Source organism: Euprymna scolopes, chromosome 23, assembly GCF_053919585.1.
Source record: "Euprymna scolopes isolate OS-2025 chromosome 23, ASM5391958v1, whole genome shotgun sequence".
NCBI classification, from domain to species: Eukaryota; Metazoa; Mollusca; class Cephalopoda; order Sepiida; family Sepiolidae; genus Euprymna; species Euprymna scolopes.
In genome coordinates, this window is record NC_136504.1 from 52,781,194 (window position 1) to 52,909,062 (window position 127,869).

The following is a 127,869-nucleotide window of genomic DNA, read 5'->3' on the forward strand; positions in this document are numbered from 1 at the left end:
AAATTTCAGTATGATATTGCTATACATCTTATGAGATGACTGACCAATTTTTATGATTCCAGGTTCAAATGAACAGCCACAGCAGGAATTGGAATATACTCTACTAAAGCCCGATTGTCACAGTTGGTGAATTTCAAAAATGCAATCTGGATGTGAGGATACTTTAGAAGAACGATATGCAATAAAATTTTGTGTTAAATTTCGAAAAAATTCCGCAGACACTATGGAATGCTTCAGACTGCTTTTGAACCATCTTGCATGAATCAAGCATAAGTTTTTGATTTTCATAAGAGATTCAAGGAAGGCAGGAAGCTTGTGAGGGATGATGAGAGATGTGGAAGGAGTAAGGAAGTCAGAACATCATAGTTGATTGGCCAAATAAAGAATTTCGTGGATAAGGACCGTTGTGTGTCTAAAGAGACAATAACAGCACAGTTTGATGTCAGTGTGCAAACTGTACACAAAATTATTTGTGAAGAATTGAAGATGCGGAAGATTTGCACAAAGTTGATCTCAAGGATACTATTGACCAAAATGGGCAAGAAGACAGTTTCTCGCCCTCCCTATAGCCCAGATCTTGCTCTCTGTGACCTTTGGTTATTCCCTAAGCTCAATGAAAACCTTAGAGGTTGTCGTTATGAGACAGTTTATGAGATGAAAGAGGCAATGACGACAAGAGGACATCCATGGAACTTTCCAGATGTCATTGGAACGGTACAACAAGTGAGATTACTTTGAAGAGGACTAGAGTTTCATGTGTGTACTATCAATAAAAATGCCCATACGATAAAAAATCTGGAAACTTATTTAAGGCAACTCAAAACAATTCCTTATACTATTCCAGAACTAAAGAGAAGAATAAAGAATATTAGAGCAAGAAAACCTTAAACCATTTTGAGTTAACATGAACAGGTAAACTAGAAGATTCAGACGAAAGGTGTTTTTTTTTTTTTTTTTTTTTTTCTATTCTCTGTCAATAAGAATACAGACATTGAAGGTTTCAACTAGACATCCTGAAGAAAAGAAAGTCCCCAGCGGTTAATTTGAAACTTTCTTATTAAAGGAAAGAAAAGAATTCGTTTTCAAGAAAGAGGAAAGACTAAAGAAAAAGTTGAACCTGAAGCGTTTTTTTTTTTAAAGAGAAGAATTCCCTTTTCACGGAAAGGGAAAAGTTATATCAAAAAAGAAAAAAAACAAAAAAAAAAACAGTTTTTTATTTAAAATTTTGAGGCAAGAAAACCAGAGAAAATTTAATCTTTTGAAGGTTTTGTATATAAAAAAAGAGAATTTAGTCTAAAGCAATTTTTTTATAATTTTTTTACAAAGTCACCTCTTATCAAGGCCCGGAGGCCACTCGATGATAAGGGTTAATGAGTATCCCATAGTCAATGGGACAATAGGATCTAAATAATATGAAAAGGGTGGATATGTGAGAAAGAAGGATAAATAAAGACCTGGTCAGACATAGATTAGTTTAGTAAAAGAGTCAGGATAAGTAAAGCGGATGTTGAATCTAATCTGATGACAAAAAGATGGATAAGAGTGCTTGGATTAGTAGGTGTGGAACAGTTGAGGTGGGAGAGGGAATGAAAAGGATGGATTTGTGAGAAAGAGGGATAAATAGAGACTTGTCCAGAGATAGGTTAGTTTGGGAATAAATTTTTAAAAGCCGCATCTAACACATGCCAACATGTAAAACAGGCTTTCAATTGAATAGGAGGAGGATCAACACAGACACGGAAATTATTTTTTTCTGTGTACTTTTTTGGGGAACTGGATTTTCCTCACATTAAAAATTGACCTCATGTCTGACTCTATACCCTCAAAAATAGGGATATAATTAGGGACGTTTGTTCTTCTAAACATAGAGTTTTATGAATTAACATGGAATAACATTTTTGGCTGGCTCGATTCTGTTGTTGGCTTTGGTATTGCCAGTTTTTTTTTTTTTTTTTTTTTAATGCTAACACCAATAGTAAAATTAATGCTATAGAACTGATAGGATTCGAACCTGACACACCCAGGTAATCGTCCGTATCAGTATCCAATTCGCCCACCTACCACTATTACTCTGCTAAATCTAGTATATCTATAAAAATGAGAATGTGTGTGTGTGTGTTAGAACGCTTCTCAACCTATACTTTCAACGAATTTTTAATCTACAGACTTGAAATTTGGTATATAGGGTATTCAGACATGTAGAAAACTTTTTAATCGGTTTTTATTCGGAAAAAAAGAGCTGCTAAGGGGTCAACATTAGAAAATTGGTACATGGGGGGGGGTCATCAGATTTTTATCTGTTTGTCAACTGTTTTATGAATGTGCATGCGCAATTTGTTCACATGACAGATTCCTTATGTTAAAAATAAGTAGGTTTGAAAAAAATTTTAAACATCGTGTCCAGCTGGCCCAATGGTTATTTTACTTGACTCCCTGTCTTTAGGTTTTGGTTTCAATCTCGGCTCGAATATCTTTTTTTTTTTTTACTTAAAAGAAGTGAATTGTTTAGAAAAAAAAACATAATACTCGCATGCATATGTTTCAGTTTCTTTTCGTTTTTTTTACTTCATTTTCTAAAGGAATTTAACGTTGCGGTTAATACTTACGGTATTTCTGTTTATAATAAATGAGAATTCTACATTAATTAAAATATAATATTTATACGTATTTCACGACCGGGCAATGCCAGGTGGCCTGCTAGTACTCTATAAGTTTAATATTCTTTACTTCGTTTCTTATCAGTTTTTTGGGATGCTTCTTCATTATTAAACTGAAATTCCAAAATCAAAATATTGAATTTCAAGTAAAAAGAATGGTATCTACTTAATTGTCAGGTCGCAGTAATGAACATATCCAAAAAATTATGAAAAACGACAAGGTAGAAAATTAATTATTAATGAAAACAGTTTTCAAAGACAATTCCCGAAAATTTCTAACATTTTCAGTTTTCAGAAAATAATTACCTTCCTTGTTACGATTTGAACTCTGCGATTTCTATTTGTAGTAAAAGCCAATTTTCGCTAATTGTCTTTGTAAACTATTTTCATTAATAATTAATTTTCTACCTTATAGTTTTCATAATTTTTTGATATGTTCATGTCGGCGACATGACACTTAAGTAGATATCATTGGTTTTAATTGAAATTTAATATTTCAATTTTCGAATTTCCTTCTAATAACGAAGAAGCGCCGTTTTTGTTGTTTTTGTTTTGTTTTGTTTTTTTAATAAGAAACAATAAAATTCTCTATTTTAATTGGTTATTATCGTTGTCATCTTGATCACGTGATGAGATGCTTTCACGCTATCATTACTCATAATTGTTGGCAAGCTCGCCGATCAAGCGAGGTGCGTTAGTTCCTTTCACCGCCTTCGTGTGTGAATAATGGGCAGCGAACTAGCTTGTTGGCATCGGATAAGCAGCCAAGCTCTCCTACACATCCAATAACCACAATCACAGTCTCCGCAAAGTATCAGAAAGTTTAAGCAGCTCTGGGCACAGATGACTCATCATCTCTCCAGTCAGTATTCCAGGACTACAACTTGCGTCGGTTTTTCTGTTTCTATGGGAGAAATAATTCATGGAACGGGCCAGGGTGGTGGGATGGGGGTGGATCGAAGAATCGAAGGTCTTGCATGTTTTCTGCGTTATAACAACCACAATTGGTTTTTATTGACACTTTTCTCCTTTTTTTTGCTTTTCTTTAATGCTTGATTACCACTTATCAAGGTCAAACGCCACTCGAGGATAAAGGTTAATGAGATAGAATGGTTGTCAGTTTTCAGAGATAAGTGACGGGATGGCTCAAGCTCAAATTATTTGTGAAGACGGTTCATAACGAGAATGCTGACATTGGATTAAAAGATGACCATGTTTTAGTCTGTAGGGAAGCAGTCCTGTGGTAATGTGTTCCATATCAATAACAGCTATATATTATATAGTAATAAGTATTTCATACTACAACATTTTATGCGGAGAGAGATTGAAAAGTCGGGTATGGCTACCTCTGTAAATTAAATAAAGAGTTTCATTTAAAATTCTCTGCAGATTCCCGAGTTCAACAAGATACACCTGAAGAAGGTCGGAGGTTACATCGATTGAAATGTTGTGACAGTGACTCAAGATGAGAACAGTAGTCGAAAGAATCCAAATAATATGAACTAGTGAGACTTGTGGAAATTCCACAGGGGATTCATTCATATGTAATATATTGATGTTGGCATTCTGTAGATGTTCAGTGTAAATAGAGACGATCTGATATTATTGTAGCTCTTTTATTAAAACTGCAAAAATATTTATCTAAGCTAGAAGAGACGCCCGGTGTAGCCTGGTCATAAAGTACGCTTAAATATGATATTTTAATTCTTGCAGATTTCGTATATATTATTATAGAGTTAATGTTCTATCGATTTTTAAATATTATAAAGTTGTGATTTCAAAAATAAAAAAATATATCTATATGACTTGGGTCCATCAGCTTGAATTGAAACCGAATCCCAAACTTATGAATATATATATATATATATATATATATATATATATATATATATATATATATATATATATATACACAAAACTTTAGTTCCTTCAGCTATAATCGAAACCAAAATCAAAACTTATTTATGAAGAATTCTTGATAAAATTATTTATAAAATAAATAGATTACTAAGGTACCATTAGCTTATATCGAATGAAACCGAAACCATGACTTATGAAGAATTCTTGATAAAATTATTTATAAAATAGATTATTGAAGTGCCATTAGCTATAATTGAAACCGAAACTAAAACTTATGAGGAATTCTTGGTAAAATTATTTATTACAAGAAATGGAAGTACATAACAATTAAACAACCCGGATGAAAGCGTGACAGGAAATAACACACGCGCGCTATCGTATTAATATATAGATAACCAATCCTCATCTCCAAAAAATTCAGAAACGTGTATATATTTATATACATTTGTGTATAGGATTCACTCCTAAACTAATGAACTGATGATTATGAAATTTGGAATACAGAAAACAAGATTATCTGCATCGATAATCTAAAGGATTTGCTGAATATTGAACAGATTAAGAAGTAAGTTTTTTTTTGTTAAATTGTTAATTTGCCTTTTTAATGATTGCCTTTATTAATTAATGAAACTAATGAGCATGATACTTTTTTTTAAAAAAAGAGGGATCACTCTTATCGAGACCAAAGACTATTCGAGGATCGGAGTTAATGATTGATAATCGAAAAATTCCACTTAAAGAAGGAACAGGCTATTTTGACTAAAGTTAACACCTTACACAGCCTAACATCACAAGTGCAATTGAGAAGTTTTATTACCACACAAGCCGAAAGGTCAGGCATATAAAATCAATAGTCGGTTCTTTGATATGACAGGAGCACGTTCGAAATTAATGTTTCTGTTTAAAGCACAATTGCGCCCTGATACTTGACTTTTTCATTTTAAACTTAAGTTCAAGCCATTATCACCGCACAACCAGTAAGGCCAGACAATATAAAATCAACAGTAGGTTCTTTGATATGACAAGGGTGCGTCCAAAGTTAATGTTTTTGTTTAAAGCACAATTGAAGTATGATACTTGACTTTCGCATTTTAAACTTTAATTCAAGCCATTACACATATACAAATAATTTTATAAAATTAACAGTAGCTTCTGCACAGTGCGACTTAAACTACAGTGTATTGTAGACTAAGTCACTGGGGGGGAGCATGTGAATCTCCCTCCCTGTGTACTGCGGTGTGTCCCCAACTAGAGCTGGCAATTAATCGATTTGATTGAAAAATGTCTGATTTCACTAATTTCGATGACAATATTCAATCCCGGGCAACGGTGGGTCTCCCTACTAGTATCTACTATGTTCCAATTCTCTATTTATAAAATGTTAGGTAAGGGTATACATCTACATATTTTTTTATATATAGGATTCGTTCCTAAACTAATTAACCGATATTACAAATTTTGGAATGCAGTTGTTAGGTGTAAATACGAATAAAGTGAGCTATATTTAGTTCAATTTAGTTTGATGCAAAAGAAGATAAACAGACGGCGGAAGTCCTTCATGTAAATTCAGGTACCTTCAAATTTTGTGAAATTTTAATAAGAGGTATTAAGCATATCAATTGATAAATGTCTGGGTTTTTTTAATATTTTAAAGGGTTTTAGGGCATATAATATGAACACAACCTTCCATTTGAAAATTCAGACATTTCAGGATTGTATTAAATTTGATCCATAGTCATCAGGCATCAATTAAGCAAGATTCCCTGAATCTTTTTTCTTATTAATACCCGTTAAGGATAAGCCTTAAATTTAACACATTTTCTATAATCAAAATCATGTAACGAATTTTGATCAAAATTGGAATAAGGATTATAGATGTAAGGTTTTGTAGCATTATATGGTGATTTTGATTTTCGTAAGGAGACATAAAAGCCCGGCAAATCTGTTCTGTTCAGAGAACTAATTTTACCTGTTCTAGGACGAGTATTCTTCTCGTCTATAATATAAATCTCACCTGTCTGTTTAAATGTATTTATGTATGTTTGTATGCCTGCCTAAAACTTTCGTCAGAGGCGACGGATTTTTACAAGATCGGTATCGTTTTGAAGCTCGACCCTTTGGATGACAAATATCGAAAAATTGGCTAAATACATTAATTCCTTCATCCTCAACTGAGCACTTTTCTACAGGGAGGGGGTCGCTTTTTCCGACGATATTTTCGAAAGTTATCCCCTCGTTTCGATTGACTAGCTTTAATTTAAACCTACGTCACTCCCGGTTTGGCGATGGGCGCAACAGCAAAGACGTCACGTTTTTTTTTTTATTTCACATTCTTTTCCTCCTTTGCGGTACGGGTTTCAGCCTGCCTGTTTACTACCACTTTTTTTTTTTTTTTTGCTCAACACACACCTCCAAACACCCGGGCAACACCAGGCACCCAGACTAGTTTTATATAAATTCGAGCATTAGTTTTTAAACTAATGGGTACATTTATTTTTATGAGGGTGGTATGCATTTGCATAAAATAAAATTAAATTAAACTGTCGTCCACATTGTCTCCCGCTTATGCCAAAAGACTATCTTCAAAAATACATAATAATCGGGTAATTAGATATCTTTAAACTCATGGTTTTGTGTGTGCGTGTGTGTGCGTGCGTGTGTGTGTGTGCGTGTGTGTGTGTGTGTGTGTGTGTGCATTTTTCTGAACTGTCCAACTGGTGATGCGTTTAAGTTGAACACTTTATTTGTATCGTTTGCATTGACGACTAAAACATTAAAAATGTATGTGCAACTTTCTAATCATTTTAATCATGTTATTTACAACATTTACTTTAGTTTATTGACCAACCAAAGAAACTTTTGACCGTTCTGTACGTAATAACCTTGACAGCAGAACTGAATTCCATTTAACTTGTTTCTCTAACTGCAAAAATTCCTTTTCTGCGTAAATGTCTTGCTGATAAAAATGATTAGCCCGTATATTAAGTTTCATTTAAATGCAAGATTGATGAGTTTTTAACTGCTATCTACTAGTTTCAAGTTTTGTTGATTTTGTTTATTGCCGAGAGGACCAGACTTGATATAATTGACCTAGGATTAATGCCGTGCATTCAGTACTCTTCCTTCTCCAACTTTCCTCCCACTTTTTATGACATAACAATAATTATTGAAATTATATAACAAACTAGACGCGTAACATTAATTCCACAGAACAGTTTTGCGCTAGTTTTATGTCCCCTTAGAAAGATTAAGATCAAGATATAATGATACTAAACTGACAATGTGCAGACACAGCGGCCTAGAAAGAAAATGACCGCTGAGTTCGAGTTTTATGTAAAAATTGAAAGAAATTTTTACTCTGTATATAAATTATAAAGATAATTGTTCATAAGGAAAGTTTGCTTTGCTCCAAAAAAATCTTTTTTTCATACTGAATAATGAATTCATCTTTTGAACATTTTCATCTCCAACCATCAATTGATTGTGAATAACGGTTCAACGTGCATGGTAAATTACATATTTCCCACCCCTTAAAATTGGCTATTAACCGACACTTGGCAATCCGTTGAATCATTTAGAAATTATAAGCTAGTTTGATGACAGGTTGGATAATTAATTCTCTCCCACCGCAAGAACTGTAACACTAGAGATCAGAAAGGGAGATTGAAAAAGTCCAGAGTTCCAGAGGAGTAGCTCTCTAACCCTGCAAAAGATGTCTATGCAGCTCCATCAGCTTTCCCAGCAGGACGCCTCAGGCGATTAGCAATAAACTAACTTTTTCTCAAAGAGAGAAGGCAAAGCCTAGGAGGGTGGACCTCCTTGAACTGCATAGAACCAGCATTACCCTGTAATAAAAAAAGGGAGCAGGTCATTATAGGAATAGTCAAATCTCTGTTGATTTGTGGGCTGAAGGAAAAAAATCTTTGAGTCCACATTAAATCATTGTCATAAACGTTATTTGCAAGACCTGTTGGATGTATTCTAAAAATTCAGCATCCATTTTTCTTCTAGGTCACTATTTCTACACATTGCCTACTAAACTTTATGTCTACAATCCTTATTCTAATTGAGAATCAAAATCCATTATATAATTTTGATTCTAGAAAATGTCTAAAACTTAAAGCATAAGGATCTTAAGTAATTGAAACTTAGGAAGTCCTGTTTAACGAGTTTGCGTTGAATTTGATCAGTGGATCAAATTCAATGCAAATTTAAAATATTTCAATTTTCAAATTGAAAGGTTGTGCCCGTATTATGTCCCATAAAAAGTCTTTTAAAATATTTCAAAGAAACTGAATTTTGGGGAATGTTTAATTAATTGATGCCTAATACTTATTAAAATTTTACAAAAATTGCGAGTTATCTCAAGATAAATATAGCACCAGTGATACTTTGCCCAGGCATATAGCCAAATTGTATTTCATCTGTACTTATCTGACTTCTTATTTGCTGCTCAAATATTCTCGCAATCACTTTCAGGACCCGGTCCATCAATTTTAAGCTACTGTAATTACCTACATCTAGAGCTTCTCCTTAACTTTTTGAGCTCACTAGTGTCCTAAATTCCCAGTCTTTTGGAATAACTTCTTTTATTATGCTCTGATTTGTCTTGAAGTGACATTCACCCCTGATCAGTTAAGCGAGCTCCTTCCAATGAGTTTACCGCATCTTGCACAAAAATTGACCAAGACCGGTGATCCATCGCCAATACTAGCGCTATCGACAGCTAGTTACAGTTACAGTGTCGGACCCAGAATCTGTTCGATATCTTGCTTAACCATTCTTAGCCATGTTTTAAGCTGGCCACTGCATCACTTCTTCCAGTCCCAAGGAGGAACCGGATAGATGGCTTCTCTTATGAGATTGTCTTGTTGATAGCAGAGAGCATGACCAGTCCAGCAAAGGTGTTTCATGAGAGAGCATGACCAGTCCAGCAAAGGTGTTTCATGAGAAGAGCCTGATGTAGGAAGGTGATATGGCACCACACTTGGACCACCGTGTTCAGCAGGAGGTGTTGCCAGGGCACACGTTGATTTGTCAAGTCTGTGATCAACTCAATCCCTGTTTCACCTGCACCTTTCAAGATTTCGGCAACAGGACCTCAAGGACTTCCAGCTTTACCTTTCGTCATTTTTCTCACTACTTCCGGTACCATTTCTTTCTCAATTCTTTTAACTGGACCAGATACTGATTGTGCAATGTCTATGCTGATGATTTTGTACTTGTTGGATGAAACAATGGATGACCTAATTGTTGAGTTATAGACTTGGAGAAATGCTATAGAAAGTAAGGCTATACGAGTGAATGTTACCAAAACCAAATCGATGATCAGTGCTTGCAGTGTTGGAAAGCTCTAAAAATAAAAAGAGAAAAGTTCTTCTGCTCTTTTTGTGGGAATCTGATGCAATTCATTTTTTTAATTATCTCTCAGCATACCATTCTACTGCATTTCTTTCATATCCAAAGCTTGCAAGTGCCACAAAAAAGTTGAACTGCACCAGATTCTCTTCCCACAAAGAGAGCAAGGGAACTTTTCTCTATCTAATTTATACACAAGAAGTGTAACACAATAGAGGCGGAGGGAAATTCAGACATGGACAAAGTATATCTGAATGGCAAAACTAATGAGGTTGTTGAGAAGTTTTATTACTTTGATGATATCATTGGAGCACAGGGTGAAGTAGGTGCTAGTGTGATTGTAGGAGGTAAGAGTGGATAGAGTAAGTTTAGGGAACTTCTGTCATTGCTAACCAGCAGAGCGCTACCATTGTCGATCAAGGAGAAAGTCTATCAAGCATGTGTATACGATGTGATGATGCATGGAAATGAAACCTGGTCAATGAGAGTTGAGGATATGTGTTGCATGGAGAGAAATGATATAAGAATGATATGATGGATGCATAATACGAGTCTTAAAGTTTTTAGGGAGATTAAATCTGGACAGTATAGGAAGATGTGTGTGGAACAGGAAGCTTCAATGATATGGTGACATTGAAAGAATGGATTGAAGTTCCTGGGTTAATAGATGGAGAACAATTGAGCTAGTAGGGCCAGCATACAGGGGAAGACCAAGGAAAATGAACTTGAGAAAAAAAAGGGATAAATAAAGACCTGAGCAGAAATAGGTTAGCATAGAAGTCAATTTTTAAAGGCAAGCTGACACATGTCTAGATGTAAAACGAATGTTAAACTGATGATGATAATGATGATGATGATGATGATGATGATGATGATGTAGTGCCAACATTGAGTAGAACGCTGAATTTGTAAAAAAACAGAATAATTTTGCTAGAACTTGTGGAAAATAAGGCAATTAACAGTTGAGACAGAAAAACAAAAACTGTAATTTTTTTCTTCTTTTATTTATTTCTTGAAAAAAATAAAAGAATGTAGACAGTAAAGCGATTTTGTGAAAATCAGACCATTGTGTCACAGAAAAAAAAAGTTTCTTTCATGAATAATAAGAATGAATAAATAAAATGGATCATATTTCACAATTTAAAATAACTTGTTCTCACATTTGTTTAAGAAAACATTTTTTGTTTTGTTTTTGTTGTCTTTTTCTGTTACATTTTTGTCTTTTTCTTTTACATTTTTTTTTCTGTTATATATATATATTTTTTTTTACATGATAACCCCCACTTATCAATGCCCGGAGGCCACTCGGGGATAAGGGTGATTTCGTGTACAGTAATCAATGGGATAATATCGTAATAATCATTAATAATGGAGATTTAATAAATTGGATTACTTAAGAGGGCGATTTATCAGGAGTTTGTTTATGTTGGACTTGAAGACATGCAAGTTGTAGTCAGGTGGGAAACAGGCAAACAGAAGAGAGTTCCACAGGCGTGCACTTCTAAGAAAGAAGCTTTGTTTATGGAATCTACGTTTTGATTTAGGCACAGATAGAGAGTGGGGAAAATTATTGACAGTGGTTTCAGCTAGACGGGTGTTTTTCGTGACAGATTGGCGAGGGGGGGGGAACAGAGATTGGAGCTCAGGCGAGCACCTGCCATGGAAATAACGATAAAACAAAGACAGGCTCGCAACATCTCTTCTGTGGGAGAGAGGTTTCAAGGAAGAGAAAAGGGTATCCCCACTAAGCTACGAAGTCTATTTTGTACTCTGTCAAGATAGGATAAGCTGTTTTTAGCAGCTCCTGCCCAGATGTGGCAGCAGTACTCCATTCTTGGGCGTACTTGGCTTTTATATAGATAGAGAATTGCATCATTAGTGAGATATCTTCTGGAGCGGTAGAAGGATCCCACCATTTTTCCAGCAGTCTTGGCAACAGATTTGATGTACATGTTCCATTTCAGATCAGGAATAAAGGTCAATCCCAGAAGCTTGTCAAAACATGGAGCCTCCCCAAGACGAGAGCCATCCATTTCAATTGATGCCAGATGGGGATCAGAGCATTGATGATGTAAAGATAGGAGCTTGATTTTAGATGCATTAAAAGTAACCAGCCACCTCTTCCCCCATTGTACCGCACACTCAAGATCAGAGGAGAGAGAATCAGAGAGAACTTTGTCATTTACGGCCTTTGATGTGTTGCCATAGATGATCATGTCATCAGCATAGATTTCAACGTTACTTTTTTGTCTCTTTCTGTTACTTTTGTCTTTTTCTGTTACTTCTCTATCGTTTTCTGTTACTTTTTGTCTTTTTCTGTTATTTTTTTTGTCCTTTTATGCTTCATTTTTGTTTTTTCCTATTATATTTCTGTCTTTTTCTGTTACTTTTCCCACTATAATTTTGTCTTTTTCGGTTTTCTTTTTGTCTTTTCTCTCACTTGTTTGTTTTTTTTTCTGTTACTTTTTTATTCTATTCATGCTATTCCGTTTTTTTTTTTTTTTTTTTTTTTCTGATTCTATAAACCGCGCAATAACAGTTTACAAAAGAAAAACATTGACCATTTTATTTTTATGGTTTTAGTAACCCCAAACAAAGCATATTGCCACTGAAGCATAAAAGACTACAGTGGATGGGGCCAGATTTATGTGTAGAAAGTTGAGCAACAAGATGGTTGTTCACATTACATTTAAATTTTTGCATGTTGGTATGATCAGAGAACCAGAGAGAGAATTCTAAATGCAAGTAGTCTGTGGAAAGAAGCTACTAGAGAAGAGCATCTTCCGACATCTGAGTATCTACCTCTACAGTGAAGGGGTAAAATGTACTACTAGATAGGTGCGTCTGGGGTATTTCAGTGAGGGGGTGGGGACAAGTGCAGTAAGTTGAATGGAGCATATTTTTGTAGAATTATTTGTAAAGATGCAATCCTGTGGCAATGAGACAAATGCTTGGCAGACAGTGCGCGATCTATTAGGTTAGAAATATTTTCTTTTGCACCCTGTCCAAGAGGAAAAGACTAGTGGTTGGTACACCATCCCAGATGTGACAACTATATTCCATGCATAGATGAATGGTGGTTTTATAGAGATATAGGATACTGGTAAGTGTGAGCAGTTTTCTAGACTGAGAGAGAGAGCCTAGTTTCTTTGCTGCAAACTTGGCAACATCTTCTATTCAATAATTGCCGTTTTCTTTTTAATTCCAAGGTTAACTCCACAAATCTTAAATATCCAAAAGTAAATAGAGGTTGAACACCAAAAATGTAACGCTAATAAAATACACAATCATATTTGGTGCCAACAAACGGCATTCTATTCCTGACTTGTCCACCAAGTTTCAATCATGAATGTCCAACAGCCTTTGTTTTATCACTGTTCAATAATATGCTCCAAACGTATAGCTCTGTATTGATTAATATTGAGCACTACCTAGTGATTGTTAAGTCGTTAACAAGTTTAGGGCAAATGATGAAGTGTTGTGAGTGACGAACAGTTGTTCCAACAGGATGGTGTAACTCTACACGTTTCAAATGACTCGTTGGAATAGCATACTTGGGTGATGATTATCTGATTAGTAGATGTAATCCTGAATGGACTTCACATTCACTGGACCTTAACCCCCATATGCGATCATTTCAAAAGTAATGTTGATTAAAACAATTCTTAAACTATTCCACACTACGTTATAGTATCTCTTTTTTTTTTTTTTTGTCTCTTAGTCTTGTACACATTTCCCCACCAAACTACTATGTCAATTTTCAGTCTACAGACTCGAGATTTGACATAAAGGGTATTGAGATTTGGGAAAATCTTTTTAATCGGTTTTCGGCTAGAAATTTGGCTGTCAAGGGGTTAAAATTTAACGATTTGACTTTTGAAAACTCTACCAAAATCCTCTGCCAATTTTAGGTCTAAACACTTGAAATTTTAGATGTAGGTTACTTGAACATGGATCAAACTTTTTAATTTGATTTGAGCCCAAAACACTAAATATTAAAGGGTCAAAATTGGGGTCAAATCTTTTAAAAATTGACCTCTGCGGTCTTTACCAAATTACTCAGCCAATTCTTGGTCTAAACATTTGAAATTTTACATAAAGTGTATTTAAACATAGGGCAAGCGTTTTAATCAGTTTTTGGCCGAAAATTTGGCTGCCAAGGGGTCAAAGTTCAAAAGACTTGACCTTTGCGGACTCTAGCAAACTATTCAGCCAACTTTGAGTCTAATCATTTGAAATTTTACATAAAGGGTATTCAGACATGCAGCAAGCTTTTTAATCAGTTTACGGGTGAAATTTTGGCTGCCAAGAAGTCAAAATTGAAAGTGTTGACCATTGCAGACTCTACCAAACTCCTCCACCATTTTGGGGTTTAAACACTTGAAATTTTAGATGCAGGTTACCTGGACATGAGTCAAATCTTTATATATATATATATATATATATATATATATATATATATATACAATATGCACATAGTTATGAAGAGTACATAGGGCCCAAGCAAAGCCGGGCTGAACTGCTAGTATTTTTTTTTATATAATGAGGATAGAGATTTACTTGCTGCCCACCTCAGCAAGATGTGACACAAGGTCAGAAAGTGGAGATATCCAACCAACACCTCTAAAGGAAGGGCAGTCTGGCTTAGTAAAAGTTTTCTGGGCATCCTCATTGGCATATCCCCTTATAGGGACGCCTCAGGCAACAAGCAATAAACTTGCCTACCTGGGTGGCAAGGTGTGAGAGGGTGAACCTCCTAGGTAATACCCAAGCGGCATACAACAGTTTGACAAGTACTGAGCCAGTTTCTGGTCCCTCACCTGTCGCGCTGATTGTCAAGAACAGATTCTTGACTGGAACTTTATACCCAAGTGTCCAAGCAACTGAAGCTGCAACAAGACTCATCCTTGCCAATACAATGAAGGTATGATTAAAGAAATTGGAAGGTTCTACTGACCAATCAAATGGAGCCACGCTCTGCTAGCAACCAATCAAAAACCAGAATTGCTCCATAAAAATATTGGATCTTTTAGCATTCCCGCACATCATTTTTCATGTCCACTCCAAAGATCTGTTGCTCTTTGCCTGCAAAACTTTAAAGTCCAAGACTTATAAAGATCAGTCACCCACCGAAAACTCTTTTTCATCTCCCAGAGTTATACAGATTAACTCTTCTGCAATTAAATATGGCTTTAATTTCAAAAGTTATTGACAGTTTTGCACATATTATATTCAGGTTTGCTTATTGAATGACAATAAAATAAAGTCTGTTGGAGATTCATAATTGAAACTTGCTGGACAAATCAAACATAGACTGAAATTTATTCATACCAAATGAAGTGACATTTTTAGTCATCCTATATTTATCATCATAATTAGGTTTAAAATTTGTTTTATATGCTGGCATGCATGTGTTGGACACCTTTTAAAAATTGACTTCTAAACTAACCTATCTTTGGACGGGTCTTTATTTAGCCCTCCTTCTCTCAAATCTATCCTTATGACTTCCTCACATGTTTTCTTTGGCTTTCCTCTACCAACTGATCTTGCTGCCTCAACTGTTCTACTGGTTGGATTGTAGAAAGAATTGTGAATTTTATTGACGATTCCATGGGTAGCATTTTTTGGGGGGTGTGGGGTGGGGTATCCTGTATTATAGTTTATGTGTATCTATTTACTTGCATTCATGCGAAGGCAAAGTTAGGCATAAGGTCAGTTTTTAATGTGGAGGAAATCCAGTTCTGCAAAAGGGCCCTCTGGACTGGGAAAAAACTAAAATTGCCTCAATCTAGGAGGATAGAAAAGAAGTGCAACTAATAAACTCATCCCACTTGTACCCCTCCCCCCTCGATGTGTATCCCCCCCAGACAAACACGTTTAGCAACAAAATCACACCCCTTTGCTAGAGAGATTTCTAAATGCCGGAATGCCTTCTACTCTAATAGTTTCGTCGCTCGAACAGATAGATTTTGGAATTCCCTTCTTGCTACTTGATTCCCTGATTTTTGGGTTAGCATGCAAAAGTTTAAGCTTCTTTTCTTTCATCATAATCGCTCTGATACCTACCATGCTCCAATTGAAATGAATGCCTCTAGTCTTGGGGAAGCTCCGTGTCTTGACAAGCTTCTGGGACTGACCTTCATTCCTAATCTGAAATGGAACACATACATCAAATCGGTTGCTAAGATTGCTCGAAGAATGGTTGGATCACTCTACTGTTTCAGTATCTCACTCCTGATGTGATCCTCTATCTGTATAAGAGCCAGGTGCGTCCTACAATGGAGTACTGTTGCCACATCTGGGCAGGAGCTGCTCAGTACACTCTATCTTGTCTTGATAGAGTTTAAAACCAACCTTGAAACCTAGTAGGTGATGCCCTTTTTTCTTCCTTGCAACCTCCTTTCCATAGAAGAGACGTTGCAAGCCTGTCTCTGCTCTACCGCTATTTCCATGGTAAATACTTATCTGAACTTCAATTTATGGTCCCCCCTTGCCAAACTATCACAAGAGACACTCAACTAAAAACCACTATATACGATTTTTTCCACTCTGTGTCTGTGCCTAAAAGCTTCTTTTCCAGAACTGCCTGCATTTGGTATGCTTCTGGCTAAATACAACATCTAATGTACTTCAAATCTAATGTAAACAAGTTCCTATTAAGTCGTCCTCATAAATAATCAAATTCCACACAATTTCCATTATTAACGATTACTTCACTACCACCCTACATTCATTAACCCTTATTTTCGAGTGGCCTTGATAAGTGGTGATCCCCTCAAGTAAAAAAAATCTTCTCATCTTGCTCATCTTTCCTAAACATGGTCCCAAATAGTAGCCCCTTACGTCCAAGTAAGGATCTGTCTTATTTGGAGTGAACGTGAGTAAAATAATAAAAAAAATAGATACTATGCTCTGTTCCCAGTCAAAATGCAAAGAAAATGTGTGTGTATATCACTTTCTTTCTGTGTAAGTCACTTTCTTTTTATTATTAATGTGCATACAAAAGATAGAATGCGATGTGATGTGATGTGATGTGATGTGGTGTGTGTGTGTGTGTGTGTGTGTGTGTGTCTTTCTCTCTCTCTCTCTCTCTCTCTCTCTCTCTCTCTCTCTCTCTCGGTCCTGGATATGACCTTAAACTATATCCGATGGTGAGGCCCCAGCTTGCGAGCTTTGGGGAGTGTGGAGCCACCCTTTAATTGTCATTGCTCCCAGGTCCACTCTGACCCGGTGTGGTAGTACCTTTTAGGGTCCCAACTATGGGTTAAATAGAAACTGACTGGGAAAAAATATATACATATTCTATTAAAAACCTTTTCTTCACAATCACTGCATTCGACATTAAATGACCTAAAAAGAGTTGATATGCCGTAAAACAAAAACAACCAACCAATCTCTCTCTCTCTCTCTGCTTGGTAAAGACATCTATATTTTTATAAAGTAATAGGGTTCGTGTGTTTCTGTCTGTGTGTACATCTCTCCATCATCAACGAAATATAAAGGAGGTAAGAGGGTAGATCTCTCCTAGTAGAGAAACATTAGAACCCATTTTAGGATGTTTCTGTTATAGGAGACGTAAGAATCTATGCCTAATTTCTTTATATACTAGTCTACAAACCACCCCCATATCGAATGACTTATGCTCATTTGCATATCACATTATATTAAATCTCTTTAACTAATTACCTCGACCTTATTACATATTGGAAATATTCTAATCATTTCAACTGTACTATTTACAAAATCTATTTAACATTTAATTATTTAATATATTTTCATTTAATTTTATATTCGATTTATTTCACTTTACGTATATTATCAAAACAATTCATTGGCGAGCAAAGCTTTATGTTTTGGGATTGTATTGAAAATGTAATGGAAATTTCAATTTCGTTCCGTTTTAATCTTTTATATTTTACTTGCCAATATAATTGAAAGAATACAATTCAACTATCGTAATTTTATATAAATAAACAAAAACAAATATTTTAAAATAAAACTTTATTAAAAAATAAATAATTTTATTTTTAAATGAAAAAAATCAATTTAGTAAAATAATTGTATTAAACACTCCCAGCCTTGTCAGCAAACCTGTAAACCTATAAAAGTTAACATTTCGAATGTAAACAGTGATTTTTCGATTTTGTTAGCGATTGCCGCAATTAAACACAATTAAAACGGAACTAACTTTATTTCCATTCTATTTTTTAAACAACCCCCAAAACATAACGCTCTCTTCCAGTTATAGCCAATTTTTTTTTAATTAAATAAAACAGGTCAAAATAAACAGATAAGCGCATTTTCTTTTACATTTTTCTTACAACCATTGTCATTTAACCAACTGCAGGATATCGTTACTTTTGTGGGGTTGTTTTGAAAATGGCACGGAGATTATAATTTCGTTCCAATTTAATCTTTCTGGTCGAGCCTATTTCGAAAGCCTGTTTATCATAGATTTGAACTACAAATAATTTATTACATTTTGATTATTACTATCTTAAGACTTAAAGCTTATATTTATTTCATTTTTCTATTTATATATTGAATTAGTTATTTCCAGTCTTATTTAAACTTAGTGCTTTCTTTAAACCGGATGAACCTTTTATAAAAATATGAGTTTAACGTAAAGAACACGAACAAGGTTTTATTCAACTGAATTTCTTCCAGTTTACTAACAAAATATATAAATTTAAAAGAGATATAAATAATAAAATAAAAAGGTTATGTAATTTAAAAGAAATACACGTACTCACAAAAGCAGAACTTTTTTTTACACATTTTTTTCTTTAAAACCATAACAATGAGACTAACAATTACCTAGATCTTAGTAATTATTTGTTTTAATAGAACTGTTTTAATTGTACTGTTTACTTAGTTAACCTAAGTTGGTATTACATTTATTTTACATTTACTTTTTTTTTTAATTATTACTTTTAGACTGTGACGTTTACACCCGGAAGTAATGAGTCACACGTAGGTCGCTTTTATTCATTCCTTTTGGTCAAGATCAAAGTGTATTATCTGTTCTTCAGATGCTGCACTTCATTTTCTTGTTCTCTTTCGGTGGAGGAGAAATCCTTCACGACTGAGACAATTTTTATTTTTGTACCTTTTCTCCACGTTAAAAAACGACCCTGGTGTCTAACTCTGTCCCGTGGGGAGGCATAGTAAATAGGTACAATATAATTGTTTATAATTGTACTATTCAGAAATATTATTTATAGTTCGTCCATTTCAGTTAGTATACATTTCCTTTACGCTTAATTAATTTACAATCATTAATATCGTTAAACAATTCCGTTTAAAACCGAAATTATGCCACCCAAACGAAGTAGAAACGAAAGTGAGGAAGAAAGAATGGAAAGATTGGAAGCTAATAGACTAAGAGTTGCTGCAATTCGCTCCAATGAAAACAATTCAGATAGAGAAAGACGTCTAGAACTTAACAGGATACGTCAAAGAGAAAGGAGAGCAAGACTGTCAGATTTGGAAAGAGAAACCCAACGTGAAGCTGACAGAACTAGACATGCTGTAAGGCGGTTAAATTCATCACAAGATGAAATTCAAGAAAGGCAAAGATATGCACTGGAAAGAGAAGCAATATTACGATCGAATGAATTATATGAGGTAAGTAGACGTACACAAGGTCAGTTGAGAGTGGCTCAACGACATCAGAATGAATCGGAAACCCAACGAAGCTTTCGCCTATACCAAGGGCAACAACGAGAGGCTGCATGGAGAGAGAGTATGACTTTGCCCCAGCAATTGACAGAAAACGAGGCAGCTAGACAACGAATGACTGCTTTGAGACACCATGAAATAGAACACTGCAATAGAAAAGGATTGCTCTACAACAAAAATGACTCTCTCACTACAGCTGATATAGGAAAAATGGACAAAGTATGTCAACATTGCTCAGCTGTAAAATTTAAAGGAGAAACCCCTGGTTGTTGTTGTTCTTCTGGCAAAGTTGTGCTTGATAGCTTTCCACCACTGCCTCAGTTGCTTCAAGATTTGCTCTCCGGCAATGGTCCCATCTCTAAAGATTTTCTGCAAAATCTACGCTGTTATAACAATTGTTTTGCAATGACATCATTTGGTCACAAAATTGCGGCAGTACATGGGTGGAATCCTTCTTTTAGAATTCGAGGCCAGGTTTGCCACCAGATTGGGAGTCTTTTACCACCTGAAGATGAAACAGCAAAGTTTATTCAAGTCTACTTCTTGGATAGTCTGGAAGAGGAACTACATAATCGGGGACGTGACAGTAGACTCAATAGAGACATTCTCCAAAGTCTGACTGAATTTTTACATGAGAACAACAGCTTTATTTGTCAGCTGAAAACAACAAAGGAGAGGATTGAAGAAGAACACTTGGTAGAACATAAAGTTGTCATAAGGGAAGACCGAAGGCCGCAAGAAGAGCATCCACGGCGATTCAATGCTCCAACAACAACGTATGAGATTGGAATATTAATGGAGAATGAACCAACAGCTAACCGGGATATTGTCTTGCGTTTTAGAAATGATACATTAAAATGGATCTCCGAACTACATCCCCTCTACGATACTTTAATGTACCCGTTAATGTACCCCTATGGTTCTCCATCTTACAACATCTACATGAAGGCATCCAATGGGCGAAAAGTTACCCAACAGCAATTTTATTCGTACCATTTAATGACTCGGCCTGGAAACTATTTTCTCTGGTACCGAAGGCTATTTCAACAATGGCTGGTGGATGTGTACTGCAAGATTGAAACAGAACGTTTACAGTTCCTGAGGCGTGAGCAACAGACCCTGAGAGCTGACAATTATAGCAACTTGAGAGATTCAATTCTTAGGGAGGATGGGAATCCAGAACAGTTTGGTCAACGAGTTGTAATCCCGGCAACTTATACAGGAGGCCCTCGATACATGTTTGAGCGTCAAAGTGATGCCGTGGCATATGTTCGGCGAATGGGCCGAGCCGATCTCTTCATCATGTTCACAACAAATCCAAAGTGGACAGAAATTACAGAAAATTGTCTTCAAGGGCAAGACCCTCAGGATCGTCCAGATATTGTTGCCAGGGTTTTCAGGCAGAAGCTAAAAAAGTTACTTGAATTTATTAAAAAGGGAGGATTTGGCAGGTTGAGGGCTTTCCTGTACAGTATTGAATATCAAAAAGAGGACTGCCGCATGCACACATCTTCACCTGGCAGGCCCCAGAGGACAAACTTCTACCAGAAAAAATGGATCTCTGCATATCTGCAGAGATCCCTGACAAAGAGGAAGATCCTGATCTTCATGCTAAAGTGATGGCACATATGGTGCATGGACCTTGTGGAGCATTTAATCCAAATTGTCCATGTATGATTGACAACAAATGTTCCAAAAAATACCCAAAAGAATTTCTTCAGTGTACCGAGCAAGGCCAAGACTCTTACCCCAAGTACAGGCGAAGAAAACCAGAAGATGGAGGCCAGACTGGTACAATAAGGATGAAGAGAAATGGTCGGTATGTTAATCAAGAAATAACAAACCAGTGGATTGTTCCGTACAACAAGGTCCTCCTTCAGCAGTTCAACGCTCACATTAACGTAGAAATTTGCAGCTCGATCCAAAGCATCAAATATGTCCTCAAATACGTGAATAAAGGATGTGATCAAGCAGTGTTTGAACTACAAAGAACTGATGGAGCAGCTAACCAACAAGGCCAAGTACAAAGTCACATTGTGGATGAGATCCAGCAGTTCCAGAATGCAAGGTATGTCGGCAGTTCAGAGGCAGCCTGGAGGATATTGGAACATCCCATCCATGAACATTTCCCCCCAATTGTACAACTTTCTGTTCATCTTGAAAATGGGCAGCGTGTCATGTTCTCAGCTGATACTGCTCTGGAACGAGCCCAAGGTCCACCGCCTGCCACAACTTTGACAGCATTTTTTCAACTCTGCCATGAGGATGTCTTTGCAAGGGGTCTCAAATACGTAGAAGTCCCTGAGTTTTACACTTGGAACAAATCGACAAAGAAATGGATGAGAAGAATGCGTGGGGTACAAGTTGAAGGTACTGAAAATGATGATGTATGGAAGGCACCATGCATTGGGAGAATCTACACGATTAGTCCAAAAGCAGGGGAGTGTTATTTCTTACGCCTGTTGCTCAATGAGGTTGCTGGTCCAACTTCATTTCAAAATTTGCGAGCATACAATGGTCAGGTGTTTGAAACATACAGAGCAGCGTGCCTTGCTCGAGGCCTTCTAGAAAATGACCATCACTTGCATCAAGCAGTAGGAGAGGCAAGTGCCACTCAATCACCTTCAAATTTGCGAAGCCTATTTGTGATAATTTTAACAGCCTGTGAGCCAAGAAATCCTCTTGAGATCTGGATGGCTTTTCGTGATGTAATATCTGAAGACATTCTTCACAGATACAGGCAAGAAGTTAACAATCCAGAAGCAGATTTTAATGAGGACATCTACAATAAAACTCTTTGTCTAATTGAAGAAAAAGTTCTCCTTATGTGCGGTCAACCATTGGCAAGCTATGGATTACCTGCACCAATGCAAGGGAGAGATGAAAGACTCGCGAGAGAGTATCAACGTGAAGTTACTTATAATCTTGAAGAACTTCCCTACAAGCAGAAAATATGCAAGAAAAACTGACCGATTCTCAAAGAGAAGTTTACAATTCATTCATGGCAATGTTGGAAGCACAAGGTGAAATGAACAAAAACATGATGTTTCTTGATGCTCCAGGTGGTACGGGCAAGACTTTTGTAATCAATTTGATCCTTGCAAAGATTAGATCCATGAGAAAGATTGTGCTTGCAACAGCATTCAGTGGCATTGCTGCTACTCTACTACAAGGTGGCCGCACTCTTCACATCACTTTTAAAGTACCCTTGGATACTCATCGAATGGATCAGCCAGTTTGCAAAATTACTGGTAACTCAGCCTTGGCAAATGTAATTAGAGACACCTCTGCAATCATTGTAGACGAAGCCCCAATGACGCACAAGAGTGCTTATGAAGCAATTGACCGAACACTGCAAGACATCACAGGAAACAAGAATCCCATGGGTGGCATTCCAACCTTATTTTGCGGTGATTTCCGTCAAATCCTCCCAGTGGTTAAAAATGGCACAAGGGCTAACATTGTCAATGCAAGTTTGAAACAATCCTATCTCTGGAGGCACGTTATAGTGAAGAGACTGACTACTAATATGAGAGCCTATATCTCTGATAACACAGCTGCAGCAGACTTCTCAAAATTGCTTCTCCAAATCGGTAATGGTCAGTTTCCTATCACTTCTTCACCTGACACAATTAAGATTCCAACTGCGCTTGGTAAATGTGTCGGTAATCAGAAGCAACTGAAAGACAAAGTGTACCCAGACCTGCAAAACAATGGAAAATCACCGGATTGGCTTGCTGAGAGGGCTATTATTTCGCCATTAAACAGCAATGTGAATCATTTGAACAATTCAATAATGGATGAATTTCCAGGAGACACAAAGCAATACAAGTCAGTTGATTCAGCTACTAATGAATATGAAGCTGTTCACTACCCTGTGGAGTTTTTAAACTCTTTGGAGATATCTGGAATGCCTCCACACATTTTAAATCTCAAAATTGGATCGCCAATCATGATTCTTCGATCCTTGGAACCGCCAAAAATAACAAACGGAACCAGATGTGTTATCACCAGATTGCACACCAATGTACTTGAGGCCACCATTTCCTGTGGTCCCTACAAAGGCGAAACCGTTCTACTGCCAAGGATCCCCTTAGTTCCATCGGACTCAGTACTTCCATTTAAATTCCGGAGACTCCAATTTCCTGTGAAGGTGTGTTTTGCAATGAGCATAAACAAAAGTCAAGGTCAGACATTTAACACCATTGGCGTAGACTTGACATCAGACTGCTTCAGTCACGGTATGTTCTACGTCTCCATCAGCCGGACAGGAAGTTCAGAAAAACTCTACATTCTGGCTCCAAATCAAAGCAGCAGAAATGTAGTTTACCCTGAGGCTCTTTAGTGAAAAGTTCGAGAAATGGATATGAGGAAAAACTGACATGATCTGATTGTGGTAAGTTTTTAGTATTGAATTTGCAAGATAAAATTTAAGCAAGAGTTGAAAATGACTTCAATGAAAAATTTACTATGTAACATCAAGTAACCTTCCTTTTTGATGAAAATGTTTTGTGAAGTTCCTGATTGAATTTCAGTCACTACAAGAGGTAGTTAAAATGTTAATCACCTTATGCAATCGTTGCTCTTACAACATCAACTTACTGGAAAGGTGCCCACAGATTTTGGTACCCGAGTGCGCAACAAAGCTCCGTGCGAAGCACGGGTATCTTTGCTAGTATTTTATATTATGTTATGTAGAACAATGTTGTCTTTCACTTGTTTCATTATGCTTCTCAAAATTCAAGGGGATCCTTCCCAACGCTTGATTTCTATTTGAGACGCATAGATATTCGAATATTACATTTCTCTTTTATCACTCAAATATTGAGTTAGTAGAGAAGTTGGAAATATTAATTTTTCTCTTATTGATCAGTTAACTACGTTATAGTATCTCTTTTTTTTTTGTTGTCTCTTAGTTTTACTGGATTTCAGGACAAGAATTCTCTCTCTCTCTCTCTCTCTCTCTCTCTCTCTCTCTCTCTCTCTCTCTCTCTCTTAGTCTTACTGGATTTCAGGACAAGAATCCATCTAGTCCGGTGGAGTATCTAGCTTTGTGTTAATCGTTCAGATCTAAGGGAAGATTACTTCCTCGATTTTCTAGGAAGAGGCGGTCTATACTATACATACTATAGGCAACACTGCTTAGAGAAGGTACACCATTTCTTGTATTAGCCAGTGTAGGGTAGCCATGCCAAAGGGATTTTATTTGGACTTTGAATATAATGTGAATTTGAATATTTAGTCAGGATTTAAGAACAGGAGGAAATATCTTCATGCCAGGTTGTCCTAAGAAACACCTGTATAAAGAGACCTTAACCACTCTAGGACAGTGTCAAGTAGGCATTCAAGTTTCTCTAGTGTGTATATGTACGTATGCATGTATATTTAGACAAACATTATTGAATGTTTTTGCTGATTAGCTTAGTCGTTTTTTTTTGTTTTTGTTTTTTTATCTTTTCGATCTTCCAGATAATCTGTCGCATATTTCTGTTGAATTGTCGTATCTAGGCTACGTAAATTTTTTTTCCCGTCTTTCGTTTTCTTTTTTTTTTTTTTCTTTTTTTTTTTTTGCAAGTGCTTTCGACTGACTCACTCAATCCTCATCAGGCAGGATACTGGTCAGACTTATTCATGTCTGCTCGGTTTGAAATGCACTAATTTCTTTTTTTTATATATATAATTTTTAAAAAGTATGTATGGGTGATGAGATGGCATTTGGAACGTGGTTATGTGTTAGTCACTCGGCTACTTCAAATTTGCAATATATATAATTTAAATATATAAAGTTTGAAAAGGTTAAACATAGTGTGTGTGTGTGTGTGTGTGTGTGTGTGTGTGTGTGTGTGTGTGTGTGTTTTGTCGGCTAAGGATATTTTGGAGTAAATTACTAACCTAAAATATTGTAACTAGTTTCGTAATTAATATTGTTTATTGGGGGGGGGGTCTGTTTTTTTGCATACAATGCTTCTAGAACTTTGAGTCTTTTAACATTGGACTCGGAATGTACAATTTTTGTGTTCTTAATCAATAGTTGTTTAAAATATATAGGAGCAGTAATGTTCGTTATATATATATATATATATATATATATATATATATATATATATATATATATATATATATATATGTGTGTGTATGTATGTATGTGTGTGTGTGTATATATATAGTTAAATAAATAATAATTATATATATAATTAAATAAATAATTATTTATATATATAAATAATAGTTATATATATATATATATATATATATATATATATATATATATTAGGAACCGCCAAAAATGGCCGAAAAATCAAGTTGTTGTTGTTTTTTAAAACGAAATTACATTTATTAAAATCCATTATTTCTGAGTAACTTTTTTTTTCCAGAAAGATAAAACACTGAATTTTATCATATAGAAAACAGAATAATGTAAAACTTTTTCTACTATTTTTAATTAAATTTTAAATGTTAAATTTTCCCAAAAAGTTAACAATTGAAATTTTTTGTCTTGCACAAAAAACGTACATAAATATTTAAAAAAAAAGGTTTTTGAAATAATTAATTCATTTATTTGTTGTCTAACTAAGATTTAGGATGATTTTCTATGAGAATATGCAAAAATATTATAATATAAGTACCTGGATTTCAAATAATTCCACTTATTCATATAAGCAACCAGTTACTTCGCGTCGATCTAGAGTCTAGATCGACAATGTTTACGTTTGTAGTTGATCAAAAGCAAACTATGGAAGACCAAACAGGAAAACAAAACTTATTTTGAAAATTTCAATGTATTATTAACGCTGAGGCTGGCCAGTACCAGATGGGTGACCATTTGTATGAGTTTGGTTTTTAATGTGTATGTGTGTGGGGGCCAGGCTCCCCAAAATGGGGGGGGAGGGCAATTTAAAACAGAATAAAAAAAAATTTCAGCGTGCTTGGTCCACCGTAGTCGAAACCAAAGCAAAGCAAAGCGGCAAACGTTTTCAAACGGGATCGAAAAAAATGATGCTATTTTTAACACAAAGGGCACAATATTTATCGAATTTTTTTTTTTTTTTTTTGTATCGATTCTTCAAAGCATGTCCTGTTTAATAATGGTCATGCATTATTCGGCTTGCTAAAAAAAAATGTTAATCTATTTATCAAAGATTTTAAAATGGCTTTTTTCGTATAAATATTAAAAAAATTTTTTTTCTTTTTTGCTTAACTTAAATTAATTATTTTACTTAACATATTCACCGAATTTCACACAATCGAAGTTCTGATATTCAGACGTCAAAATAAGGTAGGCAAACAATTTTTTTTTTTTTTAAATCTATAATCCTGTCCCTTACAACAACACAATATGTTGTGTTCAGTTTCAGGTGATTATTTTAAGCATATTTGTACCGCCTCAAAACAAGGGGGGGGGTTGTAAGCAAAATATATATATATATATATATATATATATATATATATATATATAAATATCGTTTATGAAAAATAAGTACACTGTTATAAAGTTCATTCTTCTCTTAATAATCGCTAAAAATTTCGTATTGATCGGATAATTATCTGATTTTTGGTAGATTTTTAAAAAGACATATATATATATATATATATATATATATATATATATCCACATCCATCTTTTAAAAAGGAGATGACAGGTGAGTTTATATGTATACAGATACACCCGGCGTTTCCCCAGTATAAAACGTAACGTTAAATTCCTTTAAAAGAAAATGAAGTAAAAAAAAAAAAAAACAACGGAAAGAAACTGAGATATGTGAGACTTCTTGTAAGTAAAATGCGCAGTCATGAGGTAATTAACAAACAGATAAAAATCCGATAACCTCCCGCGCCCCCCCCCCCAAGTACCAATTTTTGAATTTTGACACTTTAGTAGCCCTTTCTTCTTCCGGATGAAAACCGATTGAAATGTTTTCCACATGTCTGAATACCATATATACTAAATTTCCAGTCTGTAGATCAAAAATTCGTTGAGTATATAGGCTGAGAGTTGTCCTCTCTCTCACTCTCTCTCTCTCTCTCTCTCTCTCTCTCTCTCACACACACACACACACACACACACACACACACACACACACACCTTCTCACTTTTATAGTTATACTAGCAGATGTACCCAGCATTGCCCGGTATTAAATGTAATGTTAAATTCCTTTACAAAAAAAATGAAGTAAAAAAACAGAAAGAAACTGAGACATGCCAGTTCACTTCTTGTAAGTTAAAAAAAACCCCACAATACTCAAGGTGAGATCGAAACAAAACCTAAAGACAGTGAGTCAAGTACGATAACTATTAGGCCAGCTTGCTACGACTTTAAAAGTGTTTTCAAACCTACTTATTCTTAACATAAGGAAGCTGTCATGTGAATGATTTGCGTGAATGTGAAACAGTTGACAAACAGATAAAATTCCGATGACCCCCCCCTCACAACAAGTACCAATTTTTCAATTTTGACTCCTTAGCAGCCTTTTTTCCGGATGAGAACCGATTAAAAAGTTTTCCACATGTCTGAATACTCTCTGTACCAAATTTCAAGTCTGTAGATCAAAAAGTTTGCATTTTCACTATATATATATATATATATATATATATATATATATATATATATATATATACTAGCAAAAGTACCTGTCGTTGACTGGGTTCAAAAACAGCCTACAGAAAATGGGCTCTGATTTATGAAAGTTTGATAGGTTATGAAAAGGAAGGGTTGTAAAGAGATAGCTTCGAATTTGGGGGTATCAAAACCAAAGCAAAATGTGGTGAAAGTAAAAATAAAATAGATAAACCCCATAATTTATTATACCATACCTGTTCACAATGAAACACTTATCACAATATTCTGTGGATCTATAATCAAAAAACCTTGTTAAACTTTGTGACATACTTCCATTCTATGGAGGTCAGGCGCGAACGAACAACCCATAATTTTATTATACCATATTTCTTTAAACTGAAACATAATTATCAAAGTATACTTACGCAGATAGATATGAAAAGTCTTTATTAAAGTTTATGCCTATTTACATTCTATGGAGGCCAGGCACGAACACAGACCCCACAATTTTATTATACCATCCCTATTTAAGTTAAAACATACTTATCAAAGTATTATTATGTACATCTATATCAAAAACACTTGTAAACGTTTTTTTTTTAATTTTTAATTTTTTTATTTCCATACTTTGTGGACCAGGCGCGTATGCAGACCCCACAGTTTCAATGAATCATCATTATACCAGATCAAACATACCCATACCTGTGTCTCAATACATCTTCTATCATTATATGTGATCAGTTTTCTATAATAGTCAACCATATATTCATGACCAGACACATACACAGACGTTCAGCTTTATATTAGAGATATATATGGGTGTGGCTCAAAGGCTAAGAAATGAAGATGAAGAGTTGTATGTTTTGGTTTCAATTTTGACTGATGGCACCAAGTCATATATATATATATATATATATATATTAGTTTGGATCTCACTACTATGTATATTAGGTTGAATGTAATAATCGATAGAGAATTGTCTCCATAATAATAAATATGTAATCTGCATGAATTAAAATATCATATTTAAGCGTATCTTACGACCTGACAACACTGTATTTATGTATATATACTCCCTTTTCTCTCTCTGTCTCTTCACACTTCTCTCATCTACCCATGTCCTCTGTATGCTTGTGTGAATTTTGTTTTCATACTGCTTGTTTTTAGGCATATCAACTCCGTTGGATTTATTTAACACCTTACATTCATTAACTCTCATCCTCGAGTGGCCTTTGGGCCTTGATAAGTTGTGACTGTCTTGTAAAAAAAAAAACAAACAGACAAAACACGCTAGAAATAGGTGCTAATAATATGACATAAGAAATTGCATCACGTGTTTGAGACAGCACAGAGTTTCGAGGCAGTCGAGGCGAGGAAGTGGCCATACCAAATGTGCCTGACAATGTAGGGATTTAAGTGAAACTCTTTGAGACCTGTCTGTTCATCGACCATTCATGGGCTGTGAAGAAGTCTGATTCTCTCAACATCAATAATAGAGAAGTGACAGTCTAAGTAAAAAAATTAAATAAGAAGGAATTAATTTTAGCTTTTCATTTATAAGGAATTAATTTTAGTCTCTCTCCTCAGGAATTAAATTCTCTCTCCAATAAAGCCTTTGAAACTGCCAACAAATCTCCATTATGTCTCCAGAGTCTTATTTATCTTGAGTTAACACTGAGTCACTTCAGGATCAGCAGTACACATATACATGGAAAGTGACACTAAAACGAATGAAGACTGTGCATGTCTGTAAAAAAAAAAAAGAAGAACTTTATTAATTGATTGTGTTTCTTGACCGCTTATTGGCAAAACTATCCGGCATATTTCACGTTGAAACACCAGTTCCTGATAGATCAGCAGAGTTAAGCAATATTGAGCCTGGTCAGTATTAAATTAGATGACCATTTAGGAATTCCAGATACTATATGTGCTCTCTGCTTATCTCAGCATTGCTTTCAGTCGTCTAGCACTTCTTGCCATTGGACTCAAGCAGTGCCGAGTCAGGAGAGGTATGGTTAGAGATTGTACATTTGCCTCACAATTACACGCACAGCTGCCCTTACAGGAGTATTCATTGTGTCTTGAAACTGACCAGAGGTATCATTAGCTAAACCTCACATGTGGCATGAGTATGTGTTTGTGTGAAAAGACTGTGGTTCCTTTGTTTAACATTTTGTTTGTTTATAACGAAAAACACCCGACTAGCTGAAACCACCATCAATAATTTTCCCCACTCCCTATCTGTGCCTAAATCAAAACGTAGATACCATGAACAAAGCTTCTTTCTTAGAAAGTCTGTTCCGCTTGCCTGTGGAAGTCTGTTCCGCTTGCCTGTTTCCCTCCCGACTTCAACCTGGATGTCTTCAAGTCCAACACAAACAAATTCCTGATGAAACGGCCCCCCCCCAAGTAATGACACCTTACCAATTCTCCAATACTATTGCTACACTATCCCTTTGATTACTGTACACACAATAACCCTTATCCCTGAGTGACCATTGGGCCTTGATAAGTGGTGAACTCCATGTAAAAAAAAAAAAAGAAAAAAAGAAAAATGTATCCAGAAGGATAGTTTTACAGTGTGGTTCCAGACTTTGGTAGAGAACATTTTAGATGATGATAATGTCTTTGGGTTTTGTCAAGAACTACACCGACTTTTTATATATAAAATTTATGCTTTATCAAAGAAAATGAAAGATATATATATATATATATATATATATATATATATATATATATATATATATAGGCATGCATTCATAGAAAATGGAAATAAATATAATGTATTAAGAGAATAGAAGGATCACCAGTTAGTAAGTGCCAATTAAAACATAAACAGAGTTTTGTATATGAATAAGAAGGAATTAATTTTAGCCTGTTTTTGGTCTCTCCCCTCATGAACGAACTTCTCTCCTCAATAAAACCTTTGAAATCGCAACAAGTCTCCATTGTTCCAGGTATGAGTTTTATTCATCTTGAGTTGATAGAAGATCACAACCACTAAGGGATCAACAGCTACACACATGGAAAGCGACAATAATAAAAAAAATAATGACCGCGCATGTATGTAAAAAGAAGACTTTCATTAATGGATTTATTTTTTGATTGCTCACTGATAAAATCACACAAGCGCAGCGAGTATGTGCTTGTGTTAAAATACTATGCACTTCCTTCATTTAACTTTGCTAAACGTGCTTTTGTTTATGAAAATTTTACGCACCTACATCTTACTCAATATCAACAACAACTTGAAAATCTTCCCTTAAATTTTCTCTAACGGTTTCACAGGCAAAACTAGTAACATTGGGCTGATAAATATAGATATTCTTAATATCTCCAAAGTCCTGAGGTACGATTTTCATGGGCTGTGCCGAAGTCTGATTCCCTCAACATCAATAATGGAGAAGTGACGTTGACTAAGTGGTTGACGAGACAGACTGACAACCTGACTGTGCCAAGTTCGAATCCAGTTAGTTCTAAATAAATACTCTCACTTAGAGATGTTGGCAACCTTCACATGATCCCTTCTGTAAATACCTGATGTCTTTCTAGAAAGAATTCTAACTAGAAAGATACTGGGGGAAACGAATTCCAACAAAAATCATCTGATTCATATGAAATGAATGATGTTCAACAACAACAACATGGACTGACAACCTGGGTGTGCCAAGTTCGAATCCAATCCAAAGTAGATGAGCAACGGCTTGGTTCCCACCAATTTTGCCAAATAACAAACAGGGTCCTGAATAGAAGTGTGTGCTCTATCTTAACCATCATAGACCTGAGATAATCTTATTAGCTTTGGACAAAGCCAAACATTTTGCCAAAATCTTTGTGACTAATTCTACCCCATGCAATCAGGGTCGTCGAACCCCAATATTTCCTCCTGTGCCTGAAAACATGCTATGTGACATACAAATATCTGTGTATGATGTTGCCAAAAACCTCGATTCAAAGCAACTGGTCCTGATGGCATTCCTATTATAGTGCTGAAAAAGCTTCAACCAAAACGAACTCCCATACTTACAAAGCTGTTTAAGCATTGACTTAAGGAGAATTGCTTCCCAACACCTTGGAAAACCTTGTCAGTATGGATTGTATGTAAAAAACCCAGGTGATCGCTCATCTCCTTCCCAATACAATCCAATCAGTCTCCTGTGCATCATGAGTAAGTTGCTGGAATCTGTGTTAAATAGAGAAGTAATCAACCACCTTAGAAAAAATAACCCCCTCGGTGACATACAATATGGTTTCCATTCTGCTAGATCTACAGCAGATCTCGACGGAGGCTTCCTTTCTAGGGCAATTGCTCTTGACATATCAAAGACCTTTGATAAGGTATGACATAAAGGTTTACTCCATAAGATCTCTAGCTATGGTATAGCTAGAAATGTCTTCTCAATTATTAAATCATTTCTCTCTTTCACATGAGTAGTGGTTGATGGGCAGAAATCAGAGGCTGACAGTATTAATGCTGGAGTCCCTCAGGGTCCCATCTTGGGCCCAACTCTTTTCCTGATCTACATCAATGATCTCCCAAATCACATCCTAAGATCATATGTAGACATTTATGCTGATGACACTCCCATCTATGGTGATATCATTGCCACCAAAACGCAAGATTTTTATGTTACTGGCATGAACACACTTGTTTTGAGTTGGCAAATGTGTGTTGATTCTGATGGTGCATATTTCTATCAACAAAGTTTCTTTGAGCCAAAGCATGTTCATCTGAATCTAAAAGTTAAAAACCACAAGAATTTTCTTGTCAAACTGATATTTAATTGAAAAAAAAAAAAAATTGATTTAGAAATCTTAAGTAGGACGACCCCTGAAGTAAATGTTGTATTATAGTGAGTGAAGATTCTATCTAGGAAAATGATAGACATATATAAGGTACAGTGACAAGGATGACCATAGACCCCCCCACACACCTCCCCGACATTTTTGAATAGCCCAGTGCTTAATTTATTTTTGTATTTTTCAGAAATAAAAAAATTCTTCAAAGCTTCAAAAGTAAAACTAGTAACAATGACATTTTTTGGGAGAAAAAACAGTCTCCAATATAATAGGTCCCACTTTGTCAACTAAGCACCAATCCCTGTCCCATCGCCACAATGTTGCATCCCTGTGCCTGTTTTACAAGTATTTTAATGGAATATGCTCTGATGAACTCCTTGCACTTGTGCTCTCTCGGCATACATATCCCCGACAAACCGAGATAAGCAGAGAGCATATACAGCACCTGGAAGTCCCAAATGGTCACCCATTTTAGTACTGACCAGGCTCAACGTTACTTAACTTTGGTTACCTAACAGGAACTGGTTTGTCAACATGATTATGCTGTACAAGACAATGGATACTCTCTGTAAGATGCGTATGAAATTGTGAAGCAAGGGTTGTGCAATCTCCAACCATGCCTCTTCTGAATCGGCACTGTTTGAGCCAATGGACTCATTTCAAAATAGATTTCTGATTGTTAATTCTGGTTGAAACATCAATAGACCAATGTATTGGATTTTTTTAGATGAGGATTGATAATTTAGTTTATTCAGACTACTGTTCTCATCATAGGTCTTATTCTCACAACGTTTTGGCTGTTGTAACTTTCAATATTTTGGCAGCCTTTATGTCAAGAATCTATACAGAATTTCGAACGGAACCCTTGATAGGGGCAGCTTATTGAGTTCAGTCGTCGATACTAAGAATACAATTACAAACTTTTTCAGACTTCTACCTGTCATGGCTGACAGAATGAGACCAATTTATCGCCGTGGATTAAATCAAATGTTCCGTTCAAAATTCCATACAGATTCTCGAGTTCAAATAAATGTACCTGACGTTTGGAAGTTACATCAACCGAAACGTGAGAATAACATCCAAGATGAGAACAGTAGTCTGAATAATCTGAATAATGCAACCATGTAACTCTACCTTCCCCTTATATTGTCCTTTAGTCCTCACATTCCATGAACAATATTTTTGACAAAGGGGGAAGAATTGCTGTTTTCTGAGTTGGAATCTATCAGTATAGCATTTATCGTTGTATTACTTTGGATCTTGAAGTGGTATTTTTTTAAGTTCCTTATAGCAAGTGGCTTTATGTTTTGTCTGGAGTAATTTCCACGAAAAATGTATGTTGCAATGTAATGCATGCATGAGGTGGGCGCTCACAGCTGGCGGCCTTGTGCTAGTATTTTGCATCTCATGTCTCTATTTACTTTCTTCACCACGAGGGCAGAGTTTGATACAAGTTGATATTTAATGTGAAGGAAAATTCTTAACATTTCCCTCTTTTGCCGTTTATCTATCTATCTATCTATCTATCTATCTATCTAACTAGCATTGTTATTGTTAACAGGTTAAAGTATTAATATGACCGCAGACTTTGGTTTTGATTTCTTACATATTCTTTGTGGACCTTTAATCCCTTATTTACTTGCCTCCTCACGAGAGCAGAGTTACACATAAAGTCGGTTTTTGGTGATTGCAAATAATTTCCAACAGAGGAAAAAAACAAACATTTCACGGTTGAGATCCCTAGATGTAAGAGAGCCTTCTACTCCAGTAGTTTCTTCTCCACAACCGCTAGACTTTGGAATTCCCTTCTGGGTTCCTGCTTCCCCAACTGTACTGACATGCAGAAGTTCAAGTGTAATGTGAACCAACATCTTGCTGCCCAACTCCCCACATAGTACCCCTGTAGCTTATGTCCCTGATAGTAGCCCCCTACATCAAAGTGGCAATGTGCCTTGTTTGGGGTGAAAATGTAAAAATAATAATTAAATAAATAAATAAAAACATTTAACAAATAATTGATGAAAAAGGTTGGACAAGTTACTTTTCTACAGGGGTTGTACAGGCTTGAATAATCATTGAATTTTGACTTTTGCCTTGAAAAGGCCTTATTTCTATTATTACCTTGAAAGATCCTTGAAAATATGGAAAATGTCTTCTCAAGACATTTGTTTTGAGCAAAATACGTGAAAGTGTCTCGCAATCGCACATGGCTGGCACCAAACACAAAATGAATGAAAGCTGTAAATAGTTGACCAGTTTTGTTGAGCGTTAGAGAAATTCAGGCAAATAAAACTGTGTAACCTAAACTACTTAATGAAATAAAGAGAGAAAGGAAAATAACTTTTCCTGTTGTTAATTATTATGTTTTTTGATTTATCATATCATTGTGTAGCGACTCGCCACAAATATTAAAAGCGGCTGTGCAAGGAACATTTCAGTTGCGCGTACAGCTGCTGTCTACACCCACGCAATTTTCACAATCATAAAAACTAAAACTCTGCCTCTTCGCGCGGGCGTATTTCAAAGCACCTTACGTCACAAAGATGGTTTTTTTTTTGTTTGTTTGTTTTTCGTCCAATCGGATTACGACGAAAGTGAATTTCAAAAATATTTTTTCCGTTTTCGTGGAGCTGGCTTGAAATCTATAAAAAGGGCACTTTGCGCCAAAACCAGCAGTCGAAGTCGAACCAGCATGCCGGAATCACTGACTTCGTCGGGTCCGACGTTAAACAATCCAACATCGTCTTGCACGCGTCACGCATCTCAATTCTCCACATGGAAGTACCAGATCAGCGAGAATTAACATTTACCCTTCTTGTTTCATTTGCCTCAGTCAGAGCAAGATTTCTCTTTTTTTTTATTTTGCTTTACGCATTTAATTCAAAACCTATCAGACTAAATACATCTACATATATAAAGTCCTAGAGCCCATACAAGTTACAAACATTAACTTTATTGCTAAAATATTCCTTTCCTGAACATTTAACATTTTTACGAAATCTGAACGACTTAGTCATTATCATCTTCTTGACTCTCGTGCTGAATCAGCACGCGCACACACAAAAATACGTCAACACAATAATATCATTCGCCTTTCTTTCTATTGTTAAATAAAAGTCATGTATTGAACTTTTAAAATCGCCTTTGCCTTAATGCTGTTTCTGACAACCTTTTTATTTTTATTTTTTTGTTAGAGGTTGGGAAACATCACGACTGTGATACCAGGCATCGGTGAGAATGTCTACCAAGGTCCCAACAATTGTTTATGTATTACATTTTGTTTTGAAAACTTGAATTTTGTTCGAATAAGGCCTCGAAAAATTTTAAATATTTATTTACACAAAATATAAAGATACATTATGAAAAAATTAGGCATTCGGCCATTCAAAAGTGTGGGGATAATGAGTCTCGTTGGTCATCCTTCGTCTACAATACGTAAATTGTCTATCCTTTTATGGTAGCACATCTAAGACAGTAAACGACCAAGTTCTCTCCAATTCTCTCTCCTCTGATCTTGAGCATGTAGTACAATGGGGAAAGGAGTGGCTGGTTACTTTTAATGCATCTAAAACCAAGCTTCTCTCTTTACATCATCAACATTCTGATCCACATCTGGCATCAATTGAAATGAATGGCTCTCGTCTTCAGGAGGCCTCAAGTTTTGACAAGCTTCTGGGCTTGACCATTACTCCTGATCTTAAATGGAACACGTACATCAAACCTGTTGCCAAGGCCGCTGGAAAAATAGTGGGATCTTTCTATCGATCCAGTAGATATCTCACTGCTGATGCAATTCTCTATCTATATAAGAGCCAGGTACGTATAAGGATGGAATACTGTTGCCACATCTGGGCAGGAGCTGCTAGAAAGGAGTTGGCCTGCCTTGATAGAGTTCAAAATAGACTTCGTAGCCTCGTAGGAGATGTCCTTTTCTCTTCCTTGCAACCTCTATCTCACAGAAGAGATGTTGCGAGTTTGTCTCTGATGTATCGTTATTTTCATGGAAAGTGTTCGACTGAGCTTCAATCTATGGTCCCCCCTCGCCAAACTTTCACAAGAAACACTCGTCTAGCTGTAAACACTATCAATAATTCCCCCCACTCTTTATCTGTGCCTAAACCTAAACGTAGATTCCATGAACAAAGCTATTTTATTAGAACTGCACGCCTGTGGAATTGTCTTCCGTTTTCCTGCTTTCCGGCTGACTACAATATGGTTGTCTTCAAGTCTAACGTAAATAAGTTCTTGATGAACCGTTCCATATAAGTTATCAAATTTAACAAATTTTCATTACTAATGATTATTATATTGTCCAATTTCTACTGTACACTCTTTAACCCTTATCCTTGAGTGGCCTCTTGGCCTTGATAATGAGTTGATACCTATGAAAAAAAAAAAAAAAGAAAAAGTCCAATGTGAACAAGTTCTAATTGAATCGTCCCCCTAAGTAATCCAAGTTTCAAAATTCCCACTGTTTACTATGCTAAAATAACAATGACTAATGTATACCTATTAACCCTTATCCTCGAGTGGCCTCTGGGCCTTGATAAGTGGTGACACCCTTGTAAAAAAAAAAAAAAATCCTACTCTTAACTAGAAATATCTCAGTTACCAGTACCACAATACCACATTCACTCAAGGGGCTGTCCTACTTAAGATAAACCCAAATTTGAAAAGGTTTTATTGAATTATTTACAGTAATAACATTTCATATGCGAAGGAATGAGGAATAAACAAGAAACATGCCTTAAAAATGGACATTGAAAATCTGTACGAACCATTTTCTACTTACCTGCCTTAATTCTTTTGTGTTTTAAAGCGCTTTTATTTGCATTTTTTTTTTTCGATGCCTTCCTAGTCTTGTAAACCCAACATATTTAAAATGGCGCCCAGTTTTCCTCGAAAAGAAACTTCGATGTCGTAGATTTAACAACTCAAAAATTGAAAATTACTGCTTTTCAAGATTTAACAGTTAGAAAAACAAGACGAGTGTGAAACTGTTTTCAATAAATATTGCTAATGTTTATTTAAACTAAAATTGAAATTTTCGAAAATGTGAAGGAAAAAAAAATCAATTTTATTTTTAATAGATAGCAATATTTATCAAAAACAATTTCACTCTCATCTGGTCTTTCTAACCGTTGTGAGAATTTCTCTCACAAAGATTTTATCCTTGGCAGAGGGAAGAAAACCAAACAGAAATCTCAACAGGTTCACCTTAAAACTTCAACATAAATTTTATTAAAGCAAAAAAGATCCATGTTGCGAAAGATGCGTCATCTTCAGCTATCTGCCACTATGGGCTGGTAACGTCCCGGAAGGGATAATAGTTCATCTTCAATAAAGACTGGGTAGAAAATTCCGCTGATGAAGAAATGTGTTGCGGACCAGGATATAAATACCCTAAACTCGCTACAAGAAAAAATAATGAAACGAATTGAATGAAGGTAACAAAGAACTCAAATGCTGGATTAAAATAAACATGTCATTTATTTTCTGTTGAGAAATGAAAGTCTTGGGTGTACAACGTATTCATTCAGCCGTTGACGACTACGCGCAGGGAAGGAAAGGGGAATGCAATAGAGAAACGCGAAGTGGCAAGCCGGCCTGTAGAAAGAGAGGGTTAAGCTCAGTACAGCGTCGCGCACATGTCTGGAGATAGAGTGAGAAAGTCAATCCAGTTCATGGAGAGAGAAAGCGTATAAAGTGTGCGTGCGCTTATCCCACATTAGAGTAGCAGGGAAAGTGACGTTAGGGCGCGTGGTCAGTTCGTTGACTCAACAGGTCGAAGGCTGGTCCGGACGAAAAAGGGAAAATGACAGGTTTTGTTGACTTTTATACTGGAGTTAGTGTTCTGGGTATGCATGTCTGGCTTTCACTTTAAAGGAAGTGACGTCACAGCGTGTGTGTGTGCACGTTAGAGTGTGTGTGTGTATGTGCATGAATGTGAGTGTGTGTATGAGGCTGTGTATATGCGTGTGTGTGTGTGTGTGTGCATACATGCGTGCGTACATGTGGGTGTGTATATGTGAGGGAAAACATGTTCGAACAAATGCGCAGGTTGAAGTGTTGAGGTATCTTCCAAGATGGATACTGCTAGTCGGGCATCCACGTGGTTTCTATTTTGAGTCAGTCCAATGACAGACATAGCAGATCACACCGTAGACCTTAAATTCGTCTTTGCCAGGCATTAATTAGTAGTACACGCGTTCAAATATATGAATTCGCCCTACATAAAGGCATTGGTAATTGCAATGATAATGTTCCGCTCAACATGTGGGCATTAAAACATCTCAAAGCAACAAAGTACTTTTTGCTGCCTCGATCCGAGTGAGAATTCCAGTCCGTCCAACTTTGCGTCTTTTTGGATTCTGATCCTAAAAGGTAATTTTGGCGCCAAGAACATTCTCGGCAGTTAGTTATAACATGCAATTTGATTGGTTCAAACAAATCTGTGGGCGGAGAAACCGTTCAATAAAGAGCTTGTTTATTTCTGCAGAATTTCTTACCCCGTTTAATCTTAAATTATTATTGAGTGTTTCAAACAGTGAATTCCTTTTATTACACACTCGTTCTACCGTTCCTGTAGATATCTCACTGCTGATGCAATTCTCTACATGAGCCAAGTACATCCAAGGATGGAGTACTGTTGCCACATCTGGGCAGGAGCTGCTAGAAGCAGCTTATTCTGCCTTGACAGAGTTCAAAATAGACTTCGTAGCCTAGTGGGAGATGCCCTTTTCTCTTCCCTGCAACTTCTTTCCCATAGAAGAGATGTTACGAACCTGTCTCTGCTTTATCATTATTTTCATAGCAAGTGCTCGTCTGAGCTCCAATCCATGGTGCCCCCTGGCCTGACTTTCACGAAAAACACTCGTCTAGTTGAAACCACTATCAATAATTTCCCCCTCTTTATCTGTGCCTAAACCTAAATGTAGATTCCGTGAACAGGGCTTTTTTCTTAGAACTGCACGCCTGTGGAACTCTGTGTCATTTTCCTGCTTTCCAACTGACTACAATATGGTTGTCTTCAAGTCCAACGTGAACAAATTCTTGATGAGCCATCTCCTTAAGTAATTCATTTTACCAAATTTTCACTATTAACGATGACTGACATTTTCCCCTTGACCAGTGCACACTCATTGACCCTTATCCTCGAGTGGTCTCCGGGTTTTGATAAGTGGTGACTTCCTTTGTAAAAAAAAAAAAAAATTTTTGACTTAACTCCAAACATCTCAAGTCATGCCAAGGATTATCACCGCCGTTGTATGTGGGAGGAAGAAAAAGAAAAACAAAACAAAACAAAAGAACAACTGCCCCATTTCCTGAAGATTATTCAAAAATTTGAAAGAGAAAAAGAAATTCTATTTTATATCAATATTTACTCAAAATAATTTCACACTCGTCTGGTCTTTCTAAACCTTAAATCTTAAATTGTTTCAAACAGTGAATTCCTTTTTATTACAACTTTTAATTTTTTTATTTAATTAAACAACGTGTTTTTTGTTTTTTTACCGACCAATAGTTCATTATTTACTTGTCTTCCAACGAGGGTAGAGTTACACATAAAGTTGGTTTTTAATGTAAAGGAAAATTCTCCTCCCGAAAAAGGCTCACTATATTACGATAAAAATTAAAATTCCCTCAGTCTAAAAGGATTTCCTTTCACTGACTATGATCAGAAAAGATGAAGTGTAGTATCAAAACAGATACTACATTTATTGGGAATCACGTGATTTTAAAAAAAATATATAACCTCCATTATTATTATTATTATTACCCCCCCTTTTTTTTTTGCTGAGATGGCGAGAGGGAGGGAACAAAGGGGGGAGTGAGAGAGAGTGAGTGAGAGAAGAAGAAGGCGATAGATAAATACATAGAGAGAGAGGGGGAAAGAGAAGGGGAGAGGAAGAGAGAAAAGAGAGAAAAAGAATGAGAGAGAGAGAGAGAGAGAGAGAGAGAGAGAGAGAGAGAGAGAGAGAGGAAGTCGTATAAGAATGCATAATGTCATCTTGAATGACTCAGCCAGCTCATATAGCGTTCATCTCGGAGGAATGGAAACTGCTTATCAATAACTGTGAGGATATTATTATCACCACGACTGATATTCTCGATATTACATATCCCAGATTCTATTTTATTCCATAAATATGAATGGAATAGAAGGAAAAACAAATCACAGTTTTAAAAAATTTGCAAACTCTTGGTTAACGTCTCTCCTTTATACAGGTTCTCATACAAGAAATTACAAAAAAAAAAAAAAAAAAGTCAACAACAAACAAAACGGAAATAATAGTATTTGGAAAAATATTCCTTCATTATAAACCCAAAACGGTTTGCTCTCAGTTTGTGTCTGTAAGAATGCGTTAATAGTTTATATAGCCGCAACAGTTTACTAGCTTAAATGTCTTTGGTTTATATGAATGGAAACGAGAAGAAGTCCATGGAGACAGCAAAATAAAAAAAAATGAAATAGATTAGAAAGTCCTGTTTGAGGAAAAAAATTAATGTATGTGTACTGTATTGAAGTTGGGGTCCGACGGTAGAAATGGTGGATTATTTATCTCCTTATCAAAGTTAAACCCAGAACCAAAGGCTTGGGAGCGGAGGGGTGTCTGGTGTACCTCAAGAAAGATGTTGGGGGTTGATCTGAGCCACGTGGAGAGGAAAGAGGGAATTGCCGTGTTTTTAACCTTCCTTTTATTAACTCTGTCATGTGCTCAACTCGACTGAGAAATGGCCTTTGATTGGCTAAGCTAGAAGAAAAGTTGGATGCTTGCCTCAATCAACTATAAGCTCAGTACTGATTGAAGCAAGCATCCAACTTCTGGCTTATCCAATCAGAGGCCATTTCTCAGGCGAGTTGAGAACATGACAGAGTTAATAAAAGGGGTTTCAAAAACATGGCAACTTCCATTTTTCTCTTTCCAGACACAGTAACGAAAATAACTCCACGTGGCTCAGTTCAATCCCCAACTTCTTCTTTCTTGGGGTGCAATATACAGCCCCCTCCTCCGAGCCTTTGATTCTGGGTCCAACTTTGATGAGAAGCTAAATAATCCACCATGGCTACCGCCAGACCCCAACTTCACTACGCTACACATACAGTGACACCAAAAACAAAGTCTGCACTTGTCATTTTTTCCAAAAACCGCAGATTTAAAAGGCTTACTTGGCCAAAACGTGGTGAGACAACAAAAACTACGGAAGGCAGTAATTGCAGTGGATGCAGACAGGAGATTCGGAGTTCCTATCCTATCGCGAAAGCCAGAGGAATAGTTGGCCGAAATGACGTGAAACAACTAAGGAAAAGATGAGGATAATAGTCTGCAATAAATAAAATTAATAAGTAATGAATTCCAATCAAAATGATATAATATGGATGATCTTGAACTATTTGCAAAGAAAAAAAAGAGGAGCTAGAAATATTAATAAGCACAACTAAACTGTGTCAATCGCTTTATTGCAGATTAGTAAAATATCAGTATTTCACTAAATATTCGCCACAAAAAAATTAAAACTGTATCATCAAAGGACTGCTTTAAGGTTAGTTATTCCCCAAAATTTTATTCAAATTTATGCGATCTTCACGAAGTTATGGCCTTTTATTTATTATTGAGAAATTTATACTGTCCATCACTTTATTGCAAGTCTCTTAAAATGTTGTTTTAGGGCAAAATTACAATGTCTAATCATGAGAACTTTATTTTCATTATATTTTTCTCTCAAAGAATAATAAACAAAAGCATTTCTTAGGTGCTAAGCCTCAAATAAATGAATTATTCATTGACATATCCACCAGTTTTTGAAATAACTTTAAACAACCTTTTGTCAACCAAGGAAGTCAACTGTTTTATCTGAAAAGGAGTTATGGCTCTGGCAACATTAACTATTTTCCTCAACAGGGCATTTTTGAAGTAAATTGCTCTCCTCCCTCATAAATCCCTCTTTTCAATATTGATCAGAGATGTTCAATGCGGTTAAGGTCTGGAGAACATAGTGGCCAGGTCATGGAGATTTCTTCAACAAAGTTCATAGATTCAAGGAAGGATGTAGTCGCCCTAGCAGAATGGGATAGTGCATTGTTATACATAAAAATCATCCAAAAGTGACGTGACAATGGTAGGTCATCTAGCCATGGTGACAAATGATTATCCAAAAAGGTTGTGTACGCATTGCTGGTAAGCTTTACACCCTCTGGCACTTGGAATGGTTCAACCAACTTATCCCCAATAATTCCTGCCCAAAACATGCCTCCACCTCCTTGTTGGCGATGAACTCTGTCAGAGGTAGGAGTTCCATTTGGGTTCCAAACTTTGGCCCATCCATCTGGACTATCAAGAATAGCACAGGCCTCATCAATAAATAGAACACATTGGAAATCCATTTTCATGTAATTCTGTGCCCAAGCCATTCGTTTTTTTCCTATGTTGTTTACTCAGTGGAGGCCTTGGAAGAGGTTTGATGTTCCTTGCTATCTCATTCAACACATTGTATCGGGTCTACCTGGATCTTGGAGTGATTCCAGCTCTTGCAAAAATTGAAGCACTGGTGCTGTTTGGGGTTTGGTTAACTTCCTTACGAATTTTCCAAATATCACGATCTGAAAGGTTTCTCCTGGTTCCTTTATCCTTTCTGGATTTTGTGTTGGGTTTGTTCACAAATGAAGCCAAAGTTCTTGGATCCCTTTCCAGCTCCGTGGCTAAATCTTTGATGATGAACAATCCTTTTGTGAGTCCAGCAACAATCCTGTGCTTTTCGATAACCTTCAATCGCCCCTTCTTTTTTTTTTTTTTTTTTTGCATTGTAAGAGATCTGCTATAAAGCAATGAACAGTATAAATTCCCTCATAATAAATAAAATTGATATCGCATGAATTTGAATAAAATTTTAGGAAAGCAGTCCTTTGATGAAAGAATTTTAACTCTTTTGTGATGTATATTTAGTGAACTATTGATATTTTACTAATCTGCAATAAAGCGATTGACACAGTTTAAAAGGTTTTAGCCAGGATATAGGAATGGAATTCAAAATCGAAAAGTGTGCACTACCGGAGATGAAGAGGGGAAAATTCAAAAGAATGGATAACATAGAACTAACAAATCCAAAAGTGATGATGGCACTTGGTAAACATAATAACTACATATATTCGGTCATTCTGGAAGCAGATACCATAAAGTAAACAAATATAAAAGAGATAATTGAATTAAAAGAACAATAAAAATCCTGAAGCTAAATTATAGAATGTTGAATGTTAGAATGTTGGTAACCTTCACGTGGTCCCTCCTTTAAGTGCCCAATTTCATTCTAGGAAGAATTCTTTCTAGAAAGATATCAGAGAACCTAATGCCAAGTAATAGAATCATCTGATTCATAAGAAATTAATGAATGAATGGAGAAACGTAATAAAAAGAATAAATATTTTAGCTATATCCTTAGTAAGATATTCTGGATCCTTCATAAACTTAGCAAAAGAAGAACTCAGATACCTGAATCAATGAAAACTAACGACCATGGACAATGCTCTACACCCATACGATAATACTAACAAACTTTATGCAATAAGAAAAAATGAAAAAGGAAGACTATTGTGACATAAAATCCTAACTGGGCTATAATGCTGGAAAGTCAGATATCCTTCACCTCCTCTTTTATAATGAGCAGCCAGATCCTCCTTTTGTCTGAATGGCCACAACCTTAATGGAAATGATCCAGACATAATCCTGCCCACATTCCTGTAACAGTCTCTCTCTGTGTCTATCAATCTATCTTTATTTGTGTCAACTTCCTTCCCAAAAGTAAAAAGAAAGGAATACTTTTTGTGTGAAAAAGAAAAAACGCCACTTGCATAGAAGATGCTTATAAAAAGCATTTGAGATTTAGCCAGTCTTTAGGGAAGACGCAAAAAAAAGCCTTGCATGTCCAGAAAACAATCAGCTTTGATCAATGCAGGCAAAACCTGTCATATCAGACAATTGCTATTCATTTAGACACTGCTAGAGTTCCTCCTTTTTTGGGGGAGCTAGTTTTCCGCAACATCGTGGGGAAACAAATACAGCAGAAAGTTGAAAGCTTAACTGGCCTACAGCCAGATTTAAGTGCATGATTCTTAACTTAATTACCAACTCATTCATTTTGCTATCCGCTATGGAGTAATGGTTGACCTCACTAAATTTGAATGCTTTACACTTCCAGTCACGTCATGGCATAGCGGTAAGATGTCAGGTTTTCTTTCACTTTCTTTTCCGCCTTCGCAGCACAGGTTCAAGCCTGCCTGCCTACTACCATTTTTTTTTTTTTTTTGCTCAACACACACCTACAAACACCCGGGCAACGCCGGGCACCCCTGCTAGTCCCATTGAAAAGGGAAATGAGGGAAAAGATTGGATTATACCTGGATTGTATTATTGTATACCGAGTTCTTGGAAACTTTGGAGTCGGACTTGTTACTTCTTTCTGACATTTTATCTTATCTGGGTTACCGCTTGTGTCAACCAGCTAAGTACTTTATATCTTTTATCATCCGCACCCTCCTTCACCAAACTTCCCCATCCTCACTGGACAGCTAAACTGATTTTATAATGACACTTATGCTTAAATATTCTTCTTGTTTGTAAAGTCAAAGTAATCATTTCTCATAATATCAGAAAGTTATAAATGGTCGTCTTTTGTATTCGCCCCCCCCCCCTCCCACCCCCGCCTCAGTCGATTGAGTATTGTATGCAAATTTATTTCTTTGGAAGATTGAACCTATACTGTAACAAAAAAATATTCTTATATATAAATCCATGGTTGTCAGTGAGTTTTGCCATCCGTATGCATGCCTTGTTCATTTCATGAGAACAATTGCTCCAAACCAGACAATGTGTCACTAAGGAGCCGTGACTCTCACGACCAGCACCTTGTTTTATATTTCCTTTCGTTATTATTAATTGCGTTATGAGCAATGTAGGGAGAAACACCATTTCGTAGAGTTATAAATGCCCACACCCAAGTTTCTCTCGACTCATAACACTGCGTACAATGAAAAAGAGTGAAGACGACTGGTGACTCTTGAAGATTTCAAAAACGATGCAATAAGAGGACTAGAGAAATACATAACCTAAAATACAGAGAAGCTGATTACCACCACCAAAAGAATGGAACAGGAAACAAATTGGCGCAAAAAAGCAAAGTGGAACGTGAAGTAGTTACAGAACTATATGATCAGAGCAAATTATACAAAACATAGGATAGAAAAGATCCCAGGAAAAGAGTAAATGTAGAATCTGTGGACAAAATAAACGAAACAGTAATCACCATAAGTAAATGAAATAAACTAACCAAAAGGAATGTAAAAACAGACATATTGAAAGGATAGTCTGCAAGGAAACTGTGCAAGCGACTGCACTTTGCATATGCAGACAAATGGAGCAGATAGAAACTCAAGCCAATTGCGAAAAGCATAAAATTTTCTAAAACATGGGAATACTAATTGAAATATTTATGAAAATCCTTGAATGCAGAAACCAACCCACATAACCAGATAATACTGACCAACCACATATTAAGTTGAAATAGAATAATGCTGTATAAGCACAACTAAAAATACAGAAAGAACATTGCACAAAACCAAAGGAACTGAAACTGGCATAATTACATATGTAAGATAAAATCACATAAGCAGCTCCTTCTGCTCATCCTAATACGAGATAGTGCCAAGTGATGTTGGAAATGGTCTTGAAGAATCTGGAAGAATGGAGAGACTAAAGGGGAAAGAGAGCACCATCCAAACCGCCAATGGAAGAGCACAGAAAATACTGAGAAAGCTATTTGTCATTTAAATTCTAAAGAAAACCAACAATGAGAATTTAATGGTAAACGGATGTCATAAGAATGCAAAGCAATTTGTGATGGTGATCAAAAGAAGCGGAGAATTCTGAAAGTTTGAGGGACTTGTTGCCACTTAGATTTCAGGAGACGCAGCCTGTTTTTGCCAGTGAGCGATCACTGGTAAAAATTTATATAAGAAAACCTAGTGTGAGTAAGAAACAATAGTGATGAAAACGACCCAAATCTTAAGGAAAATCTTTGAATTTGGAAACTATAACCATGCCTGGGAAGGTTGTCACACAATCCTGCATCATAGAACCAAATATATAACCATGTGCAGGGGTCGACGAGCCGGACACATGACAAAAAAACAAAAAACAAAAAACAAAAACGAAGCTGATGTGTGCTCTCTCTATCTGCTAAAACAAATGGTTTTATGACAATTCTAATTCTGCCCCTACCTCTCTAAGATTAGTATTTCCTCCTCTATTCTCTTTTCTTTCTCCTTAATCTCTTTTTCCTTTCTGAAATATCCTCTTGTTTTCTTTCTTTTTTTAAGAAAAAGAAAATCGGGTCATCGGTTAAACCAATTTCTGCAGCCCCCTCTCCTACGTCATCCAAGATATTCCTTATTATCATATCAAAAACTTTCTTCCACTCGATATGTGTGTGCATCATCCTCTACCTTGCCTGGGGAAAGTAAGCCTGCCATTTGCAATTTCTTCCTTGTAGACATTTCTTGTCAAAACTAATGAGAAAGAAAACAATATTTTGCTAGCGAAATGACAACTTTTGTTTTTAAATATTTTCTGGTCGTAAATGACGATTTCTCTGATACCACTAGCTTTTTTGTCTACCATTGTTATTTCCGTTCATTATTGAGAGATATTTAATTTTCTGATATCTTCACAAGAAATTGTTTTATCATTTCTCAGCAATCTGGGATCCTTTTGACCAGGTGTTAAACACCCACGGCCACTCAACCGACCAACAGCAAGGTCATTCAATGTTGCCCGGGATATGAAATAATGTTACAAACCAATCCCCATGAACCATGAACGCTGATCAGTCATATGGAATACGCAGTAGAAATTAAAAATAGAAAAGATAATAAAATAGAAAGAACAGCATGTATAGAAAAGGGAGCTGAAATTGCAAGAAATCTTACAAACTATCTCCCCTCCCTCCAACAAAATAAAACACATACACACTATGATGGTTGTAATATATTTCGCATACGTGTGTCTTCCAGTGGTTAGATTGTATGAGAGTATATATACGTTTGTATATACGTGTCACAATTATCTATATCTCTGGCTTCATTAGCAAGGACATCATTCATTCAGCTACTATTAACCGCGAGAAATGCTGTTGAATTTTAAATATTTCTTTTTTAAATGCTTTTTAACGCCTGACAGAATGATCTAATCATTATATAATGATCTACGCATAAGAGCTAAATTGACCGCCTTTTAATTCAACTGAAAGTGCTTAACGATGAGAAAGGAATTTCTTAAAGGGGCTGACATAATTATTTACTATAATAATTATTAAATACCTACAGACACTAGTGTTTCATCCTTTCGGGCATCATCAGTTCATGGTGTCACGATTAACACACACACACACACACACACACATATATATTATCTGTCTGGATTCGTGGATCTTCTAGTGATTAGGTTTTATGAACGTGTATATACATGTATATATACGTGTATATATACGTGTCAAGTCATTTATATTATGTGCGTATATATGTGTGCTAGTCTGTGACCGTCTAGTATTGTGATCGTCTAATCTAGAGTCTTTTTTTGTGTGTACGTACATTTAATTACAGTTTATGACGGGACAATAATATACATAAATACCTTTACAACACGAAAGACGAATAACACTTATTTGTAGTTTTAACATCCAGCCAATCGTAAACATATCGGTTAGTCTTTAATACCAGAATGCAAAAGGAGTTGCTCAGTGTATAGTGACTTTAATATTTTCAGGGATATATAGTATGTATACGTGTATATTCTAATAATTAGCTTGAATGAGAGTGTATATACGTTTGTATATACGCGTTATAAATATCTATATGACGTATGTATATACGTTTGTCTATACGTGTTATAAATATCTATATGACGTATGTATATACGTTTGTATATACGTGTTATAAATATCTATATGACGTATGTATATACGTTTGTATATACGTGTTATAAATATCTATATGACGTATGTATATACGTTTGTATATACGTGTTATAAATATCTATATGACGTATGTATATACGTTTGTATATACGTGTTATAAATATCTATATGACGTATGTATATACGTTTGTCTATACGTGTTATAAATATCTATATGACGTATGTATATACGTTTGTATATACGTGTTATAAATATCTATATGACGTATGTATATACGTTTGTATATACGTGTTATAAATATCTATATGACGTATGTATATACGTTTGTATATACGTGTTATAAATATCTATATGACGTATGTATATACGTTTGTATATACGTGTTATAAGTATCTATATGACGTATGTATATACGTTTGTATATACGTGTTATAAATATCTATATGACGTATGTATATACGTTTGTATATACGTGTTATAAATATCTATATGACGTATGTATATACGTTTGTATATACGTGTTATAAATATCTATATGACGTATGTATATACGTTTGTATATACGTGTTATAAATATCTATATGACGTATGTATATACGTTTGTATATACGTGTTATAAATATCTATATGACGTATGTATATACGTTTGTATATACGTGTTATAAATATTTATATGACGTATGTATATACGTTTGTATATACGTGTTATAAATATCTATATGACGTATGTATATACGTGCGCTCGTCTTTGACCGTCTAGTGTTGTGATTGTCTAATCTTGAGTTCCTTTGGTGTATATGTACATTTAATTACAGTTCATGACAGGACAATAATATACATAAATACTTTTACACCACAAAGGACGAATAACACTTATTTGTGGTTTCAACATCCAGCGAATCGAGAACATATCTGGTCCATCTTTGGTCTTGTTTGACGGAAAGCTGCAATGGAAATTCTTCCCAAGAAATGACAGAGCCTCAGGTTCTATTTATCTAGATAAAGATTCATTGGAAGATAAGCAAAAGTACAAGGGAAGAATCGAAGCTCTAGAAGTGTAAGCCATGTTTAGTTTCAGAACAGTTTCCGATGGTTCGTTGTTCTACACAAGTCCTGAGAGGTGACTGGTTTGCAGTAGACAGAACGGTTTCCGATGGTTCGCTGTTCTACACAAGTCCTGAGAGGTGACTGGTTTGCAGTAGACAGAACGGTTTCCGATGGTTCGTTGTTCTACACAAGTCCTGAGAGGTGACTGGTTTGCAGTAGACAGAATGGTTTCCGATGGTTCATTGTTCTACACAAGTCCTGGGAGTTGACTGGTTTGCAGTAGACAATTCTCGAGTTGGAATCCACAGAGCAAAAGATTCTTCCTGTGTTGAGATGGAAAAACATATGTGAAATTGCTACAGAAAGTTTAATATTTATGGAGCGATTCTGGTTTCTGATTGCTTGGTAGCAGAACGTGAATTAATTTGATTTGTCAGTTCCTAGCAGCATCGTTTACAAAAAGAATCTCCCAATTATGCGGGATCATACCCCATTATATTCCAAAAATATTGTAACAGAAGCAGAAAATATGACTGAGTTTGAAAAAGAATGAAACTTCAAAGCCAGTTTGAACGAGATACTAAATGGAATTTTCTGTCTAAAGGTGACTTGAAAAGAGAAACAGAAAAATCTTATATTTGCTGCTCAGGAGCAGGCACTAAATACAAATACAATTAATAAAAACATCTATGGTAAGAACGGTTTTGATAAGTGCAGGTTGTGTGGTATATCTCTTGAAACAGTGTCACACATTGTTAGTGTGTGTTCTATATTTGCTCCGAAAGAGTACAAACATTGCCATGACAAAGTTTGTACAAATCTGCACTGGAGTTTGTGCCAAAAGTTTGAAATCCAAGTGACGAACAAATGGTACCAACATCACCAAGAAGGAGTAGTGGAAAATGAGAACATAAAGATTCTCTGGGATTTCATGGTTCAGTGTGACCGAGGGATAACTCACAAAAAAAAAAATGGATATTGTAGTTGTGAACAAAAAGACCAATGAATACCAAATTATTGATGTCGCTTTCCCAAATGACGTCAACTTAACAGTCAAGTAGAATGAGAAACTATGGAACTATCAGAAACTGGAGATTGCTAGATTGTGGAATAAGAAAACTTTGATCATGCCAATCATCATAAGTGCACTTGGCTCAATTTCTGATGATCTTATAAAACAACTGAACTTGGGAATCAGATACAACATCACTGTACTCCAGAAGTCAATCTTGCTGGACTCAGCAAACATCCTATGCTAGGTGCTTTCCATCGAATTGACTCTTTGACTATCCTCACTAGCTTTGGTGTAAGAGCTCGCTCTTGAGGGGAGAAAAAAAAGTTGTAAAACATCACAACACTGTGAAGTTAATGAAATAATAATAATAATAATAATAATAATAATAATAATAACAACAACAACAACATCATCCGGAGTCCCATGCAATTGTGTCTTTTGCAGTACTCTCTCTGGGCCAGTCCACTACACCCTGCTGCAAGGTGCACAATTGACTCTAATCTCTTACCACAAATCCGGCATTCTGCAGCAACTTCCTTTCCTAGAACCACTTTTTTGAACAATCGTGTTCCTAATACCTGCTCTTGTGCTGCATAAACAAAAGCTTCAGTACGCTTAGACAGATACCCAGCTCTAAGCCATTGCCATGATCTTTCATCAGCCATTTCTGCTTTATCCTGGAAAAACATTCCATGCATTTTCTTCCTAGCCAGTTCCTCTGCCCTTTCTCTATACATACGTTTCACATAATCAGCCTTGGTCTCACATACCTCCACTTCATTGGCCACAACCTTAAGCATCCACTCCTCACTTCTAACCACATGCTCCTTCAACGACATCTCCTCGGTTTTTCAATCCTCTCCCACCATCTTTCCTCTTTTGATACAGCGTTGCTACGCTACTTCGACTGTGAAATATACCGAACATTGCTAAAACTTTTCTTGTTTTGATATCTATGGCATGCAAATCCTTGTCAGACCATTCTAAAATTCCCGCACTGTATCTCAAAACACTGACTGCCCATGCATTTACTGCTTTCATTAGGTTTCCTCCATACAGTTTCGACTTTGCAATTAGTTTCACTCTTCTAAGATACTCCTTCCTGACTTTTTCTTTCATTTCTCTGTTCATGATGCCTACACCCTCTAGCACTCCTAAATACTTATATCCTGTATCTTCTATTTCTTTCATGATTTCTCCATTTGGCAGCACTATTCCATTCGAATGAACCTTTACTCCTCTTTTCATCACCAGCACTGCACATTTACTAATCCCAAACTCCATCCCAATGTCTTTGAGTATGTCCCCACAAGTTCTACCAGTCTCTCCATTTCCTTTTCATTTCTACCAAATATTTTCAAATCATCCATAAACAGTAGATGGTTGAGGCGTCTGTCACCAGATCCAAAGTTATACCCCAGTTTTTCTCTCTTCAAGAGGATGCTCAGTGGCATCATTATCATTACAAAAAGAAGTGGCGATAACGAATCTCTTTGAAATATCCCACGTTTAATGCCAACCTGCCCCATCTCCTCTCTGTTTGCTGTCAGCACCGTTTTCCATTGAGCCATACTTGTCTCCAAAAGCCCTACCACATTCTCAGCAACCTTCATCATCAATAGTATTTCACGTATACATGAATGAGGAACCATGTCATAAGCCTTTCTGTAATCGATCCATGCAACGCTCAGATTTCTCTTCTTCTTCGCATCCTGCATTATTGCTTTATCAATTAGTAGTTGCTCTTTAGTACCTCTCGAGCCTTTCCGGCACCCCTTTTGTTCGTTAGGAAAAACACCATTACTCTCTAGATGTTCATAAATTTTCTCTGCAAATATTCCAGTCAACAGTTTCCACATCAATGGCAGACATGTAATTGGTCTATAATTATTGGCAGCTGTTCCTTTTGAAGGATCGCTCCTAATCAGTGTTGTTCTTCCCTTCACAAGCCAATCAGGGACATCTCCCGACTCTACAACCCTTTGCAGAGCCGCAGCTATAGGTGGATAAAGGCATGGAAACTGTTTAAACCAGAAGCCCATCACTCCATCTGGACCAGGTGCCTTCCAGTTTGTCATCCTTCGTATGCCAGCCTTAACGTCATCGATGGTTATCTCAACGTTCTTCATCTGCTGCATTTCTGATAGCCTTTCTCTGACCCCTCCCAACCAGCTAGCCTTCTCATTATATCGCCCTTCGACAGACCAAATCCCACTCCAGAACTTCCTTGCATCTTTTGCATTTGGAGTGTTGTTATTTCCCGCCTGTTTACTACCATTTAATTCTTTATACAGCTGAGACTGATTGTTCCGGAAAAGGTTGTTCTGCCGAAGTGCAACACTTTTTCCAACAAAGTTCCTAATTTTTATACCACCAGTGTGGACCCTCTCTTTTAACATTGTTAGAACATTCATCGTTCCCTTTTCCAGCAATCTATACCTCCTTTCAAGCTCGTCCTTAGCTTTCTGTCCTAGTTTAACTCCTTTTCTTATTTCTTCGATTCTACCAATGTCTTTCCGCCACCGTTTAATACTTTCTTCAAGCCGCCTCTGCCAGTGTGGCCTTCTATCCTTCATTTTTCCCTTTAATAATAATAATAATAATAATAATAATAATAATAATGATAAAACAACAACAACAATAATAATAATAATAATAATAATGATAAAACAACAACAATAATAATAATAATGATAAAACAACAACAACAACAACAACAATAATAATAAAACAACAATAATAATAATAATGATAAAACAACAACAACAACAATAATAATAATAATGATAAAACAACAACAATAATAATAATAATAATAATGATAAAACAACAATGACAATAATAATAATAATAATAATAATGATAAAACAACAACAACAACAACAATAATAATAATAATAATAATAATGATAAAACAACAATAACGACAATAATAATAATAATAATGATAAAACAACAACAACAACAATAATAATAATAATAATGATAAAACAACAACAACAATGATAATAATAATAATGATAAAACAACAACGACAACAACAATAATATAATAATAAAACAACAATAATAATAATAATGATAAAACAACAACAACAATAATAATAATGATAAAACAACAACAACAACAACGACAATAATAATAATAATAATAATAATGGCTCTTGCAGAGAACACACGAATAATAAACTTTTTTAAAAAGTATTTTGCTTTGAAGAAACTATATTGGTATTGTATGCATACATACATAAGTCATATACATATATATAAACGTGCATAAAAATGTTTTTAAATATAAATCAAACATAAACTTAATAAAATTATATCTTCATATATAAACATGTCTAAATGTTCATATCTCGACATGTGTCAGTTGAAAGCGCTTGCGAAAAAATTGTAAAAAGACATTTGGAAAAGTTTTGTTCAATTGCTTCAGCAACTGTTTTATATTTACTAACTTAAGAAGTTTCATCCAATTTTTTTCAATGATGATACAGCCGCATTGAAATAATAATAAAAAAAAGTCTTGGGTTAATAGATGTAGGATAGTTAAGGTTGCAGAATTGGCAGGGGAAGGCCAAAGAAAGCATGGAAAGAAATGATAATGATAATTTTTTTTTAACAGAAATTGCTCCAAATAAGGCATGAAGCCACTTGATATAAAGAGCTAAAAAACTAACCACTTTATGGTCAAAAACTAACCAATGATAAAGTTTATATGGATTCATTCCAGCCCAGAAAACAGTAATTCTTCCTCCTTTGTCAGAAATATCGCTCATGGAATGTGAGGATTAAAAGAAAAAAATATATGGAAGTGAGAATTATGAGGCTGCCGAAAGTAAGCTCAAGGTCCACTTTCTACTCCCTGTAGATTTGAGAGAAACAGGGATAAATAAAAACCTGACTAGAGGTAGGTTAGTTTGGAAATCAGTTTCTAAAAACCGTCCAACATATGACAGCATATTAAATGGATGTCAAACTGATGATGATGTTGATGATGACAAAGGACAAAATTATTTGTGTGTAAACAAAAGAAAATCTGACAGAAAATTGAATGGATAAAAACCATTAATTTCTTTTACTCTATACTCCTATAATTTTTTTTTTTTTTTTGTATTCATATTCATATCAAAAACCCTTTTTTTCTATTTATTTAGAAATAAAATACAACTTTGTTATATATGGATCATGGAATTGCATTTGCCTGCAAAAGATCTAGCTAATTTGCATATTCTTTTAAACATTCATTTTAATTAATTCCTCATTAGTTTTTCGTTTTTCTTATGGCATGATTATCTTTAGTTAACTATTACGTGTCATTATATTCATGCAGATATTGTACATGATTTATACTTGCATAATATTTGCGTAAACGGTTATAGTAAACGCAAACCTCTTTCTATATACAGGGTGTCCGTAAAGTTACTATACAGTCTTATTGTTTTATTGTATTATATTTGTATTAATAGTTAATATTTATTTTTTTTTTTTTACAGGTTTATTTAATCAAGCATGCCACGCAAGCTAACTTTGGAAGAGCGCAAATTTATTTTGAAGCGATATTGGAAAACAGAAAACGCACAGGATGTAATTCGTGATTGTAAGACTGTATAGTAACTTTACGGACACCCTGTATATATATATATATATATATATATATATATATATATATATATATATATATATATATATATATATTATGTATGCGTTTATATTTATTTAAAAAATTTGGCCTACCAAACTCGTCTGTCAGTTTTTGGTCTACAGATATGAAACTTAATATATAAGGTATTAAAGCTCATGCAAAACTTTATATTTAGGTTTTGGCTGTGGAAAATCGGTGCAAAAGTACAAAAATTGAACAAATGAAATTTGCCAGGTGAAGATCAAATGACAGCATTACAAATATGCATGCGTAACGTAATAGCTATTGGTTCATGTTTTAATTTTAAGCTTGCAGCAAACATGTCTTCATAGCTCAGGCATTAACATCAAAGAAAAAAATAAATTGTAAGCTAAACGTTTTGGTTTCGATTCTCGGTGGTGCTGCATGAGTCATTTTTTAAAACACTTTTTAAATCATTACTATATATTGAGTCCAATATAATCTATCTATATATATATAAAAGGCAAAATGTGTGTGACCATTTCGTGTATGTCTGGCAAAGGCTTTTCTCGCACACGCTCACGGGGTCGTTACTATCGCTTAAAACTGTGTATATAGGTCCTATATAATAATATCTAGGAATTAGGAAACCGCGTAGCGTATAGATTTATTTACGTCGATTTTTACAAAAGAATTGCTATTTTGGCTTCTCGCGTGTTGATTGGGCTTTTTTGTATAAATAAAGTGAAACTAAACTCAAACGACGTCTTCGGCATTGCGCCGGGAAAAACATCCAGAAGCAATCAGCTTTGATCAGACAGTTGCTATTCAATCTGGACAATTGGGAGCTGCTTTCCCCTTCCCCAACATCTGTTGGGGGAAGAAACAGTTAAATTTGGGTAAACAAACCATTTGACCTTCTTAATTAGGTCAAATGGAAGCAGCAGAGTTAACTTTTATTGCGCACGCCTGTTTTTATAGTTAAATAACCTGCTTAATGTTGTCTGTCGCCATGGCTCAATGGTTAACGTAGCATGTTTTTTTTTCCACACATTAATTTCCAACTCAAGGGTACGGGTTCGATTCTCATACTTATCTATCAAAACATTTTTTTATTATTTACCCCCCCCCCCCCGGAGTTTTGATTTACCTCAAGACACCCGGGCATCGCCGGGTACCCCCCCTAGTCTATAATATAAATCTCACCTGTCTGTTATATGTATGTATGTATGTATGTATGTATGTTTGTATGTCTGCCTAAAACTTTCGACAGAGGCGAGGGATTTTCACAAGATCAGTATTGTTTTGAAGCTCGACCCTATGGACGACAAATATCGAAAAAATGGGTGAAAACATTAATTCCTTCACCCTTAACTAGGCAATTTTCTATAAGGAAGGGTCACTTTTTCGTCGATATTTTCGAAAGTTATCCCCTCTTTTAGATTGACTAGCTTTAATTTAAACCTTCACCACTTCCAGTTTGGTGATGGACGCAATGGCAAAGACGTCACTTTTATTTTTCACATTCTTTTCCTCCTTCGCGGTACGGGTTCAGAACCTGCCTGCCTACAACACTTTTCTTTTCTTTTGCTCAACACACACCGCCAAACATCCGAGCAACACCAGGCACCCAGGCTAGTATGATAATACATACGAAATCTGCATTAATCAAAATATCATATTTAAACGAATTCTACGACCGAGCAATGCCTGGCGGCCTGCTAACTAGCATAAAAACGAAAGAATACCATTCCAGATTCCAGAGTTAGTTTGAAGAAAAAAAACAGAACTCTGATTCCTAACTTCCATGCAGACTCCTGACCTTAGATGTTGGGATTTGAAAAAAAAAAAAAATTCCTGCAATCATTGTTTAATAAAAAAAAAAAAAAAACAACCAAAAAACAAAACAAAAAAAAACTGACTCATGCAAAAATTGATGACTGTCGACCTCTGCCTGATACACAAATTTCATGCGCATATTATAAGTAGATTGTAACTAAATGACCTTCTACTTCTAACCTCCCTCCCCCTCTCTTTCTCTTTCCTTCCAAAAAATTTATCATTAAAGTTGCTAATCTGTGACCTTGAAAACGCCTTAACGCAACGTCAGAATTATGATAAATAGACAAAAGTAACAACAAAAATAGATCATCCATTTTATTTCTGTTGAAGTCAGTGACAATCAGCCACATTTTATTTTTACCTGAAATTGCAATAACAAAGGGAGATAATCACCAGGGATTCAGCTAATCTCAATGTTTTAACAATCAAGTTATTTTTTCATTTATTTATTACATAGATTATCGAAAGAAATGGCAAAGTGTATCCATAGTTAAACACCGTATGAATACACATTGCTATTTTTGCGATAATGTCTAACCTATTATAGGTATTAGACAATGAATAAATATCCCCCACATTTTTGTGGGTATTTTAAAGGGTTTTAAAGGGCATAATACATTTGAAAATGAAAATATTTCCGATTTGCCTTGAATTTTATCCATAGTCATTAGGCACCAATTAAGAAAGATTCCTTATTCTAAAGACTTCTTAAGCTTTAGTCTTAAATCTTAAACATTTTCTAGAATGAAAATCAAATAATGGATCTTGATCAAAATTGGAACAAAGATTCATAAGAGGACATAAAAAGTGGTGCAAAACTGTTTGAGGAATTAATGGAACAATCAAATTTGATCAATCTATTTTATTTTTACTTTTTTTTATAGAAATCGCTCCAGACAAGGCATGAAGCCACTTCATATAAGGAGTTAAAAAAGAGAAAATAATACTACTATAAGGCCAAAAGCTGGCTAAGTGTTAGACGAATAGTTTATAGTCAGCTAATGTACTTCCTAACTTCCCGTGTGTCTGCTACCGAAAGTGGTGACCAGTTCTTTCACTTTTATTGTTCTTCAGTATCTCTATTGTTAAGGGATTATTGAAAGACATTATTGAAAAATGTTAGATGAATAGATTTCCACACAGAAAACTGCAATTTTTCTCCCTTTGCCAGAAACATCGCTGATGGAATGTGAGAAGTAAAAGATAAAATAAAGGAAGCGAGTTACCATAATGGTAAGAGTGTTCGCTAATGTGCTGAATGAAAGACGTTCAGTCTTTGGTTAACTCATATGAAAGATTCAAAAATGGTACTTGATGTCTTCTTGCCAAACGCGCAGCATTATAAGGTGAGGATTAAGGGTAAGTGGAGTAATCCTGGGAAAAGAGTGGTGCCTTCCCTTATATCTCACTGTAGTAACTATTATTAAAAGAGCCTTCAGTTTGCCTACGACTATGGTCAATCATTTTTACTTTACTTAGTTTATAAGACCATAACAAGCTCTCACTGAGGAGTTCATCACTGCGACTTGTGTCATTTGCCAGAATGCCAGTCCACAAGGGTCTATGGCCAAAGTTTATTTGCTGTGTGTAACAGTTAGTAACACCGTGTTCTGAATGACATAGTTTCTTGTTTTAAGTTGGAGCTCTCACCATCATTATCCATAATTAAACGCAGTCTTTTGGCTCTTACTTATATAGTTAATACAAACAAGTGCCTGGTTCCCAGGGCAAATTCTTGGTTAAAGTCTTATACAGATGACGGATTGAGATTGGTCAATTCTATGAAAATATCCAATCAGTATTAAGTAATTTAACTAAATAAATATTGATCCTTTCTTTGGCAACGTTGTTAATGTTACTGCTGAAACAGGCGTTCTACATACTTTTGGGCATCAATAATTAAAAATAAAAAACGCAAAGAAAAGTCTCTCAAGTTGGAAAGAGTTGGTGCATACAATTTCCTCCTTATCCTCCTCTTCATCATCATCTTTGATTTAATGTACATTTTAAATGCTTGCATGTGTTGAATGCTTTTTAGAAATTGACTTCCAAACTAACCTCTTGACAGGGCTTAGTTTATTTCTCTTACTCTCAAGTTCATTCTGATTACTTTCTTCCGTGTTTTTCATTCACTTCCTCTTTGAACTGACCCTGCTATCTCAACTGTACTACAACTATTAATCCAAGAAATCTCATCCATTCTTTCAACATTGTCATATCATCAAAGGCTCCCTTTTTTGCATATATCTTTCTATACTGTCCACATTTAATCTTCCTCTGGAGTCATCAGATCGAAGCTTATCTTTAAAACTCACATTGTCCATCCATTGTATAATTTTCATATCCTTTCTCTCCATGCAACGCATGTCTTCAACCCTCACTGGCCAGGCTTCACTTCTATACATTATCACACTGCACACACATGCCTGATAGACTCATCCCTTTGTTGATAGTGGCAATTCTCTGCTGGTTAGTAATGTCAGAAGTTCCCTAAACTTGCTCCATCCATTCTTACCTCTTGTGAATCACTCTAGCACCTACTCCATCTTGTGCTCCAGTGGTATCACTAATGTAATGTAATGTAATGTAGTGCAATAAAACTTCTCAACAACCTCGTTAGTTTTATCATCCAAAATATCCAAATATACTTTGTCCACATCTGAATTCTCATCCATCTCCATTGTCTTACACTTGCATACAAACAGGTCATCATCTCTTAAAATACTAGTAATTCTACTGCACTTCTTCCATACCCAATGTTTGCAAGTACCACAAGAGATTGAATTGTATTAATTCGCTTCCCACAAACAGGGGAACTTCCTCCTTCTTGGGAGCTTTCCAACACTACAACGACTGATCACCTCTTTAGTCTTGGTAACATTCACTCTTAAACCTTCACTTTCCATTGTATTCCTCCAAGTTTTTAACATCACAGGCAAGTACTAAATCATTAGAAAGTTACTCACACTTGACAGTATTCTGTACTTCTACATAGCCACCATCACCCATGCATGGAGTATTGTTACCACATTTGGGCTGGTGCATCCGACACTAGTCTATCGCTCTTAGATGGGGGGGGGGGAAGAAAGCCTCCAACCTAATAGAGCTCGCACTATCAACCAAACTCCAACTCGTTTCATTGCCAAAATGTTGCATCCCTGCGATTGTTTTACAAATATTTTAATGGAATCTGATGAACTTGAAGCACTTGTAAGCCTTGACATAAATACCCCCAGACTAACCAGAAAAAGCAGCAAAATCCCACCCCATACATTATAGAAATAAAAACCTACTTTAATAGCTTCTTCCCTCGAACTGCTAAACTTGGGAATTCCCTCCCAGTTTCCTGCTTTGCTGACTGTACTGACATACAGAAGTTCAATCATCAACGCTTTGATCTCCATCTCGCATCAATTGAAATGAATGATTCGCGTCTTGGGGAGGCTTCATGTTTTGTAAAGCTTCTGGGCTTAACATTTACTCCTGATCTGAAATGGAACCCGTACATCAAATCTGTTGCCAAGGTTGCTGGAAAAATGGTGGGATCCTTCTATTGATCCAGTAGATATCTCACTGCTGATGCAATTCTTTACCTATATAAGAGTGAGGTACATCCAAGGATGTGTTACATAGTGTTCTCATTGAAGTTATCACTAGGGTTATCATAGAGGGGCACCAAATTGACGTTTGGTGTATAACATAAAAGAATTCCGTGTGCGTATGATCGTCTAGTTTCATATGTGGTTGTGTGTGTTCATCTCTAATTGTTCATATGCTTTTGTGTGTGTGTTACATGCATTTTCTTCGACATACCTTACTTCATGTGTCGTCGATGTGATCCATCTGGAATTCATCTTCTCTTGAGCACGAGACTGGTACCTGTTAGACGAAGATTTATCACTCCAAGACGATGAATGGGTTTTATAGTTTTTTATTTTCCTTCCAGATGTCGACACAGAATATGGAAGTAAATCTTGCTTGCTTTGAACACGTCAGCGTCCCCCACCCCCAGTGAAGGGGAGGGAACAGCTATTAAGCCGTCCGTCTTCTTCAAAGTCCAAATCCTGTCTCACAGATCTAGGCAACCTGACCACGTCACTCATACGTAATCTGGTCAGCTGACCCTCGGTTCTGGTAAACGTGTCTACACTCCACGTTTACTCCTCTCTCTCAATCCATTTCGTAACAGATGGAGTACTGTTGCCACAGCGGGGAAAAAAGTGACGTCTTTATCGTTGCGTACATCACCAAACCGGAAGTGGCAAAGGTTTAAATTGAGGCTAGTCAATCGAAAAGGGGGACGACTTTGGAAAATATCGGCAAAAAAAGCGACCCCTCCTTGTAGAAAAGTGCCCAGTTGAGGGTGAAGGAATTAATGGTTTTAGCCAAATTTTTCGATATTTGTTGTCTGAAGGATCGAGCTTCAAAACGATACCAATCTCGTAAAAATCTGTTGCTTCTGTCAAAAGTTTTAGGCAGACATACATTTAAATAGACAGGTGATATTTATATTAGAGATGTTGCACAAGACTGGAAAAAATTAATTTGATTTATGGCATATCAACTTTTTGAGCTAAAAGGACAAACGAATAAAATTACAGAAACACATTCTCCTAAAACATGCTTACAATTTGAACCCGCTTCTAAATGTCACTTGCTTAATGATTGACGAAGCACAGGATATCATTTTATAAAAAATAAAGTTTTTTTTAAAAAAAAAATGTGAATATGCTTAAATATAATAATTCTGATTAAATCATAAAATTCTTTTTGGTACTTCTGCATTTACAGACCCACAATTTCTACAGTTTCTTGGCTACTGGAAGTGACCGATCACAAAATTTTAAACTGCTATGAGAAAATTATAAACAGGAAAAACATGGAACTACATTGAATAAATTTACAAACATGTATCTAACACACCACTAACTCTATTCTGCATGATTAATATTAATTTTTTTTTTATTTCTTCCAGTTCATAAAAAGTGGCCTTCATAGATTCGCATTAACAGGCAGTGTATTAAACATTGAGGAACACCTTTTCTGGTTATTTTCATCAGCTGCTGAACAAGCCTGAACAAACTTTATAGAAATCGCGGATCAGTAAATTTTAAAAGCGAATATAAAAAGCAAGAGTTTTAAGAAGCCAAGGGGAAGTTACTCCGATTTGACTGAGGATAATACGGTTTTCACCAATAACTTGGAGGAATTAAAGAGTTCATACATGTGCAAACGCAATTACAGAATTTAAGAAACAGGTTTAAAATCAAGTCAGAAAACGTTGCAATACCTCTCAACGAGACTCTTAAGAAGACTTTGATGGTTTCGCTATGTTGCAACCTTTTAGAACAACTCCATGGTTGGTGAAGATATTGTTGCACATCAAAGCAAACATTGAACTTACTTCAAATTCAGTGCTCACCACTGGTCTCAAGATTAGCTCTCCATCATTTTAACTGCTATGACTGTTGTGCGTGAGCTGCATGTTGCATGGAAAGAGTCGGTTCAACTCATCCTGGGTCAATGTTGTCTCAAATACAAGATAATGTGGCAGGAGACATGTATACATCATAGTAACAACGCTTGTATAATATGAGTATGATTTGACAACTTGACATGCTCATGCAAAATGACAGGTTTTCCTTTAGAGGAGTGGCATGGAACTAAAACAAATTTACTTTTTTTATTGTGCTACTTAAAATTTACGTAAAATCACAACACTAAATGGCACCCATTAAAATTATATTTTTGCAGTTAAGCAACATTTGAGTGATCAGTGACAATTTTGGAATAGGTGTTTTAAGCAGACACTGTTGTATAAATGGATAGCAACTCTGTTAGAAAGGCTAACCAGAGACAGACATGATAAAATAAATGATGTGGTGCCTTCAATAAGTTTCCAGACTTTTCCGCATGGGCACTTCTATTGATAGTACACACACCAAACTAGTTCCTTTCAAAGTAATCTCCTCCAGCTGCAATGTACTTATTGTGCCGTTCCAACAACTTCTGGAAGGCCTCTAGTGGGAGCTTGTTAATGACCCTCGTCTCTATAGGTTTTCCTACAGTTTAGGAAATAACCAAGTCACAGGGAGCAAGGTATGGGAGAGTTTTGATGCTCATCTTGGTCAAATAGTCTGTGACAAAGATGGAGTTGTGGACTGGCGCATTGTCCTGGTGAAAATGCCACTGAATTGATTTAAAGAGTACTGACCTCTTTGGACGAAATCTTTCTGAACTCTTAAAACCTCAACATAGTATTCCTTGTTGGCTGTCTGTCCAGTGGGAACATGGTGCATGTAGATCATGCCCGTGCTGTCAAAAACAGATTATCACAAGTTTCTGGGTGGATTTGCTCTGACCTTCTTGGGTCTAGGAGAGCCAGCATGCTTCCAATGGGCACTGTCTCTTTGTTAGATCCAGCTTTCACTGCAGGTCACCAGAACATCAAGAATGGGATTTGAATTGATCAGCTGACAATCTCTCTGCTGTTAAGACGTCTTTTTCTGATCATCCTTGTGACAACCTTTGCAAATCTCCAGTTCCTTGTGAATAATTGTGTATAGTCCGTACACTGACAGCAAACTGCATTACTATATATAGACACATGGCGACTCTTATACATGAAATTTTTTATTTAGCCAATCAATTCTGGTGTTTTGACTTCCTTACTCATCCTACACCTCTCATCACCCTTCCTTGAATCTCTTATGCCACTCAATTTATGCAAGATATACCAAAAGCAGTATGAAGCATTTGTTGCATATCATTCTTAAAGTGTTCTCACATCCAAATTGCATTTTTGAAATTCACCAGCTGCGACAATCCCGCTTTAGTATGGTGTGATCCACTTCCTGCTGTAGCTATTCATTTGAAACTGAAATCATAGAAATTGGTCAGTCAAGATGTATAGCAATATCATACTGAATTTTCAAGAGACTATCACAATTTTAAATGCCTATACAAAAAAAAGTCTGGAAACTTATTTAAGGCACCTCATACACAAGTAGAGCTGGGTAAATTAGTAGTAAAACAAATCTGTTGTGTTCTGAGTGGCGATAACATTCATGTAGATGTAAACATCAAATTCTGCAAATAAAATTCAATGTTAGCCTACCTGGTGTATAAGAGATATTTTGTATTAAAAAAAAAAAAAATGTAGCGTGAGTGGTTCTAGTTACTGATGCATCATTCAGTCAAGTATTTTTCATTGAAGATACAAATTTCTGCACCCAAGAAATAATTTTCTCAGTTGACAAATGCAAAATACAAATAAAAGATCCGAACAGAAAACTAAGCAAGACACATGACATGCACACAAACTGAAAAGTACTAAAGGCCTACTTGAATGGATCCACAGATTGTATTTAAACCTAACATGGAGGAAATTTTAAAGAAAAATGACCATTCAAAAGTTTTGTGTTACTGTTGATAAAAAAAAAAAAAAAAATTTTTTTTTTTTGTAAAGAGCTATGACTGTGTCTTGCATTGAGCAAGGAAATAATTAAACAAGCAATTCTGTTTTCATAGAAAAAGCAATTAATAATCATATAAAGTTTTTTATTGAATTCTTGGTAGTAGCAGGGTTACCTGGTGTTGCTTGAAGGCGCATAAAATCAAATTGTGTGAAACAATATTTATATTAAAATTTCTATGTCTTTTTATATCGTAAACTTCAGCCATTTCAGAATGACTAGTGGTAATCCCCCTAAAAGTACATATACAGTAGAACCCCAGCACACTTTTTTTTTTTTTTTTTTTTAAAGATTACGATGTGGAATACAATGTTTTTCTGACCCCCCCCCCCCGTTACGGTATTAGTTATTTATAATGTTATTTGATTATATACATGTCTATATTTACTGCACTGTATTTTGTTACTAATGCTGTATCCTAGGGTTCTACTGTGCGTATATATAAATAAAATAAAGTGATTTTTAATATCATAAATACCCCCATACACCTTTAAAAATATATGAAATAAGTGTTTATTTTATATCATAACCTGCTCCAGCTATTTCCAGGACTTCATAAAAGTGGTACTAAAAAAGACCAAAACAAATGATTATAGATTTAGTTTTTATTTTTCTGCTAAAGAGGATTTCCAATGTTCTTATGAAGTTTCCATAATTGATTCTTCAGTGTGTTTGCCTTTGTCTGCAGCAACGCGTGAACGGCTCCTTCTGTCCAAAATGCGTTTACGATCCTTATCCAATTTTAATTTGACAATAACCACCTGAAAATTAACAAGAGAAACACTTTAATAAAAAACATTTGATAAAATAGTTTTCAAGTTGAAGAATTTAACTTTAACCCATATGAGATGGCCATGTAGCATTGCATAATCCTAACACAGTAATACACTATATGAGAAGTCTTGAAACAATTGCAAAGAATGATTGAATTATTTTTATCCAGAAAGAAATCATATCTCCAGAATTAGTTTCCCTAAATCTCCCACCCAAAAACTTTTCATATAGTTACAATTTTTAAGAATAGCATAATAAATATTAAGGCCGATATTGAACAATTACTGAATTTATGGTTTTCATCTTGCTCAGTTTAAGATCTTAGGAGTTAGAAAAAAAAAAAAAAAAAAAAAAGTTTCAATCTTGTTTTATTAACAGATAAAAGCTAAAATACAAAATTTCTGATAATTCAAAACTTAGCGATCATTGGAAATATTTTCTTAGTTTTCATTCGTAAAATTTATAAAGCTGAAATAATATTCATAAGAGGTTTGTTAGGATTAAAAAAAAAAAAAAAAAAAAATGATGAAGAGACACTTACATTGGATGGGTGGATGCCGACATGAACAGAGGCACCATTAGCCTTTTCTCGCTGGATTCTTTCAATGCAGATTACAAATTTTTTTCGGTAACACTGGACAACTTTGCCGAGCTGTTGACCTTTGTAATGTCCTCTAACAACCTACAAAATACAAAAAAAGCATTTTAAATCATTAAAATTTGCACAGAAACATTTACACACCAAGATCTGCATAAAATTAACCAAGCAATCAATTGAGTATAAATTTGTTAAAGAAATGTTGTTTAAGCGGTAAGATTTCCTACAACCAACATGTAGGCTACCCAATTCTTAAACATTTATTGTCACCTTGCTTATTGAAAAACCAGATCAATGATTATTTAGAACATTGATTGGAGAGTACACAAGGCAGGGAAAAAATAAAAAGGAACATTCAGGACAACTTAATTACATGAAATGTTAAAAAAGTATAAGTTGTCCTGGCAATTATTAGTAAAATCTGGTAATAAGTTATGCAACACAAAAATGAAAAAGTTCTCAAAAAAAAAAAAAAAAAAAAAAAAAAAAAAAAAAAAAAAAAAAAAAAAAAGATTTGTTTATTGTTGCATTTTATAATTTGTAATTTTTTTTTTGGTTTCGATGTAGCTTTTATTAAGTTGATTTTTCCTTTTTTGGCCATAAAAAAAGTCTCCATTTTATTAATTGTCCAAGCAAGACTATATTTAAACAGTAAATAAATTGCAGCAATGCAATTAACATGTTACAACAACTGAAAATCAATTTGTCAGAGTTTGATGTATCAGCTAAATACTATTTTAGATTCAATTTACCCAGCTATTGCTGGCCTAACAGAGATAAACCTGAAAGGAAAAAAAATTTTTTTTGCAAGTCTACAAATATAATTTTTTTTTTTTTTCTCAAACTAAATATTTGAAATGAAAGTTCAGATTTATAATTTGTTTCCTTATTTAAAACCTTTTTTTTTTGGACTAATTTTGTGATAAGATTTGTTTTACAATCCAGAGATTCTAAATAAATTGGCATATAAGTAAATAACTATTTACCAAAGTGAAGATAAGTTACTCTTCTACCTAACTAGAAAGGCTTTTTAGTATTTTTTACTTTAATCTAAAAATGTTTGGATGGAAAACACAATGTCAACGTAATAAACATGTTGCAACTATTTTCACATGGGCTTGTCAGTGTAACTGGTTGACATTACTTGTTTTTTGAGCCGAATAAACATTTTACTTTAAGTAAAAACATTAAAAAAACATATCCAGCTAAGTAGAAGAGTAACTTATCTTGCCTTTGGTAACATTTATTTGTTATATATTCGGGTTTTTGACCACTTTTTCGAATATTTGTGGATTGTAAAACAAACTTGAATGTTGTTTAAGCGGTAAGATTTCCTACAACCAACATGTAGGCTACCCAATTCTTAAACATTTACTGTCACCTTGCTTATTGAAAAAACCAGATCAATGATTATTTAGAACATTGATTGGAGAGTACACAAGGCGGAAAAGTGAAAGAGGGAACAACCTGATTACATGAAAGATAAAAAGTGCAAAGTCTTGAAAGTCTAATATATATATATATATATATATATATTTTCTTTGAAAAAGATTTTTGTCTTAACAGAAAAATATTCAACAAAATGTTTAACCAGAAAATTATTTTACCAAAAAATATTGATTAATATTAAACTTTAAAAAAGGAACATACTAGAATTAAAAAAAAACAAAACAATTTTATGTACACTCAATTAGATGTGCCTTATACACTATAAAAAAAAAAAAGGCATTTTGTTGCACTTTTTAAGATTTTAAATATTTATAAATTTTCTCTTTATAAAAACAATTATATTGATTATAATTTTGACAAAAGAAAGGGGGAAGTGGCGGCAAATCAACAGTCTCCTTTGGTCTTCAATCTTATATTCAGTCCATACATTTGTCACACATGGTCAATTTATGAGGGTCAAAGTCAACCAAAAATAGACGTTGCACAGCTTTCTAGCACGACGAAGCTACAGAGGCCATTCTGCCTGAAAACACATCAGATCCCAAATCAACACATACAGGCCAAAAGTCACTTAAGGATAAGGTCAGTGAGATTTTTAGTCGGATAATAAACTGATTTCGAACTATGATTAATTCACTGGGTGATATGTAGCAATGTTGCATGCACGGGTGAGTTCAGAAGAAACCTCATCAAAAATAATTTTCACTCAAGTATACCAACCAATTAAAAGGTGCAAATTATAAAATAATTTTTTTATGCAGATTTTTGTTTAAGCCATCCATAATTTAAAATATTTTTCATCTCAAAGATAAGCATGGAATTTGTGGAAGAATGCTGTTTAAGCAGTAAGATTTCATACAACCAACATGTATGCTACCCAATTCCTCAAGATTTATCACCTTGCTTATTGTGAGTGAGTGAGTGAGTGAGAGAGAAATAAAAAACAAACAGATCAAGGATTTAAAATATTTGATCAGAAAGTACACAAGGCAGAAAAAGTCTTTTAAAAAATAAAAAAAATAAAAATCAAGATCTGAAATTATAAACACAAATGCATAAAAAGATAGTCTAACGAGTCAACTTTGATTTTTCTCAGAACCTTAAGTATCAAGTGTAAATATCAACTAATTTGCATCATCCTTAATGTCTAAAATTGTAAACACCTTTCCTAAAATTACCAGTTTGTCTTTCTTAATCTTTACTCATATCTATAACAAATGTTAGCAAAGGCAAATAAGTTACTCTTCTACTTGGCTTTTAATGTTTTTAAAATGTTTATTTCATCAGAACTAGTGTCTAGCATTATGTGAGAACAAGAAAAAAGGCTGTGACTTGACTCTCACATTTTTGAAGTCTCGATATGGACTTAAAAAATAAATTGAAATGCTGTTAGAAACCCAAATGTTACTGTGATCTTTATTGAGTGGGGTTCAGACAGTATTCTGTTTTATTTTGGAGTCAATTATCGAAACTTTAATGTTACGAGTCAAATCTGCCATTTCTTTTCTCACATAATGCTAGACACTTGTTTTTTTTGAACAAAAACCTTTAAAAAGACAGAACTTATTCAGTTCAATAGAAGAGCAACTTATCTTGCCTTTGCTAACATTTTAATGTTTTTTATTGACCACTTTTTTGTACCTTTCTATTGTAAAACAAACTCCCAAATTTAATCTATATATCTATAAAAGTGAACGTGTCTGTCTGTCTGTCTGTGTACATTTCCCTACGCAATAACTGTCAATTTTTAGTCTATAGACTCGAAATTTGAAATACTGGGTACTGAGATTTGGGAAAATCGATGTGACGGGTGTCAGCCAGAAATTTGGCTGTTAAGGGTTCAAATTTCAACGATTTGACCTTTAAGAACTCTACCAAACTCCTCTGACAATTATGGGTCTAGACACTTGAAATTTTAGATATAGGTTCCTTGAACATGGATCTAACTTAATAAAGTGATTTGAGCCCGAAACAATAAATTTTAAGGGGTCATAATAGGGGTCAAAGTTTAAAAAAATTAACCATTTTTTTTTGTTTTTTTGCACAGCATACACCTCCAAACACCCGAGCAATACCGGGCACCCCTGCTAGTTACTTTATAAAAGCGAAGCATTATAGGTCACCTCAAACTTTTAGTGGTGGGCTACTGATGGCAAAAAAATGATACTAATGAGCTTTTGTACTATTGTATAGAAATGTCCTGTTTTTTTTTTCTAATTGAGTATTTAGCTATAAATCTCAAACTCAATACATATTGTTAAGTTGTACATTAGAATTGCTTATCACCTTTTAGCACAAAGTATTTTTGGGACAAAGAAAGGAATAATTCCCAAACGTGAGCCAAAAAGAAACAAAAGGACAGATTTCGGTTGACCCTGACCTTTGCACATGGCTTCTGTAAACAAATACAAAATAACCGACATGTTCAAATTTTTGCAACCAAGATGTACAGTTTTATTTCTCACTCTCCCTCTTTTAAAAAAGATATAGGTAAAACTTGGAGAATGCTTTGTTTTACAAAAAAAAAAACACGGAAATTTACATTTTGTTCCATTTCGATTTGTTTTTTTTTTTTGTGTGTGTGTGTGTGTGTGGGGGGGGGCATGCGCAATAAAAAATAAAGATTAACAAGCCACTATTTGAAACACTTCGGGCAAACATTTTATTTTTTAAAAATGAAAAAACCCCGGCTGTTCCAGTAGTGCGTTTTTCAAATATGTATTTACAAAACTATTATTTAAAAGTTGCTTTAGCAGGTTTTTCCTTATTTAAAAAATAAAAAATACTGAACACGGTTATTTTATATTAGCGGTGGGTGCCTGGCTTTAAATTACGCTTAAATACAGTACTGATTAAAAAATACTGTATTTTTTAAATATTGAAACAAAAACATTTGCCATGTTCTGTACCATTTGAGCTATTGTCAGAAATATAAGATTTAAAATTAAACCATTCCAAGCTTTGAATTTGCATAAAAATATGTCGGCAAGTTGAAACGAACATTCTGCATTTAAACATGCCTGTATGCATTATTCATCCATCCAAATATTTTACTCATTATAAACCATCCTTGGTTACTATTTCCTGCTAATTTAAATGTTATGTGATCAGTAGTTTAAGAATTTATGTTTCATTTATATAAATTTGTTTATAGAGGCCATGTCCTTTTGTTTCTCTCTTCAGCTCATGTTGGTTGGGGTCCTTATCCCCACCCCCTTCCCTTAGTGAAGCAACACAATGATCTACCACCAGAAGAATTTTCTTTATTTTAATACCACTGACTGGAACCAATCACTTTTTTTGTATAATGTGATGACACTTCATTCACACAACTCTGAAACAGATTCATGTGTTGCATATACCATCTCTCTCTCTCTCTCATATATTATATATATATATATATATATATATATATATATATATAGATATTTATTTATTAAAAAAGCTTTCACATTACCGCCGTTTCAAAATAAGTTAAAACAAAAACTTATCCATGTAAATAGAAAAGTAACTTATCTTGACTTTAATGTATTTGTTGTACATTCATTTTATCATACCTTTCGTTTTTGTTGGTCATTGTATGAAAAAACAAAAAAAACAAAAACAAAACAAAAACACACTATCAAGTAATTCTCCCCCTCACATTCTCTTATCAATCTAAAACATTGGACATAACAGCGAGAAGGGTGGAGAAAAAATACCAAACCAAGAAAACAAAAAGAGGCAACGCGCACCTGAACTTCATCATCCTTTCTGATGGGCATGTTGCGCACATTGTATTTCTGTCGCAATTCCTTTGACAACGGAGATGTCATGAGTTTCCTTCGGATGTGAGAAGGGGCATTAAAATGCCGTTTTCGGTTCTTCCTTCGGGAAGAGGAAACAGACTTGTTTAATTTCATCTTTTAACCTAAAAAGTAAGCAAAACAAAACCGTTAATTGCAAAAAAATATCTTTTAATATCAAAACAAGTGAATCAGACAACTATTTGCCAAGAAAAGCAACAATACTTTCAAATCAGACGATAGGCAATCCTTTTTACTGCTTTTTGGGAATCGGCATCCATAAATTTGCAGCCACAACGTAAATAGTTCCGACTACAAACCAAAATTTTTTGGTTAATATTGTGCGAATTTGTTATCATTCGTCAGACTCAGAAAGCTTCGGCGAAACAAAGATTTAATAACGCCAATACAAAATTTTTTTTGGTGCTTGTGCACGTTTGCTATCGCGCTATTTTTGAATAGTTTTTTTCCAGATTAAATTTAAGCTTCAGTATGTTTTTTTTTAAAAAATTAAATTGTTAGAGGGAAGGTAGATTTCGGTCTGCAAAAAACGAATCTGCTAACCGTTTCCGTAGCAGAGAAATAATTTTCATGATATGAAGAAATTACTTTTCAAAAAGTGGGTGATTACTTTCCTATATAAATTCAACTTAGCATGAGCCCCTATTTTCTGGCCACTTAGTGAGGACGAATGTTTTTTTTTTTTTTTTTTTTTTTTTTTAAATTTATTAGCTTTTAGGTTTTATTTTCGTTTCATCTTTCAATAAAGAAACGAGGAAATTGAAAAATAAAGAAAAATCGGTGCAAGTCTATAAATGGTGGTCCACTCCACTGGTCCACAAGTAATCTTTTTTACTATATAAGTCTGAAAATCTTTATAATGTACGTACTTGTCTCTGCATGAAAATGTCATATTCCAAAAATCAAATATTATGAGACATTTTATCGAAAAAAAAAAAAAAAAAAAAAAAAAAAAAAAAAACTTCACGCCATCTTGTTTTTGAATGATACACTGCTAGCGACACCTATTGGGAATAAAGACCAGAAAGGGGCAGACAATCGACACTATAGAAAAAAAACTTGGAAAATTAGGTAATCTCCAAAAATACCGTTAGGGCTTACAACATGGCCGCCAGAAGAGTCAACAAAAAACTGCGAATAAAATATATAAAACTCGTAATTTCTGTTTTTAAAGTGGGTTGTCAATTTTCGGTATTATTATACAAACACCGTGACAGCGTTAGGGTTAGGGTTTAGGGTTAGGGTTAATTCGCTGTCACGGTGTTTGTATAAATTTACCCAATTTTCTTTATGAAATATACTTCCAAAATAAACTATTACAGTCGTTTAAAACATAATAGAAGTATTATTTTTTATTTTTTAAAAACAATGTTTACAAAATGTCTACGCACGTTTTTTGTTGACTCTTCTGGCGGCCATGTTGTAAGCCCTAACGGTATTTTTGGAGATTACCGAAAATTAGTACATTTATAAGTTTTTGAGGATGTTGAAAACGAAAATAACGTTTAAAATTCCAGCAAACGAGTAGTTTCCAAGATATGAAGAAGTTTACGTAACTTGAGCACCCACACGTTGACGCTCCTCCAACAAAAATTCGGCAAATGTGTATTTCAACGGCGTAAATTCAAGTTTTACACTAGTGGTGGCCATAAAGTGGGTGATCATTATACATTAAATTATAGAAAAGTGATACCACACTTTCTTTAAACTAACATTTCTTCATATCTTGGAAACTACTCGTTTGTTTGAATTTTAAACATTATTCTCGTTTTCAACATCCTCAAAAACTTATGTCTTAATTTTCCAAATTTTTTTTTTCTATAGTGTGGACAGTCGATTGTCTGCCTCTTTTTGGTCTTATATTCACAACATTCCCAATAGGTGTCGCGAGCAGTGTATCATTCATCATTCAAAAAACAAGATGGCGTGAAGAAATGTCTCATATTTGATTTTCTTAAAAAAAAAAAAAAAAAAAAAAAAAAAAAAAAAAAAAAAAAACTACTTGATCGATTTACGTGATTTTTGGAATATGACATTTTCATGCAGTGACAAACAGTAGGTGTCAGAAATTTCGTGAAAATAGTGAATAATTCCACCCCATCTTTCCAAGCTTATAACTCCTCGAAAAATGTAATTCAAGCCACCCCCCCTTTTTTTTTTCAATTAAAGGAGCAAGGACCAAGGTTTCATTAAAAAAAAAAAAAGTACTAACTGGGAGTAGTAGTAGTAGTAAAAAATAAAAATAAAAAATTGTGTGTGTGTGTTAATTTTACAATCCAGAGATTAAAAAAAGTGATAAAAAACAAATGTTACCAAAGGCAAGATAAGTTTTTAGCGTTTTTTATTTAATGTAAAATGTTTATTCGATTCGAAAAACAAGTAGTATCGAGCGTTACCCGAGCACAAGAAATAGCCGCGTAGTATCTCATCTCAGAAGTCTCGACAAAGATTTAAAAATTATTCAAAATACCGTTAGACACCCAGCCAATAATTGCTCCCTTATTGGGTGGATTTTTAACAGTATTGTGTATAATTTTTAACTCATTGTCGGAAAGGAAATTGTGGCCTGGTAGATCAACACAAAACCTACCTAAAAAAAACTAGGGGATTTCGGGTGTGCTGAAAACGAATAACGCAGGTCGTCGCAGGTACTCTTCCGCATATAACACGACGACCATGTTTGTCCATATTTGTAAAATACATACCACGCAGTCATTTTTTTTTTTGTGCGCGTGTAACGATCGACAATGTTTTTTGTGAACCGAATAAACATTAAAAACAAAAAGCATCTAGGTAGAAGAGTAACAGTAACACCTAGCCTTTGGAAACGTCTTTTTTTTCTCCGTTTTTGTATAATTGGATTGTAAAACAAACCCTAGTTTTGTTTTCGTTATATATTAACGAGGGATCATTCCCATTAAAAAAATCGGATAACCTTTACGGAGATGGTCCCAACGTCTGAGCTCGGGAAGAGGCCGTCTGACGTAGTCGGTGTCGAGGCAGAAAATTACCCCTTCAATAAAGTGCCCAGTTGTTAACTTAAGGAGAAAAAAACCGTTCCAATAATTATAATTTTTATTTATTTTAAACAGTTCAAATAATTAGAATTTTAAAAGATAAACAGTTCAAATAATTAGAATTTTACAAAATAAACAGTTCAAATTTTTGATAATTCAACAGTTCAAATAATTGGAATTTTACAAAATAAACAGTTCAAATAATTAGAGTTTAAAAACAAAAACAAAAAAACAGTCCATATGATTAGAATAGTTCCACGTGGTTAGTTAACCCTGTAAACTTCTGTGATGTTTCATATTTGTAAAAGCATCTGTGACATATCGCATATTTTAGGGGTAGAGTAATTTTCTGCCTCGACACCGCCTACGTCAGACGGCCTCTCCCCGAACTCAGAACGAGGCGGACGTCGGGACCATCTCCGTAAAGGATAACCAAAAAATCGAGTTAGTATTATGTTAGGTATGTGAAAATGCCAAGGCTTTTGCGAGGGTTAAGTGGCATTGATAACTTGAGTAAGCCGTAATTCTGTGCACTGAGGTATGTGTCATAAATTGGCCCCTACCACCTATATCCGGGGGGTTAACTACACCGCAGGGATACTGATGAGGTAGCACACATGTTTCGCTACATGCTGGTATTTGAATTATTTTCATACGTTCAGTAGAAGTGTAAAAAATTTTGAAGTGAAGTTTTGTGTCATTTAAATCATCATTATTAGACCTGAAGGTAAGTTGTAATAGTTTTGAAACTATATATATTCGTTAATATAGATATTAAACATTATTTGTGCGAAATATGAAGCCTATATGACTTTACCTTCATTGGTTTTGAGTTTACCTAAAATGTGAAGCCGTTACGAAAATTTTCAAAATTTCACTAACGCCATATCGTTAACCTACGCACTTTGTTTACAAATATTTTCCAACAACGGCAATGACGCTAAAACTATGGCTGGCTAAAAAAATTCTTTTAAATTATTAAAATTTATTTCAGCATAATGAACTTTTAGGATTTAAATTATTTTACTTTCTTTAAACCAAAACATTTCTCCCCGGCAAAATGTATTTTTTTCTATTTTATCGAGCTGCTTTTTTTTTCTTCCATTTTGTTACTTTGCTTTTTTTTCTATAATAAACTAATAAACAAATTTACAATTAAAAAAAATACAAGAGTTATTTTTAAAATTTAAAAATAAAACTTTCATGAATATATTTTTTATTATGCACATTTTGCAAACTTTAAATTCTAAAAGTTTTAATAATTTAAAAGAAATTTTGGGTTTGTCTGTACACATTCGAAAAAGTTGTCAAAAAACAAATATATAACAAATAAATATTATCAAAGGCAAGATAAGTTACTTTTCTACCAAACTGGATACATTTTTTGTTTTTATTCAATGTAACATGAAAAACATGCAGTGCTTACCGTTGTATTGGAAAATTCAAAATGGCGGCCACTCTCTCTTAAACACGGTAAGTTTGGGAAAAGGTGTTATAAATAATAAACTAGACAAAATACTATTAAAAAAAAACCGAATATATGCCAACTTATGTCACGGTAACATATAATGAGCGAATTTCTAACAGTATTTTGTCTAGTTTATTATTTATAACATCTTTTCTTGAACTTACCGTGTTAAAGAGAGTGTCGGGCGCCATTTTGAATTTTCCAATACATCGATAAACACTGTATTCGAGCTGAATAAAAACACGAAAAATATATCCAGTTAGGTAGAAAAGTAACTTATCTTGCCTTTGATAACATTTATTTGTTATATATTTGTTTTTTTTGACAACTTTTTCGAATCTATGTGTACAGTAATACAAACCCGAAATTTTAATTTATATGCTAAAAGAAATTTTAATAATTTATATGCTAAAAGTTCATGAGAAATGTAAAAAAAATTATATTTATTGGTGTTTGTATGATGAGAAATAAAAAAACGGTGCTTCTGCTGTTTATTTTGACATAAAAAATCAGCATTAGCAGCAGACTTCATATGCGGGGATGTAATATTGCCTTAGTAATTGACTGCATCTTCCGCCCCAGCATCCCCTTTCACCTCTTAATCTTGTAAATAATTCATTAATAAACTTTCAAAATATATTTTTCTTGTTCTCCATTCAATAAGCTCTCCAGTGATATTTGTCTTTTTGAAATCGGACAAGAAATAAGAAAGTTATGACAAAATAACTGTGAAAAATCTTGATATCGGTCACAACTTTGTTAAGGAAATCCATTGATTCTATTGTCAAAAATTAGCCTCAAATTTCAGCTTTAGAATTGTTGTAACTTTCTTATTATTTGTCCTACAGAGGTGGTTCAAGTATCATTAGAATGGTCTCTGCGTACTCTTTCTGCTGAGCTGTTCCATTTTGAGATATGTTAACTTTGAAATTTTCTTTCACGTACCTAATTATGTGCCTAAAATTGAGAAAAGCACGTTTGAAAAATGGGTATTTGTACAGTTTAATCAAGACATTAAAAAATGAAAATATTGAAAAAAAGGGTAAAACTATACAAACACCGCGACAGCGAATTAACCCTACCCCTAACCCTAACGCTGTCACGGTGTTTGTATAATAATACCGAAAAAAGGTACTCATGCAATGATCCGTGCCGAAATAACGTTATTTAAAAATCCATTCTTAACATGGGGAGGGGAGGGTGTTTTATACCTATTCTGTACTTTAACCTTACAATTGAATAAAAAAATAAAACTAATTAAACGTAGCGCGGATCATTCTCTGCATTAGCACCGAGAGAAAAAAAAATCGGGTTTGTATTACTGTACACAGATTCGAAAAAGTTGTCAAAAAACAAATATATAACAAATAAATGTTATCAAAGGTAAGATAAGTTACTTTTCTACCAAACTGGATATATTTTTCGTGTTTTTATTCAATGTAACATGTTTATTCAGCTCGAAAACCATACAGTGTTTACCGATGTATTGGAACATTCAAGATGGCGTCTTATTCTCTCTTTAACACGGTAAGTGTAGGAAAAGGTGTTATAAATAAAAAACCGGATAAAATACTGTTAAAAACTCCCTCAATATATGTTACCGTGACATTGGTTGACATATTCGGCGGGTTTTTAATAGTTTTTTTTTAAACCACCTTTTTCCATACTTACGGTGTTAAAGAGGGTGTGAGACGCCATCTTGAATTTTCGAATACATCGGTAAACACTATGTTTTTCGAGCTGAATAAACATGTTACATTGAATTAAAACACAAAAAAAATACATCCAGTTTGGCAGAAAAGTAACTTATCTTGCCTTTGATAACATTTGTTATATATTTGTTTTTTGACAACTTTTTCGAATCTATGCGTACAGTAATACAAACCCAAAAAATAATTTAATTTCAAGTAGTTTTCGTTTTACAGCGAAAAAACAATTTATGATACCGAGCAAAAGGTTCGATTTTTAGGAAGAAATTTATTAAAGATGGCGATTTAACTGGAGTTAATTAAGTGAAAAATTTTTTTTTTCGGAGATCTTCAGTTCAAAAACGGATACGTACAATGTAACCTTTTTTTTTCGAGGTCTTGATTAAACTGTACAAGTACCGAAATATGTCTACGTGATGTTAAAGAAATCGAAGCAGAACAAAATAGTCACAAAATTTGAACTGATGGTCTGTTTATCTAACAACGAAACTAGAAAATTCTAGTAATATTAATACCTACTGAAAGCATAGCATAACGTTTCCTCCAATGCATAAACGGACTTTTGCCGTTCTTTATATAAGATACCATAAAATTAAACACGAAAATGCTATCTAAAAAAAAAAAAAAAAGTACGATCCGTATTCGAGTACAGAGATAAAAATATTTAAAGCTGCAATGGCAGGACGGTTAAACAATTTATGACCAATAATCAATTCTATTTAAAATTGATGCAAAATATTAATATACAGTACCACAATTTTACAATCAGTCAACATGCATTGTAAACCAAACTGACGATCTCAGATTGGCGTGCGTCTTAAAAAAAAACAAAAAAACTTTCAAACGTTAAATAAAGATTTATAATAAATAATAGATGTATACCAGATGATTTAAACAAAAATATAAGAGATAAAATTATACATTCTTAAACACGTGGTGAATACTACGTTGGAAAATGCAAGATGGTCGTGATTATATATATCTTTCACTAAAATCGATAATAAAAGTGCAAAAATGAAATTATATTTACAAAATAACTCTGAAAACAGCAAGTACACACAACAAAAATTACAATATAAAAAGATTATAGAAAAGTTATAACACTATTTGATAGGATTTTGAAAGATATTGGAGAAAGAAATTACCTTAATGTGCTTTATCACAAATGGATGACGGAAAAGAACTTCCGGTAGTTGGAATTATGGGATTTTGATACATTCACCACAGTTTCGTATTTCATAGAGAAAATGTTTAATTTGAGCATAAATAAAGTTATCATATCAGTTTCAACAAATAAAGGAATAAATAATATAAGATATAATTATATCAGATAGTAAATAAAAATATTATTAAAAAAAAAAAAAAGAAAAGAAAAAAAAGTACAGATTTGTTTTCGTATTATTAGTTATTATCTCCCCTGAGAAGCTGCAAAGAAAGAATCATCAACAATAACATGTGTTTTCCTCGAGTTTCCTTTGTATTTTATCAGAAAAATTAATTAATTAATTGTTGGAGAGAAAAAAAAAAAAAAAATAACTAAACCTATTTAATTTTGAGTAATGTGTAATAACTGAGAAAGAAAGTTAAGCGTATTTATTTACGTTGACGAGAAATATCTTTCTTGAACACAAAACAAGGTTTGTGAACAAAAAAAAAAACAAGCATTTCATTCAAATAGTTACTTAAAATTGGATTAAATTAAGGTACTTATGCAATTATATTACCGTGCTGAAATAATAACATTATTTAAAAAGCCATTCTTAGTTAGGGAAGAGGAGGGGAGGGGGGTATTGTAACTATTCTGTACGTTCGCCTAACAATTTAATTGAAAAGAAGGTATTGTAAAAACTTCAATATATATATATATATATATATATATATATATATATATATATATATATATATATAGCACAGTAACATAAGTGCATGCATGAGCACCAATTTTAGTTTCATATTTAATGTTTTGGTACTTAAGCACTTTTGTTACCATGCTGAAATAATAATGTTATTATTTAGAAAACCATTTTTGTTATGAGGAGGTTTTGCCATTATTCTGTACTTTCACCTAACAATTTAATAAAAAAAAGTATACCGCAAAACTTGAATTTAACATGAAAATACTATTTAAAAATAATAGCACGATAACAAAAGTGCATAAGAACCAATGCTTTTATTTTATGTGGAAACAAAAATAATACCCCCCCCCCAGCATGTCGCGAGTAAAAGAAGTTTTTCTCAAAATAATACTGGTAAAAACCTACTCAATGAATGTTGTTAAGGTGACATGTGTTACCAGTATTTTGTTTAATTTGTCAATTTTCAGTGCTTATCCAAATTCCAAAGATGCGTCGGCCATCTTTTTTCTTGTTCTCACACAACGCTCGACACTACTTGTTTTTCGAACTAAATAACGCTTAAAAAAAAAGAGACTTCCAGCTCAGTAGAAGAGTAAATTCTCTTTTCTTTTGTGACATTTTATTATTATTATTATACTTGTTTACTTTTTCTTTTTGTCGTAAAAATGTCAATCAAAAAGCACCCACTTTTTAAATGTTATCATTGGTGAAATTGACTTTTAACGGTCCTATTGTATATGTCGCCGCATGCACTTGCTTATTATTAGTAGTAGTATTTGTGGTGCCACACGGACTTAAGGCTAATGGTAGTGTTTCTTTAACACATGCATGCATTTATTTTAAAATGACTTTTAATGTTTAACAACCTGGACCCTTAATGCGTATATTAAAGTCTTTTTCTCTCTATGAGGGTGGTGACAGCAAATTAGTCGGTGCTAATGCAGAGAGTGATCCGCGCTATTTTTTAAATCGTATTTCCACGTTTAAAGTTTTATGATATGTTTTTGTATTCAATTGTAAGGTTAAAGTACAGAATAGGTACAAAACACCCTCCCCTCCCTCCCCATGTTAAGAATGGCTTTTTAAATAATAACGATATTATTTCAGCACGGATCACTCTCTGCATGAGTACCAATTAGTCTATCGTTCAAGTTTGTGCAAATAATAATTTGTTTTCTGATGTTTGCAAATTATTTCACGGTAAACTTTTATTTTAATTGCACCTCAACAACACTCGCCTTTAAAATGAAAGTTTTCTAACACATTTTTTTTTTCCAGTTTATTATTTAATGAAGGTCAGTGGCTGTCGCCATTCTTAACATGGGGAGGAGAGGAGGGTGTTTTATAACACGCATGTGCATTAGTACTTGTTCAGGGGTGAAAAAACATGGCCGCCAGCGAAAACATAAGGGATTACATTGGATAATAAAGGTCATAATATTCATACCAGTTATCATAGGTGCCACAGGACTTATGAAGAAGAACCTGAAGTCCTACCTAACTAATATTCCTGGTGAACCAAGTGCAAAAGAGATTCAGACAATTGCACTTAAGGGAACAGCGAGGATACTAAAAAGAGCTCTCGGTTGGTTTCAATAAAAAAGTGGGGCAATGTTGGCAGCTGGTTTGGCTGCCCCATACCCGGCATTACAATCTTCAAAGGAAGAAAAAAAAAAAAAAAAAAAAAAGAAAACTACTTACCTGCCCCAAATTTAAATGTAATATTCGGTTTCAGCATACCCGAAAAGTAAGACACCAATTCGTAAAAAGGGAGATAAGAATATCCCTTGTATTTGCAATATTCAAGGTGTTCACATCAAGGGAAAATGCCAGGCTGCTAGCGTTGCTCCATATTACCTCTTCTGAACTCCTTTTTTTTTTTTTTTTTTTTTTTTTTTTTTTTTACAAGGGTGTCACCACTTATCAAGGCCCAGAGGCCACTCGAGGATAAGGGTTAATAGGTATACATTAGTCATTGTGATTTTAGCATAGTAAACAGTGGGAATTTTGTAACTTGGATTACTTAGGGGGACGATTCAATTAGAACTTGTTCACATTGGACTTTTTCTTTTTTTTTTTTTTCATAGGTATCAACTCTCCCTTTACCTTTTTCACTTCCACAATAATCGTGCGCACCACTTCTTGATCAGTTGCATCCTCCCATTGGTGTATACTGGTCTGCACATAATCCGCAACCATCCAACTATAGAGGAATGAACAACCAGCTTCCGACAAACGAAGAAAAATTCTTGTTTTGTTAGGCCATCCTTGACTTTAGAGATCTCATTTCCTTGTCTGAATGTCAACTTTCTTGCCTTATTCTGCTGTAACTTCAATCCTAGAATCATTCCATTTTCCAATGATCATTAAGCCGTCAATCTATAATGTATTAACATGATCTCTCATCCTTTATGCAGTCACCTCTATCTCATCCATCAGTACATCATCGATATAAAAGAAGGTAGTTTTTTTTCACTGCATCTTTGGTCAACATGATCTTAAGGACTCCCGTCATAATTTTTAATGCGGAATTCAGTCCAAAACCTAATTTGGTCAAACAATAAATCTGACTTTTATATTCAACGAATTGGTACTGATATAACTTCTTGTCCACATGATTTTGAAGATAAGCTAAGTTCACGATTTTGGTTGCTCATGCCATTCTCCTCCACACTCTCATTAATTCTTGACGTACATTAATTCCATTTTTGGTGTGGCATGCCACATACTTGTTCAACTCCTGGGAGTCCAACACTGGCCTGACATTCTTCTTGGTAGGTTGAACCACTGCCATGAGTGGCAGAATTCCTTCAAGCATCCCTATCTTATTAAAATTCCTTCCTTTCTCAAACTGTAATCTTATCTCTCTTCCTAGCGTACTTTGGTAACAGTTAACCCGGTTTGTCAACACAGGTGGCCTTGCCTTGCCACTTGTCATCATCGAAACAGGCTCGAAAGTCTTCATCCTCAATCTGACATGGTTTGGATTTTGTTGAGTGGATGGTATTGCTGTTGGTCATATTTCTTGCTGTTCTGGTTATATACTGATTTCCAAAGTTCACCTGGTCCTTAATAATTGTAGCTTCTCCCAGGCTGTCTATAACATCCAGACTTCGTATGATACTGATTCCCATGATGAGTCTATTGAGCACAATCACTCTGAATCATAGCATAGGATCTCAGCTTTGGTTTCTTCAAAACACTTCACCTCTCCGCCATCTACTGCTTTGATATTGCTGGCTCTATTTGAAGAGTTGGTTACAGGAGGGACCACAGGAAGGTTGCCAATATCTTAAGTGAAAGAAACTTTTTTGTGGAACAAACTGGATTTGAACTTCGGACACTGAGATCGTTGGTCCATGCCATTAACCACTAGATCATCGTCACCTCCTGATATTTGTAGTGGTAAACATAGTTATACAGCTGGTATCATTTATTATGATTGATTTTTTATTTATTTATTTTCTGGACTTTCTCCCCTACTCCAAGATAATGAAATACAACAAAACAACTTTTGACATAGTTCTATGGTCACAAATTTATCTTATTGTCTATTATGTATTTATATATATATATATATATATATATATATATAAAACACACACACACGATATGATTTGAGAATCTTAAGTAGGACGAGCCCCGGTGTGCTTGAGGTATTGTGGTGAATGAAAACTTCAGCTAGGATCAAGCATAGACAAGCAAAGGTACATTGACGAGAATGACCATAGACACCCCCCTCCCCAATTTTTCAATGGCCTTGTGCCTAATTTTTTGTTTTTACAACATTTCATGGAAAATAAAAAATATATAACTCAACAAGGGCTCTAGCTCTCTTTCTGTTGACAGTGACCACTCTGCAACAACAAACTCTTACATGCCTTTTCAAAATTAAAGCGTTAACTACTGCCGCAATAGCACCCCTTTACTTGTTGCCTTGAAACATCAGAAACAGAATATCCAGTATCAGGTCTCTACAATCTCTCATCAAGTGGAGATCTGAAGAATTTTCCAGTAAATTTACGGCTCTGTCTCTTCATTATTTGTTCCTCTCTGTCAGGCGTGTTGTTGTAGAGGATGCAACTGGTCAGAATTCACCAGGATGTTTCGCCAGCACCCTAGCATGCTTCAAAATTTTCTCCACCTTCATGGATTCAATATCAGTCAATCGTTACAGTTCCATAGAAATGCGGCCAGGAAAAGCACTCCCAAAAGCAAGTTTAGCAATCTTAAGGCTTTGTCCCATATATCCAGCCAATTTTGTCAGTCACCTGCTGCATACATGTCCGCCAATTCACGAATCAAGGTAACTCTTCATTAAGTCTCAAAAGCACCCCCTGAAATTGCTGTCTTTAATCTTTTCTTAATATCCTTGGAATTGGTTTGGTCCTTCTCTCCCATCACAGCAAATACATCAGAATCAATGTTATGTCGTCACTCTTTTGCAGCTTCACCACCAGATGTAGCTTATTAAACCACATGACCACATTGCCTTCAAAGCAATGTGGTCACGTGGCCTCATGATATCACCGCTTAACCTCACTTGTTCGCCTGTTTTATCATTTTTGCCAAAACAGTTTGTGGTCAGATAATCAATTGTTAACTATTCTACACTTTCAACTAACAATTTCCAGGGTTAAATAAAACGCACTGCTGTGAAAACGTGCTACTTCAAAATCCGAATATATTCACTCTGTTAAAATCATTTTTTTTTTTTAAATTTAAACCAGCAGCATCTCATTTGCATATTAGGTGATGAGAAATCTTGTTGGTCCCCTGACAAAAGGAGGGTGGACCTGTAAATTCACCCTTGTCTGTTCATCTGTCCACACTTTTCTCAATAACTACACCTTGGAATTTTTTGAAATTTTGCACAAACATTAAACATGATATGAGTAAAAAAGTAACAGAACGGATTTTCCGTGAAAACTCCGGTTGCCCTCCTAAAGGTGCCTTTCGGGTTAAAATGGTTAGAATTGACACTTTCGTGCTTATTAAAGCACGAAAGTGTCAATTTTAGTCATTTTAATTGATGCCTTGGATTTTTACAAAACTTTGGGAAAAGTTGTAATTAACTGATTGCTATATAATTTTCGCGATAACTCTTGGGTGTGTCCAGGGGCTCTTTAGTGCTAATAAAAACAGTCCATTTTTGGGACTATTTTACCATATTTGTCCAAAATTTTCTGTATGTCTATTTAGCGTTTTTGCATGGTGCTGAACTCAAATTTAAATATTGGGGACTTTCGGGGCTAAATGGGGGGGAGGGGGAGAAATGATGCACTTGGTCATTTTTTTTTTTTTTTTTTTTGCATAGTGCAGAACTCAAATTTACATATGTTAAGGGCTAAAACTGCACCATTTGTTCATTTTCACTAGGATTTGATGTCCCCTGGGGACTTTCGGGGCTAAATGGGGGGGAGGGGGAGAAATGATGCACTTGGTCATTTTTTTTTTTTTTTTTTTGCATAGTGCAGAACTCAAATTTACATATGTTAAGGGCTAAAACTGCACCATTTGTTCATTTTCACTAGGATTTGATGTCCCCTGGGGACTTTTGGGGCTAAATGGGGGGGGAGGGGGAGAAATGATGGACTTGGTCATTTTTTTTTTTTTTTTTTGCATAGTGCAGAACTCAAATTTACATATGTTAAGGGCTAAAACTGCACCATTTGTTCATTTTCACTAGGATTTGATGTCCCCTGGGGACTTTTGGGGCTAAATGGGGGGGAGGGGGAGAAATGATGGACTTGGTCATTTTTTTTTTTTTTTTTTGCATAGTGCGGAACTCAAATTTACATATGTTAAGGGCTAAAACTGCACCATTTGTTCATTTTCACTAGGATTTGATGTCCCCTGGGGACTTTTGGGACTAAATAGGGGGGGGGGCAAATGCTGAATTTAGTCATTTATTTTATGCCTTGTTCACTGTGCACTCACAGGGGACCATGCATGCTTCACTGGTTTTTCATTAAAATTACCATAGCAATTTAAACTTTGACCATCATTTTCGGTAAAAGGAAAAACATTAAGAATTTTCACTAAAGAAAAAAAAAGCAAAGTTAAAAATCACGTTTTTGTTTGACACAGGGATGCACATTTACATTGTTGACAGAGTGGCTGCGTCCCAACTATTGGTCTCCACTAGCACCTCTATCTGGAGTTCCTACCATCTATCTTTTTGCAGCAATGTCTTTGAAGGTTTGGGTATTTTAGAATTTAGACTCAAATAGCATTGCATCTGACACATTGAGATTTAATTCTGCCTACCCCCTGTCTTCCAGCATATTCTTTACGATATGAAGCATGTCTTTCAGTTTAGTTTAGTTAGCAAAAAAATAATTATTTCCAACTAGGAGGATTGTTATGATGGTGATAATTTTAAAGAATGACTCAAATAATTTAAGGGAGGTAATTTTTGTTTTAAAATGCAGAGATTTATCTCTCTTACAAGAGCATTTCTTTTCTAGTTCTTGTTCTCTTCTCTCTCCAGTAAAAACCACTTTGTATGTTTCTGTGCATGAGTGTGCATCTCGCCTACACATGACTTACAGATTATTAGCTTTTATTTTTTACTTTTAATGTAAATTTTATTGAAATAAAAATAATGGTAAAACTAAAATTTTATTTCATTTTCCTGTATAACTTTGAAAAATATATGCCCCCCCCCCCTATTTAAAAACTAAAATGACATCAATAAATCCCGGACAACACCGGATTTGTATAGTTAATAAAAGAAGATTAATTTAACTTTGTGTTCTTTTTCAGATGATAGGGCGGATATTTGTCCGTCGCCACATGAGCAACAGCAGTCAAATAACATCGTCCGTTCTTTGTGCTTTAACCGTAATTGTCCTAATAAGTCATGTGTCAGCTGGAGGGCATCAGTTTCGTGACATGTCCAAATTGTGCTGGAGGAACCTGTCCACAGATGAATGGCTCTGTCGACCCGTTTGCCACTATGGTTATTTCTCACTTCCTGGTATGAAACGCTGTTACCAATGGTTGGGTTGTGAACATATAAACACTGTCATTGAAGTTGGCGACTTAATCGGTAATGGTGCCGTTAAAATGGTAAGTTCTTTTTTTTTTCAAAAGCAACCCAGGGAAAGTTGGAGAGGGGGAGGTGCTGTAAAACTAAGCTGCTCTTCTTTAACAATTACCAGACACCTCTCCAACACCCTATAACTATGACAAATAGCCCCCTACCTGAGAATTCTAGCTTCAAACTGTTCGGCCTAACATTTGGGGGTAATATGAACTAGACCAAATACATAGAGGACATTGCAAAGGCTGCTGCAAAGACGGTAGGTTCCCTCTATTGAGCTAGAAGACTATTCACGCCTGTACCTTTACAAAGCCACCATTCGCCCATACATGGAGTATTGTTGCCACATCTGGGCTGGTGCATCTACCACTAGTCTTTCACTCTTAGATAAAGTCCAAAAAAGAGTTGTCACTCTAATCGGTCCCACTTTATCAACTAAGCTCCAGCTCCTCTCATATCGCCACAATGTTGCATCACTGTGCCTTTTTTAAAAATATTTTAATGGAATGTGTTCTGATGAACTCATTTCACTTGTTCCCCTCGATGTACATATCCCTGCCAGAAAGCTTTCTATTCTAATAGTTTCTTCTCTCAAACAGCTAGATTTTGGAATTCCCTTCCTGCTGCCTGCTTCCCTGGCTGTACTGATATGCAAAAGTTTAAATATAACAAACAAATATCTTGTTAATCTTTTCTAGACATGGCCCTAAATCGTAGACCCTTACCTCCAAGTGGCGATATGCTTTGTCCCATGATTAAAAAACAACAACAAAAAAAAAAAACCCTTGCTATATTTCTTTAGGAACACATGACATAATAACAAGGGAAGTAATTCAGTTATGCTAAAAACAAGGCAAGTAATTAATATTTATATGATTTTTAATGCACACTTTATTCAAAAATGGACAGTAGTTACACACTCTTTACTGCCCCTTGGAATCTCTGGTGTTTTTTAGCCAAACATTTTATTTTTGCTAATTTTTGTCAAAAAATATTTTCTTTAATAATTTTTTTTTTTCTGCCTTATCATTTTTTGTAATTTTTGGATATATTCATTGCTGTAACATAATTAAGTTTACCTTCAAATTCAATATTAAAAATTTTGAATTTTGCTATTATAGTGTAGTTGTACAAATGAAAATTTTAAAATACATGTCTTAAATAGTATTTCTCAGCATTGATGCCATACTTGAAGAATTTGAACAAAGTTGTTGATTATATTGACACACTCTTCCATTGTTATGCCATGAATCTGGTGAATGATGCCTAGTTTGAGTTTCTGCAGTTGTTTGGATTCTTCTGGTACACATAGTCTTTGAAAAAACCCTAAAGATAGAAATCAAATAAATGTGATGACAATTCTGGGATGCAGTATCCGCTGCTCATTTGACCTGCAAAGTGATGATGCAGTAATGTTATGCTACGTCTTGTTGAAACCGTTGCTCATCTCATCACATATTATGACAGGCATCAATTGCCTTCCAGAATTTGTTAAACACCATTTAATGGTCTTTATCCCAAATCCTTATTCTCAAAGAAAAACAGTTTGATTATGCTATGTTTTAGAATGGTAATCCATGCGGCACACTTCATAGATTTCAGTGGCCTTTGAAAGACCGCATCTGGCATTTGAGATCCCCAGAACATGCAATTTTTGTTGATCGAGTCTGATAAAAAGAGAATACGTAACGTAATTAAATCCTTAAGTAAGAGAAGAATCCAGGTTGTCCTCGATGGTCGTACATCTAAACAATATGATATAAATGCCAGAGTACCTCAGGGGTCTATCCTTGGAGCTTTATTATTCCTAATATTCATAAATGACCTCCCTGATAAAATTGTCTCTGAGATGAGTATATTTGCTGATGACACCACACTCTATAACATGAGGTGAAAACAGATGAACACATATCTAAGGAAATGGCAGAAACACTAGAGAAAGACCTCCAATCTGTAGTGGAATAAGGACAAAAATGATGGTCACATTCAATGCTGCTAAGACTAAGCTTGTTTCCTTCAATAATTACAAGAAATCTTCTCTACCACTAATAGCAATGACCAAAAAACATATTACCTGAAAGTACTTCCTTTAAACTCCTCGGCCTAATGTTTACAGGGAACATGAGTTGGAACAGATACATTGAGATCATTGCCAAGACTGCTGCTAAGAAGGTGGGCTCTCTCTACCATGCTAGAAAGCTACTTATGCCTGAAAGTATCCTGTACATCTATAAGGCCACCATTCGCCCATGTATGGAGTACTGTTATCACATTTGGGCTGGTGCATCTGCTACTAGTCTCTCCCTCCTGGATAGGGTTCAAAAGAGATAGGTACTGAGCTGTCATCTAAGCTTCAGCCTCTCTCCCATCGACAAAAGGTTGCATCCCTCTGCCTGTTCTTCAAATATTTTAATGGTGAATGCTCTAACGAACTACAAACACTTGTACCCCCTCGACGTAAATACCTCCAACAAACTCGACAAGCAGCTAAATCCCACCTCTTCACAGTAGAGATCCCTCGGTGTAAGAAAGCCTTCTATTCCAGTAGTTTCTTCACTAGAACTCTTAGACTTTAAAACCCCCTTCTGGGATTCTGCTATCTCAACTGTACTGACATCAAATGCAATGTGAACAGATATCTTGTTGCTCATCTCTCTTCATAATGTCCCTGCAACTTATGTCCCCGATAGTAGCCCCCTACTTCAAAGTGGCACTGTGCCTTGTTTGGGGTGAAAATTGAATTAAAGAAAAAAAAAAGTGGGCTACAGGGTGGAATGATAAAATTGAAGAAATTCTTGTAGATGATTGTGAATATACGGCATAATCACGTTGACATACTGGTTCCCACTGGATCACTGAAGTTAAGCAATGTTAAACCTGGTCATTACTAAATGGGTGACCATTAGGTACCTCCAAACTGTTGTGTACTACATCATCATTCTAAACAGAAAACACAACGTCATCAGTTCGTGTGTTTTGTTGTAATTTCTATGGAAAAGCATTAACACTATAAAATTTATTTGCAAGTAACGTTATTTTACTATCGGATTTTCAAATGTACATTTATATTATATTGATTTAGGAAAAAATTGATAATTGAATATTTATGTATTAATCATATATTTTTTCCTATACAATAAATAAATGTATTCTGTCATATATACAATATAACTTACTTATAATAGTTTTTCTTTTACATTTTCATTTAAACTGTATTAAAAACGAACAAATTTTTTCATATGTCCAACTAAAACTGGGAATCCAGGTTTTACCGATGCATAACTTGACAGAATGGTTTCGATATTCATCTAAACAAAATAAAAAAGTTAATATAAATATTTGGCTGCATACTATCCGAATTTACAATAAATGTGTTATTATAAAGTTTAATAATTAATAAAAAATATTTGAAGAGTATTATTTTCATTTTACATCAAACAAATCGTAGATAAAAAAAAAATGTTAGTATGTTCTTATATTACCATATTTTCAAGTTACACAATATATGTTAATCATATTGTTAGGTGAAAGTACAAAATAGTTACAACACTCCCACCTCTCCCCATGTTAGGAATTGCTTTCTAAATAGTAACATTATTATTTTAGAATGGTAAAATAAGTGCATAAGTTCACAAAAAGTAATTTCTCATATATTACGAAAAACAACTAGTCCGTGTTAATGATTTGAAGATATAAGAAAAAAGCTTGCAAAGAATTCAAAATTTATACATTAAAAGATAAAGTTATCAGAAATTTCTGAATAAATAAAATATACAATCAAAAAAATGAACCGCTTATCCTGTCATTGTTTCCAGTCATCTTGGACTTCTCCTTGAAGAGAGGCGTGATTGAGGATTGCGTGACCCTTGCCTCACAATTACACACGCAGCTGCCCCTACGAGACTAAACGGAGGCATCAATTGTGGAAATTTTTACTATTACTTCCTCTCATTGCACAGAATTAGACTTGACATAAACTCCTGCTGCGTTCCGCATGGATTGTAATGTTTGTTTTTCGCTCGATCATACCAAGAAAACCCACTGGCCATTTTAAAATCTTTTATGTTGATACTTTCAATTTATAAATTTACTTTTATTGATTTCCACGGTTCCACCAGGACCACCCATCTCTAATGACCAAAATTCTACATTGACCAAATTTTGCAAATAAACTTTGAGTGCTTATACATTATAATCGGATATCTAAAAAATTAAAAAAAAAATGCATTCTAAATAAAAGTACTATTACGTGTCATGATAAAATTAGTATATATGACAAATAATCGAGTCAATCTGCTAGAACACTTTTTAACAAAAATAAAACATTGTTATTCACCATTTTCTAAATTGAAATAGCGAAAGTGAAAACAAGGGAAATAAGCATTGGCTAATCTAAAAAAATTATTCAATAAATTTATTTTTTTTTGTAATTATTTTTCTACTTGATCATTTTTCGTAATTTTTGGAACCTTTACTGATTTTGTCATAACAAGTCAGTACGTAATAGCGTTTTAACTTAAAATACATTTTCATTTTGATGTCCCATGATAATGCATAAACACTTAAAATTGTATCAATCCACTAAAGTGTTGGTTAATATGCCAGTGAGGCTTGGTACATATACTTGGGACTTTTTAAATAACCACAATACACTATTTCTATTATTTGGTTTAGCATTAGATGCAAACCTTTAACTAGACAAAGATATAATTTTAATTAAAAATAATTATTTTTGCCGTAACATTGGTCAAAATGTGTGATGTATTTGGTTACCATAATCCAGTTAACATCTTCAATCTAACCAAATTCTCTCTCATTGGCTTTTATAGTTCCTTCGCGCCACCTAGTATAGTGAAAAATGGAAATTATTTATTAAGCTTTGAGCATCCTCTGGTGTATATATGGTTATAGTCAGCTAACGTACTTCCTAACTTCTGGCGTAGCGCTATCGAAAGCGCTGACAAGGCAAATCAGTTCCTTCACTTTTATTGTTCTTCAGTATTTCTATTGTGAAATGATTTATTGAAATAAAAGAAAAGGACATTATCAAAAATATGATAAAAATTGACAAATTATACAGATAAAATAACGCATTTAGTCTTTATTAAATAGTTTATTACTTAAGATTCTAACAAGTATTTTCAATAAATCTTTAAAAAAAAGCACAAAAAGTGTTTTCAATAATACTTAAACAAAAAAAAAAAAAAATTCAATAATTTTTAATTAAAATGAGACTAAAAAAAATCTTCAATGATTATTAAATAAAAAAAGAAAGATCGGCAAAATGTAATAAAAAAGAGTACATGCTCACTGGAAATATAAATGTGAAAGAAAAAAGTGAAAGAAGTGATTTGCCTTGTCACGATTTCCGGTAGCGCTACACCAGAAGTTGGGAAGTATGTTAGCTGACTTTAACAATATATATTTTCTAAGATAGAAAGATAAGTCATCCTACAGAGCCTAGGGAAACTGTACGATTTCTGTCCTTACATTTAATTAGTGCTAGATCCTCACATTCATTAAGTTTGAATTTGCTGTTTTAGAAATCGATTTCTATATTTGGTAATGTTAAAGTTATTTCCCTTAGAACCTAGCCTCCTTATATAACCTTATAAACCTGACAAGTAAATAGATGGAGTTGTGAGTTTCATATGTGCCATTTTGTGGGTCAGTTTTAATGTGGACAGTCAGCATCAATCACTGCAAATCTCGGGATTACATTTCCTACTGTTAATTTAGTGATTGTCTAATTCACCAAAAAAGGAAAAGAATATCATCTCTTCCAGGTCAATCAGAAGTATTTGGTATTAATATGTTTAAGTACTTTAACGGTGAATGCTCTGACGAACTGCAAGCACTTGTACCCCTTCGACGTAAATACCCCCGACAAACTCGGCAAGCAGCTAAATCCCACCCCTTCACAGTAGAGATCCTTAGATGTAAGAGAGCCTTCTACTCCAGTAGTTTCTTCCACAGACCGGCTAGACTTTGGAATTCCCTTCCGGGTCCCTGCTTCCCCAACTGTACTGACATGTAGAAGTTCAAGTGTAACATAACCGACATCTTACTGCCTAAACCCCTACATAGTACCCCTGTAGCTTATGTCCCTGATAGTATCCCCCTACATCAAAGTGGCAACATGCCTTGTTTGGGATGAAAATGTAAAAAGAAAAAAAAAAATTTACTTTTGCTGTATCTGCTTATATTAGAAATAACAAAGGACATTTGACTGAAATATTTAAAATGAAAAATATAATTTTTGGCATTCCGGCATATTCATTCTTGCATTACCTCCCCTGTTTTATAGACAGGATAGATGATTCAGCGTCCGTTACGAAATATCTTCATACAGATATTATTTATTATAATATATGATATGTAATATTATTTAATTTTTTATTATTTATTATTAACATTTTATATGAAAATAATTGGAACAATGTGAACAATTCTTACTTTTATTTAAAAAATGTGTAATATTTATTTCTTGTAACTGTTTTTTCTTGTGAAACATTATTAATAATAAACATTTTTTACAGAAAAGTATCATTCTTATACCAAAGTGCTTATGATAATATAAATACTACTACTACTACTACTACTAATAATAATAATAATAATAAGTAAAATAATAATAATAAGCATAATACTAATTTATTTAAGAAAGTGATAAATTTCTTCAGTTAAAATATCTGTTGGAAGACGTTTTGTCGGGGACGCCTAATCATCTATCACCATCTAGAAAACGTAAAGTAATGCAATAATGAAATGTCTCGAGAAATATACTGGAATGCCTAATTTTTTAAATAATTTTTCAAAAGTTTTAGTTTTTCCTTTAATTAGCTATGAAATAAATACAAAAAGCAAAATAAAACAACAAAAAAAAATTGCTTGTTGATAAACGTTTGAACTATCTAATACAAGGGAAGTAATTCTGCCTCTGTAAACACGATTATCTCCCCCTTAATTCGTTTTATACGAAATAATTTTAAACAAATTAAAAAAAAGAACGTTTTATACAAACTTAAATTATTCTAATTTCATTTACAAAGGGTTAGAAAAAAAATAATGCAGAGACCAGCTAAAAGTCTGGCTCAGAACGGTGAAACAAGATATCAAGTTCATCCTAGACTCTCGCCTGTACGGGGCTTGCTGCTGGAACTAGGATTGCCTAATATTTGTGTATGCTACTGCAAATAGTTCATCGTACCTTTGGAATTTCATAAATTCTCTGGATGGAGCCAACTAAACCATTCCAGGGTGAAGGCTGAAACAAATATAAGTATGAGGTTAGATTGAAAATAATCTATATATATAAAAGCCAAACGTCTGTGTGTATGTATGTTTGTTTGTAACGCTAAAACTTTTGAAAGACGGAACCAGAGTTGACAAATTTGGTATCATATCGAAGCCCCATATCCCGGATGACAAATATCGAAATTTCACGTCAAACGGACCAGTAGAAAGGGGTGAACTTATCGTTTTTCTCCCAGGGGGGGCCCCCAAAAAACCTGTCATTTTAATGCTTTTTATTACGTTATTCTTGAATGATCCAATGTAATTCATACGTAAAAAAAAAAAAACGCTTAGTCATGTCACGTGACGTGACGTCAACGTCCACTAATGGCGAACAATTGTAAATAACAAGTTCTTTCTACGATACTTTTGCAATTTCTCTTCTCCTTCGTTCTATATATTATTAAACTTCATGACAATATCTCCAACGTAATTAACTGGTTAAAAATAGTATTTATACAAGATTTTTAACGAAAAATGTCAGGAAAAAATGTACAGGAATAAAAAAATTCAGCTTTCAAAATATTCGTCGATAATAAAACCGATCTTTATATTTACGCTAGCCATTTTGTATATTACCACGTGACCTCCTACCTCTTAAACTGGAGTAAATTTTTTTTTCTATTATATATACATTATTTTCTATAAAATTAAGTGTAGACTTTATAATTAAAACAAAAAATGTTATTCATACGTAAAAAAAAAACGCTTAGTCATGTCACGTGACGTGACGTCAACATCCACTAATGGCGACCAATTGTAAATAACAACTTTTTTCACAAAACCAACGCCGTCTTTCTCTTTTTTTTCTCTCTCTCTCTCTCTCTCTCACCCACTTACTCTTCCCTCTCTCTCACCCTCTTTCTCTTGACGTCACACCACTGTTAAACTGTGGGGGGGGGGAAGAGGCAGCTTCAAAACCAACAAAAACAGTGCACCCATTCCCAGGCATTATCTCCTATAGATGCACATTTTATTAGAACCGCTTGTGTCCTCTTTCCTAACTCTCTCTCTATCACCATATTTCTCTCTCTCTCTCACTCTCTTCTCTCTCTCTCTCACCCTGTTTCTCTTCTCTCTATATTAGCACTTATCAAGGCCAATAGGCAAATCGAGGATAGACTCGACGATGAGAGTTCAAACGTGCACAGTATTACAATTTGGAAAAGAGGATGGAACAACTTTCTCTTCTGCCTCTCTCTAACACTCTTTATCTTCTCTCTCTCTCTCACCCTGTTTCTCTTCTCTCTATATTAGCACTTATCAAGGCAAATAGGCAACTCGAGGATGAACTCGACTCACCATATTTCTCTCTCTCTCTCTCACTCTCTTCTCTCTCTCTCTCTCTAGACCTCTTTCTCTTCTCTTTCTCTCTCTCACCCTCTTTATCTACTCTCTCTCTCTCTCACCCTCTTTCCCTTCTATCTATATTAGCACTTATCAAGGCCAATAGGCAACTCGAGATTGAGAGTTCAAACGTGCACAGTAGTGAAATTTGGGAAAGAGGATGGAACAACTTTCTCTTCTGCCTCTCTCTCACACTATTTATCTTCTCTCTCTCTCTCGCTCTCTCTCTCTCTCACTCTGTTTCTCTTCTCTCTATATTAGCACTTATCAAGGCCAATAGGCAAATCGAGGATAGACTCGACGATGAGAGTTCAAACGTGCACAGTATTACAATTTGGAAAAGAGGATGGAACAACTTTCTCTTCTGCCTCTCTCTAACACTCTTTATCTTCTCTCTCTCTCACCCTGTTTCTCTTCTCTCTATATTAGCACTTATCAAGGCAAATAGGCAACTCGAGGATCAACTCGACTCACCATATTTCTCTTTCTCTCTCTCTCTCTCACTCTCTTCTCTCTCTCTCTCTCTATCTAGACCTCTTTCTCTTCTCTTTCTCTCTCTCACCCTCTTTATCTACTCTCTCTCTCTCTCACCCTCTTTCCCTTCCATCTATATTAGCACTTATCAAGGCCAATAGGCAACTCGAGATTGAGAGTTCAAACGTGCACAGTAGTGAAATTTGGGAAAGAGGATGGAACAACTTTCTCTTCTGCCTCTCTCTCAGACTATTTATCTTCTCTCTCTCTCGCTCTCTCTCTCACCCTGTTTCTCTTCTCTCTATATTAGCACTTATCAAGGCCAATAGGCAAATCGAGGATAGACTCGACGATGAGAGTTCAAACGTGCACAGTATTACAATTTGGAAAAGAGGATGGAACAACTTTCTCTTCTGCCTCTCTCTAACACTCTTTATCTTCTCTCTCTCTCTCACCCTGTTTCTCTTCTCTCTATATTAGCACTTATCAAGGCAAATAGGCAACTCGAGGATGAACTCGACTCACCATATTTCTCTCTCTCTCACTCTCTTCTCTCTCTCTCTCTCTAGACCTCTTTCTCTTCTCTTTCTCTCTCTCACCCTCTTTATCTACTCTCTCTCTCTCACCCTCTTTCCCTTCTATCTATATTAGCACTTATCAAGGCCAATAGGCAACTCGAGATTGAGAGTTCAAACGTGCACAGTAGTGAAATTTGGGAAAGAGGATGGAACAACTTTCTCTTCTGCCTCTCTCTCACACTATTTATCTTCTCTCTCTCTCTCGCTCTCTCTCTCACTCTGTTTTTCTTCTCTCTATATTAGCACTTATCAAGGCCAATAGGCAAATCGAGGATAGACTCGACGATGAGAGTTCAAACGTGCACAGTATTACAATTTGGAAAAGAGGATGGAACAACTTTCTCTTCTGCCTCTCTCTAACACTCTTTATCTTCTCTCTCTCTCTCACCCTGTTTCTCTTCTCTCTATATTAGCACTTATCAAGGCAAATAGGCAACTCGAGGATCAACTCGACTCACCATATTTCTCTCTCTCTCACTCTCTTCTCTCTCTCTCTCTCTAGACCTCTTTATCTTCTCTTTCTCTCTCTCACCCTCTTTATCTACTCTCTCTCTCACCCTCTTTCCCTTCTATCTATATTAGCACTTATCAAGGCCAATAGGCAACTCGAGATTGAGAGTTCAAACGTGCACAGTAGTGAAATTTGGGAAAGAGGATGGAACAACTTTCTCTTCTGCCTCTCTCTCACACTATTTATCTTCTCTCTCTCTCTCGCTCTCTCTCTCACTCTGTTTCTCTTCTCTCTATATTAGCACTTATCAAGGCCAATAGGCAAATCGAGGATAGACTCGACGATGAGAGTTCAAACGTGCACAGTATTACAATTTGGAAAAGAGGATGGAACAATTTTTTCTTCTGCCTCTCTCTAACACTCTTTATCTTCTCTCTCTCTCTCACCCTGTTTCTCTTCTCTCTATATTAGCACTTATCAAGGCAAATAGGCAACTCGAGGATCAACTCGACTCACCATATTTCTCTCTCTCTCTCACTCTCTTCTCTCTCTCTCTCTCTCTCTAGACCTCTTTCTCTTCTCTTTCTCTCTCTCACCCTCTTTATCTACTCTCTCTCTGTCACCCTCTTTCGCTTCTATCTATATTAGCACTTATCAAGGCCAATAGGCAACTCGAGATTGAGAGTTCAAACGTGCACAGTAGTGAAATTTGGGAAAGAGGATGGAACAACTTTCTCTTCTGCCTCTCTCTCACACTATTTATCTTCTCTCTCTTTCTCTGGCTCTCTCTCTCTCTCAGTCTGTTTCTCTTCTCTCTATATTAGCACTTATCAAGGCCAATAGGCAAATCGAGGATAGACTCGACGATGAGAGTTCAAACGTGCACAGTATAACAATTTGGAAAAGAGGATGGAACAACTTTCTCTTCTGCCTCTCTCTAACACTCTTTATCTTCTCTCTCTCTCACCCTGTTTCTCTTCTCTCTATATTAGCACTTATCAAGGCAAATAGGCAACTCGAGGATCAACTCGACTCACCATATTTCTCTCTCTCTCACTCTCTTTTCTCTCTCTCTCTCTAGACCTCTTTCTCTTCTCTTTCTCTCTCTCTCACCCTCTTTATCTACTCTCTCTCTCACCCTCTTTCCTTTCTATCTATATTAGCACTTATCAAGGCCAATAGGCAACTCGAGATTGAGAGTTCAAACGTGCACAGTAGTGAAATTTGGGAAAGAGGATGGAACAACTTTCTCTTCTGCCTCTCTCTCACACTATTTATCTTCTCTCTCTCTCTCGCTCTCTCTCTCTCACCCTGTTTCTCTTCTCTCTATATTAGCACTTATCAAGGCCAATAGGCAAATCGAGGATAGACTCGACGATGAGAGTTCAAACGTGCACAGTATTACAATTTGGAAAAGAGGATGGAACAACTTTCTCTTCTGCCTCTCTCTAACACTCTTTATCTCCTCTCTCTCTCACCCTGTTTCTCTTCTCTCTATATTAGCACTTATCAAGGCAAATAGGCAACTCGAGGATGAACTCGACTCACCATATTTCTCTCTCTCTCTCTCACTCTCTTCTCTCTCTCTCTCTCTAGACCTCTTTCTCTTCTCTTTCTCTCTCTCACCCTCTTTATCTACTCTCTCTCTCTCTCACCCTCTTTCCCTTCTATCTATATTAGCACTTATCAAGGCCAATAGGCAACTCGAGATTGAGAGTTCAAACGTGCACAGTAGTGAAATTTGGGAAAGAGGATGGAACAACTTTCTCTTCTGCCTCTCTCTCACACTATTTATCTTCTCTCTCTCTCTCGCTCTCTCTCTCTCTCACTCTGTTTCTCTTCTCTCTATATTAGCACTTATCAAGGCCAATAGGCAAATCGAGGATAGACTCGACGATGAGAGTTCAAACGTGCACAGTATTACAATTTGGAAAAGAGGATGGAACAACTTTCTCTTCTGCCTCTCTCTAACACTCTTTATCTTCTCTCTCTCTCACCCTGTTTCTCTTCTCTCTATATTAGCACTTATCAAGGCAAATAGGCAACTCGAGGATCAACTCGACTCACCATATTTCTCTTTCTCTCTCTCTCTCTCACTCTCTTCTCTCTCTCTCTCTCTATCTAGACCTCTTTCTCTTCTCTTTCTCTCTCTCACCCTCTTTATCTACTCTCTCTCTCTCTCACCCTCTTTCCCTTCCATCTATATTAGCACTTATCAAGGCCAATAGGCAACTCGAGATTGAGAGTTCAAACGTGCACAGTAGTGAAATTTGGGAAAGAGGATGGAACAACTTTCTCTTCTGCCTCTCTCTCAGACTATTTATCTTCTCTCTCTCTCGCTCTCTCTCTCACCCTGTTTCTCTTCTCTCTATATTAGCACTTATCAAGGCCAATAGGCAAATCGAGGATAGACTCGACGATGAGAGTTCAAACGTGCACAGTATTACAATTTGGAAAAGAGGATGGAACAACTTTCTCTTCTGCCTCTCTCTAACACTCTTTATCTTCTCTCTCTCTCTCACCCTGTTTCTCTTCTCTCTATATTAGCACTTATCAAGGCAAATAGGCAACTCGAGGATGAACTCGACTCACCATATTTCTCTCTCTCTCACTCTCTTCTCTCTCTCTCTCTCTAGACCTCTTTCTCTTCTCTTTCTCTCTCTCACCCTCTTTATCTACTCTCTCTCTCTCACCCTCTTTCCCTTCTATCTATATTAGCACTTATCAAGGCCAATAGGCAACTCGAGATTGAGAGTTCAAATGTGCACAGTAGTGAAATTTGGGAAAGAGGATGGAACAACTTTCTCTTCTGCCTCTCTCTCACACTATTTATCTTCTCTCTCTCTCTCGCTCTCTCTCTCACTCTGTTTTTCTTCTCTCTATATTAGCACTTATCAAGGCCAATAGGCAAATCGAGGATAGACTCGACGATGAGAGTTCAAACGTGCACAGTATTACAATTTGGAAAAGAGGATGGAACAACTTTCTCTTCTGCCTCTCTCTAACACTCTTTATCTTCTCTCTCTCTCTCACCCTGTTTCTCTTCTCTCTATATTAGCACTTATCAAGGCAAATAGGCAACTCGAGGATCAACTCGACTCACCATATTTCTCTCTCTCTCACTCTCTTCTCTCTCTCTCTCTCTAGACCTCTTTCTCTTCTCTTTCTCTCTCTCACCCTCTTTATCTACTCTCTCTCTCACCCTCTTTCCCTTCTATCTATATTAGCACTTATCAAGGCCAATAGGCAACTCGAGATTGAGAGTTCAAACGTGCACAGTAGTGAAATTTGGGAAAGAGGATGGAACAACTTTCTCTTCTGCCTCTCTCTCACACTATTTATCTTCTCTCTCTCTCTCGCTCTCTCTCTCACTCTGTTTCTCTTCTCTCTATATTAGCACTTATCAAGGCCAATAGGCAAATCGAGGATAGACTCGACGATGAGAGTTCAAACGTGCACAGTATTACAATTTGGAAAAGAGGATGGAACAATTTTTTCTTCTGCCTCTCTCTAACACTCTTTATCTTCTCTCTCTCTCTCACCCTGTTTCTCTTCTCTCTATATTAGCACTTATCAAGGCAAATAGGCAACTCGAGGATCAACTCGACTCACCATATTTCTCTCTCTCTCTCACTCTCTTCTCTCTCTCTCTCTCTCTCTAGACCTCTTTCTCTTCTCTTTCTCTCTCTCACCCTCTTTATCTACTCTCTCTCTGTCACCCTCTTTCGCTTCTATCTATATTAGCACTTATCAAGGCCAATAGGCAACTCGAGATTGAGAGTTCAAACGTGCACAGTAGTGAAATTTGGGAAAGAGGATGGAACAACTTTCTCTTCTGCCTCTCTCTCACACTATTTATCTTCTCTCTCTTTCTCTGGCTCTCTCTCTCTCTCAGTCTGTTTCTCTTCTCTCTATATTAGCACTTATCAAGGCCAATAGGCAAATCGAGGATAGACTCGACGATGAGAGTTCAAACGTGCACAGTATAACAATTTGGAAAAGAGGATGGAACAACTTTCTCTTCTGCCTCTCTCTAACACTCTTTATCTTCTCTCTCTCTCACCCTGTTTCTCTTCTCTCTATATTAGCACTTATCAAGGCAAATAGGCAACTCGAGGATCAACTCGACTCACCATATTTCTCTCTCTCTCACTCTCTTTTCTCTCTCTCTCTCTAGACCTCTTTCTCTTCTCTTTCTCTCTCTCTCACCCTCTTTATCTACTCTCTCTCTCACCCTCTTTCCTTTCTATCTATATTAGCACTTATCAAGGCCAATAGGCAACTCGAGATTGAGAGTTCAAACGTGCACAGTAGTGAAATTTGGGAAAGAGGATGGAACAACTTTCTCTTCTGCCTCTCTCTCACACTATTTATCTTCTCTCTCTCTCTCGCTCTCTCTCTCTCACCCTGTTTCTCTTCTCTCTATATTAGCACTTATCAAGGCCAATAGGCAAATCGAGGATAGACTCGACGATGAGAGTTCAAACGTGCACAGTATTACAATTTGGAAAAGAGGATGGAACAACTTTCTCTTCTGCCTCTCTCTAACACTCTTTATCTCCTCTCTCTCTCACCCTGTTTCTCTTCTCTCTATATTAGCACTTATCAAGGCAAATAGGCAACTCGAGGATGAACTCGACTCACCATATTTCTCTCTCTCTCACTCTCTTCTCTCTCTCTCTCTCTCTAGACCTCTTTCTCTTCTCTTTCTCTCTCTCACCCTCTTTATCTACTCTCTCTCTCTCACCCTCTTTCCCTTCTATCTATATTAGCACTTATCAAGGCCAATAGGCAACTCGAGATTGAGAGTTCAAACGTGCACAGTAGTGAAATTTGGGAAAGAGGATGGAACAACTTTCTCTTCTGCCTCTCTCTCACACTATTTATCTTCTCTCTTTCTCTCGCTCTCTCTCTCTCTCTCACTCTTTTTCTCTTCTCTCTATATTGGCACTTATCAAGGCCAATAGGCAAATCGAGGATAGACTCGACGATGAGAGTTCAAACGTGCACAGTATTACAATTTGGAAAAGAGGATGGAACAACTTTCTCTTCTGCCTCTCTCTAACACTCTTTATCTTCTCTCTCTCTCACCCTGTTTCTCTTCTCTCTATATTAGCACTTATCAAGGCAAATAGGCAACTCGAGGATCAACTCGACTCACCATATTTCTCTCTCTCTCTCTCACTCTCTTCTCTCTCTCTCTCTCTAGACCTCTTTCTCTTCTCTTTCTCTCTCTCTCACCCTCTTTATCTACTCTCTCTCTCACCCTCTTTTTCTTCTATCTATATTAGCACTTATCAAGGCCAATAGGCAACTCGAGATTGAGAGTTCAAACGTGCACAGTAGTGAAATTTGGGAAAGAGGATGGAACAACTTTCTCTTCTGCCTCTCTCTCACACTATTTATCTTCTCTCTCTCTCTCGCTCTCTCTCTCTCTCACCCTGTTTCTCTTCTCTCTATATTAGCACTTATCAAGGCCAATAGGCAAATCGAGGATAGACTCGACGATGAGAGTTCAAACGTGCACAGTATTACAATTTGGAAAAGAGGATGGAACAACTTTCTCTTCTGCCTCTCTCTAACACTCTTTATCTTCTCTCTCTCTCACCCTGTTTCTCTTCTCTCTATATTAGCACTTATCAAGGCAAATAGGCAACTCGAGGATCAACTCGACTCACCATATTTCTCTTTCTCTCTCTCTCTCTCACTCTCTTCTCTCTCTCTCTCTATCTAGACCTCTTTCTCTTCTCTTTCTCTCTCTCACCCTCTTTATCTACTCTCTCTCTCTCTCACCCTCTTTCCCTTCTATCTATATTAGCACTTATCAAGACCAATAGGCAACTCGAGATTGAGAGTTCAAACGTGCACAGTAGTGAAATTTGGGAAAGAGGATGGAACAACTTTCTCTTCTGCCTCTCTCTCACACTATTTATCTTCTCTGTCTCTCGCTCTCTCTCTCACCCTGTTTCTCTTCTCTCTATATTAGCACTTATCAAGGCCAATAGGCAAATCGAGGATAGACTCGACGATGAGAGTTCAAACGTGCACAGTATTACAATTTGGAAAAGAGGATGGAACAACTTTCTCTTCTGCCTCTCTCTAACACTCTTTATCTTCTCTCTCTCTCTCTCACCCTGTTTCTCTTCTTTCTATATTAGCACTTATCAAGGAAAATAGGCAACTCGAGGATCAACTCGACTCACCATATTTCTCTCTCTCTCACTCTCTTCTCTCTCTCTCTCTCTCTAGACCTCTTTCTCTTCTCTTTCTCTCTCTCTTTATCTACTCTCTCTCTCTCACCCTCTTTCCCTTCTATCTATATTAGCACTTATCAAGGCCAATAGGCAACTCGAGATTGAGAGTTCAAACGTGCACAGTAGTGAAATTTGGGAAAGAGGATGGAACAACTTTCTCTTCTGCCTCTCTCTCACACTATTTATCTTCTCTCTCTCTCTCTCGCTCTCTCTCTCACCCTGTTTCTCTTCTCTCTATATTAGCACTTATCAAGGCCAATAGGCAAATCGAGGATAGACTCGACGATGAGAGTTCAAACGTGCACAGTATTACAATTTGGAAAAGAGGATGGAACAACTTTCTCTTCTGCCTCTCTCTAACACTCTTTATCTTCTCTCTCTCTCTCACCCTGTTTCTCTTCTCTCTATATTAGCACTTATCAAGGAAAATAGGCAACTCGAGGATCAACTCGACTCACCATATTTCTCTCTCTCTCACTCTCTTCTCTCTCTCTCTCTATCTCTCTCTCTAGACCTCTTTCTCTTCTCTTTCTCTCTCTCACCCTCTTTATCTACTCTCTCTCTCACCCTCTTTCCCTTCTATCTATATTAGCACTTATCAACGCCAAAAGGCAACAAGGATGAGCGTTCAAACGTGCACAGTAGTGAAATTTGGGAAAGAGGATGGAACAACTTTCTCTTCTGCCTCTCTCTCACGAAAGACGATTGAACAACTTTCTCTTCTGCCTCTCTCTCACACTCTTTATCTTCTCTCTCTCTCTACCCCTGTTTCTCTTCTCTCTATATTAGCACTTATCAAGGCCAATAGGCAACTCGAGGATCAACTCGACGATGAGAGTTCAAACGTGCACAGTATTCAAATTTGGGAAAGAGGATGGAACAACTTTCTCTTCTGCCTCTCTCTCAAACTCTTTATCTTCTCTCTCTCTCTCACCCTGTTTCTCTTTTCTCTATATAAGCACTTATCAAGGCAAATAGGCAACTCGAGGATCAACTCGACCATGAGAGTTCAAACGTGCACAGTATTCAAATTTGGGAAAGAGGATGGAACAACTTTCTCTACTGCCTCTCTCTCCCACTCTTTATCTTCTCTCTCTCTCACCCTGTTTCTCTTCTCTCTATATTAGCACTTATCAAGGCCAATAGGCAACTCGAGGATCAACTCGACCATGAGAGTTCAAACGTGCACAGTATTCAAATTTGGGAAAGAGGATGGAACAACTTTCTCTTCGGCCTCTCTCTCACACTCTTTATCTTCTCTCTCTCTCACCCTGTTTCTCTTCTCTCTATATTAGCACTTTTCAAGGCCAATAGGCAACTCGAGGATCAACTCGACGATGAGAGTTCAAACGTGCACAGTATTCAAATTTGGGAAAGAGGATGGAACAACTTTCTCTACTGCCTCTCTCTCACACTCTTTATCTTCTCTCTCTCTACCCCTGTTTCTCTTCTCTCTATATTAGCACTTATCAAGGCCAATAGGCAACTCGAGGATCAACTCGACGATTAGAGTTCAAAGGTGAACAGTAGTCAAATTTGGGAAAGAGGATGGAACAACTTTCTCTTCTGCCTCTCTCTCACACTCTTTATCTTTTCTCTCTCTCTCTCACCCTGAAAGATTCCTCTCCCCTAAGAATAAAACATATGTTCAATATCTGCTTTTGTTTTTATATTGTTGTTACGGTCCCGGGCAACGCCGGGTAGCCCTGCTAGTCTATATATATAAAAGCGAAAATGTGTGTATTGTATGTATGTGTGTTTGTGTGTCCACTAAAAACTTTTGACAGACAGAACAAAGATTGACAACCTTGGTATCATATTGAAGCTCCATCCTTCGCCCGAAAAATATCGAAAAATTGGCCAAAAACATTCATTTTTTCACCCTGAAATCAACAATTTTCTACAGGGGGGGGGTCAACAAAAACCGTCCTCAAATGACGAGATCGGTTCTATGCATGTGTCAGATGACGTCATGACCTGATTTAGTTTAAATAGTTGAAGAACTGACACAATTTCATGTACGTCATGTTAGCTCAGTTGGTTAGAGTGTTGGTTCATTATCTAAATGTTTTGGGTTCGAATGTGAGATGTCTTTTTTTTTTTTTCGATTTTTAAAATTTAAATATTGAAGCAGGGTTATTTAAGCCATTTTTCACGTAACGTTCGTTTTTCTGTTTTTTTTTTACTTCGCTTATTCTTAGGTTTTCATTAACACCCCCCACACTCGACCGACCACACACACCCAAAAATACCTGGGTACCCAATGATTTTTTAAATTTTAATATCGAAACAGGCTTATTTAAGCCATTTTTAACATGTTTTTTTTTTTGGTTGTAGTTTTAACGTTTGTTTTTCTGTTTTCTTTTTTGTTTTTTCGATTTTTACATTTACCATCATTCGTTTGCCTTACATTAGTTTCTTTTGTGTTTTTTTTTCTCAATGTTTTGATTACCCACCGCCCGGGTACCCCCCGTTTTATTTTTCAGATAAGTTTTAACGTTCGTTTTTCTGTTTCTTTTACTTTGCTTATTCTTAGGTTTCCACCCCCATCGACCACACACACCAAAACACACCCGGACAACACCGGGTACCCCTTGCTAGTCTATAATATAAATCTCACCTGTCTGTTTAAATGTATGTATGTATGTATGTCTGTCTAAAACTTTCGACAGAGGCATCAGAGTTTCACAAGATCAGTATCATTTTGAAGCTCAATCCTTCGGATGACAAATATCGCAAAATTGGGCAAAAACATTAATTCCTTCACCCTCAACTGGGCATTTTTCTACATGGAGGGTCGTTTTTTTTTTCTGACATTTTTTGCAAGTCATTCAATCCTCGACGTCGCATAAAAGGCGTTATTTCGACCATCCGTGACATCACAACCACAGTAGGCACATCGATAAGACTGTTTGTCTTTCTTTTCACCTCTTTTTTTTTTTCTAGCGTGTTACGGGTTCGAGCCTGCTTGCTACCATAAGACTCTGACCACCCGGGGTGACTTTGAGCCATTAAAATAAAATAAAAAAATAAATAAATGTGTAAATAACTCTGGAGCAAATATTTGCTGCTGCGCTAAAATGCGTCTGTAAAATTATGAAATCGTATAGGACCTGGAAATTATATTTAAAATTCAGAGATCATATGTTACTTACTCATTATTATTTTAATTTATATTTATTTTAAAGGATCAAAATCACCCAGGGTGGCCAGTGTCACCCCAGTTTACGTTACTCCTATTTTTTTTTTATTTTATTTTTTTTTTGCGCTTGCAATTTTTCATTTTTTTTTTTTTTTGGCTCAGCCAACACCACTTTCTTTTCTGCCTTTACATCATGGGTTCAAGCCTGCATGCCTATTACAACTTTGTTTTTTGCTCAACACACACCTCCAAACCCCCGGGCAACATCGGGCACCCAGGCCAGGCTAGTTTAAAATAAAACCCATGTGGTGTGATTATGCTGCTTGTAACCTTTCTGAAAATATTTTTGATTTTCCTTTTACTTTCATGCTTAGAACCTGATTAAACTTGGCTTATTTCTTGTCTATTTTTTCTTATTATTTCTATTTGAAATATTTTTAAAGTTTTCCTTTTTTATTTTATCTCCACAGGAGAATTTCAAAGCCAAACAAATGATTCAATTTTTTTAAAAAAATTAATTGTTTTAAATCTTGAATTGGTATTTATCCAGAACCTTACCTAACTTCACTTCAATATCTTCCGGCATGATTGCGGAAGCAGTTGGAAAAAGTCGATGTGAATACTGCCAGAGACAGTAAAGTTAAAACACTGAAAACAAAACTTTAAAACATGAAAATTATATGAAAAAAATTTTCTTCCAAGAAAAGTTTTCAAATAAATATTTTATTTTAATGGAAACAACTATGAAAGAAAACATTTTTTGTTTCAAGAATTTAATTTTTTTTTAATTGTTTTTATAAGAAAAGTGTCAAATAAAATTTTTTTTTCCACTTACAACAAGAAAACTTACAAATAAATACATATTTATCATATAAACATGGGAACAACTAAAAAATAAATAAGTATTTTAAGCATGTTTTTTGCCAAATTTTTTTTTACTTCAAAAGGTTTTCTGTTGATACTTGTTTTCATTAAATCTTTAAGGGAGGGAGGTTCTTTTTTATTTAACACAGATTGCTGTATTTCATTTTTGATTTAAAAAAAAAAAAAAAAAAAAATTCTTGTTGCAATGACTTTCACGATTTCATTGAAACTTGTTGTCTGCTTAACAGCTGATTAGATAATTGTATCAGCATCTTCTGGCTGCTTACTGTAACCTCCCAAAAGATGCTGATGTAAAGTTGGGTCAGGTTCTGGATAAGTAATCTTGAATATTTGACGTTAGATGTCTTCATTGGATTTTATATTATCTGCATCTTTTTATATGATTACAATTTGTGTATTTTCAGATATTCAAAGCATTTTGGAAGGACTTTACATTCGCTTTAAATATTGCTTCTCGTGAGGAATATTATCCCGATTATAAGCATGGTAAGTCTATGATCACGCGTCTGCAACCAAATCCACACGTCATCCAGCTGATCGGAGCCTGTGGCACGCGTTACCTCACTGAATACCACCACCTGACATCTGCTGATAAGTTTCTACATTACATTACATCCGATAAGTACAAGCATCATGACTCGCTGGAACTGCGCTACCAACTCTGCATGGATTATCTCCATATCCTAGACCTCCTTCATAATGGCCCGATAGGAACGCGCGTCCTCTGTGATTCTAATGATCTAAAAAAGATGCTCAGTCAATTCCTCTTACGTTCCGACTTTCGATTAATCTATAACGACATGGACGCCCTGCCGGAGGTTAATCACACTGCAAATCGTCTCATCAAGTGCGGACACAAGGAGATCACTGGAGATTTTGTTGCCCCTGAACAGTTGTGGCCGTATCCAGAGAAAGAATTTTCAGATGATGAAATGCCACCGTATGACGAGAAGACGGACATCTGGAAAATTCCGAGTATCTTTAATTATTTCTTAGACTCTCGGACGGACGCGGCTTCAATAAAATTACATTTGTTTCACATTCACTTGAAATGTCGAGAGGAAAATCCAAAATTACGGCCAACTGTCAGGGAAGTAATTACTGAATATAAGCAGGCATGGAATTCATATAAAAATCAACAGAATCGTAGAACTGAACTTTAATTGTGTTTATTTTTTTTTTAATATTTTTATTTATATTTTATCGATAAAAAATTAAAATATAAAAAAAACATTATTTATTTTCTGAAAAGTTATTTTTAAAAATTTATATTTTAATTATTTTCTTGTTTTATTTAATGTTAACTTTTTTCCCCAAAAGGTTTATATATGGGAAAACAAAAGGCTTATATACAAGTAAAGAAAAGGTTTATATACAAGCAAAGAAAAGGTTTATATGTGGGCAAAGAAAAGGTTTATATACGGGCAAAGAAAAGGTTTATATACGGGCAAAAAAAAAGGTTTATATACGGGCAAAGAAAAGGCTTATATACAAGCAAAGAAAAGGTTTATATACAGGCAAAGAAAAGGTTTATATACGGGCAAAGAAAAGGTTTATATACGGGCAAAGAAAAGGTTTATATACAGGCAAAGAAAAGGTTTATATATGGGAAAACAAAAGGCTTATATACAAGCAAAGAAAAGGTTTATATACGGGCAAAAAGAAGGTTTATATACGGGCAAAGAAAAGGTTTATATACGGGCAAAGAAAAGGTTTATATACGGGCAAAAAAAAGGTTTATATACAGGCAAAGAAAAGGTTTATATACAGGCAAAGAAAAACTATAAGGAATGAAATAAGGTGAGGTTTACAGTGTTTGTGAATAAAACATTCAATACAGTAATCAATACAAGATTCAATACAATACTCAGTTATTAATGACCTTCGTTCAGTCTTGAGAGACAATGGTTACTGTAACTGTGGAATGAGGGTTGTGGAATCTCCAACCACACTTCTCTTGAATCGGCACTGCTTGATTTCAGTAACAAGGCAAAGTCTAGGACGACTGCAAATAATGCAGAGAGCACATACAGCATCTGATATTCCCAAATGGTCACCCATTTTAGTACTGACCAGGCTCAATGATGCTTAACTTCGATGATGAAACAGAAACTGGTGTGTCGAAGTGATTATGCCGTACAATCAATATAGTGCTTAAGAACAACACTGGATATGTTGCTCAATAGAAAACTCAATATAATGATCAACACAAGATTCGGTATGTTCAATACTCAATATAATGCTGAATATAATACTCAATACAACATTTGATATCAAAATAATTTGTTACTACAATCCCAATAGCTTTTATAATTATATAAGCATTACAACATTTTTATTTAACATATATAGACAGTACATATGGGTAGCAGGACAGCACTACTGTCAAAGGAAAAGTAAGCCACCACCTTCTCTCCACTAGTCTGTGGGAGACTCTTGGGTAAGGTCGAGAATCCACTTTAGTCCCCTGATCAGGGTAACGTGAGGCCATGAAAAGCAGATGTAATACGAAAGCAAACAAATAATTCTGTTCATGGTTTTGTATTTCGTTGTGCTGAGCAGAAGATAGCTCTGGGTACAATGGTCAAGACAACCCTCCGGTATGGGCACTGCTCGGACAGAAAGAAACTGCAAGATACTGGACAGCTGCAAAGAAAGCTATGGAAATACATCAGACTGTTTATTCGAGAAACAGCATGAATAGCGTTCTGAATCAGAACACCTCGCTTGGTAGGGAAGCAGAGGATGACAGTATGAACACCTGGGAAAAATAAAAAATGATGAGCAACAATGAATTCATGAATGCTTTCAAGGGAGAGAAATGGATGGAGAGCCATAGCCGTCAATGCCTGTACCAGGCAAGATACCACTTGAATGAATAAATGTGAACAGCATATTGCATGTGCTATCACATATTGTATGTTAAGCTACATTCATTAAATTCATTTTAAATAAATATTGGTGCTGATTATAAACTCTAATACAATTAAACAACATAATGGCTTCTACAATTTATCTCATTTAATCAGCAAATTAATACTGAATAGAATTTAAATTTGGATCCAGGTTTGTATTTTACATCATATTTTTAGCAAAACTTTGTTCATTACGTTAATATTTAAAGACAAGCAATAAAAAACACATTCTACTTCATCGATGCACTGCATATTTTGGATTTTGACATCTATGCATGTTCGAAACAAAAAATAAAAACATTCTTTTCACATCATAGACTCACTTCGTATTTTCAAATTTAAACTTTTATATTTCTTCATCAAATCGGTTATCTTGAGAAAGTCTTTGAGCAAAGATGAAATGTTGATGAATATATAAACAATTTTTGGTTTTTCTTTTTTTTTCACATATACATATATAAGTATGATGAGAATAATGGAAATAGTATTCTGACAAAATAATCATTCATCCAGAGGAAGTCTTAAAATAAAGACAAAACGTTGATGAACACACAACTCTGTTTCCTTTTTATTTCTCTATGTATAAGTATATAAAAAGGAAAAATCAACAATATTAAAATATATGCTACTGCATATATTTTTAATCATCTATTCAATAAGAAAATTACATTAGGAATTTTAGGTATAACAAACATTTATATCCCTTATTAATCTATATGAAACTGAAACTAAAATAGCCTTCTTTGACCTTCGGGCTAAGATCAATGTGTAGTCTCTGTTTTGTCCAAAGATGGTACAATAATATTGTGGAATTTCCGTTCATGACCAAAATTCATAGAATGGAAATATGTCATAAACTCCCACAAGGTATACTCTTAAACATGAATGAACACATATCTAAGAGAATGGCTGAAACCTTGGAGGAAAACCTCCAATCTGTAGTAGAATCGGGTTATAAATAGATGGTAACATTTAATGCTGGCAAGACTAAGCTTTTTTCAATTACAAGAAACCTTCTCAACCACTAATTGTCATCGCTACTGATGCACTACCTGAAAGTTCTTTATTCAAACTCCTCGGCTTAACAGTCACAGGCAACATGAACTGGAACAATAACATTGAAGATATAGTCAAGGTTGCTGTAAAGAAGGTGGGCTCTCTCTACCATGCAAGAAAATTACTCATGCCTGAGAGTATCCTATATCTTTACAAAGCCACCATTCGCCCATGCATGGTGTATTATTGGGTCCTATCTTTAAATTTGAATAACTTTAAAAATAGGACCCTTATTTTAGCCCACCCTGTATTTGGGCTGGTGCATCTACCACTAGTCTCTCACTCTTAGGATCCAAAAAAGAGTCTCCAATCCAAAAAATATGTATCAGATTGTCTCTCCATCTCATTCTTGGTCTTCCCTTTGGCTTCTTATGTTCACAAAGTGTCTATTCCCGTTGTCCTGATGGATCACCTGTTGTCCTGTTGTCTAGCTACGTGTCCTGCCCATCTGTGTTTGGATGTTTTGATGGCAGTATTGATGTCAATAACTCTTGTTTGTTGGCGGATCCAGATGTTCATTTTTCTGTCTTGTAGAGTGATGTCTAACATTATCCTCTTCATCTTCCTTTGTGCTACTGCCAAGATTTCACATTGGAGAGTTGTCAGGACCCATGTTTCACTACTGTAGATCATCACAGGTAGTACATATTCATTGAAGATCTTCGCTTTGATTGACATATTTGCTTATCGGCTTCTCATGATATTCTTCACTTTCCCAAAAGCTGCCCATCCTAATGCTACCCTTCCCTTTATCTCAGGGAGGAGATCTCCATCTTTCGTAATTTTCTTTCCCAAGTAGATACAGCTTTCAACTTTCAACTTTCTGTATGCACACACATATATCTGATATATTTTTATTTTACATTTTAAAACAGTACTCTACGTACACATGTTTCGCTGTTCTAGAGCTCATCACCATTACGTGATTGTGCTAGGACTCGAACCATAGGTTATATAGTCGAGTGCGTATATCATTACGCTACGGGCCTCAACATGACCCTCCACAACACCAAAGCCAGCCTGATTGCCAACATCCGCCGAGTATTTGCCGAGTTCACGCTGGTGCTTGTGGAAAAGACACACTCCCAGTTCTGGACCTGTATCAAGACAGTGATTGAGGCTGAAGGCGGCTACATTGAATAGATGTCAACTCTACTATATAATCAAGTTACCTGAATCGATTTTTTCAATAAAAGTTTTAAAATAAAGCTGTAAGTGTTGTTTTCTTTAGGACAACAATTTACCATTCCACCCTGTAATTAAGATGCATGATATCATTCCACCCTGTAATTAAGATAAATGATATCATTCCACCCTGTAATTAAGATAAATGATATCATTCCACCCTGTAATTAAGATACATGATACCATTCCACCCTGTAATTAAGATACGAGAACATGATACATTGAAAAATAACAGGACATGGATATTTGGTATCAACTTACGATGCACGTGTGTGCCTTTATTTATGTCTCCATGATGACAGTTTCAAAATGATGCAGATATATAATCAGCTCAATAGAAGAGGAGTCAGATCTTCTAGAGCTAAAGTAGAGTAAATAGAAGGCAAACGAAATTAATACAAAACTAACAGGGCCTGTGAAAATTCCACAGAGGACCTATTCATACGTAATATAATGATGTTGACATTCTGTGGATGTTCAACGTAAATGGAGACGCCTGAATATTATTGTATCTCTTGTTAAAACTTCAAAAGTATTTATCTAAACTAGCAGGGACGCCCGGCATAGCCCGATCGTAAAATATGCTTAAATATGATATTTTAATTCTTGCAGATTTCATATATATTATTAGAGAGTCAATTTTGTATCGATTCTTATATATTATAAAGTTGTGAGTTCAAAAATAAAAAAATATCCCATATGACTTGGGTGCATCAGCTTGAATAAAAATCGAAACCCAAACATATGAATAAAAAAGAAATGTATATCTATGATATATAACTAGTTCTTTCAGCTATAATCGAAACCGAACCGAAAACTTATAAAGAATTCTTGATAAAATTATAAAAAAAATATAGATGACTTGAGTGCCATCAGCTATAATCGAAACCGAGACCAAAACTTAAGAATTCTTGGTAAAATTATTTATTACAAGAAATGAAAGGTCATAACAATTAAACGACAGTCACTCAGAAGAAAAAAGATGTAAGCGTGACACACAAAATTACACGCTATCATATTTATATATAGATTATTTACACATGTTCTAAGAATACAAAACAAGAACAAATTAGAATTATAGGATAGCCTGTCGGAGTGTATATTTACTGTGTATAAATGAGTCTCTATTTACTGTTGACGTGCCATCTGTGTGTATGTACTCCTTGTGATCGTCTCTAGTTTTTTTTTTTTTTTACATGAAAGTCACCACTTATCAAGGCCCAGAGGCCACTCGGGGACAAGGGTTATTGCATGTACAGTAATCAGTTATATGTATATTTATAACAATCTATTTTTGTGCATGTGTGCGTGTTCACATATAGCAACAATAAAAGGCCTTCGGGTCAAGATCAAAGTGTAGTATCTGTTCTTCAGATCTACACTTCAATTTATTGTTCTCTGTCAGTGGAGGAGAAATCCTTCACGACTGAGAATTTTTATTTTTGTTCCATTTCTCCACATTAAAAAACGACTCTGGTGTCTAACTCTGTCCCGTGGGGAGGCATTGTAAATAGGAACAATAAAAGGACAGATACAATTCTATGAGGTGTATCTCGGAGAATAGGGAAACATACCTTCCATTTGGTTGATCGTGTGTTGACTGATCCTTGGAATAAACTGCAGTATGAAGATTTTTACAATAGAAATCTTGCTTGTATTTACAGCTTTTATTTTCTGATGCTTTCCCGTTGAAAAAGGCACACTGGTGTTTAGTTCTACATCTTAATTATTAACACCCCCTGTTTGGGGCCATCACGATTCGTTGACCGTCTCTTTCAAACTCTGATTGCCAACAACCATTACAGACTGACTTAACTAACTCATTACATGTATTACCAAACTATTTTTTTTTTACATCATTAACTCCACATAACCTTAAGATCACCTGATGCCATTACTAAAATCATCTTAATTGTTTATGTTCTAACATTCTTGTTTGTTTTAACATTCCTACGTTAACATTCCTTAGAACTATTAAATGCTACCCCTCCTGTGTTGATGAAAAGATTATATACAGGGTGACCCCCCCCCCCAAAAAAAATAAAAGCTAAATGAAGGCCATCTAGAACATATGCTGTAGAACGGAGAAAAAAAGGCCAAAAACCCTAGTGTTTTGATGTTATGTTTTGAATATAATAAACTAGTTATGACCAAAGTTTCATTTCATTCGGACAAAACACTAAGAAACAGGACCTAATAAGAGTTGGGGCCCGTGTTTTTTGGTCACCCTGTATGAATAAAGTTTGTATTGTTTCTGAAATGATCGTACATATATCTAAAGTGTTATTCTGAATTCTTGGAACATATGTAAAATGATCTGGTATTAATTTCATTTATCTCCTGTTTCTTGTATAGCACTGGGTTTCATATTGGGGCTCATATATCGGGTACATGTAATAGAGAGGTAACAATGAGGGAAACAAGACATTTATAGCAGTCCTGGGATGCTTGAGACTTCATATAATATACTGACTGGAGATGTATACAAGTTCTTAACACAGAGGAGGGGAATCATTACTTATGATGGAGGAGGGGACACATTACTTGGAAGGGGGTTATACAAAGTTCATTTAGGTGATGATAGACAAAACACATTTACTTTGCAGTTGTTGAATATTGATGGTGATTCTTTATTTCATTTGATCGGTCGAATGATGACGTCAAGAATTCACATTTTTTCTACATGGTTAAACTTCTACCCCTCTGCCTCTAAGGGGACCCTCCTCTGACCATGTCAGCTCTTTCCGACTGACTCTGCTGACTGTTCAAACTTGACTGCCCAACTGCTCTGATCTGACTAATGCTAGCTCCTATATTGAGAATTCCCTTTTTGCTATGACGTCAGATGTGTGGTTCCAAAATGAGACCAACTCACGTGGCTAAGCACACATTTTCCAAACACACTTTTGACAACAAAGAATTCTCAACTAACCTATTTTTTAACCTAACCTATTTTCTTACAATATATTTTTAATTTGTATTGTTTGTTCTTTTTAGCTGACATTTTTAATTCAGTTTTCATAAACAATCAAATTCTTTTCACAATACAAACAATATCTAACTATTTTATATAGAATTTAACAATAGCTAAATTCTAACATTCCAATTTCTAAATCTATTTTTGAATCTTGCGTACAAGGTTCGAGTTTCAGCTTATCCTGATTTCATTTTTCACTTATCTAATATTCCTTCTATCTACAGGAAAAGGGGACAGCCCTTTTTCCTGTAACAATGATTACCCTCTCTTATCTCCCTCTCTCTGTGTGTATATATAGGACAGAATTTACAGTAAACTGCAGGTTTTTACATTAGAGTTTCCTTCTCCTAGATACATGTCTTAATGAAGAATGGGAGTGCATCTCTCCCAGTGAATTAGTGCCCCGAGATACGAACCTGGAAATTTTTACAAGTCTGCATGGTACATACAGCGAAACAATATATATATATATATATATATATATATATATATATATATATATATATATATATATATAAAGTGAACGTGTCTGTCTGTGTGTCTGTGTGTCTGTGTACATTTCCCTACACAATAACTCTGTCAATTTTAAGTCTACAGACTCGAAATTTGATATACAGGGTACTGAGATTTGGGAAAATCTTTGTAATCCGTTTTCGGCCAGAAATTTGGCTGTTAAGGGGTCAAACTTCAACGATTTGACCTTTCAGAACTCTACCAAACTCCTTTGACAATTTTGGGTATAAACAATTGAAATTTTAGATATAGGTTCCTTGGTCATGGATCTAACTTGATTTGAGCCCAAAACAATAAATGTTAAGGCGTCATAATAGGGGTCAAATTAAAAAAAAATTTGTCCTCTGCGGTCTCTACCAAATTACTCAGACAATTTCTGGTCTAAACATTTGAAATTTTGCATAAAGGGTATTCAGAGATAGGGCAAGCTTGGTTTAGGTAAAAAATTTGAGCTATCAATTTATAAATGTATGTATGTATGTATGTATGTTTGCATGTCTGCCTAAAAGTTTTGACATAGGCGACGGATTTTCACAAGATCAGTTTCGTTTGAAGCTCGACCCTTCAGACGAAAAATACCGAAAAATTGGCTAAAAATATTAATTTCTTCACCCTCAACTGGGCAATTTTCTACAGGGAGGGGTTGCTTTTTTTGCCAATATTTTCGAAAGTCATCCCCTCTTTTCGATTGTCTAGCCTTAATTAAAACCTATGTCACTCCTGGTTTGACGGTGGTCGTAACAGCAAAGACGTCATGTTTTTTCCCGTTCTTTTCCTCCTTCACGGTATGGGTTTGAACCTGCCTTCCTACTACTACTTTTTTTTTTTTGCTCAACATACACCTCTAAACACCCCGGCACCCATGCTAGTATATAATAGTTTGCAAAATTCCAAAGATCAATTTTCGCAATTGGTAATTTATTGTTTTTCAAAAAGTGCATTGTTTCGTTTGCGACTAACAAGTTGACAAAATTATGTTTTGCTGCATTTTTAGTCACTTACTCTTCAGATGTTAACCTTAGAAAAACATTATTTTGAACAACTCACATAGTCCATACAACCGACAAACTGTCCCCTTTCTTTCTTGTTAAGAAGGCTACTATCGTGCTGTATATATCTTAACTGAATTATTATTATTATTATTTTCAATTTATTTACAGTTTTTTTTTGTTTTACAATTTTGTAATATTGTAATGTGTACCTTTGGAATAACAATACATAACCAACAGTGAAAACTTGATCTTTGTAATTTGAAGTACTATTATATTACACTATATATGCTCTGGTTTTACTAAAGACATTCATTGAGCTTGGTCATTTTTACCTTTATATATATATATATATATATATATATATATATATATATATATATATAAACATCTTAGTTATAATTATTTTTGTAATCTATTTAGATCGGCATATATAAACTTGTAACGTTTTAAATAAATGACCAACCTATATACATATATATTTAGAATATAACTGTATTGTTATCTATTTACACACACACACACACACACACACACACACACACACACACACACACACACACACACACACACACACACACATATATAGTGTATAAGGTAAACAAATGTTATTCAATCAAAACATGATATAGACATAGAAAAACATTCGGTGAAAAATCAAGCCTTACAGGTGAATTGATGTGGCAATCAATAATAATCAATTGTGAGCAATCATTCTTGAAAGAACTTGATTGATTAACTATAGAAAATAAAAGAACAACAATCGATTGTTCCTCTTGGGAAGCATTAAAAAAATTGCTTTTCTTTTCTCTTCATTCTTCGACTCTTCAGATTTTCAATTTTTTTTTTCTAAGTCCAGATAAGCTGTGATGAAACGTTATATATGAACACATGCTCAGAAGTTATTTTCGATTTGCTACCAAGGTCGACTTTCTTTTAAATTTTGACTCCTTACAAGTATTTTTACGAGCTAAAAACCAAATAGAAAGTCAAATTTAACTTTTTCTTGAAAAACAAAACACACACACACACACACACACACACACACACACACACACACACACACACACACACACACACACACACACACACACACACACACACAAAAATGCCTTGAGGAACAAGCAGGTGATTAGAAAGGAAACATATTGTAAAAGAAATTATTTGAAAATGAATGATGTCATTGGCAACTTTATAGATAGACTAGACCAGGGTTTCCCAAACTTCAGGACACCATGGAGACCCTGAGCAGGGCAAAGGTTTTTCATCGAGCATAACAAGAAAATTACTAAAACAAATACGGAAAACATTAATTTCAAATTTTAACTTAGTTTTCCTATTCGTGATTTTACTATATTTTCGTGTTTACAACCATTTTTTTTTTGATTAATCAAAAATTGTTGCATTTTTTTGTTGTTAATCTATTTTTCATTTACTTTTTCATGAACCATCCTGAAACCCTTTACACTTGTAGTTATGTATCTTATCTCTTTCCAGTAAAAAAAAAAAAGATAAATTATTAAATTTCTGCAGCCATTTAATTTTTCCATATAAAGCATTTAGTCCTGTTTAAGAAATGGTTTGCGGAGCCCCCCCCGGCTCACTCATGGAGCCCCAGAACTCCATGGAGCCCACTTTGTGAAACCCTGGACTAGACGACTTGTGATCTATTTCACGAGTTGACTAGAGAGAAGTGTCGGGGGGTGGGGGGAATAGAAAGAAGGAAAGGAGTTCGAAGAGAAACTAAATTAGATGAGAGGCCGTCTGTCTAGTCTATTTTTATAGTTGAGTATGTGTATCTGTACACCTATAAAAGTTGAGTTTTATTCGCACTTACATTGAAATTAAAAGCCAATTTTTTTCTATTGAAAAAATTATTAAAATGAACTTTTTAGTACACTCAGTCAAAGATATGCGAGCGACTTCATGAAGGTTAACTAATTTGCATATTCTTATTAAAAACAAGTGTCCATTAATTAACTTTTAATTTTTTATGATTTTTTATTGGATAATTAGTTTCATTTAACTATTACTGTCAATTCTATTTATGCATATTTCCTACATTGTGCATACTTGCATAATATTTAGAATTAACATGTTCTAGCAAATGCACATATGTGTGTGTGTGTGTGTACATATATATATATATATATATATATATATATATATATATATATATGATGATTGCAACGTCTTATCAGACGAGTGCCACTCCCTCAGACAAAGTCCATGAGCCCAAAAATGACGTCCATCGCCACAGGACCATTTTAATAGACAAATGCCTGAGGGAGTATCTATACACAGATGATGTTACAGAGTCTTAGCTTTGTATGACAGCTAAGTCTCTCTCTCGGTTCAAAATGTTGAGATCCAGCAACAAGCAAGAGCAAGATAGCCAGCAACAAGTTAAACTGCAGACCAGCTTAATGCGGGTACTGGTCTCCCGCTTTATGGTTTTTTAAATCAGAGATTTGCTTCTCCTAGAAAGGTTGCCTTCACCGCGGCTTACAGGAACCCTCTTCACCCCAACACACACATGCATACATACGTACACACACACACACACACACACACACACACACACACACACACACACACACACACACACATATATATATATTCATGCAGTGATTGCAGGTGATTAAATGACTCACTGACTAAATAATTTTCCAACAAATAAAAAATATAAAAATTAAATAAGTTTTTTTATATAGTGTTAAAGGTTAAAAAAATTTCCATCTCTCTCTCTCTCTCTCTCTCTCTCTCTCTCTCTCTATATATATATATATATATATATATATATATATATATATATATATATTATTACATTTTCACTCCAAACAAGACACATTGCCACTTTGATGTAGGGGGCTACTATCAGGGACCTAAGTTAGCAGCAAGATGTCTGTTCACGTTACGCTTGAACTTTTGCATGTCAGTACAGTTGGGGAAGCAGGAACCCGGAAGAGAATTCCAAAGTCTTGTAGTTCTGGGGAAGAAGCTATTAGAGTGGAAAACTTTCTTACATCTAGGGATCTCTACTGTGTAGGGGTGGAACTTTGTTGCTTGTGGAAGGTATTTTCATCGAGGGGGTACAAGGACTTGTAGTTCGTCAGAGTATCCACCATTAAAATACTTGTAAAACAGGCAAATGGATGCAACGTGTCATTGATGGGGCAGGGGCTGAAGTTTTGATGACAGTTCAGGACCTATTAGGTTGGCGACTCTCTTTTGGATCCTGTCTAGAAACGAGAGACTAGTAGCAGATGCACCAGCCCAAATGTGACAGCAGTAGTCCATACATGGGCGAATGGTGGCTTTGTAGAGGCACAGGATACTTTCAGGCATAAGTAACTTTCTAGCATGATAGAGAGAGCCCACCTTCTTTGCAGCAGCCTTAGCAATGATCTCTATGTATCTATTCCAACTCATGTTTCCTGTGAACGTAAAGCCAAGGAGCTTGAATGAACTGCTTTCAGGTAAAGTATCAGTAGCCATAGCTATTGACGGTTAGTAAGGTTTCATGTAATTATTAAAGGAAACGAGCTTTGCCTTGGCAGCTTTGAACGTTACCATCCATTTTTGACCCCATTCCACTATAGACTGAAGCCCTTCCTCTAGGGTGTCGGCCATTAACTTTGATATATATGCTCATTAGTTTTCCACATGTGCCCGCTATAGAGCGTGGTGTCGTCGGCAAACATACCCATCTCAGAGACAATTTTATCAGGTAAGTCCTTGTGTGTGGGTGTGTGCGGAAAGTCTGTACTAAATTTCTCTTTGAATTTTTGGTTTTGCAGACTTGAAACTTGATATGTAGGGAATCTGGACTTGTGTAATAATTTCGATTTTGTTTTTTACTGGTAAAAATAGCCACTATGGTCTCAAAATTGGAAAAAAAAAAAGTCAACCTTGACAGGAGTATATCAAATAAAGTTGCAACTGATGCATATGTGCGAAAAAAAGAAAAAAGTTGCTTAATTATTAATCTTTCGTATCTATTTGTCGATAGCTCAAACGGTAATGATGTTGGAGTGCTAAATAATGAATCAGGCTGGAACGCTTAACATTTTGGTTTGGCACCCAAGTCATGTATTTTCTTTATATAACTTTTGATATCACTACTATATATTGGGTACAGAGAATAGGTTCTATGATAATAAATACGAAATCCACATGAATTAAAATATCATATTTATGTGTATCTTACAGTCGGACAACACTGGGCAGCCTGCTAGTATTTTTGCATATTTGCATGCATGGGATTCATTCTTAAACTAATCAGTATGAATTTTGGGACATAGTTGCTAGGCGTAAGGTTTTTTTTTTTTAATTTGGGCTTTATTTAGTTTAATTTGGGGACTAATTTAAAAAAATAAAAAAAGAATATTTTCCTTATTTAAGTGTATTTAATTTTTTTTGACCAACTAATGTGTCAGATCATTTTGGCACACCCTGTATATGTACACACACAACGAAACAGGACTGTATGTCGATGACTACAAATATATATATATATATATATATATATATATATATATATATATATATATATGTATATATATATATATATATATAAAATAAAAATTACAACTAAATTTACCAAAATGATCCAAGATGGTAAAACTAAAGTATATTATAAATATTAAAGAATTAATATTTATAAAGTTATCTCAACCAGATGTAAAGGCTCGATAAAACCAAATAGGAGATAGAGCTTATAATAAGAGCAAATAGTTAATAAAACATGTTAAAAAAACACTTTGAAAAAGAGTTAAAAACATATTTAATCTGAAAAGGAAACACTTAATAAGTCGATAGTCCTTAATCCGTGGAGTTTTGAAGAAATACTTTCTTTCTCATCAGAGGGTAGGAATTAGCAAAATACAGGATCGGGTTTGGCATACGAAATTATTTGATGAAACTGCAAGTAAGTCAAAGATCATACTTGATAACAAAAAGTGAAGCATAGGGAATATGGTGAGGAAAATTCTTTTTTTTTATTTTCAGGCCCGCATTTATTTTTTTATAATGATGTTCATTTTTATTTAACTATAGCTAATTCCTATCTCTGTATATTTTATTTTATTCTAATATGAATTTTCTAATTTTTAAATTTTTTATTTAATGCCTTTTAGTAAATATGTACAGTTCTGTTTTTGCATGGTTTCCTGTCTGCCTTCTGTTAATTTTAGCTGGTGCAAGAGAGATAATTACTTTATCTTATTAATTTTCCTTCTTTCTTTGTTTTAGTTAAGGGGAGGTATCCATGTTTCAGTTGGTCCAAGGGAGGTAATTAATCTATCTTATTTATTTGACGGCTACATGCAAATACCGAGCCGTGTGTGAAATGATGTCACGGTAAGGGAAAAAGAAAAGACGTTAAAGACATGGGTGACGTCACAGGCATAATCAGAAATCATGCATGAATGAGGGAATAAATGTCCATCGGACTACTGTTCTCATCTTGAGTGTGATTTTCACAACGTTTCGGTCGATATAACTTCTGACCTTCTTCAGGTGTATCTTGTCAAACTCAGGAATGTTTCTGTCGAACTCAGGAATTTGGACGGAATTTCGAGCAGAACCCTTTATTTACTTCACGGGGGGTAGCATGCTCTTGTTCCATCAGCCATGTCTGGATAGAAGTCCTAAGTAATTTGCAAATTGCAAATACAACGTTTTTGGTTCACTTTAAACGTTACACAAGGAAATTCCTCAAGCTTTGAGACGGTTTTGATGGTGGCATGACACAAATAAGTGGAAACGAATCGATGAAACGGTTCAACGGAGATCAACAATTTCACATGATTCATTTAACAATTTTATAGCTGAATGATTTAACGATGATGATTATTGATTAACAGATCCGTATTTAAACTGTGATCAGTAGCCCTCCCTCCTCCCTCCTCCCTCCATCTTAATATGTCAATATGTCAAAGGCAAACAACTTGTCTCAAAATCTTTCTTGCCAACTGCACATAAATCCCGTTTCAAAAATGTTTATTGTCAAGGGAGATAATTTCAAGACTCAAAAAGTCATCTTCTCTTTAAGCATATAAATATTTAGAGATGGATTATTTTCCCATCTATTATATCTATGACGTTTAAATTTATATAAAAGTATTTTTGGAAATCAAAACACAAAATATGTTGACAACATATTTTTCTAATTTAAAATTAAGAATGCTTTTTCTTTTTATTTTAAAGAATTTTGACTTATAAAATCCATTACTCCATTCAAGTGGTGTCCTGCACTAACGGCTACATCTCTCGATCTATATCTCTTCCTCAAGGTATTCATGAATTCATTGTTGCTCATTATTTTTTGATGTTGACTAGGTGTTCAAACTGTCAACATATTTCTCACTGTCGTCCTCCGCTTCTTCTAGCCACGATTTTTCCTGTTTTAATTTTTTTTTTTTTTTTTTTTTTTTACACAGAGATCACCACTTATCAAGGCCCGGAAGCCACTCAGGGATAAGGGTTATTGCAAGTACATTACGTTAGTGAGGAGATTTGATGAAGTGTTTACTTAAGGGGGCGGTTCATTAGGAATTTGTTAACATTAGACTTGAAGACATCCAAGTTGTAGTCCGGAGGGAAGCAGGCAGACGGAACAGAGTTCCACAGGCGTGCAGTTCTAAGAAAGAAGCTTTGTTCATGAAATCCGCGTTTTGATTTAGGCACAGATATAGAGTGGGGGAAATTTTTCACAGTGGATTCAGCTAGACGGGTGTTTTTCGTGAAAGATTGGCGAGGGGGGACCAGGGATTGGAGTTCAGACGAGCACCTGCCATGTTTGCTGGTTATTGGAGAGTAGTTTGATGATGATCAGGTGTCATCTGTCTATCATGCTAATCCTTATTGAGTGAGGTGTTCTGATTCAAAACCCTATTCACACTATTTCTTGAATAAATAGTTTAATGTATTACCACACCTTTCTTTGCAGTTGTACAGACAGTAGGTTGCAGTTTCTTTCTGTCCGAGCAGTGCCGATACTGAGTGATTGTCCTGACCATTGTACTCAGAGGTATCTTCTGCTCAGCACGATGAAATACAAAACCATAAACAGAATTATTTCTGATTGCTTTCGTATTACGTCGGTCACCTGCTTTTCATAACCTCACGTTACCCTGATCGTGGGGGAGGGGGGCTTAGTGGGTTCTCGACCATGCTCAAGGGTTTCCCACAGACTAGCGGAGGGAAGGAGGTGTCTCACTTTTACCCTACTTATAAGATTACACTGTATAAAAACAAGCAAGACAATGTAAATTTTAAAATAAATTTATAGAAGAGTCTATGCAGTGTGATAATGTATGGAAGCAAAACCTAACTAGTGAGGGTTGGGGACATGTGTTGCATGGAGAGAAATGATATGAAAGAAACACTATTCGATAATTAGGACTGAGTTGTGGCTTTCATTAAAAAAATATAGAAACATCTCCACTATAATAAAACCAACTGTATTTAATAGGAACATAAGAATATCTAAAATTTCGAGTGTTTAGATCCCAAATTGCAGGAGGAGTTTGCTAAAGTTCTCAACGGTTAAATCGTTTAATTTTGACCCCTTAACAGCCAAATTTCTGGTCGACAATTGATTACTAAGATTTTCTCAAATCTCAGTACCTTGTATATCAAATTTCGAGTCTGTAGACTAAAAATTGACAGAGTTATTGCGTAGGGAAATGTACACAGATAGACACACAAACAGACACGTTCACTTTTATATATATATATATATATATACTAGCATGGGTGCCCGGCGTTGCCCGAGTGTTTGGAGGTGTATGCTGAGCAAAAAACAAAAAACAACAAAAAAGGGTAAATTTTTTTAAAATCTGACCCCTATTATGACCCCTTAACATTTATTGTTTTGGGCTCAAATCAAGTTATTAGGTTAAATCCATGTCCAAGGAACCTATATCTAAAATTTCAAGTGTTTAGACTCAAAATTGTCAGAGGAGTTTGGTAGAGTTCTCAAAGATCAAATCGTTGAACTTTGACCCGTTAATAGCCAAATTTCTGGCCGAAAACGGATTACTAAGATTTTCCCAAATCTCAGTACCCTGTATATCAAATTTCGAGTCTGTAGACTGAAAATTGACAGAGTTACTGTGTAGGGAAATGTACACAGACAGGCACACACACAGACACGTTCACTTTTATATATATATACTAGCATGGGTGCCCGGCGTTGCCAAATTTCTGGCCGAAACCCGATCACATAGATTTTCCCAAATCTCAGTACTCTGTATATCAAATTTCGAGTCTGTAGACCAAAAATTAACAGAGTTATTGCGAAGGGAAATGTACATAGACAGACAGACAGACAGACAGACAGACACAGACATGTTCACTTTTATATATATATATATATATATATATATATATATATATATACTAGAAGACTGCCCGGCATCATCTGGTTGTAAAATATATGGTCCAGTATGCAGTGTGATGATTTATGAAAGTAAAACTGAACCAGTGAAGGTTGAGGGTATGCGTTGCATGGAGAGAAATGATATCAGAATAATACAGGGGATGTGTAATGTGAGTCTTAGACAATCTCAGATCTAATAATCTAAGAGGAAGATGAAATCTGAGCAGTATAGGGAGATACATGTGGAACATAGGATATGGATGACATGGCAACATTGAGTCAATAAATGTAGTGCAGTTGAGGTAGCGAGTCCAGTTCACAGAGGAAGGCCAAAAAAGTATGGGAGGAACTGATAAAAATGGACTTGAGGGAAAGAGGGATAAATAAAGACCTGGTCAGAGACAGGTTTGTTTGAAAGTCAATTTTCAAAAGCCATCCAATGCAAAAAATGTAAAATGGACGTTAACTTGGATTATGATGATGAAATATGAGCAGGAAGCAGTTTATATAAGTTGTGTCATTATTTTCCTGTTTTTCTACTTGCGCCATTTTTTATCATTCCCAAAGGTAAGGAATATTTCTGATAATAAAGGGAAATAACTCTGTATGCATATAAAAATAAGGAAGAAATAAGTCTTGTTCAAAACAACCGTGGTTTTATTTGAATGATTGATTTTATTTTGACTTGCCTATGTCAAGGGAATGTAAAATAATGATGAACATCTGAAACCTTGGATGAATACAGGCAAGACATTAATAAAAATAGCAATGTGGAAGGGTAAGGAAACAAGAAGAAAACGACCATTATTACTACTAGTGAGATATAGTGCGATACAAAAATATGTAACCATTTTTTTCTAAAGTAGCGATAGAAAGTAGATACAGGTAATCTTTCTTTGGTTAAGAAGTAGTGATGAGACAATTCCAATATTTTTCCCGATTCCGACACAATTACTGCTTCCACACTAAATTCCTGATTCTGATACAATCAATATCTAATCTAATAAATAAATAGCTAAATATTTAACTATAACGTTGCTGTTTTTCCAGATTACTGTAAAAACCCTTATTAAATATGCACATATTTTCTCAAACGTAAAAATACACTTGTATTAGGGGGAGTAACCTATAGATTTTAGTTTTATTATTAGTTTAAAATCAATAAATATTTATTATTTTATTATGACTACCAGCAGTAAAAGAGTTTGTTTTAAACAAAATCAAAAAAAAAAAAAAAAATATAGACAATTAATTAAAAGAATCGTTTTGGCATCAGAAAATATGTACAAATTTGTTCTGATTCCGATATCGATTCTGATACCCCAAAAAACTCTGATTTTTTTTTATTTATTTATAGAATCAATCCTCTATTGATTATTATATATTACGAGGAATAATTTGCCTGATGGACTAATTCACAAAAAAATTAAAAAAAAAAAAAAAAAAAAATTAAATAAAATAAAAAAATGATAATGATAATATCGTTCATCAAATTCCGTTTGTGTTTGTTTACAATATTATGTCAGCTGATATTTAGGCTTGATGATGAATGTCCTGGAAACGTCAACTCTAATTAATGTTTAGTTTGAAAGTATGCAAATGGAGAAATGATTTGCAGCGATTTTAAATGGCATCTTTTATCATAAATTGAACTCATTAATAGGAAAAAATTAAAATTAAATGGTGAGGTACATTCGAGCTTGAACAGGGGACCATTCGATCTATAGTCAAATGTTCTACCACTAAGCTCCGTAATATAGCTCTAGATTATAATTAATCTCTTTTTTTTTCTTTAAATAAAGATTTGTTGAAATTTGATCATCTTCCTTGCCAGTGTAACGTTAAATATTCCCCTGTAAAAATTATTATGAGGAAAGCTATTTTTACGACCGGATTTTTTCGATTTTCAATACTTTTTGGATGAATTTCTGTACAAAACATATCTAAGAACACTGCCAGACATATAAATTATCTTTGTGTGAAATTTGCAGAAGATGGGCTCCGCCGTTTCGGAATCTACAAGGAAAGAACTCTCTCTTTCTTTCACACACACAGTGAGGTTTATATAATAGTAGAGAAGAGATATCTATCTATTTATCTATTTGTCTGTCTGTCTATCTGTCTGTCTGTCTCTCTCTCTCTTTCTCTATATTATATATATATATATATATATATATATATATATATATATATATATATATATATAGTATTGGTAGTTTTTAACCTTTAAAACTATTAAGAAAATTTTTTTTATCATTCGTTAGAAAACTATTTAGTCAGTAAGTCATTCAACCACCTGCAATCACTGCACCAACTTGCTCTCTCGAATTCACTATATAGTACCAGTAATAATTTATTTTTTAAGGGACCATCAGTTGTTTATCATGAAACACTGCTTCGAGGATTTAAAACAAAACAATATATTACATCATGACTCCCAAGCAGTGTTGATGAAACACCATCTCCCTTAATCTTAGGAAAAAAGCAGATTACAAATATTAGATCTAGTTTCCTATAATTACTTTATCTAACCTATTCATGTTATAAAATGAATTTCTTATATATATATCTATATATCTATATATCTATATATCTATAAAAGTGAACGTGTCTGTCTGTGTGTCTGTGTGTCTGTGTGTCTGTCTGTCTGTGTACATTTCCCTACGCAATAACTCTGTCAATTTTTAGTCTATAGACTCGAAATTTGAAATACCGGGTACTGAGATTTGGGAAAATCGATGTGACGGGTGTCAGCCAGAAATTTGGCTGTTAAGGGGTCAAATTTCAACGATTTGACCTTTAAGAACTCTACCAAACTCCTCCGACAATTT

At 35.1% G+C, this 127,869-nt stretch overlaps 2 protein-coding genes across 3 annotated transcripts; one reads left to right on the forward strand and one right to left on the reverse strand.

The window, feature by feature from the left end:
- Positions 1–65,455: 65,455 nt before the first annotated feature.
- LOC145245900 (large ribosomal subunit protein uL24-like) lies at positions 65,456–78,961 on the reverse strand. Its single transcript, XM_080107636.1, has 4 exons — positions 78,832–78,961; positions 71,421–71,596; positions 66,181–66,321; positions 65,456–65,626 (listed from the first exon to the last, which is right to left on the reverse strand). Exons 2-4 carry the CDS (start codon positions 71,586–71,588, stop codon positions 65,504–65,506), a joined length of 432 nt encoding a protein of 143 aa, XP_079963762.1. The 5' UTR covers positions 71,589–71,596; positions 78,832–78,961; the 3' UTR covers positions 65,456–65,503.
- Positions 78,962–79,084: 123 nt separating this feature from the next.
- On the forward strand, positions 79,085–108,253 carry LOC145245899 (protein O-mannose kinase-like). 2 transcript variants are annotated; one of them, XM_080107635.1, is made up of 3 exons: positions 79,085–79,389; positions 86,311–86,616; positions 107,422–108,253. In XM_080107635.1, exons 2-3 carry the CDS (start codon positions 86,311–86,313, stop codon positions 108,178–108,180), a joined length of 1,065 nt encoding a protein of 354 aa, XP_079963761.1. In that variant the 5' UTR covers positions 79,085–79,389; the 3' UTR covers positions 108,181–108,253. The 2 variants fall into 2 exon arrangements, with proteins under 2 accessions (XP_079963761.1, XP_079963760.1); XM_080107634.1 differs by having other exon boundaries at positions 79,085–79,323.
- The last annotated feature ends 19,616 nt before the right edge of the window (positions 108,254–127,869 follow it).

Bases quoted from the DNA above. Each gene is read 5' to 3' on its own strand.
- LOC145245900 (XM_080107636.1), bottom strand. From the start codon at position 71,588: ATGAAATTAAACAAGTCTGTTTCCTCTTCCCGAAGGAAGAACCGAAAA. The intron at 66,322-71,420 runs GTGCGCGTTGCC...TGTATTTTGTAG, and splicing joins GAAAGGATGATGAAGTTCAG to GTTGTTAGAGGACATTACAA. The intron at 65,627-66,180 runs GTAAGTGTCTCT...GTTAATTTTCAG, and splicing joins TCGGCATCCACCCATCCAAT to GTGGTTATTGTCAAATTAAA.
- LOC145245899 (XM_080107635.1), top strand. From the start codon at position 86,311: ATGATAGGGCGGATATTTGTCCGTCGCCACATGAGCAACAGCAGTCAA. The intron at 86,617-107,421 runs GTAAGTTCTTTT...GTGTATTTTCAG, and splicing joins GTAATGGTGCCGTTAAAATG to ATATTCAAAGCATTTTGGAA.